The sequence below is a fragment of the Haematobia irritans genome, chromosome 4 (genome assembly GCF_050003625.1).
Source record: "Haematobia irritans isolate KBUSLIRL chromosome 4, ASM5000362v1, whole genome shotgun sequence".
Taxonomy (NCBI): Eukaryota; Metazoa; Arthropoda; class Insecta; order Diptera; family Muscidae; genus Haematobia; species Haematobia irritans.
The window spans coordinates 185,156,581-185,261,867 of record NC_134400.1 but is presented as its reverse complement, the minus strand read 5'-3'; the positions used below and the strand labels follow the sequence as shown (position 1 = coordinate 185,261,867).

The 105,287-nt window shown below is 32.3% G+C and overlaps 4 protein-coding genes and 1 long non-coding RNA gene across 7 annotated transcripts; 4 read left to right on the top strand and 1 right to left on the bottom strand.

Moving 5' to 3' along the window:
- Positions 1-15,059: 15,059 nt before the first annotated feature.
- LOC142235896 (uncharacterized) lies at positions 15,060-77,553 on the bottom strand. The gene is made up of 2 exons (XM_075307147.1): positions 77,403-77,553; positions 15,060-15,779 (listed from the first exon to the last, which is right to left on the bottom strand). Exon 2 carries the CDS (start codon positions 15,759-15,761, stop codon positions 15,060-15,062), a length of 702 nt encoding a protein of 233 aa, XP_075163262.1. The 5' UTR covers positions 15,762-15,779; positions 77,403-77,553.
- Positions 42,182-66,465, top strand: SecCl (Secretory chloride channel). Its single transcript, XM_075305545.1, has 7 exons — positions 42,182-42,772; positions 59,718-59,845; positions 60,111-60,515; positions 60,573-60,731; positions 65,256-65,411; positions 65,482-65,849; positions 65,917-66,465. Exons 1-7 carry the CDS (start codon positions 42,693-42,695, stop codon positions 66,172-66,174), a joined length of 1,554 nt encoding a protein of 517 aa, XP_075161660.1. The 5' UTR covers positions 42,182-42,692; the 3' UTR covers positions 66,175-66,465.
- UQCR-Q (Ubiquinol-cytochrome c reductase ubiquinone-binding protein) lies at positions 74,633-75,661 on the top strand. The gene is made up of 3 exons (XM_075305998.1): positions 74,633-74,789; positions 75,200-75,397; positions 75,458-75,661. The coding sequence occupies exons 2-3, from the start codon at positions 75,223-75,225 to the stop codon at positions 75,550-75,552; spliced, it is 270 nt and encodes an 89-aa protein (XP_075162113.1). The 5' UTR covers positions 74,633-74,789; positions 75,200-75,222; the 3' UTR covers positions 75,553-75,661.
- A 3,333-nt stretch (positions 77,554-80,886) lies between the features above and the next one.
- Positions 80,887-82,262, top strand: LOC142234267 (uncharacterized). Its single transcript, XR_012721601.1, has 3 exons — positions 80,887-81,229; positions 81,295-81,721; positions 81,786-82,262. It is a non-coding gene; the product is annotated as an uncharacterized LOC142234267 (long non-coding RNA).
- Positions 82,263-82,881: 619 nt separating this feature from the next.
- On the top strand, positions 82,882-83,786 carry LOC142236181 (uncharacterized). 3 transcript variants are annotated; one of them, XM_075307435.1, is made up of 2 exons: positions 82,882-83,029; positions 83,378-83,786. In XM_075307435.1, exon 2 carries the CDS (start codon positions 83,448-83,450, stop codon positions 83,613-83,615), a length of 168 nt encoding a protein of 55 aa, XP_075163550.1. In that variant the 5' UTR covers positions 82,882-83,029; positions 83,378-83,447; the 3' UTR covers positions 83,616-83,786. The 3 variants fall into 3 exon arrangements, with proteins under 3 accessions (XP_075163550.1, XP_075163552.1, XP_075163551.1); XM_075307437.1 differs by lacking the exon at positions 82,882-83,029 and adding an exon at positions 83,058-83,268; XM_075307436.1 differs by lacking the exon at positions 82,882-83,029 and adding an exon at positions 83,059-83,221.
- The last annotated feature ends 21,501 nt before the right edge of the window (positions 83,787-105,287 follow it).

The following is a 105,287-nucleotide window of genomic DNA, read 5'->3' as shown; positions in this document are numbered from 1 at the left end:
CCGTTTTGGACCGCCTTCAAAGTATATTTGGGATTGAATTCTTAATGGATAGGTCTTCTTACATGGTGGACTCCTCTATCAGAAGGAAACAAGTTTACTTTCGTTTCATGGGACCATTGATTTTTTTACGCATAAATTGATACTTCTCTTTATGGTAGGTGTAATTTTAGGTTTTCTGACACGGGTTTCAACCTTGGGAATCTATTTATTGGCAGTTTTAGATATTCCGAGCATTTTTATAATATTTCTGTACGAATTTCAACTTTGAATTAAATTTTTGGTACTATTTTAGTCGGTCGTAGTGCTTTTTTTATAACCACCTTTCACTTAAAGAAGCTATGAATACGTTCTATGCCTTTACATAAACACAATATTTTGTTTGGACCAATCCACAAAAACCACATTTTTATACCCTTCACCACTACTGTGGTACAGGGTATAATAAGTTTGTGCATTTGTATGTAACGCCAAGAAGGAGTAATCATAGACCAACCTTTTAGTATACGGATCGGCTTAGAATTAAATTCTGAGTCGATTTAGCGATGTCCGTCTGTCTGTCTTTCTGTTGATGTATTTTTGTGTGCAAAGTACAGCTCGCAGTTTTAGTCCGATTGTCCTAAAATTTGGTACATGGTCCTGTTTCGGCTCAAAGACGATCCCTATTGATTGGTTCAGATTTAGATATAGCTGCCATATATATTTTTCACCGATCTGGTCATAATTGGCGTGTATATCAACCGATCCTCCTCAAATTCCGTACATCCGAATATTTTATGGGTCTCGAAAAACTTGCAAAATATCAGCCAAATCGGTTCAGATTTAGATATAGCTCCCATATATAGCTTTCACCCGATTTACACTCATTTGCCCACAGAGGCCAATTTTTTGCTCCGATTTAGTTGAAATTTTGCATAGGGAGTAGAATTAGCATTGTAACTATGCGTGCCAAATTTGGTTGAAATCGGTTCAGATTTGGATATATGTCCCATATATAGCTCTCGCCCGATTTACACTCATATGACCACAGAGGCCAATTTTTAACTCCGATTTAGTTGCACAGGGAGTAGAATTAGTATTGTAGCCATGCGTGCCAAATTTGGTTGAAATCGGTTCAGATTTAGATATATCTCCCATATATAGCTTTCGCCCGATTTACACTATATGACCACAGAGGCCAATTTTTAACTCCGATTTAGTTGAAATTTTGCACAGGGAGTAGAATTAGCATTGTAACTATGCGTGCCAAATTTGGTTAAAATCGGTTCAGATTTGGATATATCTCCCATATATATGTTTTTCTGATTTCGACAAAAATGGTCAAAATACCAACATTTTCCTTGTAAAATCGCCACTGCTTAGTCCAAAAGTTGTAAAAATGACTCTAATTTTCCTAAACTTCTAATACATATATATCGAGCGATAAATCATAAATAAACTTTTGCGAAGTTTCCTTAAAATTGCTTCAGATTTAAATGTTTCACATATTTTTTTTTACTAATATTGTGTTCCACACTAGTGCATTACCCGACTTAAATTTTGAGTCTATAGATTTGTAGAAGTCTATCAAATTCTGTCCAGATCGAGTGATATTTAAATGTATGTATTTGGGACAAACCTTTATATATAGCACCCAACACATTTGACGGATGTGATATGGTATCGAAAATTTAGATGTACAAAGTGGTGCAGGGTATAATATAGTCGGCCCCGCCCGACTTTAGACTTTTCTTACTTGTTTGATACCATTTTGGTAGTACTCCTTCGGTTTTGCCTCAAAATAGGCCTTAGTTTCGGCGATCACCTCTTCATTGCAGCCAAATTTTTTCCCTGCGAGAATCCTTTTGAGGTCTGAGAACAAGAAAAAGTCGCTGGGGCCAGATCTGGATTATACGGTGGAAGGGGAAGCAATTCGAAGCCCAATTCATGAATTTTTGCCATCGTTCTCAATGACTTGTGGCACGGTGCGTTGTCTTGGTGGAACAACAATTTTACACCCAGAAAAAAGTGCCTTCGAAACTAAAGGAAAAAAATTTCATCAATATAGTTTATCCATTTTATTTCCATTAAGGTAAATTTTTGTGAAAAATAATAAAATTTACTCGTTTCAGTAAAAAAAATCCTAAACTGTAAGCAGTTAGGAATAGTTCATTAACTAGAATAAGGCATGGAATTTTACTCATACTATTTTCTTCGCTGGGTATAAGAATTTACTACTGAAAAAGAAAATTTTATTCACCGATAACAAAGTATTCGTAAAAATAAACAAAAACCGAACTAAAACCAAGTTTCCTCAAAATTAGTAAAATTTCTTATAAAATGATAATTGCGACTTCCTTTATAATAGAAAGTTTTTCATATATACGAACAACACTTGGTATAGAAAAATATTTTAGTTCATTCGTACTAAGAAGTATGCAATCCTTTCAAAACTTAAGGAAACACACTTGTTAGAATATAGGAAATTTTCCTAAATTTCTATTGTCTACCTGTAATCGATACCTGTCATCGTAATCGATGTGTTTGCGCGTGGGTGTAATCGATATATTTGCGCGTCGGTTGTTTTATTAGTTGGAATCGCGTTGTTTCGGAGAGATTGTTAAAAAATAATATGGTAAAATAATATTATAAATAACAAATAAAATATATAAAATATTTGTTATTTTAAATTAGTGAGAAAAATTTTCGTTTTTTTAAATAAATCTATCAATGTTCGTGATAGTGTATAAAGAAAGAAAATACCAGCAGAATAACAACCCTTTCATTTGTCTTCATTTTGGAATCTTCAATTATCAGGTAATATTCAGTGACGCTAACCTTTTGCAACAAAAATGTTTTATGATTTTTTATATTTGTAGGTATTGAAATTGTAAAAGGAGGACAAAATCGTTAGGCAGCAACTTATTAAAAGTGAAAAGTACAAGAAGAAGAAAAAGTGCGTTTTACAGTTGATAATATCACACGGAAATTGGAAATAGTGGAATAATAAGCTAATATTTCAAAGAGATTCGATGCTGTTGATTCTTAATAAATATATTCAATATATTAATAAAACATGTCTTTTATTGAAGATAAAATTGCTTATAGAAATAAATAAAATTGTATTTAAAAACGAAGGTAAGCAGTTCTCATTATGAAGTAAAAGTTTTACCACAAATGTGTAAGATTTGTCGAAATGAATGAAAAAATTTCAATAAAATCATTCCATATATGAATTCAAATTAGTTAAATTTTTTCATTCTGTAGTATAGTGGTATATAAATATAGGAAAATGTTAACTAATATATGGAATGCATTATTCCTAATTTCTACGAAAATCACATCGTTCAAACAAATAAAAATGTCTTTGGCGCTATACGAAGTTCAACTTTCTTCACAATGAGTTCATTTTAACTTAAAGAAGGGGTCACTTTTTTCTGGGTGTATAATAAGTTTGTGCATTTGTGTGTAACGCCAAGAAGGAGTAATCATAGACCAACCTTTTAGTATACGGATCGGCTTAGAATTAAATTCTGAGTCGATTTAGCGATGTCCGTCTGCCTGTCTGTCCGTCTGTCTGTTGATGTATTTTTGTGTGCAAAGTACAGCTCGCAGTTTTAGTCCGATTGTCCTAAAATTTGGTATAGGGTCCTGTTTCGGCTCAAAGACGATCGCTATTGATTTTGGAAAAAATCGGTTCAGATTTAGATATAGCTGCCATATATATTTTTCACCGATCTGGTCATAATTGGCGTGTATATCAACCGATCTTCCACAAATTCCGTACATCCGAATATTTTATGAGTCTCGAAAAACTTGCAAAATATCAGCCAAATCGGTTCAGATTTAGATATAGCTCCCATATATAGCTTCGCCCGATTTACACTCATTTGCCCACAGAGTCCAATTTTTTGATCCGATTTAGTTGAAATTTTGCATAGGGAGTAGAATTAGCATTGTAGCTATGCGTGCCAAATTTGGTTGAAATCGGTTCAGATTTGGATATATCTCCCATATATAGCTTTCGCCCGATTTACACTCATATGACCACAGAGGCCAATTTTTAACTCCGATTTAGTTGAAATTTTGCACAGGGAGTAGAATTAGCATTATAGCTATGCGTGCCAAATTTGGTTGACATCGGTTCAGATTTAGATATAGCTCCCATATATATGTTTTTTCTGACAAAAATGGTCCAAATACCAACATTTTCCTTGTTAAATCGCCACTGCTTAGTCGAAAAGTTGTAAAAATGACTCTAATTTTCCTAAACTTCTAATAGATATATATCGAGCGACAAATCATAAATAAACTTTTGCGAAGTTTTCTTAAAATTGGTTCAGATTTAAATGTTTCCCATATTTATACCCTTCACCACTACTGTGGTACAGGGTATAATAAGTTTGTGCATTTGTATGTAACGCCAAGAAGGAGTAATCATAGACCAACCTTTTAGTATACGGATCGACTTAGAATTAAATTCTGAGTCGATTTAGCGATGTCCGTCTGTCTGTCTGTCCGTCTGTCTGTCCGTCTGTCTGTCTGTCTGTCTGTCTGTTGATGTATTTTTGTGTGCAAAGTACAGCTAGCAGTTTTAGTCCGATTGTACTAAAATTTGGTATAGGGTCCTGTTTCGGCTCGAAGACGATCCCTATTGATTTTGGAAAAAATCGGTTCAGATTTAGATATAGCTGCCATATATATTTTTCACCGATCTGGTCATAATTGGCGTGTATATCAACCGATCTTCCTCAAATTCCGTACATCCGAATATTTTATGAGTCTCGAAAAACTTGCAAAATATCAGCAACATCGGTTCAGATTTAGATATAGCTCCCATATATAGCTTTCGCCCGATTTACACTCATTTGCCCACAGAGGCCAATTTGTTGCTCCGATTTAGTTGAAATTTTGCACAGGGAGTAGAATTAGCATTGTTGCTATGCGTGCCAAATTTGGTTGAAATCGGTTCAGATTTAGATATAGCTCCCATATATATGTTTTTCTGATTTGGACAAAAATTGTCAAAATACCAACATTTTCCTTGTAAAATCGCCACTGCTTAGACGAAAAGTTGTAAAAATGACTCTAATTTTCCTAAACTTCTAATACATATATATCGAGCAATAAATCATAGATAAACTTTTGCGAAGTTTCCTTAAAATTCAGATTTCAATGTTTCCCATATTTTTTTTTACTAACATATGTTCCACCGTTAGCCGACTTAAATTTTGAGTCTATAGATTTTGTAGAAGTCAAATTCTGTCTAGATCGAGTGATATTTAAATGTATGTATTTGGGACAAACCTTTATATATAGCCCCCAACACATTTGACGGATGTGATATGGTATCGAAAATTTAGATCTACAAAGTGGTGCAGGGTATAATATAGTCGGCCCCGCCCGACTTTAGACTTTCCTTACTGGTTTTTTACTAAAATTGTGTTCCACACTAGTGCATTAGCCAACTTAAATTTTGAGTCTATAGATTTTGTAAATGTCTATCAAATTCTGTCCAGATCCAGTGATATTTAAATGTATGTATTTGAGACAAACCTTTATATATAGAACCCAAGACATTTGGCGGATGTGATATGGTATCGAAAATTTAGATCTACAAAGTGCTGCAGGGTATAATATAGTCGACCCCGCCCGACTTTAGACTTTCCTTACTTATTTCTTCTTCATAGGGGGCCGTTTTGCCGCGATTTCGACCTTCAAACGCTCCAATAACGCCATACAATAGTCACTGTTGATGGTTTTTCCCTTCTCAAGATAATCGATAAAAATTATTCCATGCACATCCCAAAAAACAGAGGCCATTACTTTGCCAGCGGACTTTTGAGTCTTTTCACGCTTCGGAGACGGTTCATCGGTCGCTGTCCACTTAGCCGACTGTCGATTGGACTCAGGAGTGTAGTGATGGAGCAATGTTTCATCCATTGACACATATCGACGGAAAAACTCGGGTGATTACGAGTTAACAGCTGCAAACACCGCTCAGAATCATCAACACGTTGTTGTTTTTGGTCAAATGTGAGCTCGCGCGGCACCCATTTTGCACAGAGCTTCCGCATATCCAAATATTGATGAATGATATGACCAACACGTTCCTTTGATATCTTTAAGGCCTCTGCTATCTCGATCAACTTCATTTTACGGTCATTCAAAATCATTTTGTGGATTTTTTTGATGTTTTCGTCGGTAACCACATCTTTCGGCGTCCACCGTACTCCGTGCTCATTTCACCACGCTTGAATTTTGCATATCAATCAATTATTATTGATTTACCTGGGACAGAGTCCGGAAACTCATTATCAAGCCAAGTTTTTGCTTCCACCGTATTTTTTCCCTTCAGAAAACAGTATTTTATCAAAACACGAAATTCCTTTTTTTTAATTTTTTTTTTCACAATAACAAAAGTTGCTTCACAAAAGACGCTCTATCTCACAAACTAATTGACTTACAGACGTCAAATTTTGACACGAATCATTTGAAGGTACTATATAAAAATAATATGCATTTAATACTAGCGACGCCATCTATGTGTCAGAACGGGAACTTATCAGCCAATCTTATTTTCATCTTATTTTGTTAGCCCATAGTTTATAATTTTATTTGTTTCAGCCAAACTAAAACATGTTTCAGTGTAATCGAGTTTAAAGCAATGACTGATTTGTTTTTTCATCAGATTTTTTGCTGTTTTCATGCTGTGTCCACTAACAATTTTTTTGGATGTATTCTATATTCGACATGTATTCCCCAAATTTCCTAATTATTTTTTTATAAGTGGTTATAAAATTGAAATGCTCCTGTTGATAGTTTACTATGATTATAGTACACCATATCACATATTCTCTTTGCATTTGTATCACGGTTCATGGTACTTAAGTACCATGATGACGATAAAAGCTACTACAGTTCTGTCCGATAAGTGTTAGCTATTTTTTGTCTTCGGTAACAAATATAAATAGAAATAATAAAAATAAAAATAAATATTATTAATAATAATAGATGTGCAAAAGATTACAATAATTAGCAATTAAACAGAAAGAGGAAGTGTTAATGCCGAATAGGACCCACCCTATGATATTCTACACTAAGAAATTAAGGCGATAGGCGAACGTATCGATAAAAGGTACGTTGGCGTATTTTTCTAATAGACATTACTAAAGTATCTCTCTAAATCTCTTTTTATACCCTGCGCCACACTATGAAACAGGGTATTATAAGTTAGTGCATATGTTTGCAACACCCACACGGATGAAAAATACTGTTTTTCATATGTTTGGCTATAAACATTATATGTTTGGAACACACATTTTTAAACACAATATTTTTGAGTGCAAGCATATAATGTTCCTAAACTAGCATAACATGTTTGGGACATATATGTTAATATGTTAGAACATATTATGTTTGGGACGAATCCCCGTCCGGCAAAAGGTAAAATTAAAATAAAAAAAACAATCAATCATTCATTCTTCTACAATGTTTGTATTACAGAAAAAGGTGCTAAGAACTAAAAAATCTCGTGGAAGTGAGAAAGATGTGGTGGAATATACAATTGGGCAGAAACAAAATTTTGAGCATTCGGGTCGAAAACCTATGTTGTTAGCACCTATATTACCTGTTTATTTTCATAATTCATTATGATTGTAAATATATAAATAAACAAATAATATTTTGAGCACAATATTGTTTGGGAGAATTTTTTTTAAACATATAATATTTTTGGGTGCAAAGTGCTTCCAAACATATTATATGTTCACATAATAACATATTGTTTTTTGGAAGACAACATTATTGAATTTGGATGCAAAAATACAAAATGTTTGGAACTTAGACTACCCAAACATATATTGTTTTCAAACATATTATATATTGGAAGAGATCAAACATATAAATGTTTGGGCAATACCTAAAAATGTATATGCTTGAAGCAAAATATGTTTGGGAGTATATGTTACAGAAGCGATTTTTTGTGAGCGTGCAGAAGGAGTCGAGATAGACACATGGTGTCTTTGGCAAAAATGCTCAGGGTGGGCTCCTGAGTCGATATAGCCATGTCCGTCTGTCCGTGAACACATTTTTGTAATCAAAGTCTAGCTCGCAATTTAAGTCCAATCGACTTCAAATTTGGCACAAGTATGTATTTTGGGTCAGAATAGAACCCTATTGATTTTGGAAGAAATCGGTTAAGAAGCCAGATTTTAAGCCTGATTTAATTTAAATTTTGCACAAGAAGTGCAATTGATAGTGTCGTAAAGTGTCCCGAATTTGGTTGAAATCAGTTCAGATTTAGATATAGCTCCCATATATATCTTTCGGCCGATATGCACTTATAAGTCCTCAGAAGCCAGAGTTTTGCCCGAATTTGCTTTACATTTTGCACAGGGAATATAATTAATATTGTAGCTATGCATGCCAAATTTGGTTTGAAAACACGCAAACAAACTCTGGGGATCGGTTTATATGGGGGGCTATGAACTGATATGGACCAGTTTTTGTTTGATTGGGGTTCGGTTTATCTGAGGGCTATATTAACTATAGACCGATATGAAAAAAATTTGGAATGGTTGTTAGCGCCCATTTCCTTGCACAACGTACCAAATTTCAACCGAATCGTATGAAATTTACTCCTCCAAGAGCCTCTGGAGGTCAAATCTGAGGATCGGTTTATATGGGGGATCGGTTTATACACTGGTAGAAAAACGTTTCGTACTATTAACGAACGGGCGTCGTTGATTATTTTTCGTTAATATTACGAAATGTTTCGTTATAATAACGAAAGTGATCGTTAATACAACGAAATCAATCGTTAAAAGACAATTTTGTGTTTTGGTTTATCGTTATATTAATGAAACACGTTTCGTTAATATTACGAATATTAACTTTGTAATTTTTTCAAGAATTAGAATAAACATTTTTCCAAGATGGAATTATTATAATCATTTGCACATAGAGAGTAACTTTTGGAAACTTTTAGCCTTTAAAATAGTCGTTTTATATACTCCGAAACTGGAATTGAAAATTTCATTTGTAAAACGAAAGCGATCGTTAATATAATGATATGGATCGTTAAAAAATAAATTTTAAATTGTCATATTTCGTCATATTAATGAAATATGTTCATTAATAATACGAATGGGAGTTTGAGTATTTCTGCCTCTCTATCTAAAACGTCTCTCCATACTCTCTCTCTCTCTCTAATACGTCTGTAGCGTCTATGTAATTTGTACATACACATGTAAGCATGGCAATAAGCACATGTTTGCGTGTGCGTCTTGCAAAACAAACGGTAAAAAGTTCAACAGAAAACTTCCCAGCGGGAAAATTGCGAAGTACCGCAAAAATCATGACTTCTTAACCAATGATTTTGGGATCCTTAACACCTTCCCATATGCCTTCTCCTATCATGCATGCTAAAATGCCTTGCACTTCCTTTATAAACAATGCCCGCAAACATTATTCTGTGCCTTCTTTGGGAATTGGAAAGAGAAGGACCTACATTGTTGTTATAAGAACGAAAATTAAATTTTTTATACTCATGATAGTTTTTAAAACACATGGACTCATTTTTTACTTAATCAAAAAAAAAAAAAAAAAAAAAAACAATCTTATGCATCCATGATTAAGAGGGACAGTTTTAATCCAATTTGCTCAAATCTTGAATTCGTGAAATAGAATCTTAGTTTAGGTGAAAATAAAACAAAAAGAAGCAAACAAATTGTCTTTGATAGATCAGCTCCGCCGATTATCTCTAGTAATTTTGACAACTTGTTTCACGGTATGAAATTGAAATCTTTTCTCATGCGAATCGTAAAGTCCAATAGGAAAACACGAATTAATAGGAAAACACGGGCGGGGCCGGCTATAAAGGGTGATTTGTTAAGAGCTTGATAACTTTTTAAAAAAAAAAAACGCATAAAATTTGCAAAATCTCATCGGTTCTTTATTTGAAACGTTAGATTGGTCCATGACATTTACTTTTTGAAGATAATTTCATTTAAATGTTGACCGCGGCTGCGTCTTAGGTGGTCCATTCGGAAAGTCCAATTTTGGGCAACTTTTTCGAGCATTTCGGCCGGAATAGCCCGAATTTCTTCGGAAATGTTGTCTTCCAAAGCTGGAATAGTTGCTGGCTTATTTCTGTAGACTTTAGACTTGACGTAGCCCCACAAAAAATAGTCTAAAGGCGTCAAATCGCATGATCTTGGTGGCCAACTTACCGGTCCATTTCTTGAGATGAATTGTTCTCCGAAGTTTTCCCTCAAAATGGCCATAGAATCGCGAGCTGTGTGGCATGTAGCGCCATCTTGTTGAAACCACATGTCAACCAAGTTCAGTTCTTCCATTTTTGGCAACAAAAAGTTTGTTAGCATCGAACGATAGCGATCGCCATTCACCGTAACGTTGCGTCCAACAGCATCTTTGAAAAAATACGGTCCAATGATTCCACCAGCGTACAAACCACACCAAACAGTGCATTTTTCGGGATGCATGGGCAGTTCTTGAACGGCTTCTGGTTGCTCTTCACTCCAAATGCGGCAATTTTGCTTATTTACGTAGCCATTCAACCAGAAATGAGCCTCATCGCTGAACAAAATTTGTCGATAAAAAAGCGGATTTTCTGCCAACTTTTCTAGGGCCCATTCACTGAAAATTCGACGTTGTGGCAGATCGTAAGTCTATTCATGATGAAATGTCAAAGCATACTGAGCATCTTTCTCTTTGACACCATGTCTGAAATCCCACGTGATCTGTCAAATACTAATGCATGAAAATCCTAACCTCAAAAGAATCACCCTTTATTATACCCTTCACCACTATGTATGTTATACCAACATCTTAACACCTTCAAATTTGTTGGGAGCTATATAAAGCTTTATTTTCCCATATACAAATATTTAAATATGAACCGATTTGGGCAATTTTTTTTAAATATTCACAAAATGTCTAGACTCAAAATTTATAACCTATAGACTTATAATTTAAGTCGGCTAATGACCTGGGATGGTACACTATGTTAATAAAAAAATATGGGAAACATTTTAATCTGAACCAATTTTGAGGCAACTTCGCAAAAGTGTATTTATGATTTATAGGTCGATAGCAGCGTTGCCAGAATTGTTTCACCAAAAACCGCTAGATTTGCCCAAAAAATAGCTAAAAAAAGCTAAAAAATACTAAAAAATAGCTAGACAAAAAGCTAAATTTTTTTGTATCAAAAGTCACATTTTTGATTGAAATTTAACAAACTTAAAGGCTTTATTTCACTTAAAATGCATATTATTTTCATTTTAATTCCACTCCTGTGAGACTGTAACAATATCTAAGGCATATTAGCTCTGTTTGCGTATTCGATACATTTTGATTACTATCACAAATTTTTTACTGGAAGTCCTTCGTTTTGTGGGAGCTACCTTCCCAACACCTCTATTTTATTTACTTGTTATTTTAAAATATTAAATAATCGAAGCATGCTTTGGATTTGGTAAAAAAAATGATTTGCCATTTTTTTAAATAAAATTTTAGTTTGGTTTTGAAATTGTGAGATATTCGAAATACATTACTTTTATTTAAATTGTAGAAAATACCATGAGCTATCAAAACTTCTTCATGAGCTTTAAAAAAGTGCTAACGCCAACTTAAATTTCCAAATTCAGACTCGACTTTAAGTAGAAATTATTGTATGTATACGTTTTTAAAATAAAGTGTTGAAAAACATCTTCTATTTTTGAACGCTATTTTGGTTTGTGGTTAAGATTCAAAAACTCCTCACATTTAAATACTATTTCATTAATTCTTCGTTCTTTCATGAAAACATACCCATTTTTAAGTTGAATCACTTAATTATAAGGACAGAACGACTTTATCGTCTTTTGGACAAGGAAAAGAGTTTATATAAGAGAAATTCACAAATGCTATTATAACCAAAATTCGCGTTCGTATTTTAAGGAGATGAAATCTTTGGCCTCACGACAATAATTTTTCAGTGCACAAAGCAATTCACATCTACTATTTTAATTTAGTAATATCGCAATAACTTTAGAATATTAAAAAGGATAAACGAGTCAAATGCTAATATTCCTAATAATTTACTGACAGTTTATCTAACAAATTTGTATGGTAATAGTAGATTTAAAGTTTACGATAACTTTTATGAATACGATGAAAAAAAACTTTACAACAAGGTGTATTTGCTACAAAAATGCCCGCATAATGGCTGGAATCATTATTAATGTTTCAACTGAGCTTTGAAATATGTGGAAACCCTTATTCTTGCAGCAAGGCTTAGATAAAAACGCCGTTTTATCCATATTTCAATAGAAACATGTCGAAAATAAAAAAGCCAAAAATAGCTAAAAGGGTCATAAAAAAAGCCAGAAAAAAAGCTAGAAGCTAAATGCATTTTTTTCCCGCTAAACGTCTTCAAAAAAAGCCAAATCTAGCGGGAAAAAAGCTAAATTGGCAACGCTGGTCGATAGATATGTATTAGAAATAAAGGAAAATTTGAGTCACTTTTACAAGTGATTTTATAAGGAAAATGTGGGTATTTTTGTCATTTTTGCCCAAATCGGAAAAGCATATATATGGAAGCTATACAGAAATCTGAACCGATTTCAACCAAATTTGACATGTATACTTAGTATTTTAATTCTACTCCCTGTGCAAAATTTCAAGTAAATCGGACTACAACTTTGAACTCTGTGGTCATATGACGAAAAATCGGGCGAAAGATATATATGGGAGCTATATCTAAATCTGAAACGATCTCAATAAAATTTAGCACACTTGACTACACTACTAATTGTACTCCTAGTGCAAAATTTCAACCAAATTGGGCTAAAACTCTGGCTTCTGGGGCCATATAAGTCTATATCGGGCGAAAGATGTATATGAGAGCTATATCTCAATCTGAACCGATTTCAATCAAATTTTGCACACTTGACTATAGTACTAATTGTTCTCCTTGTGCAAAATTTCAAGTAAATCAGGATAAAACTCTGGCTTCTGGGTCCATATAAGTGCGTTTCGGGCGAAAGATATATATGGGAGCTATATCTAAATTTGATCCTATTTCTTCCAAAATCAATAGGGTTCTATTCTGACCGAAAACCGGAACTTGCCAAATTTGAAGGCGATTGGACTAAAACTGCGACCTAGACTTTGATCACAAAAATGTGTTCACAGACGGACGGACGGACATGGCTAGATCGACTCAGGGGCCCACCCTGAGCATTATTGCCAAAGACACCATGTGTCTATCTCGTCTCCTTCTGGGTGTTGCAAACATATGCACTAACTTATAATACCCTATTCCACAGGGTATAAAAAGTTAAATTTAGCGTTCGTAGTTAACGGATTTTTTTCGGTGTAGTAATATCATATTTTCTACTGTATATAGTCGGAAATAGATATTTTGTTGTGCTACGCACGGAATGACAAATTTGTTATACCCCCAATACCATTCTGTGACGTCAGGTATAAAAATGATCTCATACTCATTCTTTGTTGGCTGCCAAGCTATTAATTTGTTAATGTCTATTTACTCCTAACTTTGGCCTTCTAGAAGACATTCTCTGTAACATATAAAAGATCCGATACCCATTATACGTTCACTTCCGACAGAAGGGAACGCGGAATGACCACAAGTGTAGCTTAAGTTTACCTTTTGGCGCCCACATCACATAAATGTGTCGTAGGCCAGTGGATGAGTGTAAGACTACCAATAACGAGGACCCCGGTTCAAATCCCGACGGAGCAAAAAAATAAAAATACACGTTGAGGTAAATATTAAAATCACAAAAATAAGATAAACTGTGTAGGAAAAGTAAGTCAAAGTAAATTCTAACGTAAAAGGTATGGGGGCAAATGTTCAGTTCATAGACAACCTTTCCTTCAAAGTATTTATTTTTACACGCTTTCTTTTATGCCTTCCTGTCCAGGCCTTTTTGAGGGCCTTCTTTGGAAGGCATGATTTTTGTACTTCGTATGAAGGCCTGATAACATGGCATCGACGACACCACTTCTAGAAGGCGTACGAATAGAAGTGAGAGGCAAGGCCTTGGTCTCCAATCCAATCCAATGTTATTTTGAAATGAACACGTAATGCAGCGCCCAGGCCTTATAGCTACCCGGACAGCACTTCCATCATCGATTCCACGTCGCTTCCATTTCCCGCTGGGTTGTCTGATGGGCAAACCTTAACAACATTTACGTTCTTTTCGCTGAAGAGTGCACAGGCTCATTACAGTTTCGTTGTGAATAATAAACATAGATGGTGGGTGAGTTAAATTGGTGTTTTTTGTATATTCGCAAGAAATTTAGTATAAATTTTTAATCTTTAGTGAAAATGCCTCGGGGGAAGTGAACTTTCAGATGAAGAAGGCGGAACAATTGCAAAAATTTGAATAAATGGACACGGCGATACGATTATCATTTGGTCTAAGAAATACATAAAGGGCTTTTTTTCTTAATTGAAAGTCACAATATATGATTATTAAATTACTTAATTTATCAATAAATATTATTTCCTAGTGTATATAAATCATATTTCAAAGAACTTAACAAAAAATAATACACTACCAATGACTACATTCATATGCAATAATTGGTTGGGTTTCATTAATATAACGTTTGTGTTCATTTATACAACGTTCGCCTTTCATTCATACAATGAAAAAACTGGGTTCATACAATGAATTATTTTCGTTCATACAACGTATAAGCTGCATCCATACAATGAATACATTTCATTCATACAACGAATAATATTCGTTAATACAACGAAAAGGCTACGTAATAGCAACGTAATTATTCGTTAATACTACGAAATGTATTCCATAAATGGTTTCGTAAATATAACGTAAAATTACGTTGTTCTAACGAAATGCTACGTTGGCTGACTTTTAATGAAGAATTTCGTTAATACAACGTAGAAATTCATCGTATTAACGAAACTTTTTCTACCAGTGTATGGTTAAATTTCAAGGGCCGATGTTGATTTTGAATAAAACACTAACTATTTAGGAAATTATTGCAATTTTATTATATTATGATATACTGGTATTACTCAATTATGTATGGAATAAAATATCGGCCAAATGGGCGCCGCAACCTCGGTGGCACACCTTCATCCGATGGTCCAAATTTTCGATGACGCTGAGGCATAATGGAGGTTCTATGCCGTTAATGTGCCGAATTATCTCATCCTTTAGCTCTTGAATTGTTGCTGGCTTATCGACGTACACCTTTTCTTTCAAATAACTCCAAAGAAAAAAGTCCAACGGTGTCAAATCACATGATCTTGGTGGCCAATTGACATCGCCATTATGTGAGATAACACGGCCATTGAATTTGTTGCGCAAAAGATCCATTGCTTCGTTAGCTGTGTGGCAAGTGGCACCGTCCTGCTGAAACCACATATCATCCACATCCATATCTTCCAATTCGGGCCATAAAAAGTTCGTTATCATCTCACGATAGCGAACACCATTCACAGTAACAGCCTGACCGGCCTCATTTTGGAAAAAATACGGCCCGATGATGCCGCCAGCCCATAAACCGCACCAAACAGTCACTCTTTGTGGGTGCATTGGTTTTTCAACAATCACTCTTGGATTCTCATTCGCCCAAATGCGGAAATTTTGTTTATTGACGAATCCACTGAGGTGAAAATATGCCTCATCGCTGAAAATGATTTTCTTCGAAAATTGATCATCCACTTTTGCCATTTCTTGGAACCATTTAACACGTTGTTGGATTGTGTATCTCTTCATGGTTCAAATTGAGTAAGTCTGAAATAGAGAAATGTCAAATAAAATTCGGAAAAAACTTGGCGTTTAGGTGTGGTTCACATTCAACATCGGCCCTTACAATTTAACCAATATGACCAATATGAAGCAATCTTTGCTTGGTTGTTAGATACCATATACTTACACCATGAAATTTGCTCCTCCAAGAGGATACGGAGGTCAAATCTGGGGATTCGTTTACAGGGGGGCTATATATAATTATACACCGATTTGGACCAATTTTTGCATAGGTGTTAGAGGTCATATATCAACACGTCGTACCAAATTTCAACCGGTTCGGATGAAATTTGCTCCTCCAAGAGGCCCAGGAGGTCAAATCCGGGGATCCGTTTATATGAAGGCTATATATAATTATAGACCTATATGGACCAATTTTAGCGTGAACCGGCTCGGATGAAATTTACTTCCCTAAGAGGCTGCGCAAGTCAAATCAGGGGGTCCGTTTATATGGGGGCTATACGTAAAAGTGGTCCGATATGGCCCATTTGCAATACCATCCGACCTACACCAATAACAACTCTTTGTGCCAAGCTTCAAGTCAATAGCTTGTTTCGTTTGGAAGTTAGCATGAATTCCACGGACGGACGGACATCGCTAGATCGACTCAGAATTTCACCACGACCCACTCGTATTACTTCAAAAATGTCATGGTTTTTTCGATAGAGATTCAGATTGCAACACTAGGTTAGTCCAATCCCGAAATATAAAAGACAACCTTCGGATATAGTTTTACTAAACTCTGTTCAGCATTTCAAATTTGTCAGAAAAACTGTTTTTCTGTATTTCCTCATTACTTATTTTCTTGGGAATAATCGCATAAAAAGGTCACCAAATTCAGTTTTGCACTAGAAGTGTGATAATTATTTTTTTAAATTAGATTCTACATTGGTGTTGACATTGCCATCGGTGAATACCTAAATGTATACCAGGAGATCATTTAAATAAATAATGGTAGACAAAAATATCCATACCTCATTATTTGTATTTACTTTACATTCAGATATCTGGAAGAATAGTCTTTCGGTCGAAGTATTCAAAGAATTGCCGCCAGCTGCGCCAATTATATGATCTTCACAAAGGTTTTACGTATTACTTTCTCCACTCTGGTACGGGAGTAGATCTGGTGACAATTGGAAATTAAAATAATTTCAAAAACAAACAATAACGTGAAAAAATAACAACAAAAAAAAAAGATAAAACTTGAACGTCATTTGCTGTTTAAATATAAACAAACTACCAATAAATAAATGCTGCTGAATTAAATTAAAAGCACCCTCCGACTGACTAAACCTGCGATGTATATATAATTTTGTTGTTGTTTTTTTATATAATTAATTAATGCACGTGTGGACCATGAAACATTGAATTGATAACTAGGCTTCTTTTATATCCTTGCTCCGTATTTGTTTAGTTAATAAGATGGCGGTATGAAAGAGAAGTGGTAGTATTTGCTTATCGTAGTAACTTTTTAAGCTTTTCATGATTGTGGGTCAACGCGTTTTGGAGAATTGAAATTTCAAGGCATCAGAAACATAGAAAATTCGAATGAAATTTTTAATTTAAATGAATGAGAAAATTTATATAAAAATGGTGATGTTAAATATTGAATGGCTCATTGGATTTTAATGAAAACTCGTTGGGATCTACTACGAGTACAGAAAAAAAAATATTTGTATCTTATTGTTTTAAAAATCAAACTGTTATTTCTATAGAATTTTTTTTCAAAATTTTCTTTCTAAAGAAAATTTTGTCAAAAAAAATTGCCAAAATTTTATTTCTATAGAAAATGTTGTCAAAATTTTACTTCTATAAAAATGCTGTGATGGTTTTATTTCTATAGAAAATTTTCAGAAAATTTTATTTCTATAGAAAATTTTGTCAAAATTTTATATCTATAGAAAATTTTGTCAATATTTTATTTCTATAGAAAATTTTGTCAATATTTTGTTTCTATAGAAAATTTTAGCAAAATTGTATATTTGTAAAAAATTTTGTCAAACTGTTGTTTCTATAAAAAATATTGACAAAATTTTATTTTTATAGAAAATATTGTCAGCACTTTATTTCTATAGAAAATTTTGTCATCATATTATCTCTATAGAAGATTTTAATTCTGTAGAAAATTATCACAAAATTGTATATTTGTAAAAAATTTTGTCAAACTGTTATTTCTATAAAAAATATTGTCAAAATTTTATTTTTATAGAAAATTTTGTCAACACTTTATTTCTATAGAAAATTTTATCATCATATTATCTCTATAGAAAATTTTAATTCTGTAGAAAATTATCACAAAATTGTATTTCTATAGAAAATTTTCACAAAAAAGTTTTGTTAAAATTTTATTTCTATAGAAAATTTTGTCAAAATTTTACTTCTATAAAAATGCTGTCAAAGTTTTATTTCTATAGAAAATTTTGTCAATATTTTATTTCTGTAAAAAAATTTTGTCAAAATTTTATTTCTGTAAAAAATTTTGTCAAAATTTTATTTCTGTAAAAAATTTGTCAAAATTTTATTTCTATAGAAATTTTTCACAAATTTTTATACCCTTCACCACTACTGTGGTACAGGGTATAATAAGTTTGTGCATTTGTATGTAACGCCAAGAAGGAAAAGCCTGAGACCCATCGTTTAGTATACCGATCGTCTTAGAATTAAATTCTGAGTCGATTTAGCGATGTCCGTCTGTCTGTCCGTCTGTCTGTCTGTCTGTTGATGTATTTTTGTGTGCAAAGTACAGCTCGCAGTTTTAGTCCGATTGTCCTAAAATTTGGTATAGGGTCCTGTTTCGGCTCAAAGACGATCCCTATTGAAAATCGGTTCAGATTTAGATATAGCTGCCATATATATTTTCACCGATCTGGTCATAATTGGCGTGTATATCAACCGATCTTCCTCAAATTCCGTACATCCGAATATTTTATGAGTCTCGAAAAACTTGCAAAATATCAGCCAAATCGGTTCAGATTTAGATATAGCGCCCATATATAGCTTTCGCCCGATTTACACTCATTTGCCCACAGAGGCCAATTTTTTGCTCCGATTTAGTTGAAATTTTGCACAGGGAGTAGAATTAGCATTGTAGCTATGCGTGCCAAATTTGGTTGAAATCGGTTCAGATTTAGATATAGCTCCCATATATAGTTTTCGCCCGATTTACACTCATATGACCATAGATACCAATTTTTAACTCCGATTTAGTTGAAATTTTGCACAAGGGGTTGAATTAGCATTGTTGCTATGCGTGCCAAATTTGGTTGAAATCGGTTTAGATTTAGATATAGCTCCCATATATATGTTTTTCTGATTTCGACAAAAATGGTCAAAATACCAACATTTTCCATGTAAAGTCGCCACTGTTTAGTCGAAAAGTTGTAAAAATGACTCTATTTTTCCTTAACTTCTAATGCATATATATCGAGCGATAAATCATAAATAAACTTTTGCGAAGTTTTCTTAAAATTGCTCCAGATTTAAATGTTTCCCATATTTTTTTTTACTAACATTGTGTTCCACCCTAGTGCATTAGCCGACTTAAATTTTGAGTCTATAGATTTTGTAGAAGTCTATCAAATTCTGTCCAGATCGAGTGATATTTAAATGTATGTATTTGGGACAAACCTTTATATATAGCCCCCAACACATTTGACGGATGTGATATGGTATCGAAAATTTAGATCTACAAAGTGGTGCAGGGTATAATATAGTCGGCCCCGCCCGACTTTAAACTTTCCTTACTGGTTATTTCTATAGATTGTTTTTCTGTAAAAAATGTTGTCAAAATTTTATTTCTGTAAAAAATTTTATTTCTATTGAAATAGAAAATTTTTTATATAGAAAATTTTGTCAAAATTTTATTTCTATAGAAAATTTTGTCAAAATTTTATTTCTATAGAAAATTTTGTCAAAATTTTAAGCTACACTTGTAGTTTAGTCAATGCATGGCTTTAAGCTGAGATGAAAAACAACAATAACGATTGAAGAGAAGCCAACAATAACAAACAAAACGAATGAAGATAGAGGAAGCACGCTCAAAAACAAACCCAGCCAACTAAATACAAATCGATGATTTGAGTTTGGCAAAGGAAAAGAGATATGCTTGCAAATTTGTTTAGGCAGTAGCCGACTATTAAACCCTTTTTCGGAAGGTTCAAGTGTATTTCACTTTGGGTTGAGTGAATTACCCGAATTTATTCTGATAATTGGTTGATAGTTTTGCTGCAAGTAGAGGATGCTGATGAGGAATGTGGTAATTCCGAAACAGCTGTACATCCAACCATCTTGAAGTCTATAGGGCTTTGCCCAAATAAATTTGACAAGCATATTTTTCCTCTGTTGGTTAAGCTACACTTGTAGTTTAGTCAACGCATGGCTTTAAGCTGAGATCAAAAACAACAATAAAAATTTTATTTCTGTAGAAAATTTTAGCAAAATTGTATATTTGTAAAAAATTTTGTCAAACTGTTATTTTTAAGAAAATTTTGTCAACACTTTATTTCTATAGAAAATCTTGTCATCATATTATCTCTATAGAAAATTTTAATTCTGTAGAAAATTCTCACAAAATTGTATTTCTATAGAAAATTTTCACAAAAAAATTTTGTCAAAATTTTATTTCTATAGAAAATGTTGTCAAAATTTTACTTCTATAAAAATGCTGTCAAAGTTTTATTTCTAAAGAAAATCTTGTCAATATTTCATTTCTGTAAAAAAATTTGTCAAATTTTTATTTCTGTAAAAAATTTTGTCAAAATTTTATTTCTTTAGAAAATTTTGTCAAAATGTTATTTCTTTAGAAAATTTGCACAAAATTTTATTTCTATAGAAAATTTTGTCAATATTTTATTTCTGTAAAAAAATTTGTCAAAATTTTATTTCTATAGAACATTTTGTCAAAATTTTATTTCTATAGAACATTTTGTTAAAATTTTATTTCTATTGAAAATTTTGTAAAAATTTTATTTCTATAGAAAATGCTGTCAAAGTTTTATTTCTATAGAAAATTTTTTCAAAATGTTATTTCTATAGAAAATTTTGTCAATATTTTATTTCTGTAAAAAATTTTCTCAAAATTTTATTTCTGTAAAAAATTTTGTCAAAATTTTATTTCAATAGAAAAGAAAATTTTATTTCTATGGAAAATTTTGTCAACATTTTATTTGTATAAAAAAATTGTATTTCTTTAGAACATTTTGTCAAAATTTAATTTTTATAGAAAATTTTGTCAAACTTTAATTTCTATAGAAATTTTGTCAAACTTTAATTTCTATAGAAAATTTTGTCAAAATGTTATTTCTATAGAAAATTTTTTCAAAATTTTATTTCTATGGGAAATTTTGCCAAAATTTTATTTCTATGGGAAATTTTTAAAGTACCCCTTAGTTGTAGAGGAATATTTGGCCAAATCTATCAAAACATAAAGAATTCTACCAATCCACCATACCACGCACAGAAAAAAACATGTTTGCCGCATCCATTTAATGCTTATATAGATCATGTTATTGTCGCGAAACCATATATTTTGTCTTTGTAAAAATAATTTTCGAGCGGAGAAATATATATGTTGGCAATAAGCATTTAAATGGATCTCAAATGCCGCAAACATGTTCTATTATTTAAATGATAGAATTTGAGACCATTATATGGTCGGGAAAATCATGTACCTGACCATTCATATTTTTTCCTTTTTTGCAGAGAGAAAAGTATTTTTATAGGTTACGTATAGACATGTCTAGAACCATTACATGGCCATAAAGACCAAAGATTATAAAAGAGGAAGATGGGAGATTGGCTACTGAGCACATCAAACCATTTATCACATTAGTTTAATACTCGAACCAAACGCGTATACGACAAGTATTGACATAGCATTAAAATGCAAATAAAAAGAAATTAAGAGCACGAAATAAATTTCCATAAAGGGGAAAATGTAATTTTTTTGTTGTTGCCTAAAATTTAACATTGTTTCATTAAGAAAAATAAATTTTTCATTAAAAAAATAAAAACGAAAAACAACTAAAATATTGCAAACATGTATTAAACTAATCTGGTAAATGCAACATTTGGTATGACGCAAGCCATCTCCCATCTTCCTCAAATATATAATCTTTGATAAAGACCATATACATTGTTTTCGTGACCATTTATTTTTTTGCAGCGAAAAGAATTTTATAAAAACATTGAGCAGGTAGACACGATTTTCAATTTGCGCGTCAGTCGTGTGTTGATTGTTTCTTGGAATGGACGGAGAATATGGAATTACTGTGTTTTGTGTTAATTTATTCACTCAGAAGTGGCACGTGGTTTTATGTGAACACAAAAAAGGAAAGTGTAATTGAAAAAATGTACCTGTTTTTTGTTCTGCATTTTGATATATGGTATAATTTATTTTTATTTGCAGTTACATGATGTCTGCATTGGTACATTTGATGGGAACGAAGTAAATTTGGAATGATTACTTATTGTTGAAATTGAACCAAAATATAATGTGTAAAAATATGTGATGTTTGCTTGCGCGACATAGTAAATACAAATAAACAATGAATCAGTTTATAAATAAATAAAAAACAAATAAATAAAGTTAATTTTGTGTTTTCTTTTCTCAAGTGGCGTCCTTTTTTTTCGACGACGAAAAATGTTTTTTTCATAAAGATCAAACCATTTTAGGTTGTGACCATGTTCTTTTAACTGGAAGAAAAACATTTTTGACGAATGTCCTAAAATTTTAGATCGTGACCATTGCCTTTTAATGGAAACAAAAATCTTTTTATCAATATAATAACATTTTATATGAGGACAATTTTATTTTTCTTAGAACCATGTTCACTGAGCCAACATAGTTGCAGGTGAAAATGTTACATGGTTGCCGCAAAAATAGCTCCTATCATATTATTTTGCTCTTCGAATATGATTGTGACAATTATGTTTCTTCTCCGCGTGCAGTGAAAAATCTACCATTTTTGGTAGAATTCTACCAACTGTGGCAACCGTGATCTGGTAACCAATCGAAGGTGTAAATTTTCAGTTGATCCTTTTAGCAAGTGATTTTCTTTGAATAACTACCACATAGCAGGTAGCAGTGGACATACATGTATTTATATATATTTTTCTGAATTTCGACAAATGGTGTTACGAAACACACCGGGTCAGCTAAATTACTATTGAAAGGAAATTTCGCCGAAATTGTTTATAGATGATATTTCGAGAAAAAATCTATAGAAATACAATTTCACAGAAATATTCTGGAGAAATAAAATTGCAATGAAATTTTCTATAACAAATAAATATGTGGAATATATTGAGGTATTTTTCCAGAACTACACTGCATATTTAATTGATTGTGGCTATTCAAACAAACTGCTGATACAGTCGCCAAGTGTTTCATTGCCCATAATTGCCAGATAACTCTTTACGAGCGATATTCTCTCAGGTAATCACATTTTTGGTATCATATAATTTTCCACATTCTCGGATAGATATATCTATCTATCCACTTCATATATACATATATATATATATATATATTTTGTTTAATATTATTTTGTCTTGTGGACATTTTGGAGATAACAATGGCAGGCGTTTGAAGAAATGCGACCCGACGACTTTATAAGAAAAAAGTCTAAATTTGTCACTAGAAATATTTATTCTCGTGCACAAAAAAATTATATTTTTTTTGCCGTTGATTTGGTAGCGACGACGCAATTGCCGCTTGTAAAATAGAGATAACTCCTTGGTTTTGCTTAAGCCATTTAAACTAATTTATTAGTATTTTTATTTGTGTTCTGATGACTACGTTTTGTGAAGAGAATCTGGGAAAGTGAGTTTATGATTTTTATTAAACGAAATCATTTAAGATAACAATTAGAGTTTGTATAATGTATAGTTGAATAAGACTTTTCCTTTTTTTCTCAATAGATTTTGGTATTGAAACCATGTCAAAGATGTGGCTTCTTTTGGCGACCTATCTGGCTTTAAATCTAGGATCAATAAAACTGAAATTAGAATACAAATGTCATTTATTGAATTTGCATTCTATTTTCACGGTATATTAAGGCTGTTCACGTCCAAATTATAACGAATACTTCAAAGTAAAAAACGTTTTCTTAAAACCAAAAAAATAAACCAAAGATGCTAAATCCTCAAAATAAGTCTTAGCCTATATTTGAAGCGTTTTTATTTTAAATCTACACACAAAAAAAAAATTTTAATTCAATCACTAAATTAATTGATCCAATTAATTTTTTAATTGAAATGTCTTCAATCACAGAAATGATAGTATTAATTAAAAAATTAATTGACAGTCAATTAAAAAAATAATTGGTACTATTATTTTGTGTGATTGATTTTTGTTTCAATTAAAAAATTTGTTGAATCAATTAAATTTTTAATTGAACATTTTTTAGGACTCAGTTAAGATTTTAATTAGAAAAACTTTCGTGAGATTTTTTTCTGTGTACAGATTCAATATTTCAGTTAATTTAAGGACGAAAATGTGTTTCTTTATTTTAAGTTTCAAAGCCAAAAATTTTGTCAAAATTGTATTTCTATGGAAAATTTTAACCAAAATTTTATTTCTATGGAAAATTTTATTTCAAAATTTTGACAAAATTTTCTATGGAAATAAAATTTTGACAATCCTTCTATAAAAATATTATAGAAAGATTGTCAAAATTTTATTTCCATAGAAAATTTTGTCAAAATTTTATTTCAAAATTTTGTCAAAATTTTATTTCAAAACTTTGTCAGAATTTTATTTCTATAGAAAATTTTGGCAAAATTGTATTTCTATAGAAAAATTGTCAAAATTTTATTTCTATGGAAATGTTTAATCAAAATTTTATTTCTGTAGAAAATTTGTAAAAATTTTATTTATATGGAAATTTGTCAAAATTTTATTTCTATAAAAATTTTTAACCAAAATTTTTATCCCTGCGCCACACTGTGGAACATATGACCACAGTGGCCAATCTTTTACTCCGATTTAATTGAAATTTTGCACAGGGAGTAGAATTAGCATTGTAGCTATGCGTGCCAAATTTGGTTGAAATCGGTTCAGATTTAGATATAGCTCCCATATATATCTTTCGCCCGATATGGACTAATACGGTCCCAGAAGCCAGAGTTTTACCCCAATTTGGTTGACATTTTTGCACTAGGAGTACAATTAGTAGTGTAGTCAAGTGTGGCAAATTTTATTGAAATCGGTTCAGATTTAGATATAGCTCCCATATATATCGTTCGCCCGATTTACACTCATATGACCACAGTGGCCAATCTTTTGGCTCCGATTTAATTGAAATTTTGCAAAGGGAGTAGAATTAGAATTGTAGCTATGCGTGCCAAATTTGGTTGAAATCGGTTCAGATTTAGATATATCTCCCATTTCCCCCGATTTACACTCATATGACCACAGAGGCCAATTTTTAGCTCCGATTTAGTTGAAAATTTTCACAGGGAGTAGAATTAGCATTGTAGCTATGCGTGCCAAATTTGTGCAAAATCGGTTCAGATTTAGATATAGCTCCCATATATATGTTCTTCTGATTTCGACAAAAATGGTCAAAAAAGAAACATTTTCCTTGTAAAATCGCCACTGCTTAGTCGAAAAGTTGTAAAAATGATTCTAATTTTCCTAAACTTCTAATACATATATATCGAGCGATAAATCATAAATAAACTTTTGCGAAGTTTCCTTAAAAGTGCTTCAGATTTAAAATTTTCCCATATTTTTTTACTAAAATTGTGTTCCACCCTAGTGCATTAGCAACTTAAATTTTGAGTCTATAGATTTTGTGGAAGTCTATCAAATTCTATCCAGATCGAGTGATATTTAACACATTTGACGGATGTGATATGGTATCGAAAATTTGGATCTTCAAACAATATATATAGGTATAATATAGTCGGCCCCGCTCGACTTTAGACTTTCCTTACTTGTTTTCTATAGAAAGTTTTGTCAAAATTTTATTTCTATAGAAAATTTTGTCAAAATTTTATTTCTATAGAAAATTTTCTTAAAATTTTATTTCTATAGAAAATTTTCTTAAAATTTTATTTAAAAATTTTGTCAAAATTTTATTTCTACAGAAAATTTTGTTAACATTTTATTTCTATGGGAATTTTTAACCAAATTTTTTTTCTATAGAAAATTTCGTCAAAATTTTATTTCTATAGAAAAGTTTATTTCAAAATTTTGTCAAAATTTTATTTCTATTGAAAATTTTGTCAAAATTTTATTTTTATGTTGTTTTTTTATTTTTATATAGAAAATTTTGTCAAAATTTTATTTCTATAGAAAATTTTGTTAAAATTTTATTTCTATAGAAAATTTTGTTAAAATTTTATTTCTATAGAAAATTTTGTCAAAATTTTATTTCTATAGAAAATTTTGTCAAACTTTTTTTCTATAGAAAATGTTGTCAATATTTTATTTCTATAGAAAATTTTGTCAGAGGGACACAAATTTCCAACATTTGTGTCCTATATTTAATAAAAAAAATTTTTGAAGCAAAGATTATAAACTTTATTTTAATTAAAATTTCATCATTTTAAAGAAATTTGTCCTTAATATTTTGTAAATTGCGCGTCCTAAAAATTAGGTGGCGTAATCTTTAATATCATCTAAATATTCTTTCAGGGCACTATGATCTGCTCCAGCGTGATGAAATAATTAGTTTCAATCTTTTTTTCAACTACTGATGATATTGAAGCATGTAATAAAAAAAATCATCAGGACTGATCAACAGAAAGACAAGTGGAAGGTTTCTTTCGTTAACCAGATATCTCTAAATCAAGTACCACCTTACGTATAACGCCTCCTTCCCCTCCATATAGACGGCTTAACATTATCAACATTTATATTATAAACTCTATAATTGTTTTTATGAAACGTTTTAAATTCCTCATAAAATTCTCGTAGTACTTTTCCTTTTCTTTAAAACTCTCATGCACAGCATGAATGAAATGGAGGTGCCATCTATCGAAGTTCAATTACCTGCTAAGGAATATCAAAAATTCACTCAATACTTCTAGATCAATAGGTTAACAAAACGTGATGATTTTGTTTTTATTATATTGACAACATTATGGAATGGATGAATGACTGATAAACAATGGCTATAGTGCAGCATATTTGGATAATTAAAAAAATACGTGAGAATATCGTGGCAATCGAATAAGGGTGTGTATACGCAAAACATAGCTACTTATGTTGTGTTGAATATCACTACCGGATTAAATATTCAAATTTAGCTGCATTTTGTTTTTGCAAAATATATAATTAAAAATCTATGTTCGCAATTAATGATTTACAATAACAACTATTGGAATGAAATAAAAAAAAAACGAGTACCAAAATGGTATTAACGAGGAATATGTACACACATGTGCGTTCTTTTTTATTTAAATTAAAAAAGTGATTTTGTTTATTTTTAGAATTACTTTTGCTGCAAAAAAAAATAAAATCTATTCTAATTGATTGATTTAATTTATTGAATAATTAAATATGTCGTAAATATAGCCTACACTCAAAAAAAGTTTATTGGATCCAAAGATTTTGACCTTCCCTTAAGGATGCGGCTTCTTTAAAATAATGAAATTTTTTAGCTACCTATCTGGCTTTAAATCTAGGACCAATAAAATTAAAATTTGGATACAGATCTCATTTATCAAATTTTCATTCTCTTTTTGCGGTTTATTATTAAAGGTACCCACGTACACATTAATGCCAGTTTAAAAACCCAAATTATAACGGATACTTCAAAGCAGGGCTGTGGAGTCGAGCCAATTTTGCTCGACTCCGACTCCGACTCCAGCATTTTTCATCAGCTCGACTCCGACTCCGTCTCAGGAGTCACTCCGGGTAATATAACTAAATCTCATTTTAATACCACTAATTTGTAGTTCTATTGTGGGGGTACTGTAAGTGGATCGATATAAAGTTTCGTATTTATTTATGTGTGCAAGAAAAAGTCTTAATTTCACATTAGATGCCAATTGAACTCTATATTTCAAATTTAGGGCAATGTTTAATGAATAAAATAATGATATAAATACCCATCATAATGTGAGAAGATACCAACAGTACACCCTCAAAAAAAATCGCTTCTTTAACATATGTTCCAAACATATTTTGCAGGAAGCACATATATTATTGCATACTGCCGAAACATTAATATGTTTGTTTTATGTGAACATATTATATGTTTGGAAGCATTTTGAGCCAAAAATATTATATGCTTGGAAGAATTTTTCCCAAACACGATTGTGCTCATTCCCTAACATACTCGTAATTTTCAAATTTTTTAGTTATTGGCACCTTTTTCTGTAATACAAATAATGTTGAAGAAATTATTCAATTTTATAAATTTTTTAAATTTTACCTTTCGCCTGCACGGAGAATCGAACCGAGGACCATACAGTTTGTAAGCCAACACACTATCCACTGGGCTACGTAGCTGTTATAGTCACCAGTAGATAATTATCGTTTTAAGTTACATTTATATAGCATAGTTTGCAGCGCCCACGAGCCCATGCAAACATTACATTATTTAACAGAAACATACATTTGTTTGCCACGTGGAGCAGTGGTTAGCATGTCTGCCTTGCATGCAAAGGGTCGTGGGTTCAATCCCTGCTCCGACCGAACATTTTTTTTTTTTTTTAATTTACACATTTATATTTATACTATATTAAATTTTTTTAAATGAAACTTCGAAATGTGCGTTATTAAAGATTTATAGTCAGTAACAGTGCTTGATATAAACGAAATTGACTGCTTTTTGGATAAAATATTATTTTTTATTGCAAAAATAACAATATTGTAATAAAAAACTGTTTTTGGACAAAACTTTAAAATTTGGAAGGAATTAAAAAACTAACAAAAGAAGAACGTGGAGTCGAGTATAAACATACATACATAATTTTATAATATAAACATACATTTATTTAGGAGTGAACAGTTTTTTACTAGCATTTAACACCATCGCTCTAAAATTCCTTTTATTTTTCTTTAATAATTCATTTTAAAGAAAATAAACTTTTTAAATTGTTTTAGCTGTAAAACTCGAACTTAATGCCCGCTTTTATATTTAATGGTGTCCGTCAACTCCTCGTGGACTACTAAAGAGGAACTAAAGTTTGTTTTTTTTACATTTTACTGTGTAATTTTTCACTATTTCCTCCTTATTTCATTTTACTGTCCCAACTCTAAAAAGTGTATAATGCCCTTTCGCTATTTTTATGAAGACCCCTGATTTCTTTTAACGAACCAAGAAAAAAATTGTGCCCATAATGCCAAAATGATAAACAAAACACATGTCCACACATACATAAAATGCTGCTCTCAAGGCGAAAACATATGCTGTTTGTTTTTCAAATGTCTATTCTCTTGGTTTCGAATGTCTATTCTCTTTATTCAAATTAAATAATATTTAGACTTAAGCATATCAAATTTTTGGCCTTATCATAAAACAGTTTTCCGAAACAACATACAAGCGGTTTCACAGAAATTGTTCTCTTTTGACTCTTTTGCTGTGTTATATTGATATCTTTCGTCAAGTCTCCCGGTTTCCATCTCTATTTCTCTCTATACTCTCTCTCTGTCGCTTTGAATAAAATATCACAACATATGTATGTTTAGTCGAAATTTGTAAATTTATATATGTTTGTATTCACACATATGATTTTTATGAAACATTCATGCCCCAAACATAATATATTCTAACATATTAACATAGATGTCCCAAACATTTAGTGTTAGTTTAGGAACATTACATGTTCGCACTTAAATATATTGTGGTTTAAAATCGTGCCCGAAACACATTTTGTTTATATCGGAACATATGAAAAACATATTTTTCTAACAGTGTATATGTAAATATTTGTGGATTAAAATTATTGATACTATCTCAAATCCTTTAAATTTGTTGCGAGCAATATAAAGGTTTATATTTCCATATGCATGAATTTGAATCTGAATCGATTTAGACAAAATTGTATATACTTCTACAAAATCTAACTTGGAATTAACATGAATCTTAAAATTTAAATCTAACGTTATGGGACGTAACATAATTTTAACAAAAAATAAAAATGCAAGGAAAGTCTAAAGTCGGGCGGGCCGATTATAATATACTCTGCACAACTTTGTATTTATATCTACATTTTGATAAAATCTCAAATCAGACTTCTACAAAACTCGGGCAATATTTGGGAAATATTTATAATTGTTTAGACAATTTCGCAAAAATGCATTTATGATTCATTCATCGAAAAATTTGAAAATTTGAGTCATTTCTACAAGTTTTCGACTTGGCAAAATTTTCTATAGAAATAAAATTTTGGCAAAATTTTCTATAGAAATCAAATTTTGACCAAATATATAGAAATAAAATTTTTATAGAAATAAAATTTGGCAAAATTTTTTATAGAAAAGAATGAAAAAAGAAAAGTTAAAAAAAAGTATTAATAGAAATACAATTTAAAAAAAAAATTGTGTAGCAAACAAAATTGTGCAAAATTTTATTTCTATAGAAACAAAATTTTGACTAAATTTTCTATAGAAATAAAATTTTGACTAAATTTTATGTAGAAAAAATATTTCTATAGTAATAAAATTTTGAATACATTTTTTATAGCAGTGAGTATCAGTGAGCATCAGTATGAAAAAAAAATTGAGGAAATTTGCTATAGAAATAAAATTTGACAATTTTTTCTTATAGAAATAAAATTTTGAAAAAAATATCAATAAAAATACAATTTTAGAAAAATATTTGTGTAGTAAATAAAATTCTGCAAAATATTCTACAGAAACAAAATTTTGACTAAATTTTCTATAGAAATAAAATTTTGACCAAATTTTCTAATAAACAAGTATATACAGCAGTAAGTTCGGCCAGGCCGAATCTTAAATACCCACACTGTTAGAAAAATATGTTTTTCATATGTTCCGATATAAACAAAATGTGTTTCGGGCACGATTTTAAACCACAATATATTTAAGTGCGAACATGTAATGTTCCTAAACTAACACTAAATGTTTGGGACATCTATGTTAATATGTTAGAATATATTATGTTTGGGGCATGAATGTTTCATAAAAATCATATGTGTGAATACAAACATATATAAATTTACAAATTTCGACTAAACATACATATGTTGTGATATTTTATTCAAAGCGACAGAGAGAGAGTATAGAGAGAAATAGAGATGGAAACCGGGAGACTTGACGAAAGATATCAATATAACACAGCAAAAGAGTCAAAAGAGAACAATTTCTGTGAAACCGCTTGTATGTTGTTTCGGAAAACTGTTTTATGATAAGGCCAAAAATTTGATATGCTTAAGTCTAAATATTATTTAATTTGAATAAAGAGAATAGACATTCGAAACCAAGAGAATAGACATTTGAAAAACAAACAGCATATGTTTTCGCCTTGAGAGCAGCATTTTATGTATGTGTGGACATGTGTTTTGTTTATCATTTTGGCATTATGGGCACAATTTTTTTCTTGGTTCGTTAAAAGAAATCAGGGGTCTTCATAAAAATAGCGAAAGGGCATTATACACTTTTTAGAGTTGGGACAGTAAAATGAAATAAGGAGGAAATAGTGAAAAATTACACAGTAAAATGTAAAAAAAACAAACTTTAGTTCCTCTTTAGTAGTCCACGAGGAGTTGACGGACACCATTAAATATAAAAGCGGGCATTAAGTTCGAGTTTTACAGCTAAAACAATTTAAAAAGTTTATTTTCTTTAAAATGAATTATTAAAGAAAAATAAAAGGAATTTTAGAGCGATGGTGTTAAATGCTAGTAAAAAACTGTTCACTCCTAAATAAATGTATGTTTATATTATAAAATTATGTATGTATGTTTATACTCGACTCCACGTTCTTCTTTTGTTAGTTTTTTAATTCCTTCCAAATTTTAAAGTTTTGTCCAAAAACAGTTTTTTATTACAATATTGTTATTTTTGCAATAAAAAATAATATTTTATCCAAAAAGCAGTCAATTTCGTTTATATCAAGCACTGTTACTGACTATAAATCTTTAATAACGCACATTTCGAAGTTTCATTTAAAAAAATTTAATATAGTATAAATATAAATGTGTAAATTAAAAAAAAAAAAAAATGTTCGGTCGGAGCAGGGATTGAACCCACGACCCTTTGCATGCAAGGCAGACATGCTAACCACTGCTCCACGTGGCAAACAAATGTATGTTTCTGTTAAATAATGTAATGTTTGCATGGGCTCGTGGGCGCTGCAAACTATGCTATATAAATGTAACTTAAAACGATAATTATCTACTGGTGACTATAACAGCTACGTAGCCCAGTGGATAGTGTGTTGGCTTACAAACTGTATGGTCCTCGGTTCGATTCTCCGTGCAGGCGAAAGGTAAAATTTAAAAAATTTATAAAATTGAATAATTTCTTCAACATTATTTGTATTACAGAAAAAGGTGCCAATAACTAAAAAATTTGAAAATTACGAGTATGTTAGGGAATGAGCACAATCGTGTTTGGGAAAAATTCTTCCAAGCATATAATATTTTTGGCTCAAAATGCTTCCAAACATATAATATGTTCACATAAAACAAACATATTAATGTTTCGGCAGTATGCAATAATATATGTGCTTCCTGCAAAATATGTTTGGAACATATGTTAAAGAAGCGATTTTTTTTGAGGGTGCACCACCATGAACCAAATATTAGGGTTTCCTTCGAAATTTTAGGAGGGCTTGAGGACACTTCCCGAAGATAAATTTAAAGATTTCACCTATGAGGACTATATCAGATTCAGGATTTATAAGAACCATTTTTGTTTGAGTTTTAGAGGAATCATTAACATCTCTTGTAAGTGTGCAAGAAAATTACATATAAATCAAGACGTTATTGGTTTGAAATCTTAAATCTGTAGAAGTAAAATCTGGAAATTGTACATTGAGTTTCAAGCAATTTTCATGATCAGTGCTCCTTCTAACCCTCAAGAAGTGAAGTCGGTCTATATGGAGGCATTACCAAATGGACCGATAAAAACTTAATCCGATACACGTTTTTGTGAGCCTAAAATACCAGAATATTTACAATTTTAGGCAAATCAGATAAAAACTACGGTTTCTAGAAACCCAAGGAGTTCTTATGGGGGCTATACTAAAATATGGACCGATACTCACCGTTTTCGGCACACCTCTTTATGACCCGAAAATACCTCTAGATTTCCAATTTCAGGCAAATAGGATAAAAACTTCGGATTCTAGAAGCCCAAGAAGTAAAATCGGGAAATCGGTCTATATGGGGGCTATACCAAAATATGGACCGATACTCACCATTTCGGGCACACCTCTTTATGGTCCTAAAATACCTCTAGATTTCCAATTTCAGACAAATTGGCTAAAAACTACGGTTTCTATAAGCCCAAGACCCCAAATCGGGAGGTCGTTTTATATGGGGACCATACCAAAACATGGACCGATACTCACAATTTTTGGCACACGTATTTGTGGTCCTACAATACCTCTAGATGTCCAATTTCAGGTAAATTGAATAAAAACTGCGGTTTCTATAAGCCCAAGAAGTAAAATCGGGAGATCGGTCTATATAGGGGCTATACCAAAATATGGACCGATACTCACCATTTTTGGCACACCTCTTTATGGTCATAAAATACCTCTAGATTTCAAATTTCAGGCAAATTGGATAAAAACTACGATTTCTATAAGCCCAAGACCCCAAATCGGGAGGTCGGTCTATATGGGGGCTATTCCAAAATATGGACCGATACTCACAATTTTTGGCACACGTATTTGTGGTCCTACAATACCTCTAGATTTCCAATTTCAGATAAATTGAATAAAAACTGCGGTTTCTATAAGCCCAACAAGTAAAATCGGGAGATCGGTCTATATGGGGGCTATACCAAAACATGGACCGATACTCACCATTTTTGGCACACCTCTTTATGGTCATAAAATACCTCTAGATTTCAAATTTCAGGCAAATTGGATAAAAACTACGATTTCTATAAGCCCAAGACCCCAAATCGGGAGGTCGGTTTATATGGGGACTATATCAAAACCTGGACCGATATAGCCCATCTTCGAACTTGACCTGCCTGCAGACAAAAGACGAGTTTGTGCAAAATTTCAGCACGATTGCTTCATTATTGAAGACTGTAGCGTGATTACAACAGACAGACAGACAGACAGACAGACAGACAGACGGACAGACGGACATCGTTATATCATCTTAGAATTCCTCCCTCATCAAGAATATATATACTTTATATAGTCGGAAATCGATATTTCGATGTGTTACAAACGGAATGACAAACTTATTATACCCCCGTCACCATTCTATGGTGGTGGGTATAAAAATCTATTACTATAAAATGTTGCCAAAATTTTCTATAGAAATAAAATTTTGACTTAGAAATAAAATTTTCACAAAATTTGCTATAGAAATAAAATTCGATCCAGCCCATCTGCTAGTCTAACATTCTAGGAAACGTAAAAAGATAGCCGTAATTATAAGTTGATTTTCATTTACAATCATGCTGTACATTGATCGAATGAATAACGCAATGGAAACTAATTTGCGTAAAAACTTGCTTAGTTACAAAAATGTGAAGTGTTTTAAAAAGTTTGGTTTAGCCGGAGTCGGTGTCGAGCAAAATTTTTACGACTCCGACTCCGGCTCCACAGCCCTGCTTCAAAGTAAAAAATGTTTTCTTAATTCCAAAAAAAAAAAAAAAAACTTTAAACCAACGACGCTAAATCCTCAAAAGAAGTCTTAGCCTATATTTGAGGCGTTTTTATCTTAAATCTAAAGTTTCAAAATTTCAGTTAATTTAAGGACAATTTCCTCAAATCAAAAATGTGTTTCTTTACTTTAAGGAAAATTAGCCTTAATTCAAAGACATGCTACTTTAACGGAGGGATGCAAATTTACAAAATTTGGTGTCCTAAATTCAATTAAAAAAATTTTTGAAGCAAATATTATAAACTTTATTTTAATTAAAATTGCCTTATTTTAAAGAAATTTGTCCTTAACATTTTGTAAATTTGTAATCTTTAATATCACGTAAATATGTTTTTCAGTGTAGTTGACATGAGACAGAGAAGCATACACAGTAACATTAAAATTTGATTTAAAAAATGTTGGAATCTTTGGGGTAGTTTTTTTTATGTTAAGAAAACGTTGTTTTTGTTTATTTTTAAACTGAGGTGTAACTATTTGTAAGTGAATAGCTTTCGTATATTTATGCCCAGTTTCTGTATATCGAACGAGAGCTTTCTTTCGCATTTCAAACGAAAGAACATTGATTTGGGTTCCTCTGTGTCGAAAGGCAAGTCAAGAACTTATACAAAAAAAAAAAAAAAAAAAAAAAACAAGTAAGGAAAGTCTAAAGTCGGGCGGGGCCGAATATTATACCCTGCACCACTTTGTAGATCTAAATTTTCGATACCATATCACATCCGTCAAATGTTTTGGGGGCTATTTATAAGGGTTTGTCCCAAATACATACATTTAAATATCACTCGATTTGGACAGAATTTGATAGACTTTTACAAAATCTATAGACTCAAAATTTAAGTTGGCTAATGCACTAGGGTGGAACACAATTTTAGTAAAAAAATATGGGATACATTTAAATCTGAAGCAATTTTAAGGAAACTTCGCAAAAGTTTATTTATGATTTATCGCTCGATATATATGTATTAGAAGTTTAGGAAAATTAGAGTCATTTTTACAGCTTTTCGATTAAGCAGTGGCGATTTTACTAGGAAAATGTTGGTATTTTGACCATTTTTGTCGAAATCAGAAAATCTGAACCGATTTCAACCAAATTTGGCACGCATAGCTACAATGCTAATTCTACTCGCTGTGCAAAATTTCAACTAAATCGGAGCAAAAAATTGGCCTTTGTGGTCATATGAGTGTAAATCGGGCGAAAGCTATATATGGGAGATATATCTAAATCTGAACCGATTTCAATCAAATTTGGCACGCATAGTTACAATGCCAATTCTACTCCCTGTGCAAAATTTCAACTAAATCGGAGCAAAAAATTGGCCTCTGTGGTCATTTGAGTGTAAATCGGGCGAAAGCTATATATGGGAGGTATATCTAAATCTGAACCGATTTGGCTGATATTTTGCAAGTTTTTCGAGACTCATAAAATATTCGGATGTACGGAATTTGAGGAAGATCGGTAGATATACACGCCAATTATGACCAGATCGGTGAAAAATATATATGGCAGCTATATCTAAATCTGAACCAAAATCAATAGGAATCGTCTTTGAGCCGAAACAGGACCCTATACCAAATTTTAGGACAATCGGACTAAAACTGCGAGCTGTACTTTGCACACAAAAATACACCAACAGACAGACGGACAGACAGACAGACGGACAGATAGACAGACGGACATCGCTAAATCGACTCAGAATTTAATTCTAAGACGATCGGTATACTAAACGATGGGTCTCCGACTTTTCCTTCTTGGCGTTACATACAAATGCACAAACTTATTATACCCTGTACCACAGTAGTGGTGAAGGGTATAAATATAAAGTTCATACACTGAAAAATATTAATTTAATATGAAAGATTGTACAACCAAAATGGTACAACGCAATTTACATAATATTTACATAAAAAAATATCACCAAAATATTTCCAATTAAAAAGTTGAATTTGAAAATGTTTTCAATTAATAAATTAATGATACAATTAACTTTTTAATCAAATTCGGAAGACTAAGTCAGTTAAAAATGTTATGAACATTTTTTTTATCTCATTATACAATTATTTTTCGAGCTTTATGGACAGATATAGATATAATGCATTTGGACGTCAATTGCCTGTTTCGGTATCAGGCTAACATGAAATATAAGAAGCAACGATGAGCCCGTCGTAAAACTAGGAAAAACACGACTAATGTACGCGTTAGAATTGTTGTTGTATCCTGGAAACCAGTTTCTGTTAATTGTCACATGTTGTAGTTGACTGTAGAAACAATAAGCATTGTTCGACTGTTCACCACTTAGGTGAATTCTAACAAAATTAGCTTTCTAAAAATAAAAATTTCGTGTTGTTGCATTACTATGTAACAAAACGAAATAAAAATAAGATTAAGGGACTTGTAAGTTATATGAAAAGATGATGTACAGTGGGAGAAAAGATGATTCAATTTGTAAGAGGAAATTTCCCAAATGTTTTCTCCATAAGGAGTTAGCATAAAGGGCCCAAAATTGAGTTATCTCTCCCAGCCAGATCTATACTAAAGGCTGTGGAAAGGTTCATTCCCCCGAACCGAAACATGTACAGTCCAGGCGTGTATAGTTTTGTATCTGGAGTTTTCTTTTCAACCATGTTCCTTAATCTATATCTGTCCATAAAGCTCGAAAAATAATTGTATAATTAGATAAAGGGTGATTTGTTAAGAGCTTGATAACTTTTTTTTTAAAAAAACGCATAAAATTTGCAAAATCTCATCGGTTCTTTATTTGAAACGTTAGATTGGTCCATGACATTTACTTTTTGAAGATAATTTCATTTAAATGTTGACCGCGGCTGCGTCTTAGGTGGTCCATTCGGAAAGTCCAATTTTGGGCAACTTTTTCGAGCATTTCGGCCGGAATAGCCCGAATTTCTTCGGAAATGTTGTCTTCCAAAGCTGGAATAGTTGCTGGCTTATTTCTGTAGACTTTAGACTTGACGTCGCCCCACAAAAAATAGTCTAAAGGCGTCAAATCGCATGATCTTGGTGGCCAACTTACCGGTCCATTTCTTGAGATGAATTGTTCTCCGAAGTTTTCCCTCAAAATGGCCATAGAATCGCGAGCTGTGTGGCATGTTGCGCCATCTTGTTGAAAACACATGTCAACCAAGTTCAGTTCTTCCATTTTTGGCAACAAAAAGTTTGTTAGCATCGAACGATAGCGATCGCCATTCACCGTAACGTTGCGTCCAACAGCATCTTTGAAAAAATACGGTCCAATGATTCCACCAGCGTACAAACCACACCAAACAGTGCATTTTTCGGGATGCATGGGCAGTTCTTGAACGGCTTCTGGTTGCTCTTCACTCCAAATGCGGCAATTTTGCTTATTTACGTAGCCATTCAACCAGAAATGAGCCTCATCGCTGAACAAAATTTGTCGATAAAAAAGCGGATTTTCTGCCAACTTTTCTAGGGCCCATTCACTGAAAATTCGACGTTGTGGCAGATCGTAAGTCTATTCATGATGAAATGTCAAAGCATACTGAGCATCTTTCTCTTTGACACCATGTCTGAAATCCCACGTGATCTGTCAAATACTAATGCATGAAAATCCTAACCTCAAAAGAATCACCCTTTATAATGCATTTGGACGTCAATTGTCTGTTTCGGTATCAGGCTAACATGAAACATTTTTTTTTAATTTATAATTAAAAATGTATTTCAAACAATCAATTGTTATTCCAAATAAAAACTCTAAGCCAATTCAGAAAGTAATTGAAAATATTTACCTTTTTTAATAAAAAAATTAATTGAGTTTTGCAGTCAACATCAATAAAATTTTTAATTGAATCAATTAAAAAATTAATTGAAATTTGCTAATGAAATCAATTATTTTTTTTAATCAAGAATTTTTTCTATGCCCAATTAAAACTGTGATTGATACTATCATTTTCGTGATTGAAGACATTTCAATTCTAAAAATGAATTTCGTGATTGAATCAAAAAAAAAATTTTTTTTTGTGTGTTGTTTCAGTATTTTTTTTTTCACTAAACTTAGGTCAAGAAACTTTGACATTTGCCTCCCTCTGGTAAGGTTAGGTTAGGTGGCAGTCCGATGTATCAGGCTCACTTAGACTATTCAGTCCATTGTGATACCACATTGGTGAACTTCTCTCTTATCACTGAGTGCTGCCCGATTCTATGTGAAGCTCAATGACAAGGGACCTCCTTTTTATAGCCGAGTCCGAACGGTGTTCCACATTGCAGTGAAACCACTTAGATAAGCTTTGTAACCCTCAGAAATGTCACCAGCATTACTGAGGTAGAATAATCCACCGCTGGTGTTCGGTCGAAGCGGGAACCGAACCCACGACCTTGTTTATGCAAGGCGGTCATGCTAACCATTGCTCCACGGTGGCTCCCCTCCCTCTGCTAAAGGAGTTTCCTTTGAGCTAAGGAAGTTTTTCCTTAAAGTAAAGAAAAACATTTTAATCTTTGATCTTTAATTTAACTGATGCATTGAATCTTTGGATTTAAGATAAAAATGATTCAATTAATAAAATATTTTTTACTTTGAAATAACTGTTAGAATTTGGATTTTTAAACTGGTATTTGAGTACGTGAATAGCTTTATCAATATGACCTTTGCTTAACGATTTTGGTAGTGATTCCGAGCCAAAAAAAGCGGCTACTTTAAAATAATGGTATTTTCTGTTCACGTACAAACAAATGCCATTTGAAACCCCAAATTATAATTATAACAAATACTTCAAAATAAAAAAATGTTTTCTTAATTCCAAAAAGCCTTCTTAGTTTTTTTTTCTTAGATCTAAAGATTCAATATATCAATTAATTTAAAGACTTTTTCTTTAAATCAAAAATATATTTCTTTATTTTAAAGCCTTACTTCAATGACATACGAATTTAATGGAGGAACGCAAATTTTCAATATCCGTATCCTAAATTTAATGAAAACAATTTTTAATTTGATTATAAATTTTCTTTTTTTTAACTTTATTAATTTAAAGAAATTTGTCTTGAATATTGTGTAAATTACGTATCCTAAACTTTAGGTTGCTTAATCTTTCATATTAGGTCAATAATTTTTTTCAGTGAATTTGTTGAAAAATATTTACTTATTTTATTGAACTGGTAAAATTAACCAACATTTTCCTTTGTGGTGGGTTCATTTTTGTAATGTACCTTAATATATACCCAGTAAAAAAGTGTCGCCAAAAAAGTAGTAAAAATGTTCCTCTTGGATCCGGAAGTGGTGCCAAATTGGCGCAGAAGCGATGAATTTAACATGGGCTTGTCATAGGACAGATGTCCACCATTTCAACAGCCGTTGCACTGAATATGCATCACTTCTTAGGGTGTGATTCGAATTCTGTGTTTTGGATGTGATTTAAAAAGTTTTTGATATTTTGACAAAAATATACTTTTTATAATTTTTTTTATGAATTTTAATGTATTCTAACGCTTGTCTGAAACGTTTGACCTCTAATATTTTCAAAAATTCGCAATTTTTCAAGACTGGATCTACTAGCATTATTTTATACAAAATTTAAATAATGTGTACCATTTTATTAATTCTTACCTATTTGAAATAAAAATAAAAAAGCCCAGCAAAAAAAAATTGGAAGTTGTTCCACAAACATTTCTTTTAAAGCCCATCCCAGAATCCCTCATCGACTTTTTTCAACTTCCGATGCAGTCCTTTTGGACAAGTCCACAAACATTTCTTCTAAAGCGCATCGTGGGATCCCCCAATAATTTTTTTTCACTTCCGATGCAGTCCTTTTGGACAAGTGCACAAAAATTTCTTCTAAAGCGCGTTTTGGGATCCCCCAATGATTTTTTCTACTTCCGATGCAGTCCTTGTGGACAAGTATTAGAAAGAACGCAATCAGGCTATTTTAAGTGCAAATTTTGTACAATTAAATTTTACAACAAATAGAAAACTAAAAAAAAAAATAGAAATTAATGAAAAAAGTAAAAAAATAAAAATAAATTTCATCCGCGGTGGGATTTGAACCTGTGCCGTTTGACTTTTTCGCTTCCATGGAAGTTCTTTTGAGAAGGTTTTGCAAATTACGAGAATTTTTAATGGAAAAAATATATTTATACGAAAATATATGCCGAAAATAAAAAATAAAAACGATGCATGACATAAAAAAATATTTTTTTAGAAAAATATTTGATAAAAAAATTGCCGCTGGTGAGATTTGAACCTGAGTTTCTTATTTTTTCGTTCATACTAATAAACAACATCTTGAGAAGCAATTAAAATGTTATTCCTTGGTGTCGTATTACGATCATATCATAAACATTTGAATTGACCATTCGACGCTTTATGTTCAATGGCGTTTGTGGCTGAGTGTGCTAAGGCGTTCTGTTATGGTGCCAGCAAACCTAGGTTCAACCCCTGTCGGAGCGAAAAAGTTTTACAAATTGTAAAAATTAGATAATAGGAAAATAATTGTGTAATAAAACATATGGATGAAAAAAAAAGTGAAATTGGTTGAAAAATATTTTTATTTTTCGCTTTTTAAATTTCTTCATTCAAATTAACTTCCAGGGCACAACTTCTAAAGCAATGCAAAAAGGGAGTACTTCCTTCCGTCCTATGACAAGCCCATGTAAAATTCATTGGAGATGATCCAAGTTTGCACTACTTCCGGATCACAGGTTGGGGATCCAAACTACTTTTTTGGAAGCTCTTTTTTTGCTGGGAGTTTAAATTACTTTATATAAAAAATGAATTAAAAGAACTTCCTGTGTAATTAAAATAAAGAACATCTTTGGAAGAACATTTTTGGAAGTGCTTTTAAAGTTGTGCCTTTAGAACAAGTTCCAAATGTTTTTGCTCCGTATGCACTGAAGAAAGCCATTAAATGCAGGAATGGGCCATAAGATTACATTCGTGTAGTTCAAATCTATAATTACAGCAAAAATCTTGTGATGCAAAAGTGAATCGTCTATGAAATTTAGACTAAGATGTAAGTCATTTCAATAAATATGCAATATTTTCACACCCAACAAATATGATCGTTTTAGTTGGTAACACTTTGGCAACTCTATATCTCTATTCAATGTGTAAAGAACGAGAAAATTAAATTTATCAAATTTTCTTTGAAATCAAATGGCAATAATGCAATAATTTTTTGATTAATATCTCATCAATAGCTTTTTAATAAAGAATGCAAAATGGATGTGGTTTCCTAAGGTGTAAACGTAACATCTTACTCACAAACTCATGTATTTAAAGTTCATTACCTATCGATGGTGGAGGGGGGATGTTTAAAACCGAATTGATTTTGGTCGTGAAAAATCTGTCCGTAAAATAAACAAAAATCTTAACAACGATCAGTGAAAAATATCTCAACAACAACAATAACAGTGCAAAAGGTGTTTGGGAGAGTTAAAAGAAGTGTACAACTCACCACACCAAGTACACATACACAAAAGTACCTACCACCCCAAACACCCACAATTGAGAGAGAAGAAAAATAACTGATATATATATATGCCTCTAACACTTTGTGGGGCTAAGAGTGATTGTGTTGGGAGCATACGAGAGACACTTCGTTCTTATTCGTAGGGGGAAGTCTTTCTTGTTATCAGAGTATCTTGAAACAATAAAACTGATATAATGTGACAGAAGAAGTTTTAGTTTAGAAAAGGTGCTCGCATTGCAAAGGTGAAAAATTCTAAATTTAGAAAATTTAATTAAAGCGATATTTTTGGCAAAAAAGCAAAACAACAAATATCTGTTAAACGAGAGAAAGAAGCTTCCTCTATAGAAGAAAAAAAAAAACGAAAACAAGTAACAAAACGATAAATAAAGAAATCAAAAAACTGAAAGATAATAAAATATATGTGAAATAGTCTACATATCTTCAATGTTCTAAAAAATCCTATATACGCAAGAGCAAACAGTGTTTACGGGTTTCTTACAAATACCAGAAAAATTAAAAAATTATAAATAAAATTTCGTTCAAACATAATATCACCGTCATTCAAATAAAAAAAGAAATTAATTATTTTGATCCTCAATGTATCTGTTATAAAGTTCTGCGCTTGTTACTGGAATAACTTCCTAAAAAATTTAAACAATTCATTGCAAACCTACAATTCCTGCAGCTACAACAATGACAAATGTACATTTTCAAATTTACACAAAAGTTCTCCTGATAACCTTGGTGTTGACGATAACGCAAATGAATACAGCGTAAGTATGGCATATTCTGGAGATATCAAGGTTCAATTGATGTTGTTTCTACTGCTGTATAATATGCATAAAAAGGCCAATAATGTTGGGTGTGCAATTTTCCATGATGTGGGATATAGCATCTTTCGTTATAATCGTCATAAAGAGCAACCTTTCTATTTGACATTTTGAACATCTAGACGCCGCAAAGTTTATCTGATATTGGCCTGAACTTCCCATTTGCCGCTGTCATTATACCCTTCACCACTACTGTGGTACAGGGTATAATAAGTTTGTGCATTTGTATGTAACGCCAAGAAGGAGTAATCATAGACCAACCTTTTAGTATATGAGTCGATTTAGCGATGTCCGTCTGTCTGTCTGTCCGTCTGTCTGTCCGTCTGTCTGTCCGTCTATCTGTCCGTCTGTCTGTCCGTCTGTCTGTTGATGTATTTTTGTGTGCAAAGTACAGCTCGCAGTTTTAGTCCGATTGTCCTAAAATTTGGTATAGGGTCCTGTTTCGGCTCAAAGACGATTCCTATTGATTTTGGAAAAAATCGGTTCAGATTTAGATATAGCTGCCATATATATTTTTCACCGATCTGGTCATAATTGGCGTGTATATCAACCGATCTTCCTCAAATTCCGTACATCCGAATATTTTATGAGTCTCGAAAAACTTGCAAAATATCAGCCAAATCGGTTCAGATTTAGATATAGCTCCCATATATAGCTTTCGCCCGATTTACACTCATATGACCACAGAGGCCAATTTTTAACTCCGATTTAGTTGAAATTTTGCACAGGGAGTAGAATTAGCATTGTAGCTATGCGTGCCAAATTTGGTTGAAATCGATTCAGATTTAGATATATCTCCCATATATAGCTTTCGCCCGATTTACACTCATATGACCACAGAGGCCAATTTTTAACTCCGATTTAGTTGAAATTTTGCACAGGGAGTAGAATTAGCATTGTAGCTATGCGTGCCAAATTTGGTTGAAATCGATTCAGATTTAGATATATCTCCCATATATAGCTTTCGCCCGATTTGCACTCATATGTCTACAGAGGCCAATTTTTAACTCCGATTTAATTGAAATTTTGTACAGGGAGTAGAATTAGCATTGTTGCTATGCGTGCCAAATTTGGTTGAAATCGGTTCAGATTTAGATATATCTCTCGCCCGATTTACACTCATATGTCCACAGAGGCCAATTTTTAACTCCGATTTAGTTGAAATTTTGCACAGGGAGGAGAATAAGCATTGTTGCTATGCGTGCCAAATTTGGTTGAAATCGGTTCAGATTTAGATATAGCTTCCATATATATGTTTTTCTGATTTCGACAAAAATGGTCAAAATACCAACATTTTCCTTGTAAAATCGCCACTGCTTAGTCGAAAGGTTGTAAAAATGACTCTAATTTTCCTAAACATCTAATACATTTATATCGAGCGATAAATCATAAATAAACTTTTTTGACGTTTCCTTAAAATTGCTTCAGATTTAAACGTTTCCCATATTTTTTTTAATAACATTGTGTTCCACCCTAGTGCATTAGCCGACTTAAATTTTGAGTCTATAGATTTTGTAGAAGTCTATCAAATTCTTCCAGATCGAGTGATATTTAAATGTATGTATTTGGGACAACCTTTATATATAGCCCCCAACACATTTGACGGATGTGATATGGTATCGAAAATTTAGATCTACAAAGTGGTGCAGGGTATAATATAGTCGGCCCCGCCCGACTTTAGACTTTCCTTACTGGTTTTTATCTGATTTTCTTAAATACACAGGGTAAATTCCAGCGCTACATTTCAAAACCACGCTATTGGTTTTTTTTTAGCGCAAATGCCAAAAAATCTGCGAAACTATTCGAAATTTTACAATCCATTCACTTTTTTTTTTTGATATGGCCATCTTTTGCCTTGGCTATTACACATTATCAGTCCAAAAAACTAATTTCTAACTAAACTGTACTAATGTAATATACACGGTTTCCACAGTTGGTGGAATTCAACAAAAAAAATAAAATTTCCTATAAAACTAAAATTTTGACAAAATTGTTTACATACGGGCGATTCGGAAACCCTTAGCCTATCAATGAAAGAGAATAGTTAGTTTTTCAAAAATATTTTTATTTTTCAATATAATCTCCTGACACTTCAATATACTTAGTCCAACGCTTTTCTAGCAATTCTATCCCTTGATTAAAATAGTTTTCCTCAAGGTCTTCAAAATAGTGGTTTACAACTGTAATTGCATCTTCATTTGAGGTAAAACGCTTGGCAGCAAGGAATTTTTTTAGATCTGGGAACAAGTAAAAGTCACTGGGAGCTAAATAAGGAGTATAAGGTGAGTGGTCAAGCAACTCGTACTTTAATTCGATGATTTTAGCCATTGTTGAAACACTCTTGTGCGCTGGTGCGTTGTCTTGATAATTTTTTTTTTCTGTTGTAAGCCAGGACGTTTTTCTCGAATTTGTCCAAAAGGTTGCAATAGTACTCTGAATTTATTGTTTTACCCTTTTGCAGATAGTCAATCAATAAAATACCTTTGAAGTCCCAAAAAACTGTTGCCATAACCTTACCATCCGATTGAATTGTTTTTGTTTTGAAAAAAGTTACTATAAAAATAAAATATTGACAAAATTTTCTATAAAAATAAAATTTTGACAAAATTGTATATAAAATTAAAATGTTGACAAAATTTCCTATAAAAATAAAATTTTGACAAAATTTTCTATAAAAGTAAAATTTTGACAAAATTTTATATAAAATTAAACTTTTGACAAAATTTTCTACAAAAAAAACTGATAAAATTTTCTATAAAAAATAAAATTTTGACAAAATTTTCTATAAAAAATAAAATTTTGACAAAATTTTCTATAAAAAATAAAATTTTGACAAAATTTTCTATAAAAAATAAAATTTTCACAAAATTTACTATAGAAATAAGATTAGAAATAAAATTTTGACAAAATAAGATTTTTTGGTAAAATTTGCTTCAAATTTTAGTAGATTGCTTTTGGCTCGAGTAGCAACCATGGTAATATACCAGTATTTTTGATAATTTTGCGTGTAATGACTTTCTTCTTTAGGCAAGGACAAAAATTTAAATTTCTTATAAAAAAAAAAAAAAAAAATCTACAAAAATAAAATTTTGACAAAATTTTATATAAGAATAAAATGTTGACAACATTTCCTATAAAAAATAAAATGTTTACAAAATTTTTTATAAAAAAGAAAATTTTGACAAAATATTCTTTAAAAAATAAAACTAAAAATTTGACAAAATTTTCTATAAAAATAAAAAATTGGCAAAATTTGTTATAAAAAAAATCTATAAAAATAAAAATTTGACTAAATTTTCTATAGAAATACAATTTTGACAAAATTTTCTATAAAAATTAAAATGTTGACAAAATTTTCTATAAAAATAAAAGTTTGAGATAATTTACTATAGAAATAAGATTTTTTGATAAAATTTGCTTCAAATTTTGGTAGATTATTTTTGCCTCGAGTGGCAACTGTGGTAATATACCACACGCAGAGAGGGAATACACTCATATGACCACAGTGGCCAATCTTTTACTCCGATTTAATTGAAATTTTGCACAGGGAATAGAATTAGCGTTGTAGCTATGCATGCCAAATTTGGTTGAAATCGGTTCAGATTTAGATATAGCTCCCATATATATTTTTCGCCCGATTTACACTCATATGATCACAGTGGCCAATCTTTTAATCCGATTTAATTGAAATTTTGCACAGGGAGTAGAATTAGCATCGCCACTGCTTAGTCGAAAAGTTGTAAAAATTGCTCTAATTTTCCTAAACTTCTAATACATATATATCGAGCGATAAATCATAAATAGGGTTTTTTTTTCCCGGGAACGGGATCCCGGGAATTCCCGGGAAATTGCTATTTTTTCGCTCCCGCTTTCCCGGGAATGAAGTGCGGGAATTCCCGGGAATTCTTTACAATATTTTATGTATAATAGAGGGTTTTATATGGCAAATGACAGTTGAAATCTAGTTAAAGTGGATTTTGGAAGTGTAATGTGAATAACTATGATACCAAGTCGTAGTAGTTGCCTTGAGGAGCATACATAGTCGTGGGTTCCAATCCAGAATCCAACGGGCTCCCAATTGTTAAAAAGAAGTTTGCACTTCCTAATTTATGATTGTCATATTTCTGTAAACCGACATTCCGATAGACTGGTAGGCTGAGTAAACCTTTAAAGACAACGGGACATTTTACCTTATGTAACCCACGTTGGCAATTGCATAATTTCAAAATTTCATAATTATTGCAAGGATGTTCTTTTTATGAAATAAGAAAATTCCAATCTTTTTAAAGATGTTTAATTTAATTTCAAATTTATAACTTATACACATTAGGCTTGAAATCTATTAAAATTGGGGTTTAAAGCCCTTATTTATAGGGCATACGACAATTGAAATCTAGTTAAAGTGGATTTTGAAAGTGTAATGTGAATGTCTTATTACATGGTAGTGTTTCCCTTTTGGGAATATTGACTGAATATGTGCATTTATTGACCCCGTTGAACGATGGTGAAATCGAAATAAGTTTCTTTCATTTTCAACCTGGTTTTTAGTGTTACAAAAAATCCCACTATATAAATAGTGTTCTTCCGAAAACTATACCGAAAGAGACAGCCTTAACCATTGTCAAAATGTTTTGTATTACAAAATATTTCGTATTTTAGTATGATTTATGGCTGATGTAAGAGAACAACATAATATATATTATTATTATTACTACCTTATAACCGTAGCTTTAGGCTATTTCTAATTTATTAAAATGTCTAAATGTATTCCACATCAAAGTAGGTTTCCCTTTGACCGAGATCCCGGGAAATTCGAAAAAAATTCCCGCTTTCCCGGGAATGCAAAAAGTCCGGGAAAAAGAAAACCCTAATCATAAACAAACTTTTGCGAAGTTTCCTTAAAATTGCTTCAGATTTAAATGTTTCCCATATTTTTTTTTACTAACATTGTGTTCCACCCTAGTGCATTAGCCGACTTAAATTTTGAGTCTATAGATTTTGTAGAAGTCTATCAAATTCTGTCCAGATCGAGTGATATTTAAATGTATGTATTTCGGACAATCCTTTATATATAGCACCAATGAATAAAGGGAATTAAATTTGAAATTTGAATTTGAACACATTTGACGGATGTGATATGGTATCGACAATTTAGATCTACAAAGTGGTGCAGGATATAATGTAGTCGGCCCCGCCGACTTAAGACTTTCCTTACTTGTTTTTTTATACCCTCCACCATAGGATGGAGGGTATATTAACTTTGTCATTCCGTTTGTAACACATCGAAATATTGCTCTAAGACCCCATAAAGTATATATATTCTGGGTCGTGGTGAAATTCTGAGTCGATCTAAGCATGTCCGTCCGTCCGTCCGTCCGTCCGTCTGTTGAAATCACGCTAACTTCCGAACGAAACAAGCTATCGACTTGAAACTTGGCACAAGTAGTTGTTATCGATGTAGGTCGGATGGTATTGCAAATGGGCCATATCGGTTCACTTTTACGTATAGCCCCCATATAAACGGACCCCCAAATTTGGCTTGCGAATCCTCTAAGAGAAGCAAATTTTATCCGATCCGACTGAAATTTGGTACATCGTGTTAGTATATGGTTTCTAACAATCATGCAAAAATTGGTCCACATCGGTCCATAATTATATATAGCCCCCATATAAACCGATCCCCAGATTTGGCTTGCGGAGCCTCTAAGGGAAGCAAATTTCATCCGATCCGGCTGAAATTTTGTACATGGTTTTAGTATATGGTCTCTAACAACCATGCAAAAATTGGTCCACATCGGTCCATAATTATATATAGCCCCCATATAAACCGATCACCAGATTTGACCTCCGGAGCCTCTTGGAAGACCAAAATTCATCTGATTCAGTTCAAATTTGATACGTGGTGTTAATGTATGACCTCAAACACCCATGCAAAAATTGGCCGAAATCGGTCCATAATTATGTATTGGCCCCATATAAACCGATCCCCAAATTTGACCTCCGGAGCGCCTTGGAAGAGCAAAATTCATCCGATTCGGTTGAAATTTGGTACGTGATGTTAGTTAGTACATAAGATTCGGCCTGGCTTAGAATTTACCCAATTTTGGAATTTATCTTGATTTTGAAAGAAGAAGTTAAAATTCAGTAAAACCCTCATCTTATCTTAACTTTTTCTCATTTTTAGTTCAAAAAAATTAGCAAAAAATTACTAAATTAGGGAGAATTTCTCACGTTTGGCAACATTTTCCTTAAATTTCTTATTTATTGCTTAATTTTATGACATGAACTAAAAATGTGAAAAGGGATTTTTACAAATGACAAAATTTCGAAATTCGTACCAAATAGTTCACACTTTTGGAAAATTGGTAAATTTTTCTTAAATTGTGTTCTGATATGAGTAAATTTTATTTAACATGTGTCTATTGAAATTCATATAGTTGCAAAGATATTTTGATAATTTACTTTAATTAATTTTCATTTAATTAAAAAATAAAAAATTACAAATATATAAAAATAAAATTAGAGTAAGGAATGTATTCCATAGAGTGAATAACTAAATAAATACATTTTTAACTCCAATGTTTTCCTTCAAAATATGAAAAATATTTATTTTAAAATACTCTCCTGCCTGCACTGAATTCGTATAAAAATTGTTATCTTTATCTGGTGGGCAATAACTAAAAGGACTGATGTTGATCAGTACATATAAAGTGGCGGGATCATGTATAATAATTCTGGCACACGAATTGGATACACCTGAATCAGAACACAGGTATTTTACAAAATAAAGAAAGAATTTATGTAGCCCATCCATCTTTAGACTTCTAAATTTCGAAGATATTTGAGGGGAAAATAATGGTCGTTGTGATAAACACAAATGTCGCCTATGGCAAATTAATACTGTATCCATAAAAAATTCTGGAAGTTTCAATTGCTCATTGTCTTTTCATGTCCATAAGATAAGATACCGGTTCGTCAATTTATTCTAAATAAAATCTTTTTATCTTTACTTAAATAAATGATCTGATTTTCCGGAAATAATTTAATTTTTTTATTAAAGTTCATACTCTTATCACCTACGAGTTGGTAAAACTCCCCCATTATATTATATTGATGAGTCAGTTTCCTAACGCAAATAGACACAATGATGCCTTTGAAAAGCATACAGAGCACACATTAAATTCCCTCAAAAATGATGGAAGATCAAATAGCATTTTGACTAGGTTAGTAGATAAACACAGGCATATCAAACATTCCATCATTCTGGCATCACATAGTAAAATTGAAATTATTACTACTTTTTTTTTGTATTTACCCCCTGAGTGACATAACCGACCACTGTCACCGAAAAAAAAATAGATATTTATGTAAGATCTGTCATATTAAGAATACGTGACCATGAATAGATTTCATAGGATGCTCTTGGAGAAATGTGATTTTGTTATTGTATACAAAATATTAGACAACGTTATAAATTTTTTTAAAACAAATAAGTCATATGCAAATTGAAAAAAATATAAATCATACAATATTTGTTCAGGGGAAAGGCATCGAAAGGAAATTTGAATTATTTAATACTTATAAAGAATTTAGACAAATATAAATGATTAAAACATATATTTTGCTAAAATTCTAAAAACACGAGATCACGGTTGCCACACTTGGTAGAATTCTAGCAAAAATGGTAAATTTTGTACAGTTTGGTAGATTGGTAGAATTCTTCTTGTTTTGGTAGATTTTCAATTTTTAATAGAAATATAATTTTGATAAAATATTCTATAGAAATAAAATCGTGAGAAAATTTTCTATAGAAATAAAATATTGAAAAAAATTTTTATTGAAATAAAATTTTGTCAAAATTTTATATGTAAAGAAAATTTTCTATAAAAATAAAATTTTGTAAAAATTTTCTATTGAAATACAGTTTTGCAATAACAACAAGTATATACGGCCGTAAGTTCGCCAGGCCGAATCTTATGTACCCTCCACCATGGATTGCGAAGAAACTTCTACGAAAGATTGTCATCCACACAAATTTCAACTCACTCGGATGAAATTTTCTTCTCCAAGAGGCTCCAAAACCAAATCTCGGGATCGGTTTATATGGGGGCTATAAATGATTATGGACTGATATGGACCACTTTTGGTATGGTTGTTAAATATAATATACTACCACCACGTACCAAATTTCAACCAGATCGGATGAATTTTGCTTCTCCAAAAGGCACCGGAGGTCAAATCTGGCGATCGGTTTATATGGGAGCTATATATAATTATGGACTGATAGGAACCAATTTCTGCATGGTTGTTGGATACCATATACTAACATCACGTACCAAATTTCAACCGAATGGGAAGAATTTTGCTCTTCCAAGGTGCTTCGGAGGTCAAATCTGGGGATCGGTTTATATGGGGCCTATATATAATTATGGACCGATATCATGCATGGGTGTTTGAGGCCATATATTAACATCACGTACCAAGTTTCAACTGAATCAGATGAATTTTGGTCTTCCAAGAGGCTCCGAAGGTCAAATCTGGTGATCGGTTTATATGGGGGCTATATATAATTATGGACCGATATGGACCAATTTTTGCATGGTTATTAGAGACCAAATACTAACATCGTGTACCAAATTTCAGCCGGATCGGATGAAATGTGTTTCTCTTAGAGGCTCTGTAAGCCAAATCGGGGGATCGTTTTATATGGGGGCTATATATAATTATGGACCGATGTGGACCAATTTTTGCGTGGTTGTTAGAGACCATATATTAACACCATGTACCGAATTTCAGCCAGATCGGATGAAATTTGTTTCTCTTAGAGGCTATGCAAGCCAAATCGGCGGATCGGTTTATATGGGGGCTATATATAATTGTGGACCGATGTGGACCAATACTGCATGTTAGAGACCATATATTAACACCATGTACCGAATTTCAGCCGGATCGGATGAAATTTGTTTCTCTTAGAGGCTATGCAAGCCAAATCGGCGGATCGGTTTATATGGGGGCTATATATAATTGTGGACCGATGTGGACCAATTTTTGCATGGTTGTTAGAGACCATATACTAACACCATGTACCGAATTTCAGCCGGATCGGATGAAATTTGCTTCTCTTAGAGGCCTCGCAAGCCAAATTTGGGGGTCCGTTTATATGGGGGCTATACGTAAAAGTGGACCGATATGGCCCATTTGCAATACCATCCGACCTACATCAATAACAACTACTTGTACCAAGTTTCAAGTCGATAGCTTGTTTCGTTCGGAAGTTAGCGTGATTTGAACAGACGGACGGACATGCTCAGATCGACTCAGATTTTCACCACGACCCAGAATATATATACTTTATGGGGGTCTTAGAGCAATATTTCGATGTGTTAAAAACGGAATGACAAAGTTAATATACCCCCCATCCCTATGGTGGAGGGTATAAAAATTGTTCAAAATCTCTATAGAAATAAAATCTTGACAAAATTTTCTATAGAAGTAAAATATTGAACAAATTTTCTATTGAAATAAAATTTTGTCAAAATTTTCTATTGAAATATAATTTTGTCAAAATGTTCTATAGTAATAGAGATTTGCCAAAATCTTCTATAGAAATGAAATATTGGAATAAAATTTTGTAAAAATTTTCTATAAAAATACAGTTTTGCAAAAATTTTCTATAGAAATAAAATTTTGACCAAATTTCCTATAGAAATAAAATTTCCCAAAATCTCTATAGAAATAAAATCTTGACAAAATTTTCTATAGAAGTAAAATATTGAACAAATTTTCTATTGAAATATAATTTTGTCAAAATTTTCTATAGAAATAAAATATTGAAAATTAAATTTTGTAAACATTTTCTATAGTAATAAAATTTTGACCAAGTTTCCTATACAAATAAAATTTGCCAAAATCTCTATAGAAATAAAATCTTGACAAAATTTTCTATAGAAGTAAAATATTGAATAAATTTTCTATTGAAATAAAATGTTGTCAAAATTTTCTATTGAAATAAAAATTTTCCAAAATTTTCTATAGAAATAAAATACTGGAAAAAATTTTATTGAAATTAAATTTTTATAAAAATTTTCTATAGATATAAAATTTGCCAAATTATCTATAGAAACAAAATCGTGACAAAATTGTCTATATAAGTAAAATATTGAATAAATTTTCTATTGAAATAAAATTTTGTCAAAATTTTCTATTGAAATATAATTTTGTCAAAATTTTCTATTGAAATAAAAATTTGCCAAAATTTTCTATTGAAATAAAATATTGAAAAAAGTTTATTGAAATAAAATTTTGTAAAAATTTTCTATAACATAGAAATAAAAATTTGACAAAATTTTATATTGAAAGAAATTTTTCTATAAAAATAAAATTTTGTACAAATTTTCTATAGAAATACAGTTTTGCAAAAAAAAAATGCCAAAATCTCTATAGAAATAAAATCTTGACAAAATTTTCTATAGAAGTAAAATAATGAACAAATTCTCTATTGAAATAAAATTTTGTAAAAATTTTCTCTTGAAATATAAGTTTGTCAAAATTATCTATAGAAACAAAAATTTGCCAAAATTTTCTATTAAAAATAAAATATTGAAAAAAAAAAACAGTGAAATTAAATATTGTAAAAATTTTCTATAGTAATAAAATTTTGACCAAGTTTCATATAGAAATAAAATTTGCCAAAATCTCTATAGAAATAAAATCTTGACAAAATTTTCTATAGAAGTAAAATATTGAATAAATTTTCTATTGAAATAAAATTTTGTCAAAATTTTCTATTGAAATATAATTTTGTCAAAATTTTCTATTGAAATAAAAATTTGCCAAAAATTTCTATAGAAATAAAATATTGAAAAAAATTTTATTGAAATAAAATTTTGTAAAAAAATTCTATAGAAATACAGTTTTGTAAAAATTTTCTATAGAAATAAAATTTTGACCAAATTTCCTATAGAAATAAAATTTGCCAAAATCTCTATAGAAATAAAATCTTGACAAAAAATTCTATAAAATAAAATATTGAACAAATTTTCTATTGAAATAAGATGTTGTCAAAGTTTTCTATAGAAATAAAAATTTGCCAAAATTTTCTATAGAAATAAAATTTTGACCAAATTTCCCATAGAAATAAAATTTGACAAAATTTTTTGTAGAAATAAAATCTTGTAAAAATAAATAAATTTAAACAAAAATTTTTTTCAGAAATTTCAAAATAAGATTAAATTTGGTAGATTTTTGGTAAAATTTTCTTAGAAGTTTGGTAGATTAGGTTTGGCACGAGGATTTTCTAACAAAAATTGTGAACAAAACATAAAAGACACTAAAAGAAAAATTTAATAGTATATAAAATAATAATTTTTATTTATACAAAATTTAGAAATATATGATCACATATTTTGCAAAAATTTTAAAACATTGAATTTTCCTAGTTTTAATTTTAGTTGATTCCTAGTTAAAATTTTATATTAAAAATTCCTAGTTTACATTTTATATTAAAAAGCGATTAACGTTAAAGTTTTTAATCTCCTTATATTTCATGTTAGCCTGATACCGAAACAGGCAATTGACGTCCAAATGCATTATATCTAATTATACAATTATTTTTCGAGCTTTATGGACAGATATAGATTAAGGAACATGTATAATTAGATATAGTTTTTAATCTCCTTTAAACATGGATTCATTACTTTGAAGCTAATTTCCTTTTACAAACCTACGTAATAGGTAAAGAGCTTGAGGTACACCCAAAGAAATTTGTTAGTAGACACAGCAGAAAAATGCAGCTAAAACAGCAAAAACTCTGCTAAAATAGCAAACATTGTCTGCAATTTTGTAGAATCGTTTACAATAAAAACAATAAATTATGAATATAGTATTTGCTAAAAAATCTGAATATTTTTGAAATTAAGACATAACCCCAGCAAAAAAAGCGTCGCCAAAAAAGTAGTGAAAATGTTCTTTTTGGATCCGGAAGTGGTGCAAAATTGGGAGAGAAGCGATGAACTTAAAACGGATGTCCACAATTTCAACAGCCGTTGCACTGAATTTGCACCACTTCTTAAGATGTGATCCGAATACAGTGTTTTGGATGTGAATTAAAAAATGTTGTAATATTTAGCCAAATAAATAATTGTTATTATTTTTTTATGATTTTTAATGCATTCTAACGCTTGTTTGAAACGTTTGATCTCAAATATTATCAAACAACATTCGTACAACATTTTTGGAAATAATTTTAAATATTTGTTTTTCTTGTTCTAAGAGGATATATTTCTTTTATGGGTGTATATTTTACTGATTTCAAATTATACTTACACCCATTTTCATGAAGCTCCGTTAGCTAACGAACTTTTAAACCGTACCATGGACATATCTGTCATCTTGCCTATATATTCCACATGCCAGTTAGAAATTTAACTGCTGACAATTTTTCAGTTAAAGTTAACCGGAGAGAAGATATTTGCAATTTACTTTCTGTTAACTGGCAGTTAAAGCCTAACGGAGCTACAAGAAAATGGCCGTTAAAAGTTATTTCTTGTGGAATTTCCCAAAATGACATTGAATGTTCAGCGAAATTCTTAACTTCAACTCATCTGACATTGAGAGACAATATTAAGGCTTATACAATACAACAGCAGGTTATTGTAACACAATTCATTCAGTGTAAATAGAGTTATTAAATATTAAAATGATATACATATGTGTTTGCTTTTGGTCCACTGCTTTTGTCAAATATACAAAACGACAGACAGTCGAATGTATACAATTAAATAAATAAATAAATGACAATTTCATTTTTTTTTTGAGTTTAAAGCGGCGCATGGGATCGGAGCATTGTCAACAACATTGTAATGAGATACAAAAATTCAAAAAATTAATTTCATTACCATTGTTCGATATTAAAAAGATGTGTATGCATATATTTAACGAATTTATAATTTTTATATTTATTTATTGGGAAATTACTAACACAAATAAAAGAAAAAGGACAATAAATAAGAAAACAGGGGCAAAATAATTATAATAAGAAATGTAAAGCTTAATCAATCAATAAGTCATAAAATCCTCAGAAGATAATAAAATCCTAATGTTTTAATGCCAAAGTGCATAGCATTCATCCGGACACGTAAGCGTATGATTTATGATATGGACATAAAATATTACTCATACGCTCAGATGGACATATACAGTAGTCATGAAGGTATTTTCAAAAATTTAATCAAACTTCAAATAATTTTTTATACTTATAATTAAACCTTATTCCATCGGTGTAAAACTATTGAGGTTTCTCGACAGCGAAAATAATTTGCACAGACTTCTCTTGAGGTCAACTTTACTCCATTAAGCGGAGTGTGCATTGACCAGAACACATTGGCCCTGGGCAGACAATAATTTCCGCCACAGATCATGGAAATTCTATCGTCTATGGACGCGTGCTGAGCACGATTGCCACAGTTGGTAGAATTCTACAAAAATGGCAGATTTTTTACAGTTTGTTAGATTGGTAGAATTCTTGATGCCTTGGAAATTTTAGAAAAATATTCCTCTTCAACTAAGATGTATTTCAGAAATTTTCTATTGAGATGAAATGTTGCAAACATTTTTTATGGAAATAAAATTTTAACCAAAATTGTCTATAGAAATAAAATTTTGACCAAATTTGCAATAGAAGTAAAATTTTGACAAAATTTTCTATAGAGATAAAATTTTGAAAAAATTTTCTATAGAAATAACAGTTTGGCAAAATTTTCATTAGAAATAAAAATGTTGACAAAATTTTCTATAGAAATAAAATTTTGATTAAATTTTCTATAGAAATAAAATTTTGACAAAATTTTCTATAGAAATAAAATTTTGACAAAATTTCCTATAGAAATAAAATTTTGCCAAAAAATTCTATGGAAATAAAATTTTGACCAAATTTTCTATAAAAATAAAGTTTTGATAAAATTTTCTATAGAATTAAAATTTTGACAAAATTTTCTATAGAAATAAAATTTTGACAAAAAATTCCTATAAAAATAAAGTTTTCATAAAATTTTCTATAGAAATAAAATTTTGAGAAAATTTTCTATAGAAACAAAATTTTGAAAAAATTTTCTATAGAATTAAAATTTTGACCAAATTTTCTATAAAAATAAAGTTTTGACAAAATTTTCTATAGAAATAAAATTTTGACAAAATTTTCTATAGAAATAAAATGTTGGCAAACTTTTTCGATAGAAATAAAATTTTGACAAAATTTTCTATAAAAATAAAATTTTGACAAAATTTCCTATAGAAATAAAGGTTTGGCAAAATTGTCTGTAGAAATAAAATTTTGACAAACATTTTCTATAGAAATTAAACTCTGACGAAATTTTCTATAGAAATAAAATGTTGACATAATTTTCTATAGAAATTAAACTTTGACGAAATTTTCTATAAAAATGAAATTTTGACAAAATTTTCTATAGAAATAAAATTTTTACAAAATTTTCTATCTATGGAAATAAAATTTTGACAAAATTTCATATAGAAATAAATTTTTGACAAAGAATTCTATGGAAACAAAATTTTCTAAGAAATCAACTTTTGACAAAATTTTCTATAGAAATCAAATTTTGATTTTTATCTCATAATCTCGGCTGTAGGTCTATAAATTAAACTCGAAATTGTTGGTTTCTAGTTTTTTATTTTCCGATATTTCGGTTGACTTCGTCAGACCGTTTTCAAGGATTTTATCCGATGTCTTGTTACTTCGCTGTCTGGTTCAGTAGAAAACCAGACAGCGAAGTAACAAGACATCGGATAAAATCCTTGAAAACGGTCTGACGAAGTCAACCGAAATATCGGAAAATAAAAAACTAGAAACCAACAATTTCGAGTTTAATTTATAGACCTACAGCCGAGATTATGAGATAAAAATCATAAAAATTAAAATAAAAGGTCAACAATATCAACAAAAAACAAATCAAATTTTGACAAAATTTCCTACAGAAATAAAATCTTGACAAGATTTCGTACAAAAATAAATTTTTGACAAAAAATTCTATGGAAATAAAATTTTGACAAAATTTTCTACAGAAATAAAAGTTTGACAAAATTTTCTATAAAATTAAAATTATGACAAATTTTTCTATAGAAATAAAATTCCTATAAAAATAAAGTTTTGATTAAATTTTCTATAGAAATAAAATTTTGATAAAATTTTCTATAGAAATAACATTTTGACAAAATATTCTATGGAAATAAAATTTTGACAAAATTTTTTATAGAATTAAAATGTTGACCAAATTTTCTATAAAAATAAAGTTTAGATAACATTTTCTATAGAAATAAAATTTTGAAAAAATTTTCTATAGAAATAAAATTTTGAAAAAATTTTCTATAGAAATAAAATTTTGACAACATTTTCTATAAAAATAAAATTTTGACAAAATTTCCTATAGAAATAAAATTTTGACAAAATTTCCTATAGAAATAAAAATTAGACAAAATTTTCTATAAAAATAAAATATTGACAAACTTTTCTACAGAAATAAAATTTTGACAACATTTTCTATAGAAATAAAATTTTGACAAAATTTTCTATAGAATTAAAATTATGACAAATTTTTCTATAGAAATAAAAATCCTATAAAAATAAAGTTTTGATTAAATTTTCTATAGAAATAAAATTTTGACAACATTTTCTATAGATATAAAATTTTGACAAAATTTCGTATAAAAATAGACTTTTGACAAAATTTCCTATAGAAATAAAATTTTCACAAAATTTTCTATAGAAATAAAATGTTGACAAAGTTTTCTATAAAAATAAAATTCGACAAAATTTTCTATAGAAATAAAATTGTGACAAAATTTTCTATAAAACTAAAATATTGACAAAATTTTCTATACAAAAAAAAAATTGACAAAATTTCCTATAGAACTAAAATTTTGACAAAATTTCGTATAAAAATAAATTTTCGACAAAATTTTCTATAGAAATAAAATTTTGACAAAAAATCTAAGGAAATAAAATTTTAACAAAATTTTCTATAGAAATAAAATTTTTGACAAAATTTCCTAAGAAATAAAATTTTGACAAAATTTCGTATAAAAATAGACTTTTGACAAAATTTCCTATATAAATAACATTTTGCAAAATAAAAAATTTTTTGGAAGTGTTTTTTGTAAAAATTTCTCCAAATTTTGATAGATTATTTTTGGTTCGAGTGACAACCGTGGTCAAGTCAAGAACGACTTGAAATGGAGGTACATGGCTTCATTTCTAACGGACAATGTCCACCAAAATCTCCTGATCTCAATCATTTGGACATACGAAAGTGTCTGTCGATCATCTCAAGACGGCTCTTAGTCGTGTGATGGCTTTTTTGACCGTTTAAAGGGCATAATTCGTTCCAAAGTTAGCCAATTCGAACAAACGACATCTAATGACAAATTACAAATAGGCTTTTTCGACTACCATATGCAATTTTAGGTAATGGGAAATTAAGGTGATTTATTGCTAAAAAAGTAACATACAAATTTCAATTGGAACAAAATTAAAAGGAATTGAAATCCGATAACATTTTCTATAGAAATAAATTGTCAACTATATTTATTGTTTACAAAACTGAAATGTCATTGAAATCGGTCACAATGAGTTTCGTGGCGTTATGCGCATATTTATATCCAGTTTAAATTTTTATAAAGAACACAACTGCTAATTATATTTATTTGCATTTGAAACACATGTTCTATATAGAAATATTGGTCTTTGGTTACCTCAAATCATAAAAAAGCTGTGGATTGAAAATTAACCCCAAACAGTACCATTTATTTCACATAGTATCCTAAATTAATATAAAAAAATATTGCAGTAAATGAAATGCTTTGTTTCTTCTATTTTCAGGGCGTTGGGCGCTACAACAGATGACGAAGAATGTCCCTCATTAGAAAATGCCTCATCGTTACAACAGTCACAATTAATACAACGTCTAACACATGTCTGTCGATATGATAGACTAGAGAGACCAATAGGTAAAGTACAAATGTTTTATGTATAATAGATGTGTTTTTTGTAGCAACATTTTAATTTTCTGAAAATTCTGTCTCATCAATGAGCGCACCCCAATACTTGTTTAAAACGTAAGTCTATCTTGTTTAGTGTCTGAACATAATCACAGCGATAGGCGAACACTTGCTTACGTGCATTATGGGATGCCCAAAATGCTATGAAATCACATTTTCCTCGCAAAAATCTTTTATTGGCTAATTTATTACAATTTTTCGTTTTTCATTTCAGAATATAGCGACAGCGGTGAACGATACCCTATTAAAGTTAAGGCTAGAATTTATATTTATTATATGCAGAATCTCAATTCAGATTTATTACAATTCAAAATGCATGCCCTCCTACAATTAAGCTTCCAGGATAAACGCTTGGCCTATGCAAATTATGCTCCACTGAGAAAGGATAATATTTTGGGACAAAAACATATGAGCGAACGTTTGTGGTTACCCCATATATTCTTTGCCAATGAACGCGAATCAAGTATACTGGGTACTGATGAAAAGGATGTTCTTACTTCAATTTCTCCGGAAGGTCATGTGATTATATCGACACGGTTACAGGCAACTCTATATTGTTGGATGAATTTTAAGAAATTTCCATTTGATGAACAGTCTTGTTCGACCATACTTGAAAGTTGTAGGTGAAACATCAATTTGCTCTAATTTTTTAAATTTAATTTTATAATTTTTTAAGGGATGTACAACACCACCGAATTGGTTCTAGAATGGGAAGAAAAATCACCAATATCCTTTGACCCAGATATGCGTTTAACCGAATATAATATGCAACGTTATTGGTACAATGAGACCGTCGTTAGTTCCAATGATGTACATTTGCGGCATGGAGCCTTTTGTAAGTATATGCGGTGATGTGATTAATAGAGTGATCAAAAAATCGGGTTGTTTGAAAGTCGGTTTTTCTCGGTTCTAAAAAACCGGTGGGCGGTATTTTAAAAATTAAATAACCGGCATAACCGGTCCCACCGTTTTTTTTCCCAAAAGTAGTAAAAACCCATAATTTAATATAAATGAAGGAAAACTACTTCAGTGTTTTTTAATGTAAAAATTAAATTCCTCGACTGTAATTGCGGTAACAATACCGTAGATAAACATTAAAATGTTGGTTTTTTTATTTTTTTGGTTCAATTTGCTTTTTGTGAATATTGTGAACGACGATGTTGAAGACAACTAAAAATTGTTGTTTTTCAAAATATTCACAAACAGAGCTCATTTTCTACAGAAAAATACGCCAAATTAAGTCGAATAATAATAACGTAAGAAATATCACATATTTTGTTGACAAAATATACGCTCCTAATTGAACAAACACGATTTGCTTATATTTCATTGAAATATCTCTGTGATTTCTTTAGAAAACCAACGTATTTTCACATCTTGGAATAATAATATGTTGGAAGTGTTCAGAAACAAGTTGGAAGCGCAGAAAATACACTGCACTGCACTGCTACACTGAAAATAAAAAACCGAAAACCGGTTTTTATGATATTAAAAAGACCGGTTCTACCGGTCCACCGAAAATGGGATTTTATACAAAACCGACAATCGGTGCAAAACGAAAAACCGGACCACCAGTTTTCACCGACCGGTTTTGATCACTCTAGTGATTAATCACCGATCCGCAATAATATAATATCTTTAAGCATAACACAATTTTAGCACAAAGGTGGGAGCTAAGTTAAAGTTTGGCCGTTAAAATCAATCTGTGAAATCAGAATAAAATTAATTTTTTTTGGTAAATTGAAGGGGAATGATCGAAAACAATAATTGAAAAAGTTGAATTTTCTTAATACGAATTATTAAAGGAAATTAGCCGTGGAAAAATGCTAAATTTTTTAGCTTTATAATCACGGTTGCTACTCGACCCAAAAATAATCTACCACAATTTGTAGAAATTTTCCTTTTTGAATGCGAATAAAACAAATATTGAATTATTCCATTATTTTCATCCTTCTTTTTTCCAAAATTTCAATTTTATAGAAAATTTTGTCAAAATTTTATTTCTATAGAAAAATTTGTCAAAATTTTAATTCTATATAAAATTATGTCAAAAATTTATTTCTATATAAAATTTTGTCAAAAATTTATTTCTATAGAAAATTTTGTGAAATTTTTATTTCTATAGAAAATTTTATCAAAATTTTATTTCTACAGAAAAATTTGTCAAAATTTTAATTCTATAGAAAATTTGGTCAAAATTTTATTTCTATAGAAATTTTTATCAAAATGTTATTTCTATAGAAAATTTTAATCAAAATGTTATTTCTATAGAAAATTTTTTCAAAATGTTATTTCTATAGAAAATTTTGTAAAAATTTTATTTCTATAAATAATTTTGTCAAAATTTTATTTCTATAGAAAATTTTGTCAACATTTTATTTCTATAGAAAATTTTGTCAAAAATTTATTTCTATAGAAAATTTTGTCAAAAATTTATTTCTATAGAAAATTTTGTCAAAATTTTATTTCTATAGAAAATTTTGTCAACATTTTATTTCTATAGAAAATTTTAATCAAAATTTATTTCTATTGAAAATTTTGTCAAAAATTTATTTCTATAGAAAATTTTGTAAATTTGTTATTTCTATAGAAAATTTTGCCAAAATTTTATTTCTATAGAAAATTTTGTCACAATTTTATTTCTATAGGAAAGTAGATTTTAATATCAGTAATGTATAGAAATTAATAAATTATATGAAAATAGGTCCCTTAGTGGCAATTGGCACTAATTCCCTGTAGGGAAGGAACATGACGAGCTATGGTAGGATATTACAAATGCTACAAGTTTTGAAAATGACTGCGTATCGGGTACGCAGTCGTTTTCAAAACTTTGAGCGTGGCATTTATGACGGGGTGGAGACAGCTAATAGAACACCAGCAAACTGTCTAAATCGTAGCAATTGTGGATCTAGGATGGATGAGCACTGCATTCAAAAACCGAGATTCTTTCCTGGCGTTGCAGGACGTTCTACAGGCGACAATGGTTGTCATGCCCGCCGTGGTGCAATGGTTAGCATGCCCGCCTTGCATACACAAGGTCGTGGGTTCGATTCCTGCTTTGACCGAACGCCAAAAAGTTTATTCAGCGGTGGATTATCCCACCTCAGTAATACTGGTGACATTTCTGAGGGTTTCAAAGCTTCTCTAAGTGGTTTCACTGTAATGTGGAACGCCGTTTAGACTCGGCTATAAAAAGGAGGTCCCGTGTCATTGAGCTTAACATGGAATCGGGCAGCACTCAGTGATAAGACAGAAGTTCACCAATGTGGTATCACAATGGACTGAATAGTCTAAGTGAGCCTGATAACCTAACAGGCGACATAGAACAAACAAGTGCAAGCTCATCAAGTCCATAGGATGGATTTAAAGGAATGAGTGCTAGACGCATATATAGGATTGTCCGAAAAATGAGAAGAATAATATAGGGGTGTCAAAATCAGATACCACTCAAAGGGAGTACAATGACGATCAGAAAGCCCCTTGTAATTGAGGAAAGAAGGCCCCTTGTAATTGGGCAAAAGATCGGGCAGCACTCGTTGAGAGAAGTTCGCCATTTATGATCACAATGGACTGAATAGTCTAAATGAGCCTAAAATCATGGACTGCCACTATTCCTAACCTACGTAATGCATCGAATGAGGCTGTATGTGTACGACTATCGGAATATTTACTAACGCTTGATGTTAGTTGTAATATTTCTCTTGAGATTTTGTTCATCATTTCATTTGACTAAATTTCAATTCATGACATTTATAGTATGAAAATGATTAGTTTTACTTTTTTATACCCTCCACCATAGAAAGAGGGGTATATTAACTTTGTCATTCTGTTTGTAACACATCGAAATATTGCTCTAAGACCCCATAAAGTATATATACTCTGGGTCGTGGTGAAATTCTGAGTCGATCTAAGCATGTCAGTCCATCCGTCTACTGAAATCACGGTAACTTCCGAACGAAATAAGCTATCGACTTCAAACTTGGCACAAATAGTTGTTTTTGATGTAGGTCGGATGGTATTGCAAATGGGCCATATCGGACATATAAACCGACGCCCAGATTTGGCTTGCGGAGCCTCTTGGAGGAGCAAAATTCATTCGAACCGATTAAAATTTGGTACGTGGTGTAAGTATATGGTGTCTAACAACCATGTAAAAATTTGTCCATATCGGTCCGTAATTATATATAGCCCCCATATAAAGCGATCCCCAGATTTGACTCCGGAGCCTCTTGGAGGAGCAAAATTCATTCGATCCAGTTGAAATTTAGTGTTAGTATATGGTCTTTAATAAGCATATAGCCCCCTTTAATAACAACTATATAACAGGTTGGCGGATAAGTCCGATGGCGTCGCTAGTATTAAATGCATATTATTTTCATATAGTACCAACCTTCAAATGATTCGTGACAAAATTTGACTTCTGTAAGTCAATTAGTTTGTGAGATAGAGCGTCTTTTGTGACGCAACCTTTGTTATTGTGAAAAAGATGGAAAAAAAGGAATTTCGTGTTTCGATGAAATACTGTTTTCTGAAGGGAAAAAAATACGGTGAAAGCAAAAACTTGGCTTGATAATGAGTTTCCGGACTCTGTCCCTGGGAAATCAACAATAATTGATTGGTATGTAAAATTCAAGAGTGATGGAATGATCACGGAGGATGGTAAACGCAGTGGACGCCCGAAAGAGGTGGTTACCGACGAAAACATCAAAAAAAATCCACAAAATGATTTTGAATGACCGTAAAATGAAGTTGATCGAGATAGCAGAGGCCTTAAAGATATCAAAGGAACGTGTTAGTCATATCATTCATCAATATTTGGAGAATCCTTTTGAGGTCTGAGAACAAGAAAAAGTCGCTGGGGGCCACATCTGGAGAATACGGTGGGTGGGGAAGCAATTCGAAGCCCAATTCATGATTTTTTGCCATCGTTCTCAATGACTTGTGGCACCGTGCGTTGTCTTGGTGAAACAACAAAAGTTGCTTCACAAAAGACGCTCTATCTCACAAACTGATTGACTTACAGAAGTCAAATTTTGACACGAATCATTTGAAGTTTGGTACTATATAAAAATAATATGCATTTAATACTAGCGACGCCATCTATGTGTCAGACTGGGGACTTATCAGCCAACCTGTTAATTGTGGATGACACTCTTTAGTAGAAGTTTCTACCCAATCCAGGGTGAAGGGTACATAAGATTCGGCCTGGCCGAACTTACCGCCGTATATACTTGTTTCATGTTAGCCTGATACTGAAACAGGCGATTAACGTCCAAATGCATGCTAACTTAATTTACAAGTAATTATTACTCGAGCTTTATGGTCACTTTTTCATTTTTTTTACATTTTTCTTTTACAGATGGCAACTACAGCTCTTTAAGCTTTACAGTACATTTAAATCGTGAAATCGGTTTCTATTTGATGGACTACTTTTTGCCTTCAATGATGATTGTTGCGATATCCTGGGTATCATTCTGGCTACAGGCGGATGCTTCACCACCACGAATTATGTTGGGTAGGTGTAACAATTTACAAAGTTTTGAGTAATAGAATTGTAAAAACTACCTTTATGGTTTATGAAACAGGTACCAGCACTATGTTATCGTTTATAACCCTCTCTTCATCACAGAGCAAGACTTTACCCAAAGTTAGCTATATCAAAGTATCAGAAGTTTGGTTTTTGGGTTGTACATTCTTTATTTTTGGAAGTCTTGTGGAATTTGCCTTTGTCAATACAATATGGCGACGCAAAGAAAATATTGAACTTAAGAAGGTTAATAGTAAATATATAATTAAATCCACTCTAACACCTAGGCCAGCAAGACGCGAGATGGGATTAAATAATCAATCACGAACAAGATCCTGTTCCAGCTTAGATAATATTGTGTCCAGCACGGAGAGTGTCATGAATGGCAATGTTAATCCCGGTTTTAATAATTATTTGACAGTACATGTAAGTAATGGCGAAATTCTATCACCGAATATCACCGATAGCTAGTAAATAATAACATTTATTTCAGAATTTACCCATAATAACGACTGAATCTGCCGATACAGTTTCCATAACCAGTAATCCCAATAGCCCAGCACACATCATCAATATGGATGAGAGTGGTAAGGATAATGGTGGCAACAATAAAAGCGGCGATAGTACAACATTTACTACCATGACACCACAGGAAATTGCTATGTGGATTGATCGAAGATCACGTTTCCTATTTCCTCTCATGTTTCTTGGCTTTAATGGCCTTTATTGGATCTTTGTTTATTGTTTCTAATGTAAATTTTTAAGTTTTGGCAATTGTATTACGTATTATTGTTTTGATTGTATCAAACTTTTAAGTCATAGAGTTTAAGTTGTAGTGTAAATTATTACTTTGAATTATCGACCAACATAGACACATATGTGAATATCATTATTATCTCATCAATTTGTATGTTTAATTGGCCACATTGAAGTTAAGTAAAAGACTATATCCCTATTTAATAGTCTAAATTTTTACAAAGAATTTGTTATAGTGAAAATATTTAAATAAAAATATTGAACAAAAAGTAATAATAATGCAAAAGATCTTTGTATATAATAGGTCTGTTCGCGTACTTTTCCAGTAAAAAACAACTAAGGAAAGTCTAAAGTAGGGCGGGGCCGACTATATTATACCCTAAACCACTTTGTAGATCTAAATTTTCAATACCATATCACATCCGTCAAATGTGTTGGGGGCTATATATAAAGGTTTGTCCCAAATACATACATTTAAATATCACTCGATCTGGACAGGATTTGATAGAATTCCACAAAATCTATAGACTCAAAATTTAAGACGGCTAATGCACTAGGGTGGAATACAATGTTAGTAAAAAAATATGGGAAACATTTAAATCTGAAGCAATTTTAAAGAAACTTCGCAAAAGTTTAGTTATTATTTATCGCTCGATATATATGTATTAGAAGTTTAGGAAAATTAGAGTCATTTTTACAACTTTTCGACTAAGCCGTGGCGATTTTACAAGGAAAATGTTGGTATTTTGACCATTTTTGTCGAAATCAGAAAAACATATATATGGGAGCTATATCTAAATTTGAACCGATTTCAATCAAATTTGGCACGCAAAGCTACAATGCTAATTATACTCCCTGTGCAAAATTTCAACTAAATCGGAGTTAAAAATTGGCCTCTGTGGGCAAATGAGTGTAAATAGGGCGAAAGATATATGTGGGAGCTATATCTAAATCTGAATCGATTTGGTTGATATTTTGCAAGTTTTTCGAGACTCATAAAATATTCGGATGTACGGAATTTGAGGAAGATCGGTTAATATACACGCCAATTATGACCAGATCGGTGAAAAATATATATGGCAGCTATATCTAAATCTGAACCGATTTGTTCCAAAATCAATAGGGATCGTCTTTGAGTCGAAACAGAACCCTGTACCAAATTTTAGGACAATCGGACTAAAACTGCGAGCTGTACTTTGCACACAAAAATACATCAACAGACAGACAGACGGACGGACGGACGGACAGACAGACAGACAGACGGACATCGCTAAATCGACTCAGAATTTAATTCTAAGCCGATCCGTATACTAAAAGCTTGGTCTATGGTTACTCCTTCTTGGCGTTACATACAAATGCACAAACTTATTATACCCTGTACCACAGTAGTGGTGAAGGGTATAAAAATATGGGAAACATTTAAATCTGAAGCAATTTTAAGGAAACTTCGCAAAAGTTTGTTTATGATCTATCGCTCGATATAAATGTATTAGAAGTTTAGGAAAATTAGAGTAATTTTTACAACTTTCATTTTTGTCGAAATCAGAAAAACATATATATGGGAGCTATATCTAAATCTAAACCGATGTCAACCAAATTTGGCACGCATAGCTACAATGCAAATTCTACTCCCTGTGCAAAATTTCAACTAAATCGGAGTTAAAAATTGGACTCTGTGGTCATATGAGTGTAAATCGGGCGAAAGCTATATATGGGAGATATATCTAAATCTGAACCGATTTCAACCACATTTGGCACGCATAGCTACAAGGCTAATTCTACTCCCTGTGCAAAATTTCAACTAATTCGGAACAAAAAATTGGCCTCTGTGGTCATATGAGTGTAAATCGGGCGAAAGCTATATATGAGAGATATATCTAAATCTGAACCGATTTCAACCAAATTTGGCACGTATAGCGACAATGCTAATTCTACTCCCTGTGCAAAATGTCAACTAAATCGGAGCAAAAAATTGGCCTCTGTGGTCATATGAGTGTAAATCGGCCGAAAGCTATATATTGGAGCTATATCTAAATCTGAACCGATTTCAACCAAATTTGGCACGCATAGCTACAATGCTAATTCTACTCCTTATGCAAAATTTCAATTAAATCGGAGTAAAATATTGGCCACTGTGGTCATATGAGTGTAAATCGGGCGAACGATATATATGGGGGGTATATCTAAATCTGACCCGATTTCAATAAAATTTTGCACACTTGACTACACTACTAATTGTACTCCTAGTGCAAAATTTCAACCAAATTGGGGTAAAACTCTGGCTTCTGGCACCGTATTAGTCCATATCGGGCGAAATATATATATGGGAGCTATATCTAAATCTGAACCGATTTCAATAAAATTTGGCACACGTGACTATAGTACTAATTGTTCTTCTTGTGCAAAATTTTAAGCAAATTAGGGTAAAACTCTGGCTTCTGGGGCCATATAAGTCCATATCGGGCGAAATAAATATATGGGAGCTATATCTAAATCTGAACCGATTTCTTCCAAAATCAATAGGGTTCTATTCTGAGCCAAAACACATACTTGTGGCAAATTTGAAGTCGATTGGACTAAAACTGCGACCTAAAGGGTGATACAGTCAAAATTTGGTCAATATAAACTTGACGTATTTCTTTCAATTTTGCATTTAAAAAACCTGAACACCCCTCATTTTGAAGGTGTGTGTGTGTGTAGAATGTTGCTCCTATTTTGATTTTGGAATTCACTCTTCAGTTGTCAAAATGCCGTCCAAGCAAGAAGAGCAGCGTATCAAAATTTTGCTCGCGCATCGCGAAAATCCGAGCTACTCGCACGCAAAGCTGGCAAAATCGCTAAAAGTTGCCAAATCAACCGTTACAAATGTAATTAAAGTGTTTGGGGAACGTTTGTCGACAGCCAGGAAGTCTGGATCGGGGGGAAATCGAAAACCGGAAGTCGCGGAGACGACAAAGAGAGTTGCCGGTAGTTTCAAGCGAAACCCTAACCTCTCTCTCCGAGATGCCGCAAATAAGCTGGGTGTATCGTCTACAACCGTGCATCGAGCCAAAAAACGAGCCGAACTATCGACTTACAAGAAGGTAGTGACTCCAAATCGCGATGATAAACAAAATACGACGGCCAAAGCGCGATCCCGGAGGCTGTACACGACGATGCTGACGAAGTTTGACTGCGTGGTAATGGACGACGAAACCTACGTCAAAGCCGACTACAAGCAGCTTCCGGGACAGGAGTTTTATACGGCAAAAGGAAGGGGAAATGTAGCAGATATTTTCAAGCACATAAAACTGTCAAAGTTCGCAAAGAAATATCTGGTTTGGCAAGCCATCTGTACCTGTGGCTTGAAAAGCAGCATTTTCATAGCTTCCGGGACTGTCAACCAAGAAATTTACGTGAAAGAGTGTTTGAATAAACGTCTGCTGCCTTTCCTGAAGAAACACGGTTGTTCCGTACTGTTTTGGCCGGATTTGGCATCTTGCCATTACGGTAAAAAGGCCATGGAGTGGTACGCCGCCAACAACGTGCAGGTGGTTCCCAAGGACAAGAACCCTCCCAACACGCCAGAGTTCCGCCCAATTGAGTAAAACTGGGCTATTGTCAAGCGGAACCTAAAGAAGACAAAAAAAAACTGCTAAGGACGAGCAGCAGTTCAAGGCAAACTGGCTTTCTGCGGCGAAGAAGGTGGACAAGGTGGCTGTACAAAATCTGATGGCAGGTTTCAAGCGTGAGGCCCGGCAATTCGGATTTGGAAAAGCGAAAGCCTAACTGAATATTTTTCCTGAATTTTATACTAATTGAACTTGAAAAAGAAATTTAATTTGATTTTTTAAATAAACGATTTCACCGATTTACACGTGTTTTCCCTTGACCACATTTTGACCGTATCACCCTTTAGACCTTTATGTGTGTTCACGGACAGACGGACATGGCTATATCGACTCAGGAGCCCACCCTGAGCATTTTTGCCAAATACACCATGTGTCTATCTCCTCTCCTTCTGGGTGTTGCAAACATATGCACTAACTTATAATACCCTGTTCCACAGTGTGGCGCAGGGTATAATATCCAGTAAAAACTACCAAGAGAGTAAGAGTGTAGTTTACTCACTTTGCTTCAAATTGCTGAAAAGTACACGAACGGCATCCAGTAACTATTTGCACATTCAAATTTTCAGTTTCCAAAAGATAAAATATAAAAAAACGGATCTTGTTTTTTTTTTTTTTTTTTAACTTCCAATTGCAGTTGCGGAACATGTACATTGTACTGGTGCTTTGTTTGTTATCAACAATCAGCTGGCAACGTATGCTATGGTTTGCAAGATTTTACTGGGGAAAAAATCTCTAGCAAAAACTTGCAATTTCTCTATCTGCTAACCGGGTATGTTCTGGGTTTCACATGAAAGACTTGCGGGGAATTGTTCCCGTAGGGGTTGTTCTGCATGCAACTTTTCACCTCACAGATGGGAGAGCTTTGCACGGACATTTTTTTAGTGGAATCTTATATATTTGCAAAACGAAGGATTTAAAACCAAAATGAATCATTTATTTTCAATTTTTCATATGTTTTCTATATACTTCATTAATATTGGGTGATAAAATAACATGAAAGCCATTTAAAAATAAGATTTAAAAATATACCACAAATTGTTCCCCTTTCACATGTTGCAAAAAAATGGTGATTGCTTAAAAACAGCTGATTTTATGCATGTTCGAAACGACAGTGTGGAAAGATTTAGAGAAAACGCATTGAAACTTTTGTAATTGAAAATATGTGTGTTAATGCCAAAGACTTTGTAATTATAACAAGATGTCCAAATTGCCTCTTGTTCTTGAATAGATAAAAGTGCACGACTTTAGGTTCACACACGTTCGTTATCTATTTTGCTTGTTGGAAGGTTTCTTTGCAACATTTTCTCCAATTCCTCTTTAAAATTGTATTCGTAGCAATCATGTGTCTAAATATCTGTGTCCGGGGGACCAATAATGTATAATAATTTGTGACTCTAAAATTTTTCGTTTAAGCCTAGTACTAAGATCACGTTTTCGCACGAAAAACTGTTATACTCCATATAAAAAACGTTAGCGCGGAATAAATGCGAAATCTTTGTTTTGAGCATTTTCAGACACATATTTATACAACCCTGGAATTTTCGCACGAAAAAATAGGCGGGCATATTATTTCGCATATATAAGTTAACATCCCTGGGTTTGAGACCCTATTTACAGTGTTGCCAATTTGGTGCTTTTAGCACCAAATTTAGTGCTTTTTGATTTCTAAAAAGCACCAAATTGCCTTTTTGGTGCCTTTTCAAAAAAAGCACCAACTTGGTGCTTTCTGGCATTTTCATTTAGTGCTTTTGGTGCTTTTTTACTTTGAACAGTATAAAGTTTAATTGATACAAAAATTTTGATTAGACTTTCAAGAGCCGAAGAAACTCAAATTTATTGCCAAATATAGAATTTGATTGTTATGAAGTTGGTTTTGATTATTTTTTAATTAATATTGTTATTTAGGGTATTCTGTAGGAAAGTCAAGCGATGAATGGGACGAAAGCATTAAAACTGATCAAGGTGTATACTTGAATAGCGGTTCATAATAGTGAGTACTAAGTTTGAGTTTTGCCGCTAAAGTGAAAACTATATCAGTAAAAATGGGCTTAAAATTATGCATATTTGCTGCAAAGTTTATTATAACTTGATGGGGAATAGCCAAAAGCAAATTTTCACAAAGTTTGTATTCCTTAAAATGATTTATTAAAGAGAAAAGTAATTGTGAAAAAAATGACTATTTCAGCGGCTAAACTTAACTTAACTTAACTTAACTTCTTGAAATTCAATTCACAAAAGTTCTATAATACATCTTCGGAAGTTTTTTTTTTTTTTTTTTTTTTTTTTTTTTTTTAGTAGAGCATTTAATTTTCGATTTTGTGGTGGAAGGTGGTATGTTAGAATTTATAATTTTTTTTTTGGTTGCTGTTGGGCCTTGGGGAGTTGGCAACACTGCCTATTTACGGAGATATATGAAGATATTCGTTTTCCACAGAAACGAGCTTAGTACTAAGCATTAGACAAAAACACGAACAAAAAGAGATAAAAAAACAACAATTGACAAATAAAGAAGTTTTAATTCCAAAATTAAAACTGTAAAGTAAAAATTCCTATTTTCTCAGAAAAACTGTAGAAAACTTAACGCAGAAGGAACACCAGTGAGCATAATAGATATCTCTTAATGATTTAATGACTTAAGCCTAGTACTAAGATCATGTTTTCGCACGAAAAACTGTTATACTCCATACAAAAAACGTTAGAGCGGAATAAATGCGAAATCTTTGTTTTGAGCATTTTAAAACACATATTTATACAACCCTGGATTTTTTGCACGAAAAAATAGGCAGACATATTATTTCGCATAAATAAGTTAACATCCCTGGTTTTGAGACCCTATTTACAGAGATAGATGAATATATTCGTTTTTCGCATAAACGAACTTAGTACTAAGCATTAAGGGGGGTATTAAGTTCCAGTTTATGCTTAGTACTAAGTTCGTTTCTGCGAAAAACGAATATCTTCATTTATCTCTGTAAATAGGGTCTCAAACTCAGGGATGTTAACTTGTTCATGCGAAATAATATGCCTGCCTATTTGTTCGTGCGAAAAATCCAGGGTTGTATAAATATGTGTCTGAATATACTCAAAACAAAAATTTCGCATTTATTCCGCGCTAACATTTTTTATATGGAGTATAACAGTTTTTCGTGCGAAAACGTGATCTTAGTACTAGGCTTTAGCCGTTAAAATTGCCATTTTTATCATCATATACTTATAAATAAACCATATTAGTCATTATGTCTTGTATGGCAATGTAATTTGTAAAGATACGGTACCAATAAAGAAACAACAAAATAAAAATAAACACAATTTACTTGAAGTATTTTTTTGCATAAATGTTGAATGAAAAGAGAGCAGAAACAGGCCTATTAACCAAATTGAAAATTTTTCATTTTCTTTTCTTTTTTAGATTCGTAACATCATACCCATTTTTTTCCAACTCTCTCATACATGTATGGACCTAAACTCATGAGCCTATTGGAAAAAAAGAGGAAGCATATAGACATCTTGTTATTTCAGATAATCTTTGAATGCTATGTTCCCACTGACTCGTTTTCCAAAACATTTCACCGTTCACACCGAGTTGAGATGTTTTAGTTTGACGGTTGCCATGGAATCTCGAAATTCCCATTTACTCTAAATTCACATATATGCAACGTATGTTCAAATAATTACCGCGAACGCAAAGGGAAACCAATTTTTAAGTTATTTTCACATGTCCATGTTCTTCAAAGCCTTTGTTTGTTCCTTTTTTTCTATGAAATTTATTTCAATTTTGTGTTTTGAACTTGTTTTTTAGTATGGCGAAAACGACTCGTTTTGAAGTGCTTATAAAGGGAAAACATTTCAAATCCCAAAACATGCTTGCTGACAACACCGTATAAAATAATCAAATAATTTGCCTTAAAGGTGGGTATTGAAGTGAAAAAATTCGAGTTTAGGCGTATGTTTTCACTAAAGTGAAAACTAAATCAGTAAAAAAGGCATAAAATTATACATATTTGTTGCTGATTTTATTATAACTTGATGGGGAATAGTCCAAAGCATGTTTTCACAAAGTTTGTATTCCCTGAAAAGTATTATTAAAGAAAAGTAATCGTGAAAAAATTGCGATTTTAGCGGCTAAACTCGAACTTAATACTCACCTTAAACCATGGCTGAATAAGGAGGTTGAATCACGATAACAACAACAACAAATTTCAATATGTTGTTTACAATTTAAAGAAGTCAAAATCAGCTGATAAAAGAATCGCATGGCATTGGTAATTTATTCTTTCAATTGTCCTGAAAAAATAATTCAAATCCAGAGAAAAATAATGGTTCATATTTAATTGCGTCACCTATGAGTGATTTTGAAGTGGATAATTCATCTGAGGAACGCCGATATGAGACAAATAAGACTATAGTACCCACCAAAGTTAAGAATGGAAGTCACTCAAATGGATCTTCGCCATCTATTAACAAAAACAGTTTATGATGCAGTTTAAAAACTGATGTGCGTGGTATTTTGGGTCTGGAATATGTTATCATCTTGATAACTCAAGTCATCTTTGAACAATTCTCCAGCTATGAATGCGCGAGTTTGTTTGAGATGCATTTGCTATGCAGTGTCATTTGGAGAGCTGCAATCCCCATAAACATATGATTTTGACATCTTAAAATTTTGTCGAAATAAAAAAATTGTAATCATACGGGCCCATGATTTAACCTTCTTGTTCAGCCATGCCTTAAACAATGAAATTTAAAATCTCGATAAATGTGGATATTGAACGCTATAAGTATAGCATATAAAATTTCAATTTGGCAACACTATTGGCGTCACCGCCATCACCATTGTATTTTGATGGCAGTTTTAAAACAGCCGATTTCGCTCAAAGTCCCAATTTAGATAGTGACATTGCTACTGACACAAATGTCAAATCTGCAAAATTGTCATAGGTGTTTTGTAAGCGTGTAGGAGAGTGAAGGATTTTGCTGCAGTGAATTTTGTCATTTTAAGGTAAAAAAATATGTTAATCTCAAGGTAAACCAAGGGCTATATTTAATAAAAAGATACTGAAGCGGATATATGAATGCAATCTGTTGACATAAGTGCAACAAGAAGGTGCCACTGCAGAAAATCACCTTTGAAAAGAAAATTGCAAAAATAAAATTACATAACCTCGGACCGCTAGTGATACGATTTTTTTTGGTTCTAAAATCTGACTAATCCCAGAGCAGAAGAATTATGTTTATATTTACAATTTGTATTTTCGTTCAAATATTATTTAATCTGTTAATGTGATGTTTCCGTTCCAGTCAAAGTGATAAATCGTACATGTGTCTTTCTTGTTATTTACTCGTACATTTCTTAATCATGGTAATAGAGGGCAACATAATTAATGGTGATTTACATTTTATTCTTTTTAGAGACTTAAACCACTAGAACGAAAATGCGTCCAACAAATACCCTCAATGGCCAACACTTCGGCAACCTTGCCAAGGTCCATGGTATTGTCACCTACAAGCTTTCACCCTTTGAACAACGCGCCTTTGCTGGTGCCATTTCACACGGTCTCCCCAACATTTTCCGCCGTATCCGCAGCAACATCTTTACCGTAGCTCCACGTAAGTTTTGAACATTCTTCTTAGTTACTTAGTAATTTAATGTGACATTTTTATTTCCAGCATTCATTCTTGGTTACTTGGTCTACAACATGGTTGAAGCTGAGCATCATCACTTAAGCAGAAAAAATCCAGCTGAATTTGCCAATGATGAATAAAGAATTCATTGGGCATCCGTTTAGTTAAATTCTCTAATATATTACTCTATTCAAAAAATGTCTTGTGCGGATAACTTCGATGGGTAATAAATCTCATTGATGCAAAAAACTCTATGCTAATGCCTGTAGTAAATTCGGGTTTCATTGTGAAAATCATCATCTCACGAACACTTATCTATTTGTTTTGGACAAAGAAAACTTTTTAAATTTAAATGTTTTGAATCTTTTGTACGTTTAAAGTTTTATTAAGAAAATTTATATATTATTTCATCATCGTTAATTTTGATTTTCACCTATGAAGCCCGAACCTATTACCGGCTTATTACTTAATTTACATCTGAAAAGAATACAGGAGTAGAGGTGTGCTCGTGACTGAAATTTCACGCACATTCACGAAGCAAACTGTTTATTCACGCACGATACGTGTGGTAGCCAATCCCACTCATGCACATTCACGAACAGTACTCACGCACGAACTACATTTAAAGACACACTCACGCATGATTCACGACAATTCCCGTGATTCACGACAAATTCACGAGACTCACGACATTTTCCAGACGGAAATCAGCAAAGGTAATAAAATTCAAAAATAGAATATAATTCGGGAGCTAAATTAATTTCAGTTTACATACAAGTATGAATTAAATATTGATTTTTTTCGTGAGCGTGTGATTTTGCAGAGATTTTATTCACGCACGCACGACATATTCATTTTAGTCACATTCACGAGAGTGCCTTCAAATTTCGTTCACGACTCACGAGATTCACGCGTGTCAGGAAAATTTCATGTCACGCGCACACCTCTATACAGGAGTATGTTGAATAGGCATAAGTCAAACAGATTAACATCGTACCATGTTATTAATAAGAATTGTCCAATTCCTAAAAATTGGATTACCTCAATAGAATGATTGCAGAGCAATCTGAACACCATACACCATAATATGGTCAGGGTATAACTTGAAATATGCAAGAATATTTGATATTCCTATAGCCCCACATTATATATCATCGATGTCCGCCTATATATACTCACAATAGTTTTTCTGAGTCCTATAGCCTATACTAGATATAACTATCGACTCAGTCCCATGAATGTACGATCTCCTCTCGACCTATACGATTTTTACAAAATATGGACCTCGGTTTTAATTCGATCCTTATACTTGATGGTTCTTTTATGTCCTTTTTATTATACTTTTTTATATCAACATTTATTAACAGACTTTTTTACTTAAAAATGTTTTGAAGTACATTCCTCACGGTAAAGGGTTCAAAACTCTGAAGCCATTTTCAGGGAAGCTTTTTCCACAAAAAAAATGGGACAACTTGAAAATAATTTTGCGCTAGCATGTAAAATATTTTTTGGGTGGTTAAAATAACGGTCAATATCGGTACTATGTTTAGTTTCCGACCCAAGAACCAGCTAATTTCACGGTGGCTTTTAAATCAATTCGTTTTTATTAAACTCTATTATCCAACATTCTCAAATAGATAGAGCTCCGACATATATCAACATTTATTAACTGATGTTTTTACTTAAAATGTTTTTTTCACAAAAATTGGATCAACTTGAATATCGCCAATATCGGTACTATGTTCAGTTTCCGAGCCAATAACTAGCTAATTTTCACTGTTACTTTTTTAAATCATTTAATTTAGAAATATTATATATTTCACAATCAATTCTCTGAATCTTTTCCATCCATGACTTGACAAGATTTAATAAAAATATAACTGTCGCCATTATTTAATTTCATGAAAGCATCGATGGAATCCCAGATGAACCAATTCGTACCATTCTTTCAAAGCGACTTGGGCCAATAGATTTACTGTCATATACTTACATACATATAGATCTTGTTCATGTACAGTGTCCTATTTATGTTTTTGAGCACAGTTTTATCACAATGTTGAAAAAATCTGCCATGTTTATTCTTCATAAATTGCAAACTAAAATTTACCGCGAATATAAATCATTTTATTGCACAACAAGAGGCAGATTAATGTTTGTGCAGCTGTTGTAATGTCAAAGTTCCTACAGGGTGGTTCATACTATTAGTTTTGATATTCACGAATTTAAAAACTTTACAGGGTGTACACTGTAAAGTCTTCATTCCTTTGAAAATATGTACATTTTATTCCTCTTTTGCCTTGCACTTTCCAACAAACACAAGGATGAGCATTTTTCGTAGGTAACGCCATATCAATTTGATAGTGAATCCCATCTTCAACATTAGTTCAAATGGCCTTTCATATTGCTTGCCTTGAACAATTTTTCCAATGGGTTTGTAGCATTAAAATTAAATTTAGTTGGAAAAGTTGTGGCTACTATGTTGAGAAATTGTTGCTATCGTGTTGAATTCTACTGTTGAGGGTAATGTCTGTTTTTTGTTGAGAACGCGATTTTCTCAACAATTTCTCAAATTGAATTCTACGCTTTGTTTGAAAAAATGTTTGAAAGCGTATTGAATACAAGCATTTCTCCAATGCTTGTGTTTATTCCCTGCCAACATTTTTTGAATTTGGGGGCGCTACTGAGAATCCCCACTACGTCGAAAACAATCATATACGACATCAAAAACTCGTCGGAAAAGCGCCGTCACTATTGAGAAGTTGTACCACGCCAAGTTACTACGAAAAAGTTTCTCATCAGTGCAATTATTAGGTGCCTATTTAGATCAATTTCGAAGGACGCCAATAAGAACCCCTGCAAACTATCAGAAAAAGTGCATTTTAAGGTAATTGTAGAAGAATCATTGTGGTCAAGTAAAACACGATTGTGTAGATGTTTATTGATTTGATTAAACATTTATAATTTCTTATAAATATAAGATTTTTCGGTTTATCTCATCACATTTAACATCATTTTTTGCATTAATAAAAGAATGATGTTGAGTTTTAAGTAGCAAGTTACATATTGCAACGTCTATCAGCCAGTTTGTTTATTTTCGATGGAGACAGCGTGCCTGGAAAAATATTTGAAAAACGATCACTTTATTCTATTTGGAAAGTCGAAAATTGTTCACCATATACCTTTCACAATTTTAAGCGTAGTATCTATGTTTTCAGAACTTTATTTTCGTTTTTATTTAAATAAAATATAACAAGCTGGTTGCGCTTGGCGTTTCACAAAAAATAAAATGGCTCTTCTAACAGTAGTGATGGCAAAATACTTTCATGTATATTTTGTACTTTTTGATATGCTTCCCTATCACAGTTCGCGATGGTTGTGGTGACATTTACGAGTCTGTGGTAGCGATGAAGATGAAATGGAACTTTGAAATGCTGGCAGGGGTTAGCATGTCCGCCTTGCATACACAAAGTCGTGGCTTCGATTCCTGCTTCGACCGAACACCAAAAAGTTTTTAAGCGGTGGATTATCCCACCTCAGTAATGCTGGTGACATTTCTGAGGGTTTCAAAGCTTCTCTAAGTGGTTTCACTGCAATGTGGAACGCCGTTCGGACACGGCTATAAAAAGGAGGTCCCTTGTCATTGAGCTTAACATGGAGTCGGGTATCACAATGGAATGTCTAAGTGACGCCAAGTTACTACAAAAAAGTATCGCATGAGTGCAATTATTAGGTGCCTTTTTTAATAAATTTAGAACGACGCCAATAAGAGCCCCTGCAAACTATCAGAAAAAGTGCATTTTAAGATAGTTGTAAAAGAATCATTGTGGTCAAGTAAAACACGATTGTTTAGATGTTTATTAATTTTATGAAACATTTATAAATTCTCATAAATATAACATTTATAAGACTATCACATAACATTTAACACATTTTTATGCATTAATAAGAGATTGATGTTGAGTTTCAAGTTGTAAGTTAAATGTTGTAGCGTCTATCAGCCAGTACTTTTATTCCCTATGGAGGCAGCGTGTCTGGAAAAATATTTGAAAAACTATCACTTTATTCCATTTGGAAAGTCAAAAATTGTTCACCAATTTACTTTTCACAATTTTAAGCGTAATAACTATGTTTTCAGCACTTTATTTTCGTTTTCATTGAAATAAATTATAATAAGCCAGTTGCGCTTGGTGTTTCACAAATTATAAAATGGCTCTTCCCTGCCAACATTTTTTGAATTTGGGGGCGCTTCTGAGAATACCCAGTACGTCGAAAACAATCATATACGATATCAAAAACTCGTCGGAAAAGCGCCGTCACTATTGAGAAGTTGTACCACGCCAAGTTACTACAAAAAGGTTTCGCATGAGTGCAATTATTAGGTGCCTTTATAGATCAATTTAGAACGACGCCAATAAGAGACCCTCCAAACAATCAGAAAAATCACATTTTAAGATAGTGGTAAAAGAATCATTGTGGTCGAGTAAAACACGTTTGTTTAGATATTTATTAATTTGATTAATCATTTACAAATTCTTAAAAATATAACATTTATACCACTATCACATCACATTTAACATAATTTTTTGCATTAATGATGATGTAGAGTTACAAGTAGCGAGTTACATGTTGCAGCGTCTATCAGCTAGTGTTTTTATTCGATGGAGGCAGCGTGTCTGTAAAATATTTGAAAAACAATCACTTTATTCCATTTGGAAAATCAAAAATTGTTCACCAATATACCTTTCACAATTTTAAGCGTAAAATCTATGTTTTCAGAACTTTATTTTCGTTTTTATTTAAATAAAATATAACAAACTGGTTGCGCTTGGCGTTTCACAAAAAATAAAATGGCTTTTGTAAAAGTAGTGATGGCAAAATACATGTATGAAGTACATTTTGTACTTTATGATATGCTGCCCCCCATCACAGTAGGATGGTTGTAGTGACATTTACGAGTCTGTGGTAGCGATGAAGATGAAATGGAACTTTGAAATGCTGGCAGGGTTGTAACAATAGTGATGGCAAAATACTATCACAGTTGGCGATTGTTGCAGTGTCACTTACGAGTCTGTGGTAGCGATGAGGATGAAATGGAACATTGAAATGCTGGCAGGGATCTAATATCCAAAAAATACGAAGATGGGAAATTGGCCGGCGTATCAAACGCTGCATTTGAGGCATTATTGCTATCACTATACCTTATGCTATGTCCCACCGACTCGTTTTCCTCATTCGTTTTTCCAAAACATTTCACCGTTCACACCGGGTTGTGATGTTTTAGTTTGACAGTTACCATGGGAACTAGAAATTCACATTTACTCGAAATTCACATATATGCAACGTATGTCCAAATAATTACCGCGAGCGTCAAGGGAAAAAACTTTATGTTATTTTCACATGTCCATGTTCTTAAAAGCCTTTGTTTATTCCCTTTTTCTATGAAACTTATTTTAATATTTTGACATATATTGTGAATAGAGTATCCCAATAAACACAGGATGAGCGTTTTTCAAATGCAACACCTCTTCAGTTTGAGGGTAAATATCATTTTCAACATAAATTCAACTTGACTTGAAAAAGCTCATCTTCAATTCATCTTCAAATTGTTTGCGAATTACAACCAATTTGGCAAAATGTTGACGAAAACTTTGAAAATGTGTTGAAGATAATTGGAGAAAACTTTGACAAAACACTACCCTGAAATGCAACGAAAAAACCACATGGTTTTCAATACTACTTTGGACAACAAAGTTCGTGGAAGAAATACAAAAATGTGGAAATTTTTTAATAATCAATTGAAATTGCTTATAATAATTGGTAAGTAAAACTAAAACACGAAATGAAAACTTTAAGGAAGTCACTAAACTCAAATCTCTTTGCAGACAACTAAAATATTTGGATGCTGCATTCTTGGAAACATTAAGAGGTTGACCAATGAAAAATGATGGTGGCTTATCGAAAAGAGAAAGTTTCCATAAATCAAAGTACAATGAATTAAACTTGGTATTTATGCTTTTCCATATCAACTACTGGGTGATAATTCGCATCACGCCTATAGTTTAATTTACATCGCATCATCGGTTTAATTTGATATTTTGTGAATTGAAATTGCTGGAAATTTATTCTAACTCTCTAGTCACCAAGTTCCTTGCTAATTTCCTGAATTTTAATGAGTTTTACAACAATTTTGTGACACCAACGTTCTTGAGGAATTTTGTGGTTTTCAATACATTTTGTGCCACGAAGTACGTGGTCAGTTATTTTTATTGACATAAAACTGAAATTAATCCAAAACGGTAATTATAATTGGTAAGTCAAAATAAAAAGTGAAATGAAAACGTAATGGAAATCACAAAACTCGATTGTTTTGCAGAAAACTAAAATCATTGGATGTTATATTCTTGGAAGATGTTGACCGGTGAAAAAATGATGAAGGAAACAACAAAGAAAAGATTCCAGAAAACTTGCAAAGTGCAACCAATTAAAACAAAGTGCAACAGTTCCTAAATCAAGAACTTCTGGATGAAAATGTGCATAACATAAATTTACATTCCGTCATCAGTTTGATATTTTGTGAATTCCTCTTGATGGAATCTATTCTAACACGCAGGCCAGCAAGTTCCTCGATAGTTATTATTTGAAATTGTCAGCATATTAATTAATAATTAATTAATTAATAGTTATGTGACACCAACATTATGGGGGAAATTATACATGAAGAATGTTTAAGTTATTTAAAGTTGTATTGATAGTTTTAGTTATTAATACCTTTAATAAGATAATTATGTTTTGATTGGTATTATAACATATTATTATTTTTTTATATTGTTAATGTTATTTTTAATATTATTATATTTTTAACGAAAAAAATTAATAAAATGTACAAAATCACTAGAAATTTAGTGTTGACTTTCAGTAAGAACTGGGATTGACTTTCATGCAAATTGTGGTTAGAAAATATTCGCAGCAATATTAGTTTTTAATTTGTCTCACATTGAAAACTGTTTGAGAAATTATTGAGTACCAATGCATTTCAATTTGAGGATTACAATTGAGAGATTATTGCTATTGTGTTGAATTTTACTGTTGAGGGTAATGTCTGTTTTTTGTTGAGAACGCGATTTTCTCAACAATTTCTCAACTTGAATATTACCCTAATCCTTTGAAAAAATGTTTGAAAAATTATTGCATTTTAGTATTTTTCAAACGTTTGTGTTTATTGGGATGTTATTCGGGGTATATTCCAAATTAGGTGGGTTCACATTCTACAATTGACGTGTTTTGGAGGAAAACTTGTGTTTTTTTAGTATGGCGAAAACGACTCGTTTTGAAGTGCTTATAAAGGGAAAACATTTCAAACCCAAAAACATGGTTGGTGAGAACGCCTTATTAGTTCAATTGTGGAACTAAAAATATGAACCAACTTTATTACCAACCTTAAAACCTTTCTTATTATTGCTGATGTACCCTGTAAATGTCTCATGTTCAAGTATAATTTTCATGGTCTACCCTGTGTATAGCTGCTGTCATATATGTTTACACTCACAACAACAAAATGATATCATAACCCATAACCAAATAAAAGAAAAACAAAGGAATTACAAATTTGGAAACCTAGTAAGTAATATTTACATAAAATAGTTTCTCAGTAGACAACAATAGCTGTGTTTACAAATTGTAAAAAAAAACTTACTTTGTGAATGCACAGAGAGCTATTTTCCGATTTAGCCGATGAAAATTTCCAATTTATGTTAAGGTCAAAGGTGTTGATCATTGCCTAATTTCATTGGGTTTCGAAAAAGGCATCTGGTAAATATATATGCAGATGGTAACTTTGCTAAGACCCTAGCTATGGGGTATGTAGCCTAGCATTAGGAAACGCCATATTTTTGTATCATTCTATGATACAGAATTTTCGTTGACTATATGGCTCCAATCAATAACTACTTTACTTTTCTATTTTAGGTCTTTGTGTGAATCACTTCGAAGCCACCAGTGATATAACATACAACCTACATATATCGTACCAGGCAGAATGAATGATTGTTGCGGTAGCGAAATGAGGAGCGAATCTATCTCAAATATGCTGAATGTTATTGTAGAATCCAAAATAATTAGCATTGAGGTCTTCACAGCGGCCGTGGGTATACTTTTTGTGGTGGTCATGTTAAAGAATAAATTTTGGAGTTTCTGTGGAACTTGAGAGGTTCGGAAAATCACTATAGGTTGATACTTGATAATGCAGCTTACATTAAAACTATATACACTATTCAAAACTATCTTTAAATACAAAAAAAAATAGAAGTAAGCATTTTTGCTAAATGTATGTTTTAAGGAAATTGTGTAAATAAACCAAAAAAATGACACAACTAAATTGTATATCGTTGTTAGAAAAGATAATAAATTTAAAAGAATTTATTTTATTGAAAATTACATCCACAATGGATTACAAAATGCTACCCTAACATTTGGAATGAGTCGTTCTAGATTGGGTTATAGTTGCTTCAGGCTCACCTTGACATAAACTAAAACACCTATTATATACAAACGTTTCCAGTTTTGTTGGTGGTTTTTATGTGGTATCTAACTGAAACAGGTACCTTAGGTTGATATTTTCAAGTGCATTTCTCATAAATCTCTAAAGCGATACGTTTCGCTTATGACAGTACTAAATTTTAGTTTTCCTTAATAATTCATTTTAAAGAAAGTTTTTTTTTTTTTAAAATTGTTGTTTGGGATCATTTCTTCTTTTTCTCCGCAGTTTTGAATTTGCTCACCTCTAATGTAGGGGCGATAGCTAGGGGATTCGGGTTTGTTTTTGGAGAAACTAAGGATGCAATCCTAAAATTTATTGACTTTTTACAATAATTCATATTATATTGACTTTTCTATTAATTAGTGGGAGGGATGGATGTAAGTTGAGTTTCGGCACTATTTTCCACATGAGATGTTTTTAAAAGGCATTTTGTAAGAATTTCTTTATAGCTCACTTCTTTCTATGTGACGCTCGATTCCAAGACATGAACGACCCCCATCCTGACTGGGAATCAATACTATGTATGAACCGGTTCGCTCCAGTTTTTTTCTTTTCTGTTGTGTATATTTGATGCATATTAAACCTTCCTTTCCTGTAATAGCAAGTATTCATGGAAATCTAATTGAGTTTGTTGTTGTTGTAACAGTTTATTGTGATTTCATCCATTTTTATGTTATACGCTTTGGTACTTCAGCTTGTGGCCAGATCGAAGAACTCTGCGACTAATGTGGGGTGTGTCCAGAGTGACCTGGCGGTAAGTCGGGTTGGTTTAGCTGGGCAAGAGAAAATATGACGCGTGTTGTGTGGCCCTTTGTTTCAAATTGGACATACGTCAGCTACGCTGCTATCAATCACTGATAAATAGGAATTGAGGCGGATGCACTTGCCTGATCTTAACTGGCTTAAAACTACCCTAGTCTGCCGTGGAAGGTCTCTTTCCTCCGGTGCTATGGGCGGGGTTCGAGAGGGCTCTAACTGTTGACCACAATTTACCAGTCCCTGTGCCTAAGTTACATTGCTTCAGGTGCTCTAACCAAGTGTTCCGCTTGTGCTCGTCGACTATCTTACTAATCTCTAGATTTAGTTCTCTGATTCTAGGATCAGCAGGGTTAGCACGACGGCGTTCATCACGCTCGTCTGCGAGTCCCGCCGCTTCGGCTGCGAAGTTGGGCCTCACTTGGGCAATTCGACCAGCGGACAACATAAACATGAGAGGGGGACGGGAGCTCACTGAAGCGGCAATCGGTGTATTCATTGAAGCCTTCCCAGTTGGCTTTGTTTTGATTAATAAACGTCCGGCGTTCAGAGGTTATGAAATCGGAGGGTCGGTTGATGGTGAGAATTATGGGGAGGTGGTCCGATCCCAATGAAATGACGGGTTGCCAGGAGACGTCATTTATCAGAGCAGGCGACGCTAAAGATAAATCTGGCGAACTGCTGCAGTCACCCATAATCCTCGTGGGGGCCTCTTCGTTCACCGTGCAAAATGTGGAGTCATCTATCTGCTCTGCCAAAGCTATGCCTCTCTGGTCATTACCTAGGAGAGAATGCCAAAGTTCATGGTGGGCATTAAAGTCTCCTAGAACCAATCGGTTATGCCCGCACAACAGCCACTCAATGTTTGGGTTATAACCTGGAGCACAGCTACCAACCGGCGGTATATACACATTGTATAGCTCTATCTCAGCAGCCCCAGACTTGACTGCTACCCCCATACATTCCATATACGGGTCACTAGTGTCTGGCACAAGCGGGATAGGTCTATACTGCAAGGAACGGTGTAATATGAAAGCCAGGCCACCACCTCCACTTCTCGTGCGATCGTTTCGAAGCACATTGTATCCATCACAATGGCGCAGGCTGCAGGTGGAATTCAGCTTAGTTTCCTGGATCGCCGCTACCCTTATCCTTTTCCGATTTATAAAGTCCACGATCTCGCTAATCTTACCCCGGAGCCCGTTGCAATTAAATTGCAAAAAAGATGCACTATCCGGAACTGGAACAACAATATTGGGTGTGAGATGCTGCGGCGGAGTATATTGTTGTACGGGAGATGTCGGGGTAGTCGCATAGTCAGACGACCCGCTGCTGCTATCGCTGGCACAGCATCCTGCCACGTAGTCAGTTTGATTATACTCCCGCAGAGATGTTAAGCCGGAGCAGTTCCGGAAGTGCACCCACTCCAAGCACCGGTTACACCTGACCGAAACCGAATGGTGGTGGATCAGGTTTCGGCAGACTGAACAATACCATGGTCCGGGGTTCTCCTCTATCCCGGCTCGGACCAACAGCAAACGGAGAAGGCTCCCCGGGATGCACCTTCTCCAACACAAAAAGACGGACGAAACAACACGTACACTGATGTGGCAGCCGCTGGCCACTACCGGATCGACCCGATGGGGTCCATCGGGTCGATCCGTTACACAGAACTCGCCGCCGTGGGATCGCCGCCGAGTTGGATAGGCTTTCTTTATCCATTTATTTCTGTCGGTGTATGTAAAACAAAATATACTCAAATAACTACATGTCATAGTTGTACGTGACTAAAATGCAAATAATAATCAAAATATTCCAATAAACTTTCTTCATGCAAATGGAATTTGGAAACAATTTCCAAAATACAATAGACCATATAGGGAAAACACAAAATGGTGGTAGTAGTACATGATCGATTGATTTGATATAGTACGCTCACTTATATTAATTTTTTTTAAATAAAGGGGTGCAATACACTACCGATATCACATTTTATGACTAAATGTGGCTACAAATTTTCGATCAAAACTCTCAATTAAAAGAGCAAAAAAAACGTAGAACCACGATGATATTTTATTAAAACCTTGTTAAATCATAAATGGAAAAGATTGCGTTACATTTGATTTGTCTAAATTCATTGGTTCCAAAACAATGGTTCGAAAACAAGACGGGTTTCGGCGCGAAACCGAACATAGTACCCAACTTAAAATAGTACATTCAAATGGTGGTTTATAAAAATTATGTAAAATGACAATATATGTTACTAGGTATATAAAAGTCGATTTAATGAAATTTTAAATTTCATCTTAGTCCATCTTCTTTCTTTCAGTCGAGTTTTAAAAATATCAATTATTAACTTATTAAACTTAACTTATTATTTTTAAAAATCGAATTTTATCGAGAAGTTGGCACTAAACTAAAACTGCACAGAAAAAAATTTCACGAACATTTTTCCAATTAAAGTCCTAATTGAGTTTAAACAAGTATATACAGCAGTAAGTTCGGCCGGGCCGAATCTTAAATACCCACCACCATGAACCAAATATTAGGGGTTCCTTTGAAATTTCAGGAGGGCTTGAGGACTTGAGGACACTTCCCGAAGATAAATTTAAAGATTTCACCTATGAGGACTATATCAGATTCTGGATTTATAAGAACCATTTTTGTTTGAGTTTTAGAGGAATCATTAACATCTCTTGTAAGTGTGCAAGAAAATTATAAAATAACGTCTTGATTTGAAATCTTAAATCTGTAGAAGTAAAATCTGGAAATTTTACATTGAGTTTCAAGCAATTTTCATGATAAGTGCGCTTTCTACACCCTCAAGAAGTGAAGTCGGTCTATATGTAGCATTACTATATATGGCATTGCCAAATGGACCGATAAAAACTTAATCCGATACACGTTTTTGTGAGCCTAAAATACCAGAATATTTACAATTTAAGGCAAATCAGATAAAAACTACGGTTTCTAGAAACCCAAGGAGTTAAATCGGGAGATCGTTCTTATGGGGGCTATACTAAAATATGGACCGATACTCACCGTTTTCGGCATACCTCTTTATGACCCGAAAATGCCTCTAGATTTCCAATTTCAGGCAAATAGGATAAAAACTTCGGATTCTAGAAGCCCAAGAAGTAAAATCGGGAAATCGGTCTATATGGAGGCTATACGAAAATATGGACCGAAACTCACCATTTTCGGCACACCTCTTTATGGTCCTAAAATACCTCTGGATTTTCAATTTCGCGCAAATTGGATGAAAACTACGGTTTCTATAAGCGAAAGACCCCAAATCGGGAGGTCGGTTTATATGGGGGCTATACCAAAACATGGACCGACACTCACCATTTTTGGCACACCTCTTCAAGGTCCCAAAATATCTCTAGATCTTCAATTTCGCGCAAATTGGATGAAAAGTACGGTTTCTATAAGCGAAAGACCCCAAATCGGGAGGTCGGTTTATATGGGGGCTATACCAAACCATGGACCGACACTCACCATTTTTGGCACACCTCTTCAAGGTCCCAAAATACCTCTAGATTTTCAATTTCGCGCAAATTGGATGAAAACTACGTTTTCTATAAGCGAAAGACCCCAAATCGGGAGGTCGGTTTATATGGGGGCTATACCAAAACATGGACCGACACTCACCATTTTTGGCACACCTCTTCAAGGTCCCAAAATATCTCTAGATTTTCAATTTCGCGCAAATTGGATGAAAACTACGGTTTCTATAAGCGAAAGACCCCAAATCGGGAGGTCGGTTTATATGGGGGCTATACCAAAACATGGCCCGATATAGCCCATCTTCGAACTTGACCTGCGCGCAGACAAAAGACGATTCTGTGCCAAATTTCAGGACGATAGCTCCATTATTGAATGCTGTAGCGTGATTACAACAGACAGCCAGACAGACAGACGGACAGACGGACATGCTTATATCGTCTTAGAATTTCTCCCTGATCAAGAATATATATACTTTATATAGTCGGAAATCGATATTTCGATGCGTTACAAACGGAATGACAAACTTATTATACCCCGTCACCATTCTATGGTGGTGGGTATAAAAATATTCAATTAAAAGTTTAATTGATTCAACAAATTTTTTAATTAAAAAAAATCAATCACAAAATGAATAGTATCACTTAAATTTTTAATTGGATTAATCAATCTTTTAATTGACTTCCAATTAATTTTTTAATTGATACTATCATTTCTGTAATTGAAGACATTTCAATTAAAAAATTAATTGGATCAATTAATTTTGTGATTGAATCAGAAATTTTTGTGTGTGGAATATTTTTACCCTTCTAGCGGTGCTTACATTCTACATTTCAAGGTCAGCGCCACCGTGCCAACTTGTATATGCTTTATATTGAAGTCGTAAATTTGGAGCCTCTCTATCCAATGTAACAGTTGAGTATTCGGAGTCTTGAATATTAGAAACCATTGCAGAGCTGAGTGAATAGTTGTGAGCAGAGAATGAAGCCGCCGTTTCGACGATTTTAGTGGACACAGTAGTTCCAAATCGCTTTTTTTTTGGAAATAATTCTGCAACTTTTGAACTGATAAAGATATCAACATAAATTTTTCTTTGTGTGAAAGCTGAGGTTAATAAAAGAAAACAAGGATCGGTCCAAAAATTTACCCTGTAGATTCAAAATACTGACCCCTTTTTTGAAGGGATTTACAAGTTATATCCAACAAAGAAAAAATCATCGAAATCGGTTCACAGTTGCAGATTTGACAGCTAAAACAAAATTTGATACCCCCCGAGGTGACCAACTTTCAACGCCTACAGGTCAGCCCATGGACCCACTAGAGACTCACAAAACTTAGAGAAAAACACCTGAGCTTTCACACAAAGACAACAATTATGTTTGGCAAATTTTCTATAGAAATAAAATGTTGACAAATTTTTTTATTGAATTAAATTTTTGACAAAATTTTCTATACATATAAAATTTTGATAAAATTATCTATAGAAATAAAATTTTCACAAGATTTTCTATGGAAATAAAATTTTGACAAGATTTTCTGTAGAAATAAAATTTTGACAAGATTTTCTATAGAAATAAAATGTTCACAAGATTTTCTATAGAAATAAAATTTTGACAAAATTTTCTATAGAAATAAATGGGCAAACTTTTCGATAGAAATAAAATGTTGACAAAATTTTCTATAGAAATAAAATGTTCACAAAATTTTCTATAGAAATAAAATTTTCACAAAATTTTCTATGGAAATAAAATTTTGATAAATTTTTCTATGGAAATAAAATTTTGATAAATTTTTCTATAGGAATAAAATTTTTACAAAATTTCTATAGAAATAAAATTTTGACAAAATTTTTTATAGAAATAAAATTTTCACAAGATTTTCTGTAGAAATAAAATTTTGGCAAGATTTTCTATAGAAATAAAATGTTGACAAGATTTTCTGTAGAAATAAAATGTTGACAAACTTTTCGATAGAAATAAAATGTTGGTAATATATTCTATAGAAATAAAATTTTGACAAAATTGTAGAACTAAAATTTTGACAAAATTTTCAATAGAAATAAAATTTTGACAAAATTTTCAATAGAAATAAAATTTTGACAAAATTTTCTATAGAAATAAAATTTTGACAAAATTTGCTATAGAAATAAAATTTTGACAACATTTTCTATAGAAATGAAATTTTCACAAATTTTTCTATAGCAATAAAATTTTCACAAAATTTTCTATAGAAATAAAATTTTGACAAAATTTTCTATAGAAATAAAATTTTGACAAGATTTCCTATAGAAATAAAATGTTCACAAGATTTTCTATAGAAATAAAATTTTGACAAAATTTTCTATAGAAATAAAATGTTGACAAACTTTTCGATAGAAATAAAAAACTTTTCGATAGAAATAAAATGTTGGTAATATTTTCTATAGAAACAAAATTTTGACAAATTTTTCTATAGAAATAAAATTTTGACAACATTTTCTATAGAAATAAAATTTTTACAACATTTTCTATAGAAATAAAATTTTGACAAAATTTTCTGTAGACATAAAATTTTCTACAGAAATAAAATTTTCTATAGAAATAAGATGTTGGCAAAATTTTCTATAGAGATAAAATTTTGTCAAAATTTTCTATAGAAATAAAATTTTGACAAAATCTTCACAAAATATTCTATAGAAATAAAATTTTGACAAAATTTTCTATAGAAATAAAATTTTGACAAAATTTTCTATAGAAATAACATTTTGACAACATTTTCTATAGAAATGAAATTTTGACAAAATTTTCTACAGAAATAAAATTTTCACAAAATATTCTATAGAAATAAAATTTTGACAAAATTTTCTACAGAAATAAAATTTTCACAAAATATTCTATAGAAATAAAATTTTGACAAAATTTTCTTTAGAAATAAAATTGTGACAACATTTTCTATAGAAATAAAATTTTGACAAATTTTTCTATAGAAATAAAATTTTGACAAAATTTTGTATAGAAATAAAATTTTGACAAAATTTTCTATAGACATAAAATTTTGGCAATATATTTTATAGAAATAAAATTTTGACAACATTTTCTATACAAATAAAATTTTCTATTGAAATAAAATTTTCACAAAATTTTCTATAGAAATAAGATTTTCACAAAATTTTCTATAGAAATAAACTTTTTTTAAGGTTTCTTTGTTTGGTACTTTTTGATAGAATTTTCTCCAAATTTTGGTAGATTATTCTTGGCTCGAGTGGCAACCGTGGCCCGGATGCCATGACTATACAATTTCAATGCCGCCAGGAGAGCGAGGAATAGAGAAAATTCAGAGGTTGAACAGTGCCGGAGCTATATTGGGGAACTTCCTGTTTCACTCTAAGTGGTCTTGATGACTATAATTCCGCAGCGATATTAGGCCCGGCTTCCCTGGATGCACCTCCACCAACACAAAAAGCCGGACGACGCAACAAGAACACTTTCGGGGATCATTTTTTGTTCGGGGACAATTCAATCGATAACATCATGGTAACTCCTTATATTTTAACAGTGGCAACCCAAAGATTCCGGCAAATTCCGGAACATCCTATATTGAGCAACAAATGACAAGAAAGAGAACATAAAAGAAACCTCTTCTACAATGTTATGGCGTACTTATTTCGTTGCAATTTTGTATTTTAAATTAAAATATTTCGTTCGCAACAATATCTAAAATCAAACATAGAGAAATTATTATTATATATGCATGAACATACATATGTACGTATATAAAAAAACATCCGGCAGTCATTCTACATTCTAATGAAGTTTGAGCCGTTACTGTTTTTCGTTAAATTTGCATCGGCAAGAGAGAGCTTCAAAAGAATGGGAATAATTGAATAAACACTTCAAATTATTTTACTTCATCTTATATAAGAAAACAAAGGATTTACAAATAAAATGAATGCAAGACTACATACTAATGGCGCAAATTGTTTTTAGGAAACAAAGAATTTTCGAAGTCACCATTGCATGTAAATAATTTTATATAAAACATTTGGATGTGATATTGCATTTTAATAGTCCCGACCAAGAGACAGATTTGGGGATACGATACAAATGTTTGTTATGGAACATAAAGCCGACTCATTGAATCTTACATCCAAAACCATTGACCCTGCCAACATTTTTGAATTTGACGGCACTTCTGAGAATCCCCACCACGTCGAAAACAGTCGTATACGATATTCAAAACTCGTCACAAGTTCCGTCACCATTGAGAAGTTGTACCACGCCAAGTTACTACAAAAATATCGCATGAGTGCAATTATTAGGTGCCTTTTTAGATAAATTTAGAACGACGCCAATAAGAGCCCCTTCAAACTATTACAAAAAGCGCATTTTAAGATAGTTGTAAAAGAATCATTGTGGTTATGTAAAATACATAAAGCCGACTCATTGAATCTTACATCCAAAACCATTAACCCTGCCAACATTTTGTGAATTTGACGGCACTTCTGAGAATCTCCACCACGTCGAAAACAGTCGTATACGATATCCCAAACTCGCCACAAAGGCCGTCACCATTGTGAAGTTGTACCACGCCAAGTTACTACAAAAAATATCGCATGAGTGCAATTATTAGGTGCCTTTTTAGATAAATTTAGAACGACGCCAATAAGAGCCCCTTCAAACTATTAACAAAAAGCGCATTTTAAGATAGTTGTAAAAGAATCATTGTGGTTATGTAAAATAACATACGATTGTTTAGATGTTTATTAATTTGAATGAAATTTTATACATTATTCTAGGTATAACATTTATACGAATAAAATCACATTGAACATAATGCCTTAAACAGTAATTCATAATTCGGCTGATACTCCGCGTCTATCAGTGTTTATTCTTGATGGAGGTATCGGGTACATTTCGTACTTTTTGATACGCTTGCCCCATTACAGTTGGCGATTGTTGAAGTGTCACTTACGAGTCTGGTAGCGATGAGGATGGAATGGAACTTTGAAATGCTGACAGGCCAATAACACGTTGATTTAATAATTTATGTAAAATTAACGGAATATAAATTTTGTTGTATGATTGGTTGTACAATAAATTCATACGTTTGGATAACCAAAAATATCCAACGAACGAAAACGAAATTTGTATTGGCTCAGCCCACTAAGGCCCCGACGCCGGTGTCAACAATTTGGTGTCAGTCGCCGCCGACAAAAACGGGGCGGATTCTTACTCTGATCTGATCAAAATGTTCCAGCGCCAAAGTACAATGGATTGAGGTCCGGAAATTTTGGTGGCCATTGTGAGGTAGAAATGAAGCGAGGAATCTCCGTGTTAAACCAATCTTGGTTGGCGCGTTTTCCTGCGGCCGAAATTTTTGTCTGCCCAGGACATCAATACTATCTTTAGGCTCCTTTCCCGATAATATTCGGCTTTTATTTTGACTCCACAGTTGATCAACCGAAGGTGTAAAATTTCATCTGTCCTTTTTGGCAAGTAAACCCGATCAATTTTCTTGTTCACAAACTGCTCAATTTGGAATAGCTTCTCATTCGAGAAAACCTAACTCGGTTACTGATCACTTTTGTACAAGCCAAGCAACTCCATGACTCTTTCCAGTCAGACATTGTTTGTGGATCGGTGAGCTCTTGAACTGTCACTGGAACAAATCATTCATGAGCAATTGGAAATAATGGGAACCTGAAGTTGGTTGCAATTCATATCAGCCATCCTGTATGTGCCAGGTACAAAGAAAGAAGCCGGCGATGCGCACCGCTGATTTAAGCCGCCTCCTACGATTTTTGTATCCGCCAATTTTAGTTTTGACATTTTAATGGATAATTGATCGACGCCGAGTAGATATATTTGGGTCGGATCAGTCGTCAATCCGCCGCCGCCGGTGGCAAGATTTTATTGACATCCGGCGTCGATAAAAATGTGTTGGTTTAATTCTCCGGCTGGGTTTATGCATAAAAATTGGTTGCTATAATCCATTTTCAGTCCATGGCTTTATTAGCTTAGGAAGCGTGAGGTTCCAAGTTTCAGACAAGCAGCTTTAACATAACAGATTGGCTGGTAAGTCCCCGGTCTAACAAAGAAAAACACATTTTTTTTGTCAAAATTCGTTTTTATTATTCAACATAGTTCCCTTCAAGAGCGATACAACGATTATAACGACCTTCCAATTTTTTGATACCATTTTGGTAGTACTCCTTCGGTTTTTCCTAAAAACAGGCCTCAGTTTCGGCGATCACCTCTTCATTGCAGCCAAATTTTTTCCCTGCGAGCATCCTTTTGAGGTCTGAAAACAAGAAAAAGTCGCAGGGGGCCAGATCTGGAGAATACGGTGTGTGGGGAAGCAATTCGAAGCCCAATTCATGAATTTTTGCCATCGTTCTCAATGACTTATGGCACGGTGCGTTGTCTTGGTGGAACAACACTTTTTTCTTCTTCATATGGGGCCGTTTTGCCGCGATTTTGACCTTCAAACGCTCCAATAACGCCATATAATAGTCACTGTTGATGGTTTTCCCTCCCTTCTCAAGATAACCGATAAAAATTATTGCATGCGCATTCCAAAAAACAGAGGCCATTACTTTGCCAGCGGACTTTTGAGTCTTTCCACGCTTCGGAGACGGTTCACCGGTCGCTGTCCACTCAGTCGTCTGTCGATCGGTCTCAGGAGTGTAGTGATGGATCCATGTTTCATCCATTGTCACATATCGACGGAAAAACTCGGGTGTATTACGAGTTAACAGCTGCAAACACCGCTCAGAATCATCAACACGTTGTTGTTTTTGGTCAAATGTGAGCTCGCGCGGCATCCATTTGGACAGAGCTTCCGCATATCCAAATATTGATTAATGATATGACCAACACGTTCCTTTGATATCTTTAAGGCCTCTGCTATCTCGATCAACTTCATTTTACGGTCATTCAAAATCATTTTGTGGATTTTTTGATGTTTTCGTCGGTAACCACCTCTTTCGGGCGTCCATAGCGTTCACCGTCCTCCGTGCTCATTTCACCACGCTTGAATTTTGCATACCAATCAATTATTGTTGATTTCCCTGGGGCAGAGTCCGGAAACTCATTATCAAGCCAAGTTTTTGCTTCCACCGTATTTTTTCCCTTCATAAAACATCATTTTATTAAAACACGAAATTCTTTTTTTTTTCATTTTTTCACAATCACCCTTATTCCTGAAGTCGCCCTCGCTCTCGTCGTCGATTTTTGTCGTCTGTCGCTTTTAAGTCGTCTCGTCATTCATTTGGTATTCCTGCGAAGTGGCGACGGCGACGATTACTTTTTGTACCAATTACAATACTCGGTAATAAAAGCCCGATATCACTAGAAAACAATCAGCTGATGTGCAAAAAAAGAATTTTAATTTTTTCGGTTTAAAATATTTTTATTTCTGACGCAATTCTAAGTCGGAAAATCAAGAAAAAATATTTAATTTGACGCAGAAAAAATGTGGATATATATTCGAGGACAGTAAAAGCTTCCAAAACTACAAAAATGGCGACGACGCTGAGATCAATGGCACAAGGATCATCGTGAAAGAAAACAATCAGCTGATGTGCAAAACTGAATTTTAATTATTTGCGTTTAAAATGCTGTTTGTTTGTAATCCAATGTTGACTTGGAAAATCAAAATAAATGATAAATTTGACTCGGGAAATGATTTAGATATCTACATTAGGACAATAACAACATCCATACATATATAATATAATATACAATTGAAACGACGTTGACATTATGAGTCCAAGGATCATTAAAGTTCGACACAATTGTTACCTAAGTTTGGTGCTAAATAAAATACATTGGCCTTGAAGGATTTCTATTAAAATAAATGGAATTGAAAATCAACACGTTTACTTTAATTGTACAGTGTTCTTTTCTATGATTTGAATGTGATGACCATAACTGCTATATATACTGATTTTTTCCCATTTTGTTTGCAATTGTTGAAGATTAGTTATTTTACCTCTTATCAATTTCCATTTTTTACATTTATTTTTCAATTGTTCGATTAATAAAGTCTAAAAAAACTTCTTCAAAAATTAAACACTAAACTCGTCGCTGGTAAATTTAAAGGAGACAAAAAGCGATGGGGCCATATTTGCTTGGTGTCGTTACAACCCTTGCAATTCTGCCATCGAACATTTGCCATCATAACAGCCTTCTCACGCAGTATGAGCTTGCAAGTAGGTAGGGGCATACCAACAAATTCTAGTTCCCCTGGAATATGTAAGGTAGTCCCTAGCCTTGCCAACTCATCCACTTCGCAGTTCCCCGGTATGTTCCTATGGCCAGGCACCCATATTAGGTGAATCTCATTGAGAGATTTGCGGCAGTCGATGGCCGTTTTCGAGTTGAGGAACACAGAGTCCAAGGATTTTATTGCAGATTGACTGTCTGAGTATATATTAATGCCCACATTTTTTGGAACATTACTTCTCAGCCAATTCGCCACCTCTCTTATTGCTAATATTTCAGCCTGAAAAACACTACAGTGATTAGGTAATCTTTTCGCTAGTCGAAGTTCCAGATCATTAGAATATACTCCGAACCCCACTTGTCCATCCAATTTGGAGCCATCAGTGAAGAAATCTATATAGCATTATAGGTCTAACCACTGCCGTGTATAGCCAATGCACAATTTTTAGTTTTAGTCCCCACTTTTTTCCTATTGCCTTTTTGCACGAGTACAAAGCTAACGTTGCTTTTCTCGCCCTTTCTTCAATATTAAGCTTAAAGTTCAGCTTCCTGTCCAAAATAAAGCCAAGGTATTTTGCACACTCACCAAAGGGAATTTCAATATCCCCTAAGGAAATAGGCCTAACCGTGGGAGTTTTGCGATCTTTGCAGTGCATGACTAATTCTGTCTTTGCAGGATTTACCCCAAGACCACTGTCTTTCGCCCATTTCTCAGTCATCCGGAGGGCCCTCTGAATACTATCATTGATTGTGGATGGGAATTTTCCCCTGACTGCCAGAGCCACATCATCTGCGTATGCCACCACTTTTATCCTTTCTCTTTCTAGGGTAACCAGAAGGTTATTTATAGCAACATTCCAAAGAAGAGGTGATAGAACTCCTCCTTGGGGAGTGCCTCTGTTCACATACCTTTGTATGTTTGCTTGTCCTAGTGTGGCTGAAATACGTCTCTTCATTAGCAGTTCGTCTAAGGGGCGAGTATACATGGATCAACATTCAGAGTTGTCAGTCCATTTAATGTCGAGCTCGGATGGACATTATTGAATGCCCCTTCGATGTCTAGAAACGCCACGATTGTGTTTTCTTTGACAGATAGTGAGCTTTCAATAAAGCTGACTAGTTCATGTAATGCGGTCTCAGTAGACCTGCCCTTCGAGTATGCATGCTGTCGTTTCGAGAACAAACTTGAATCGATGGTAGTTCTAAGATAAATATCTATCATCATCTCCAGAGTCTTAAGTAGGAATAAGCTGATTGGTCGGAAATCCTTCGCCCTCGAGTGAGAGGCTTTTCCCGCCTTAGGTATGAAAACGACTTTTGTTTCCCTCCACTTTCCTGGTAAGTTGATACATCCTTTATATATCGACGACAACCAGGGGATAATTTTGTCAGTTACTGCTTGTAACTCCGCCGGAGTAATTCCATCAGGTCCGGGGGAATGGTCCAAAGCTATATAGCGCCCATCTTATTCTAGTTTCCGATACAATTTCCTAGACAGGAAACGACCGCTGAGCAACTGTGGCACCGCCAGTACATGGTTCAACCGTCTGATTTCCAGGAAAATGTGTGTCCAATAGTACCTCCAGCGTCTCCTCACTGGACGTTGTCCAATTGCCCTCCGATGTTTTAATGAAACCTGGAGCGGAGTTGGTGGATGCTAGAACCTTCCGTAGTCTGGAAGCCTGGGACGTATTCTCAATACTGCTGCAGTAATCATTCCAAGAGTTATGCTGAGCCTTTCTCAGTTCTCGCTTGTATCCTCTCAGATTCTTCTTGTAAGCGTCCCAATCCTCAGTGGCTCTGGTGGACTTTGCCTTGTTAAAGAGCTTCCTGCAGGATTTCCTCATATTACTTAATTCCGTAGACCACCATGGAGGTCGATTTTTCCCCCTTGGCTTCCCTCTAGGGCATGCAGCTTTCAGTGAGATGTTGAAGGCCTTAGTAATCCGCTCCACTGCGTGTTCGATATCTTGCACATTTCTCATATTTGTCTCTGTTATTTCCGATATCATCATATTGAACGATTCCCTATACCTATTCCAGTCAGCTTTCCTAATATTTGACGGAAATATGGTCTTGGTGATATGAACATCAAATTTGAAACTGATTTAGCGATGATCTGAGAAGCTGTGTTCACTTAAAACCTGCCACTCAGATATCATTTCATTCAGTTCTTGTGAGGCCAAGGTGATGTCCAAAACCTCTTGCCTGTTTTTAGTGACAAAGGTTGGGGCATCTCCCTTGTTGCAAACTACCAGATTAGTACGCAAAATAAACTCTATTAGCGACTCTCCCCTTGCATTAGTATCACTACTTCCCCATATACTATGTGCATTCGGATCGCATCCCATAATGAGTTTCGTCTTTGTTTTCAGTGACTCCTCCACTAAGGTCTTAACGGCATATGGAGGCAATCCTCAATATTTGCATTTGGCTATTTCTAAACTGGCAACGACAGTGTCTGTATTGCACATTGAAGGAAGCAGAAAGCACGTTTTTAGCAATTATACAGGCTCGATTTACATCATTACCAGTATACTGCAATAGTTTGAACTCCGGAGTACTTAATTTACATATTTTGTTTCTATAAACATATGGTTCTTGAATAAGAACTATATCTATGTCCCCTTTCATCAGGAGAACTTTTAAGGCAGCACATGCAGCCTTACAATGATGAAGATTTATCTGGAGGATCCGTAGGACCATCGAGATTTTCAACAACCGTCACATCAGCCGCTTCAATCGAGTCATCAAGAATGTCCTCTTCAGAGATCTCGGTGTCTCTCGCAATAACCATAGGTTCAACTTTGGTGAGTTCTGAGGCAATAGAAACCTCCTCTCGCATACGGTGTCTATCCATGTCTTCAACTTTGGTATCTCCCTCGACTTCGCAAGAGGATCCGCTTACTTCTGATTCAGACAGAGGCTTGTCCATTTCCGAATCCTTTAGCTGATCGTTTTTATATACCTTCATTTGGATATAATGAAAGCCATAACATACACGGCCCTGGGACTTTGCTACACGCAAAAAAATAATTCTTTCCTCCCAAACGAAATTTTAGACAAACAAAGTTCGTTTCTCATTTGCTTTTCGCTGTAAGGAAGTGTATTTGGAAGAAAAGTATATACTTTTTGTGATAAACGTTTATTCTTTTCCAGGATGTAAACACAATTTCATAAAGACTAGCTCAAAAAAAAACATTATTTTCTTGCTAATTGCATTGTCCCTCACATCTTTCTCACATCCACGAGGATTTTTAGTTCTTAACACCTTTTCCTGTAATACCAACAATGTAGAAGAAATTATACGATTTTATAAATTTTTAAAATTTTTTTTACCTTTCGCCTGGACGGAGAATCGAACCGCGGACCATGCACATTGTAAGCCAACACACTAACCACTGAGCTATGTACCTGTTATGGTCATCAATAGATAAATATCCATTTAAGTTATATTTATATAGCATAGCTTGCGGCGCCCACGAACCGAATAAACAAAGTTTATTTAACAGAAACAAACAGTTAGTTTGGCACCGTGGAGCAGTGGTAGCTACGTCCGACTCTCATGCCAAGGGTCGTGGGTTCGATCCCTGCTTCGGCCAAAGTTTTTTTTTTGCTTTTGTTTTTTTTTACATATATTCCAGATATATTCGGAAGATTCCGAAAAAATGTTCAACATTACATTGTACTATATTAAATTTTGAACTGTAAAATGTGTCTTATTAAAGACCTAAAGCCAGAAAAGAACAGTGTTTGATATAAACGAAATGGACTGTGTTGTTATTTCAAAAATAACTTTTTTTATTGAAAAAATAAAAATTTTGTCACAAACGAATTTTTTTGGTGATAAAAGTTTAAAATTTTCGAAGCAATTCAAAAAACTCTAACAAAAGAAAAACGTTTTCGGTACACGTTTTCCAAACGTTTTTTTTTCTTTGCGTGTAGATGTGGCAAAGACTGAGTGTTCAATATAAACACTGCATGCCGTCTTGGTCCATCCACTTCATCCAAACGGCCAACCTTCCAATCAGCTGTTGGAAGATCTGGATTGCATCGTTTCAGTCTATTTATTCTATTCCTTAAAATGGGCTCAAGGAATTCTTGAGGCTGGAAAAAGGGAACGATCACCGGGTGAGCTGCCATCCTCCAAAAGGGATCAAAGATCGTTTGCCTCAGTTGCTAAAGACAGCCTTGTGATGGCTATCATTAATAAAGGAGCATTGGACGGTATGGTTCCAAAGCAAAAATGGGGGGAAATTGAGAATGCTCTGTCTGTCGTCTACTCACAGGTGCTGGAAAAGTTTCCCGGTCCATATAAATGTTTAATCAAATTAATAAACATCTAATCAATCGTGTTTTACTTGACTACAACGATTATTTTACAACTATCTTAAAATGCACTTTTTCTGATTGTTTGAAGGGGCTCTTATTGGCGTCGTTCTAAATTTATTAAAAAAGACACCTAATAATTGCACGCATGCGATACTTTTTTGTGGTAACTTGGCGTGGTACAACTTCCCAATAGTGACGGCGCTTTTCCGACGAGTTTTGGATGTCGTATACGATGGGGATTCTCAGAAGCGCCGTCAAATTCAAAAAATGTTGGCAGGGTTGGAGAGCGAAACAATTTTTTTATTTAACAAAATTTGAACAAAAACTACAACAAAATATTTTTTAAATTTGGTAGATTTGTGTTAAAATTTTCTTCAAATTTTGGTATATTATTTTTAGCACGAGTGGCAATCGTTTATACATTGGCTATACATTTAAAAATAAATAAATAAAATAAAAATTTCCAACTTAAAGGGCCCCAAGGAATATATGGTGTGGCATTAATGTAAACTCTGAAATTTATGAGCATATTATCTCCATAGACACTTCACAAACCAGACACTCGACCAGAGGACGGACGGCCTGATATACCTTCAAAAGAAACCAACAAACCAAGATTTCATTTATATGTCGAAAGCCTTTTTTTGATAGTTTATTCACCTTTAAACTGACTACGCAATGGTTCATCAGGCAACAGGAAGAGATAAAAGTATCTTCGCGCTTTGGACGATGACACACATAAGTACAACTTTGGTATTCCTACCTTCATTACAATTTGTACTAAATCGAAAATTGTTTTTGTTTTTTTCGCGAGACATGATTTCATTTAGAATATGGATTTGTCATCGATTCGATTCTACACAGAAAAAAATTTCACAAAAAATTTTTGCAATTAAAATCTTAATTGAGTTTTAAAATATATTCAATTCAAAATTTAATTGATTCAACAAACTTTTTAATTGAAACAAAAATCAATCACAAAAATTAATAGTATGAATTATTTTATTTATTTATTTATTAATTAATTACATTTCCAATAAAATTATAAATATATTTGTAAGCTTTGACTGCTAGGGTCTTAAGCTTGCCAATTATTTTTTAATTAGATCAATTAATGTTTTAATTGATTTTCAATTAATTTTTTAAATGATTCTATCATTTCTGTGATTGAAGACATTTCAATTAAAAATTAATTGGTTCAATATGTTATTTTCATAAAATGACATGTAAGTGGAATTTTAAAATTTTGAAATTATTTTTTTGTTTTGCGATTTAGCATATTTTGTCATTAGAGCATTGATATGACGACATATATGGCCATATCAGAATACCAAAGCTTTATTTATGCCTTACGAATGCATAAATATGCAGAATTATTGACATAAAATTTTTCCTCCCATATATTATGCCGCCTCATATCAGATTCCCGGCTACCTTTTTACAGATTTTAAGTCTAAAGGAGATAAGTAAATTTATCGAAATCAAATATAAATCCTTGTCAATATTTAAGAATTGTGAAGAAAATAATAAAAAGTACTCAGCAAAAAAAAAAGCGTTGCGAAAACAAGTAATTTTGACAGAATTTTCTATATAGACTAAATTTTCTATAGAGATAAAATTTTGACAAAATTTTCTAAAGAAATAAAATTTTGACAAAATTTCCTATAGAGATAAAATTTTGACAAAGTTTTCTATAGAAATAAAATTTTCACAAAATATTCTACAGAAATTTCACAAAATAATGTACAGAAATTTCTATTGAGATAAAACTTTGAGAAAAATTTCTATAGGAATAAAATTTTGACAAAATTTTCTATAGAGATAAAATTCGGACAAAATTTTCTATAGAAATAAAATTCGGACAAAATTTTCTATAGAAATAAAATTTTGACAAAATTTTCTATGGATATAAAATTTTAACAACATTATCTATAGTTATAAAATTTTGACAAAATGTTCTATAGAGATAAAATTTTGAAAAAATTTGCTATAGAGATAAAATTATGAAAAAAAATTGCTACAGAAATAAAATTTTCACAAAATTTTCTATAGAGATAAAATTTTGACAAAATTTTCTATAGAGATAAAATTTTGACAAAATTGTCTATAGAGAAAAAATTTTCTGTGGGAATAAAATTTTAACAAAATTTTCTATAGAGGTAAAATTTTAACAAAAGTTTCTATAGTGATAAAATTTTGACAAAATTTTCTATAGTGATAAAACTTTGACAACATTTTCTATAGAGATAAAATTTTGACAAAAATTTCTATGGAGATGAAATTTTGATAAAATTTTCTATAGAGATACAATTTTGACAAAATTTTCTATAGAAATAAAATTTTGACAAAATTTTCTATAGAGATAAAATTTTGACAAAATTTTCTATGTGAATAAAATTTTGACAAAATTTTCTATGTGAATAAAATTTTGACAAAATTTTCTATGGGAATAAAATTTTGACAAAATTTTCTGTGGGAATAAAATTTTGACAAAATTTTCTATGGGAATAAAATTTTGACAAAATTTTCTATAGAGATAATATTTTAACAAAATTTTCTATACAGGTACAATGTTGACAAAATGTTCTATAGAGAAAAAATTTTGACAGAATTTTCTATGTGAATAAAATTTTGACAAAATTGTCTGTGTGAATAAAATTTTGACAAAATTTTCTGTGGGAATAAAATTTTAACAAAATTTTCTATAGAGATAAAATTTTCTATAGAGATAACATTTTGACAAAATTTTCTATAGAGATAAAATTTTGACAAAATTGTCTATAGAGATAACATTTTGACAAAATTTTCTATAGAGATAAAATTTTGACAAAATTTTCTGTGGGAATAAAATTTTAGCAAAATTTTCTATGGGAATAAAATTTTAGCAAAATTTTCTATGGGAATAAAATTTTGACAAAATTTTCTATGGGAATAAAATTTTAACAAAATTTTCTATAGAAATAAAATTTTGACAAAATTTTCTATAGAGATAAAATTTTGACAAAAATTTCTATAGAGATAGAATTTTGACAAAATTTTCTATGTGAATAAAATTTTGACAGAATTTTCTATGGGAATAAAATTTTGACAAAATTTTCTTTAGAGATAAAGTTTTTGACAAAATTTTCTATAGAGATAAAATTTTGACAAAATTTTCTATAGAAATAAAATTTTGACAAAATTTTCTATAGAAGTAAAATTTTTGACAAAGTTTGCTATAGAGATAGAATTTTGATAAAATTTTCTATGTGAATAAAATTTTGACAAAATTTTCTATGTGAATAAAATTTTGACAAAATTTTCTTTGGGAATAAATAATAGAATTTTGACAAAATTTTCTATTTTCTATGGGAATAAAATTTTGACAAAATTTTCTGTAGAGATAAAGTTTCTGACAAAATTTTCTATAGAGATAAAATTTTTGACAATGTTTTCTATAAAAATAAAATTTTGATAAAATTTTCTATGTGAATAAAATTTTTACAATGTTTTCTATAGAGATAATATTTTGACAAAATTTTCTATGTGAATAAAATTCTGACAAAATTTTCTGTGGGAATAAAATTTTGACAAAATTTTCTATGTGAATAAAATTTTGACAAAATTTTCTATAGAGATAAAATTTTGACAAAATTTTCTATAGAAATAAAATTTTGACAAAATTTTCTATAGAAGTAAAATTTTTGACAAAGTTTGCTATAGAGATAGAATTTTGACAAAATTTTCTATGTGAATAAAATTTTGACAAAATTTTCAATGTGAATAAAATGTTGACAAAATTTTCTTTGGGAATAAAATTCTGACAAAATTTTCTATAGAGATAATATTTTAACAAAATTTTCTATAGAGATAACATTTTGACAAAATTATCTATAAAGATAACATTTTGACAAAAATTTCTATAGAAATAAAATTTTTGACAAAGTTTTCTATAGAGATAACATTTTGACAAAATTTCAGTCATTTATAAAAAATATCCGAAACGCTATGAGATTAATCGTACAACCAATCAAAAATAACATTTGCGTTGTGGTATGCATGATTTTTGATAGGATGTATAGCAACACATTTTTCTTTTTATTTTAAAGAATATCCCCCATATTCATAAAAGTAAACCTAAACTTTAAACCTACTATTATCGAGCCACCGTGGTGCAATGGTTAGCAAGCCCGCCTTAAATACACAAGGTCGTGGGTTCGATTCCTGCTTCGACCGAACACCAAAAAGTTTTTCAGCGGTCGATTATCCCACCTCAGTAATGCTGGTGACATTTCTGAGGGTTTCAAAGCTTCTCTAAGTGGTTTCAGTGCAATTTGGAACGCCGTTCGGACTCGGCTATAAAAAGGAGGTCCCTTATCATTGAGCTTAAAATGGAATCGGGCAGCACTCAGTGATAAGAGAGAAGTTCACCAATGTGGTATCACAATGGACTGAATAGTCTAAGTGAGCCTGATACATCGGGCTGCTACCTAACCTAACCTAACCTACTATTATAATATAAATTCTTTCGATAAACTATCAGTAAATTACTATGATTATG

Excerpts from the sequence above, each read along its gene's own strand:
- LOC142236181 (XM_075307435.1), top strand. The coding sequence starts at position 83,448 with ATGAATGATTGTTGCGGTAGCGAAATGAGGAGCGAATCTATCTCAAAT.
- UQCR-Q (XM_075305998.1), top strand. The coding sequence starts at position 75,223 with ATGCGTCCAACAAATACCCTCAATGGCCAACACTTCGGCAACCTTGCC. Across the intron at positions 75,398-75,457 it reads CATCTTTACCGTAGCTCCAC|CATTCATTCTTGGTTACTTG; the intron begins GTAAGTTTTGAA and ends TTTTATTTCCAG.
- SecCl (XM_075305545.1), top strand. The coding sequence starts at position 42,693 with ATGACAAATGTACATTTTCAAATTTACACAAAAGTTCTCCTGATAACC. Across the intron at positions 42,773-59,717 it reads ATAACGCAAATGAATACAGC|GGCGTTGGGCGCTACAACAG; the intron begins GTAAGTATGGCA and ends TTCTATTTTCAG. Across the intron at positions 60,516-60,572 it reads TTCGACCATACTTGAAAGTT|GGATGTACAACACCACCGAA; the intron begins GTAGGTGAAACA and ends TAATTTTTTAAG.
- LOC142235896 (XM_075307147.1), bottom strand. The coding sequence starts at position 15,761 with ATGAAGAGATACACAATCCAACAACGTGTTAAATGGTTCCAAGAAATG.